The following is a 126,693-nucleotide window of genomic DNA, read 5'->3' as shown; positions in this document are numbered from 1 at the left end:
ATCCACGAGCATTGGTTGTGGACAGAAGCAAGTTGATATCCTCGACAACTTCAATCTTCTCTCTGTTTATCATGATGTTGCCTACTGGTCCAGTTGTGAGCAATTTGGTCTTCCTTATACTGAGTTCTAATACTTACCGAAAGCTACAAACTTTGATCTTCAGCAGCGAGTGCTTCAAAACCTCCTCACTTTCAGCAGACAAGATTGGGTCATCTGCATATTACAGGTTGTCAATGTGTCTTCCTCCAATCCCTGATACCACGCTCTTCTTCATAAACTCCAGCTTCTCTTACTATTTGCTGAGCATTGAATACACACAGGGAGCGCATGCAACCTTGGTGCACGTATTCCCTGATCTTTACCACACAGAATGTTCTTGATCTGTTCACACAACTGCGTCTTGGTCTCTGTACCAGTTTCCCAGGAGCACCATCAAGGGTTCTGGAATTTCCATTTTTCTCAACCCTATCCATAGTGTCTTATGACTGACACAGTCTAATGTTTTGGCATAGTCAATAACACATAAGTAAACATCTTTCTGGTATGCTCTGCTTTCAGAAAAGAACTACCTGACATCAGCAAAGGCACTTCTAGTTCCATATCCTCTTAATTCAGCCTGAACTTCAGGCAGCTCCCTATCAATGTACTTCAGACGCACCCATTGTTGGGTGATCCTTAAGAAAACTTTCTTGCATGTGATATTAATGATATTGCTCTATAATTTGCACATTTGATGGGTCACTTATTTTTAATGGGTAAAATATGAACCTCTTTATTCAATTGGCCACTTGGGTGTCTTCCAAAATTTTTGGTATACACCAGTGCTGCCAGCGAATGCTTCATCGTGTTGTTGAAACTCTTCAATTGGAAATCTGTCGATTGCTGGAGTCTTATATTTGACAATTACCTCCAGAGTAGTTGAGACTTCTTCCTTCAGGATCATTTGTTCGTGATCATATGCAATTTCTCCAAATGGTTGAAGAACCATTAGTTTTGTCAACTCGTTCTTTTTGGTACAGTGTTTCTGTGTATTCTTTCCCTCTTATTTCAATGCTTCCTGCAATGTTCAATAGTTTACCCACAGAATCCTTCAATATTGTAACTCAAGACTTGACTTTCTTCTTTCACTCTTTCAGGTCAAGATATGATGAGCGTGTTCTCCCTTTTGGTTTTCTAAGTCCAGGACTTTGCACATTGCTATCTATAGTCCCCAATCCATCAAATCAGTTTTCATGGTTCAGGTGGGATCTACTCAAGTTCCTATTTTTACTCTCTGAACTTGCTTCCATTCTCTTCAGCTATAACCTGAATTTAGATAGGAGTAATTGTTTATGTGCCCCACAGTCTTCTCCTGGCCTCTTTTTACCTGAGCTTTTCCATCGTGTCTTCCCACAGCTGTAGTCAATTGATTTCTGTTATTCCATTTGGAGAATTCCGTGTGTATAGTTGCTATTTGTGTTGTTAAAAAATGTATTTGTGATGAGGAAGTTGTTAGTCTTGCAAAATGTTTTCATGTCCTCTCCAGATTCATTTCTATCACGAAAGACATATTTTCTTTTCTTTTAATAAGTCATTTTATTGGGGGCTTGTACAACTCTTATTACAAGCCATCCATCCATCCATTGTGGAAAGACACAACTACTGTTCCTTCCTGTTCCATATTTAGTTTTCCAGTCACTGAAAATGACCAGATTATCTTGATTGCATGTTTGATCAATTTCAGACTGAAGACGTCTATAAAATTCTTTAATTTCTTCATCGCTAGCTTTTGGTTGGTGCATAAATTTGAATAATAGTTTGATATTCTCTAATTCCTGGTATTCCGGTGGATATCATTCTATCACAGGCAGCAGTGTCCTTTAAGATAGAACTATATTTTCCCAACAGTTTTATTGGCACAAAATTCATATATCATAAAATTGAATAGTTCAACCATTTGATCATCTCAAGAGAAATTGTATGATCACCAGCACATCGATCCTATAGGATTCACCACCACCACCATGATTAATTCGCCTTAAAATGAGTGATGCAATGAAGATCAGTTCTAGTGCTCCCTGCCTCTTCCAATCTTCATTATTTACTCCAGAATTTCCCTTGCCCTCCCTATCACCCATCCCCCGACTGCTGCATTCCCTCTTCCACTTCTGCTATGTCCCTCCCATCACTAAGCCCCATCCCTCTGACAGGACCACCTCCTTCTCCAGGTGACGTCCCCCAGATCCGCATGGCTACCGCTCAGCAGACAGCATCCCTACTCCTCTCCGCTGTCCATTTGATCCTAGCTGTCCTACACTGTCCTGATCTGCAGCAGGTATGTTTCATTGGCACTGGTCTGGCTCTTTACCAGACTCTCTGGTCCCCAGCCAGAAGACTGGATGCCCTACAAGATTGTGCCCAGTCTACTGCTTTTTCCTGTCACAGTGGCCTTTTAATAAAGTCTTTGTCCTATTGTGCTTGACTAACTTCACTCAGCATGCTGTCTTCCAGATCTGGCCACGCTTTGAGGTGTTAACTGCTGTTTACAGGGCTATTTCACCCTGTATAGGAACCAGAGTTTCTTTAACCCATCATCTACTGATGGAAATTTAGGTTGTTTCCAGAATCTTGACATTGTGAACAGTGCTGTGATGAACATGGGACTGGCAAACATCTGTTCCTGATCTGCTTTTTATTTCCCTTGAGTATATGCCCAGTTATGGTATTTCGGGGTCATATGGTAGTTCAATTGCCATCAATTTTATGTATCGCCATTCACCTTCCACAGTGGTTGTACTTATTTACAAAGTCTACCACAGTGGATAGAAGTTCCTATCTCACCAAACATTTGTTGTTCTCAGTGTGTATTTTCATAATTGTGCTACAGTAGTGGTATCTTAGGTGGTATCTCATGGTTGTTGTGACTTGCATTTCCCAGATGGCTAATGACCATAAGCATTTACTCATGTGTGTAAGAGCCATTCTAGTGTCATCCTTTGTGAATCGTCTGTTAAGATCATTTGCCCACCTTCTCAGAGAGCTGTTCATTTTTTTCTTGGTGTAAGCTTGCAAAATACTCTGGATTAGTGGTTCTCAACCATTCTAATGCCTCCACCCTTTAATACAGTTACTCATGGAGTGGTAACCACCTCCCAACCATAAAATTATTTAACTGCTACTTCATAACTGTAATTTTGCTACTGATATAAATCAGGAAACCCCTGTGAAAGGGTCGTTCGCCCCCCAAAGGTGTTACAAACCACAGGTTGAGAACTGCTGTTCTAGATGTTAGTAATTAACCCTTTGTTATGTAATTAGTAAATATCCTTTCCCAGTCTGTGGGCTCTCTGTTGACTCTTTCAATAAAGTGTTTTGATGCACACAGGTGTTTTACGTTTAGTAGGGCTCATTCATCTATTTTATCTTCCATGGAGTGTGTTTCTTTTGTTAATTTGGAGAGCCTGTGTATTCCCTGCACCCGGGCTCCTTTCTTTCTCCCAAGTATCTCATTGATGATCCTGATAGCTTTGGGTTTTACATGGAGATCGTTGATCCACCTTGAGTTTGTTTTTATGCATGGAGTGAAATGTGGGTCTTGTTTCATCCTTCTGCATATGGATATGCAGCTTTTCTAAGATGGTTTACTGAAGAGGGCATCTCCATTTCATTTTAGAGGGGGGCTTTGTAAAAAAGAAATTGTCTGCATGAGGAAGTTTATATTTCTTGAATTTCTGTCCTGTTCCACTGGTCCATGTGTCTATCATTCTACCACGTCCAGGCTGTTTTGACAACTGTAGCTGTCTAGTAGATGTTGAGGTCAGGTAGAACAAGACCACCCACTTTGTTCTTCTTTTTCAGGAGTTCTTTGCCTACCTTGGGTCTCTGCCCTCTCCATACGAAGTTGGTAATCATTTTATTTCTTTGAAGAATGATGCTGGGATTTATATTCTGATTGCATTGAATCTGTATAGTGCATAGGTCATATTGACATTTCCACAATATTGAGTCTTCCGATCCATAAACATGGGATGTTATTCCATTTGTGTATAACTCTGCTGATTTCCTATGGTAATGTTCTGTAGTTTTCTTTGTGCAGATCTTGGGGGTGGGGGGTGGTTAGGCTTATTCCTAAGTATTCCAGCTTCTGTGTGGCTATTGTGAATTATATTGTTTCCTTGATATCTTTCTCAGTATTCCCATCACTGGTATATAGGACAGCAAGTGATTTCTGTTTGTTCATCTTGTATCCTGCTACATGACTAAACTCCTCCATTGTTTCCAGTAATCCAGTTGTGAATGTCTTGGGATTCTCCAGATATAAAATGACATGGTCTGCAATGATCAAAAGTTTCACTTCTTCTTTACCAATTGTACTCCCTTGATTTCTTGCTCTTGTTTTATCTTATTGGCTGAGACTTCCAGCTCAATGTTGAATAAAAGTGAGCACAAGGGACATCCTTGTTTGTTAATAATTTTATTAGGGGCTCATACAACTCTTATCACAATCCATAAATACATCAATTGTGTAAAGCACATTTGTGCATTCATTTCCCTCATCATTCTCAAAACATTTGCTCTCCACCTAAGCCCCTGGCATCAGCTCCTTGTTTTCCCCTCCCTCTACTCTCCCCCTCCCTCATGAACCCTTGATAATTTATAAATTATTATTGTGTCATATCTTGCCCTGTCCAACGTCTCCCTTCACCTACTTTTCTATTGTCCATTCCCCAGAGAGGAAGTCACATGTAGATCCTTGTAATCGGTTCCCCCTTTTGCACCCACCCTCCCTCTTACCTCTCAGTATCGCCACTCACACCACTGGTCCTGAAGAGATCATCCACCCTGGATTCCCTGTGTTTCCAGTTCCTATCTGTACCAGTGTACATCCTCTGGTCTAGCCAGATTTGTAAGGTAGAATTGGGATCGTGATGGGCGGGGGGGGGGGGCAGAGAAACTTTTAGGAACTAAAGGAAAGTTGTTTCATTGTTGCTACATCGCACCCTGACTGGCTTGTCTCCTCCCCGAGACCCTTCTGTAAGGAGATTTCCAGTGGCCTAAAAATGGGCTTTGGGTCCCCCTGCGCACTCCCCCCTCATTCACTATGATAAGATTTTTTTGTTCTGATGATGCTTGATATCTAATCCCTTCGACACCTCGTGATTGCACAAGCTGGTGTGCTTCTTCCATGTGGGCTTTGCTTCTTCTGAGCTAGATGGCCACTTGTTTACCTTCAAGCCTTTAAGACCCTAGACGCTATATCTTTTGATAGCCAGGCACCATCAGCTTTCTTCGCCACATTTGCTTATACACCCATTTGTCTTCAGCAATCATATCATGGAGGTGAGCACACAATGAAATGATATTTTGTTTTTTGATGCCTGATAACTGATCCCTTCGGCATCTCGTGATCACACAGGCTGTTGTGCTTCTTCCAGGTGGGCTTTGTTGCTTCTGAGCTAGATGGCTGCTTGTTTACCTTCAAGATTTTAAGACCCCAGACGCTATATCTTTTGATTGTCGGCCACCATCAACTTTCTTCACCACATTTGCTTATTCACCTGCTTTGTCTTCAGTGGTTGTGTTGGGAAGGTGAGCATCATAGAATGCCAATTTAATAGAAGAAAGTATTCTTGCATTGAGGGAGTACTTGAGTGGAGGCCCAATGTCCGTCTGCTACCTTAATGCTAAACCTGTATATATATGCACATAGATCTATTTCCCCATGCTCATATATATATTTGTATATGTACATGCCTTTATCTAGATCTCTATAAATGCCCTTTGCCTCCCAGCTCTTTCCTCTATTTCCTTTAACTTTCCTCTTGTCCCACTATCATGCTTAGTATTCATTTGGGTTTCAGTAATTCCTCTTGGTTACATTACCCTTAATCACACCCTACCAGGTCTTCCTCACCCTCCTCAAAGTGTTGGATCAATTATTGTTCCCTTCTCCCTGGGTTTGTTAACACCACTACCTCCTCCGCCCCCTCCCCCCCTACCCCCTGGACATCCTTGTTGGGTTCTGTTTTTCCATGGAAATGTTTCCAGCTTTTTTCTTTGAGTCTAATATTGACTAATGGTTTTCCATGTATGGCCTTAATTCTATTGAGGATTTTCCCTTCCAATCCTATCTTCTTGAGCATTTTTATCAGGAATGGGTGGTGGATATTATCAAAAGCTTTTCTGCATCACTTGATATGATCCTGTGGTTCTTCTCCTTATATTTGTGAATGTGGTGGATTACGTTTATAGTTTTTCGAATGCAAACCACAGCCGCACCCTTGATATGATAGCACTTGGTCATGATGTATTATTTTTTGATAGGTTATTGGATTCTATTGGCCAAGATATTGTTCAGGAGTTTTGCATCTATGTTCATAGGAAATAGAGGTCTCCAGTTCCCTATCTGTGGGGTTTTGCCCTCTTTTGGTATCAGAGTTATGCTGGCTTTGTTGAATGAGTTTGGGAGTTTGCTGTCCCTTTCTTTGTTCTGGAAGAGTTTTATAGGATTGGTGTCAATTCTTCTCTGAGTGCTTGGTAGAATTCTCCTGTGAAACCATTTAAACCAAGGCCTTTTTTCAATGGGAGTTTCTTGATGACCTTATCTATATCTTCATGTGCTATGGGTCTATTAAAGTTCGCGATGTCCACATGTGATCATTTAGAGAGAGTGTTTTCCTAGCTATTTTTTCCATATCCTCCAAGGTATTGAATATGTTAGCTTACAGATTTTGATAATACTGTGTTATTAATCTTTTTTTTCATTATGGTCTGTTATGACTTCCCCTATTTCATCCCTAATTATTGATACATCTGCTCCTCCTTTTTATGTTAAGTTTGCTAGCGGTTTGTCAATTTTGTAAATCCTTTCAAAGAACCAGTTTCTTGTTTTGTCAAATTTTTCTTTCATTCTTCTGTTTTCTAGTTCATTTATTTCTGCTCTTATATTTTATATATATTTATTTCCTTTTACTTTTGGAAGGATTATGCTGTTACCTCTGATCTAATTGTGGCAGGTGCTGTGTTAAGGAGGTGACCATGATCTCTCCTCTTTTTTCATGTGTTCATTTATTGAAATAAAGTGACCTCTCATAACCTCTTTGATTGCATCCCATAAATTTGGGTATGTGGTGTATCATTCTGGTTAATTTCTATGAAATTCCCAATTTCCTCTCTTATTGGGACTATTATCCATTGCTTTTTGAGAAGTGAATTGTTGAGTCTCCAAGTTATTATCTTTATTTGTCTATTCTATTATTGATTTCCAGCTTGGGGCTGCAGTGGTAAGACAAGGTTGATTGAATGATCTCTATGGGGTTGGATTTTCTCAACCTTGCTTATGGCCCAATATGTAGTCTAGTCTAGAATATGAGCCATATGCATTGGAGAAGAATGTGTATTTTCTTTGATGATGGATGGGGAACTGTACAAATATCTATGAGGTCAAGTTTACCGATTGTCTTGTTCAGCCCTTCCATTCCTTTATTGAGTTACTTACTTGTTGATCTATCTTTCCTTGAGGGTGGTGTATTAAAACCACCTACTACAATTATCGATGTAGTGATTTCTTCTTCATCTCTTTGAGGATTTAGATGATGAATGTTGAGGGTCTTTTCTTGGGCAAATCTAAGTTAATTATGGTTATATGTTATTGGTATATTGGGCCTTGAGCATTATGAATACTCATTCTTGTCTCTCGTTATCTTCTGTACCTGAGGTCTATTTTGTCAGAGATTACAATTACCACCCCTATTTTTTTCAATTGCATTAGCTTGGTAAATTCTTTGCCAACCTTTGACTCTCGGTCTGTTTTTGTCTGTGAGTTTCCAATGTGTCTCTTGAAGGCAGAAGATCTCTGGATCTTGTTTCTAATCTAGTCTGCTACTCTTTGTCTTTTTATGGGTGCATTTAACCTGTTAACACTCAGTCTCACTAAATCTAAATTCATGTTAGACACTGACATCTCTTATTATTTGTGTTTGATATTTTCCTTTCTTCCTCATTTATATGGTGGTGTATGTGTGAGGAGTTTATTTCTGTATTAGTTTTCCATTTGATCTTTGATGTTTTGGGTGTAATTTTCCATGTTTTCATTTCTGGGTATTGTTATACCCTGTGGTGATCGCGTGTTCATGTTCTGTGCTTGTTGGTCTTCTGACCATAAATAACTGGATAGTAATTTTTTTCTAGTGCACATTTCTTTTCACATATTCTCTGAATATTTCCTGATTTGAAAAAACTTTTATTTCTCCTTCAAATTTGGTGGAAGAGTTTTTCTGAATAAAGTATTCTTCAGTTGCAGTTATAGTCCTTCAAATTTCTGGATATGTTGCTCCTGTTTCATCTTTCTTTCCTGGTCACTGCACGGAGGCCTGGGCTTAATCCTATCTGTTTACTGTTATCTGTGACTACTGTTTTCTCTCAAGCTGCTCTCATGATTCTCTCCTTTTATTTGAAGTTGGATAATTTCACTACTTTAAGTCTTGGTATCGTTTTGTAGGGTTTAAATTTTGTGGTGTTCTCTCTGCTTCCTGGATGGTTATCGTCACCTCCTTTGTGATATTGGGGACATTTTCTTCCAAGAATTCCCTTACTATTTTCACTGTAGGCCTACTTGTTTAATCTTTCTCATGGACCCCAAAATTCGGATGTTGTTATTCTTTAGGAATCCCCCATAAAACACTGGCTTCTTCTGGTTTTTGTTTTGTGCTTTTGTATTAGATTGCTTCTCTTGTGCACTGAGTTCTGCTTGGTTATCTTTGGGTTCGCTGATTTGATTTTCCATTTATTCCATTCTATAGTTGAGATCTTTCACCGTGTTCCTTAGTTCTGTTACCTCCTCCCTTAACTCTTCAATTACCCTTAGGTGTTAAGATTCTGGTATCTCTCTCTTTTCATCTGTTTTCAGGATGGATGCCCTAATTTCTTGTATGGTGCTCAACAATATTCTCTTGAATTCTCTATTCAGAAACTCAAGGGCTGCTTCTTCTGTTCAGTTTGTGTCATCTTCAATAATTTTTTTTGTTTTTATACATTTTTTGTAGAAGCTGTTGGTGTTGGCTGTTGTCTGTGATGCATTATGGATTAACTGAGGTGCTGCTTTGTCTTCTGTGATTTGTAGGGAAGAGGGCCTGCCTCTATGTGTTACGGGAGAGTCAGCTACCTGTCAGAAAAGGTATTCTGTATAGCTGATGAGGGCATGTTAGTTGGGTGAATAGGAGAAATATGACATGGTGCCTGGGAGTATATTTAGTGAGTAGTATTAATCTTATGAAGCTTTCCTGATAGGTGTGTTAATTTTTAATTAGTTGGTGAAAAGAGTTATGGAAGATATATTTTAACTTGGTAGGTTACAAGAGAATTGGCATTGTCTAGATGTAGGAAGTAGGTTCTAGAGAGGTTGTGGTGATTGGGTTGCCTGAGGGATATATTAAATAGACCATAGTTCCTTAATCACCCTGTAAATTATGAAAGGAAGTGTGCAGTCCTTCAGCTATTTGTCTTTATAACAGAAGACCCCTAGCTTGCCGCACAGCTCAGACTTCTCCACTCTGTATGTACAGCCCAGTTTGGATATAGTCTATTGTAGCTGGTGCCCCAGGGAGGAAGGGCTCTGATCAGAGAGTAGTCTGACTAAGACCAGTGGGACCCTGTGTTTGCTGGCTACATCATCAGGAGCAGGGAAGGTCAACAAGTAATCCTGACATGCTGAGCTCCAAATCCTCTGTGAGGAAAGGAGCCCTATGCTTTCTTTCTCAGAAGCTGATGAGTCTAACAAGTGCATGAAGCCAGCTGTGCCACGGGTTCAAGCACCATCTCTGTCTCACTGGGGAAGGATCTCTAGAAAGCGGGGTTATCCAACTGGGGGGCCTAGTTGTGCTCTTGCTATTTGGAGATTATGCAGAGCATTGGCGATGGGATAATCACAAGTGGGATTCCGATCTACTGACCACAGTAGTATCTATAAGCCTTGTGATACACTAAAGGGCAGACTATCCTGGGTTTCTTCCCACCATGGAATACCTGGGCACAGGTGGGAGGTGCAGAAAAGGTCACCCAGGGGATGGGGACAGCAATGAGCAACCAAGGGATTGGGGGGCAAGGGTCATCGGGGTAGGAAACACAGGGAACCATGACAGGAGAGGATGGGGGAGGATCACAGGGAAACAAAGCAAATGTGGTTTTCAACGCTGAGAAACAATAGTGATCCCAATGCATGGGTCTCACTTGTGCATAAACCCAGGAGGACGCATGTCATGGTGAGTGCAGCTGTGCCATTTGCAGGGAAAACATCAAATGGTCCTCAGTGTGCTGAGAGACCAGGGATCGATCTGAATCACCCTTCATGGTCCCTCACCCAAAGTCCGGTGACCACATACAGAAAACAGCGCACAGGTGTCCCTGCATGTGTGCCATCTTCCCAGAAGTCAGAATGGGCCCTACATATCCTGTTTGATGGTGGATGGGATGCCATTCCTCCTGAACATCTGGTTTCTGGCCCTATAAGCCATATGAATACCTGATTCGAATTATTAAATGATGCAGGAAGCGTCAAAAGAAGATGGATTACCGAGGACTTATTTATTCAAATAAATTTATTCTCTCTCTCTCTCTCTCTCTCTCTCTCTCTCTCTCTCTCTCTCTCTCTCTCTCACACACACACACACACACACACACACACACACACACATGATGTAAAGAACTCACACACACACACACGATGTAAAGAACACACACACACAAATACAGTAGGTCACTAAACCAAAAAGAACCAGCCAACATTCCAGAGAATGAAATACCTTATGAGCAACAACCAATGGAAGCGAAGGGAAAAGTCGGACTGCATTGAAAGCACTAACTCAAAACGAGGCTCCAGGAATTGTTTGAAAATGAACTGACATGTTTTAACAAGCTGATAAAGCACTCAATACACTCACGTGTCTGTGCCAGGAAATTTGGAACATAGCTACTTTGCCAACTACAGGAAGAGATCCATATTTGTACCCATTTCAAAGTAAGCAATCCAAACAATGTGCAAATTGTAGAACACTATCATGAATCTCATATGCAAGTAAAATTTCGCTGAAGATCCTCCAACAATGGGTACAGCAGAACATTAGCAGGAGACTCGGGCCAGATTCACAAGAGGATATAGAACAAGGGATATCATTGTTGACACCAGACTGATCTTGGCTGAAAGCAGAGAATGCTAGAAAGATGTTAACTTGAGCCAATTGACTATGCAAAGTGTTTGACTGAGTGGAACATAACTAACTATGATAGCCATGAGATGAATGGGATTTCCAGAACACTTCATGGGTTCGTGTGAAGCTTGTACATGGAACTAGAGGCTGTTGTGCAAGCAAAACAGATAGAGCACTAAAAGTTCAAAATCCAGAAAAGTGCCTCATGGCAGCATCCTATGACCACATTCAGTCTGTCTCATGCTGAGCAAATAAAAAGGGAAGATGAATTGTAAGAAGAAGGACACAGTGTCAGGATCTCAGGAAGGCAGATTAACAACCTTCACTATGCAGATAAGGCAACCTTGCTTGCTGAGGATGAGGAGGGTACAAGCACTTGCGGATGAAGATCCTCTCTGGAAGCTGTCAGTATGCGGTACACCTCAATGTAAAGACAACCAAAGTCCTCACAGCTGGATCAATGGGGAATAGCTTGATATACACAGGTAACATCGTGACTTTTTTTAAAAGGCAGCACCATGATAAGCAGAGGAAAGATTGACGTTGTCAACGGTTTCATCTAGCTTGGAACCAAAATTAATATTCATAGATGCAACAGTCAAGGTATCAATGATGCATTGCATAAAATTAGCAGCGGCATGAGACCACCTTCTTTATTGTCTGTTTTTAAAAATAATCATTTTATTGGGGGCTCTTTCAACTCTTGTTACAATCCAGCCATCAATTGTATCTGACATGTTCACACATAGATTCCATTGTTCTTTTCTAGACATTTACTTTCCATTGAGCCCCTGGGATCTGCTCCTCTTTGGCCCCTTGATAGATTGTAGATTGTTAATTACTTTCAAATCTCACACCAACTGCTGTCTGCCTTCCCCTCTGGTTTCTGTTGTTATTCCCATGGGAGAAGGTTTGGGGTGATGTGCCATTATTGTGATCTGTGCCCCCTTCTCTCCCCACCGCTCTCTCCCTCCCCACTACCCTTTGGCATCTCTATTCCCATTGCTGTTCCTGGGTTCCCTGTGCTGTGAGTTTTATCCCTTGCCTCTACCTGTGCACATGCTCCCGTCTAGTCTAGATTGGGAAGCAGCACTGGGGTCATGACAGCGAGGGAGAAGGAGGTTGACTCATCCTCTGCCTGTGACCCCTCCGTGGGGGGATGTTCCATTTTCCATACATGGGTCCTGGGTCTCTGCTCCAAACTTCCTCCATTCTCATCGATGTGTTTCTCTTTGTTTGTGTACTGTTTGTTGTGAGTCTTCTGATGCACGTTGCATGGTCACAATGACACCTCATGATCACACATCAGAACTTCCAAAACTGTTGATAAACTAGGATGTCACTTGGAGGACTAAGGGGCAACTGACTCATTCCAGAATATTTAGAATCACCTCATAGTGATGTGAAAGTTGGAAACTGAATAAGTAGAATAATCAATTCATTTGAATTCTGGTGCTGACAAAGAACATTGAAAATACATTGGAAACAAAATGTCTGCCATGGAGAAAATTCTATCAGAATGCTCCCTTGAGGTCAAGGTGGCAAGACTTTGTCTCAGATACTTGGGACATGTTATCAAGAGAGACCATTCTGTGGGAAAGACATGCGTGGAAAAGTCGAGGGGCTGGGAGAACAGGCTGCAACAAGGGGCTCAAGTGTCACAAGACTTGTGAAGATGTGCAGACTGGACACTGGTTTGTTCTGTTGGACACGTGATCACTATGTGTCAGAATCGACATGATATCACTGAAAAATAACCTTTAGCTGAATTCTGCTGTGGGTGGATCAGTGAACTGTGTAGGTTAATTCTCAGCATGGGCCTGGGGGACCCATTGTTATACACAGTAGACAGATGATGAGTCTGAGCGTCCAAGAGGTGACAGGATTCACTCAAGGTCACGCAGCTGGTGAGGGCAGAGCGAGGGTTTAGACCCAGGCCTGTGAACCCTGCTTCACCCTCGTCATGGGCACTCCTGCTCCCATTCTCACCCCCCAGTCCCTTCACCTCGTCACTGTTGCAAATCAGCTCCTCTCATCCCAGCTCAGAGTATCCCAGGGATGCGCTCTGCATGGAGAGTTCATGCCAGCTGCTCAACTGGATGAGGAGTTGGGAAGCAGGGGAAGAAATGGGAGGGCTGGCATGTTCATCTTCCATCCAGTTTCTTTCACCACATGCCTTGCATGCATCGCAGCTTGGGGGTTGGGTGGTGCCTAGAGTGTGTGCGCCTGGCATCCCTGGATGGCACAGAGAAGCACTCCACAACTGACTCAAAGGATGACAGTTTAACGCCCCTGGGGGTAACTCAGAAAAAAGGCCTGGAATCTCCTTCCATTATGTAGTTTGAAAACCAACTCACACTCAACTCGATTTTGGCACACCTGGGGTTGGAGGAGGCAGACTCAATCTGAGAGTTGTTGGTTTTTCCCTGTTGTGCCGGACACTGTCTAGACAGGGGTGATAACAGTCCAGATGGACATTGGACACTAGAGGAGGGATGCGGTGAAGGAGGAGCACCCACTGCATCTTGATAATGCATCTCTGTGAAGGTGGGGTGGGACAGGAACCAGTGTTTGGCCAGCACCACCCATATGACAGCCACTGAGGGGGACTGACTGAGCCATGAGGACTTCAGGACTCCCAGGGGTAGATGCTGTTCCCCACTTTATGGGGGATGAGACCCAGAGATGGGTGCTGAGCTGGCTCCTGCGCCCCCACTTCTAACCGCGTGTCCTGCCCATCTCCTCTCTGATGCTGGAATGCAGAGGACAGGATAGTTCCGGGCTCGGTGCTATTGTTAGCTCCCACCCTGCCTCTGATGACACTTGGCTGCTTCTAGTCTCCACCTGGATGTCCCTGTGCCTCCCTGTGTCCCCCTCCCACCTGGACACAGGCCCCACCCCTCCCAGCCAGGTGAGGCTGCTGGCCACACACCTGCCTTAGTGGACCTGGATTCTCCACTCTCCTGTGAAGAGCAGGCTGCTGCTCTGAGCCTCTGCTTCCACTGCCCTTCTCCCCACCTTCCCCCCCCCCCCCCGGCCCCAGATCCTACAGAGAAACTGCTGCAGGAACCAGAGAGTAGGGGGAGGAAGTTAGACTGGGGAGAAGATACAGGAAGATGAGAGCTCTCCTTGACCACAGGATTGCCCAGTGAGGACACACTGGAATCCGTGGGTCTATAATCTCTGGGGCACTAGGAGGGCAGGGTCAGGCCCATGGACTGGACACAGTTCTACAAGGTCTCTCTCCTGCCGAGAGCAGCGCAAGAGGGCTGCACAGGGCATCTGCTGCATCCCCGATAGCTGTGAAAGACAGACTTGCCAGCTCCAGGCAGGACTTTCCAAGGTCACGTTGAGGGGCAATGGACCATGCAGGTTGGACCCAGGTCACTGTGTCCTGCACAGAAGGCTCCCACCCATTCCCCACTCCATCTCCACCTCTCTTCCTGTCTCTATCTGCGCTCTCCTCTCTCTACCTCTGTGTCTTTCTACTTCTCGCTCTTTTCTTCTGGGGTCCCTTTCCCCCAGTTCTTCCCTCTCACTGTGGTGTCTCTCTGTTTCCCAGCCCTCCCTCCTCCCCTCCCCCACCTTTGTTCCTAGTCAGGCTCTGGGCTGTTCTCAGAGGTCCCTGCACATCTCGCATCAACATCTTCCTATGAGGTCATCGCCCTGTCTGAGGTCTCCTCTCATCCCCCACACTCCTCTGCCAGCTCCCTGCCTCCTGTCTGCAGTGGCCTATGATCTGGACCCCAAACTGCTCCCCACTGCCCAGCCTGGGAGCCCTGGATACCCAGACTGCGTGCAGGACCCATGGGACCCACAACCTGCTCACTGGGGCCTGCCCTCCAGGGGCATCTGCAGGGCTGGGTCCTGACAGCTGAGCAGCAGCCCTTCCCCCTCAGTCACTGTTGACATTGTGATAAGAACAGCATCTCTGTGCCCTGCCAGGTGCTCAGGGACTTCTGTGTGTTTCCCGTGTCCTTCTCAGGACAGAGCAGGGGTGGGGCATCATCCCATCTCCTAGAGAAGGAGGCGCTCACTCAGAACTCACGGAGAAGCTGGTTCACACAGGAAGCAGGGTCCAGCCCAGATCCACTCCAGGTCGGAAGGCTCCAGAGGCAACGTTTTCCTTTCATTCAGCCTCTGCTTCATGCATGGCCCTGGCTGGATCCTGGCTTCTCTTAGACTGGGCTCACACCCACCCTCTGTCAGCACATTGCCCCTGTGTGCCTCAGTTTCCCTGGCAGCTCACTGTGTAGTTTCCTGTGAGGATGTGTGAGGTGGTCCAGAGATGAGGCTGAGCACATGGAAAGTCAGGGCTTGCTCAGAGTGGGCTTGTTGCTGACCGACGCTGGAGCTCACAGACAGGGCTGCAGGATGAGTAACAGCCCCGTGTAACCTGCAGGACTGACAACAAGCCAGGAGGAGCTGCAGGTGATCCAACCTGAGACAGTGTCGGTCCCACCTGGAGAGACGGTCACTCTTCCCTGCCAGCTCTCCTCTCTGCATCCCCTGGGGTCCATCAAGTGGTTCAGGGGGACTGTCCCAAATCGCCAGCTAATCTATGATTTCAAAGGAAACCTAGACCAACAACAACTCTTCTCCTGAGTAAGAAACGCTTCAGACCCCACCAAGAGAGACAACATGGACTTTTCCATCCGCATCAGCGACATCACCCCAGCCGACACCGGCACCTACTACTGTGTGAAGTTCAAGAGAGGAAGCCCTGATGACGTGGAGCACAAGTCTGGTCCTGGGACTCGGGTGACAGTGAGTGGTGAGTACAGAGTGACCCGCCCCGAGTGACAGCTGCTCAGGACTGAGCCTCTGAGCTGTGAGCAATAGCCGTCAGGGGTGCTGGTCCACAGCGTTCATATTCTGGGTTCCCCCTCAGCCTTCCACCGACTGGGGGCTGAGGCCATGGGGTCCTACTGTTTGCTCCAGGTCCCCAGCTGGAAGCAGGAGGAGAAAAGTCTGTTTGGGAGCCTGGTCCTTTCCAGGCTGGTCCCCGCAGAGCAGGGCACTGACAGCCTGGGAGCTCCAGGCACAGCCTACACACCTCCTGCCCCAGCTCCTCCCGCACCTTGTTCCTGTCTCCATTATGGACAGACCTGTGCTGAGGCCCGACTGAGTCAGACACTTCCCAGGGAGGGAGAGCCTGAGAAGCAGAGACCTATTGCTTGATGGCGAGGCTGGTTAGTGGCAGGGCCCATAAGGCAGGACTGACCGTAGGCCCTGTCATGACATCCCCTGAGATACAGGGAAGACCCCTCAGCCTCCCCCCAACCCCAGCAAACAAAAACAACCAATATCACCAAGGTTCTGGGACCTGGGCACTCATCACAGATATGCGTGTTAGTCACATAACTGTCCCACAGGTCACGCTCTGACTGCTCCGGTGTGAAGCAGCTCTGTCCAGGGCAGAGCTGGCACGCAGTAGGTGCTGAATGAAAGCTCTTTTCACCGACTCCTGAGCAGTAGCCCCGTTGTCCCTTTCCATCAATTCCCCATGGGTGAGACGGCCTCTCCCCCTCAGTCCCCGAGGTCCCTGAGTGATAGGAAATCACTGTCCAACTGCACCCAGACCACTGTGTGCTCACCATTTCTGTGTGGACAGAAACGGGCTCTGTTCATAACGACTGCAGGATGCCCCAGGGTGTGGAAAGGGCCTGACTCACTCCCCAGGCTCCTGCTGATGGAAACCCAGGCTGTCCGCAATCTCGGGACACTCACCCAGAGCGGCCGGGGTGACCTGCTGCTCTGTCCCCCTCACCAGGGGTATCCTTGGTTGGAGAGGGCAGACACTGTCCTGACATGGTGACTGTTTCCCACAGCCCTGGACATGGGCAGGGTGGGAGAACGGGAGCTTCGTCCTGACCCCACAGACGTTGCAGGCCCAGGACTGAGGTCCCACAGGGGCGGCCTTTCTCAGTGGGAGCCGGCACTGCGGCCCGTGTCTCAGCCTGACCCACAGTTGCTCTCTGCACGTGGACGCCCTCCCTCTCTGCCTGCTGTCCTGCAGTCACGGCCTTGGGGGAGGGTGACGAGAGGACTCCCCCAGGTCCCCTGATGGTCCCCAGCTCTGAGAGGGAGGGTCCTTCACTGCCCCTCTCACAGGGGGACCTGAGGCTCTGGGAGGGGGCCTGTCTGTGGGCAGCCAGGGCTCAGATTTGAAGCCCAGTAGCTGGATTCCCCAGCCCCTGCTCTCTGCCACAGGCCCTGTGCTGGTCAGGGTGTGGGGGATGCTCCATCCCTCCCTGTTCCAAATGCTCGGGTCCTCTGTTTTACAGCAAAAAACAAAATCCAAACTCACTGCCATCAAGGGGACTCCAGCTCTTAGTGACCCTAGGGGACAGGGTGGAACAGCCCCTGTGGGTGTCGCAGATTGTGAATCTTCACTGAGATGGACAGCCTCATCTTTGTTCCTCAGGTGCCTGGTGGCTTTGACCTACTCTCCTGTAGCTAGCAGCCCAGTGTAACTATGTCACCAGAGCTCCTTTAGCAGCAATCAGCATTAAAAACTAAAAGTGACTGTCCCCATAGGGTGGAGGGTCTCCTTTATAACCCAGATCCCACAGACACTGCCCCCAGCTTAGGGTGTGTGGCCCCCGCCCTACAAGAGGCTTCTCAGCAACCTTGTAACCCCTGAGACATCTTCTCCCCACTGCGCGGACCAGCTCCTCCCTGTGCAGCCAGGGAGCCAGCGCATGCAGGGCAGCAGTGATGAGACAGAGAGGTCCAGGGCCATCCCACTGAAAACCAGTGCACACTGCCCAGTGCTGAAGACCGAGACAGTCCCTGCAAGATGCTGGGGCTCCTGGGGAAGCAGGGGTTTATACCCCAGTCCCATTTGATCAGAAACCTAGTCTCACCCATTTATCACTGCAGAGTAACCGGCCTGTGCACAGACGGCGAGGAGGGACATGGCTGGCTATAGCCACTGAAGCCCCGGGTCGCACAGGGTCAGGGTCAGGGATCTGAAGGTGGCCATCCGCTGTCGGGTGGCATGTGCGGGTGGAGGACCATGGGAAATCCCATGGGGACACAGTCACTGTGTCCGGGAAAGTTCAGGTTTCCCATGGACAGGTCAGACTTCTGTTCGGAGAGCCGAGAAGTGGCCACACTCAGCTGTCACTCCAACCGGAAAAGGTGGGGCTGCGGCTCCTGTAAAGGTTGAGTGTTGAGGAACCAACCTGGCCCGTGGGGTCACTCTAAGGTGTGACCAGTCAGAACCTCCTGGGAGACACTGAGTGTGGAGAGTCCTCAAGGACACGGAGTGGCCTCGTCCTTCAGAATCTGCCACCTGAGCCCCAGCTCAGGGCTGTTTGATGGGCCAGGCTGGAGGGAGGGCCCTTCTGGAGCACCCTGCTGGAGACGGGCCTGCTGCTTCTCAGAGGGGTGTCTCCCTGAGGAGGGCGTGTCCTCATGCAGCTCCAGGTTCCATTCCATAATTCACGTGGAGAAACAGCAGAGGTTTCTTACGTTAGCCTGAACTAGATTAGCAGTAGCCTAATGATTAACCATTTACAATCCTCAGGGAGTCCCCTGGGGTCACATACTTTCTATACACAGGTCTAGCCTTAGTGTAGGAGCTTCATTGACATTGAAAATGATTTCAACTTTCTCTGAAGCTCTCTTTGCACAGGGTCACCTAAGACCATTATTTCTGATGGTCTAAAAGGAACCAAGACACCGCTCCTCTCTCCGTCTCCAGGCGGGTCCGCCCACATGCAGATATGCCCACACATGGGGTCACCACAGCCTGAGGAGCTGCGGCAAAGACTTTAGGAAGTTTGGGAATCACTGCTCTAAAAGATCCTGTCCTTTCTCTGGCCACCCCCTTCTTTTCACTAACTGCCAAACCCATCTGCCTTGAAGGCAGGCACCCATTGGCTAGAGTTGTAGGCTTTTTTTTTTTCATTTGAAATCTGTTTTTCATTTCCATACATTGTTCAAGCAGACTTTGAAATTCCAAAGTGCACCCTCTGCTTGGCTCTGGGCAAGCTGAGCTTCTGCAGGCACAGAGAAGACACCAGCTCTCTTTCCATGCGTGTGGTGTGGACTCTACTGGAGAGAACTGGCCTTTCCTGTGATTGCCTTGGGCAGCTGGCAGTGAGAACCTGGGCCATTATTGCCAAAGTCATGGAAATTGAATTTCAGGGTGCTGTAGGTGGAGTCTGGGAACACAGATCGGGAAGGAGCAGGTCCAGCGAGCACATGTGATGGAGGCAGCGCTTCCATCACAGTGATCACCACAGTGGTCATTGAAGGAGATATTATTCTTTCTGGTTAAACTAGTTCAGAACTCACTTTCACCAATGCCTTTTTCACACCTCTGTCAAGTTAGGTACCCTTTGTATGAAATCCGAGGGGATCTAGGTAAGCACTTGTAATATACGATACCCTTGTCTGTGTTCTAGCCCAGCCATCACCTCAGTGGCTGGCAGGGAAGAGGATCGGTGTCTTCTCTCATGGCCGAACTCCCTCCGTTGGGATCCTGCCCATGACTTAGGCCTTGCTTCACCCTGATGCCTCACCGAAGCTCACACTTCTTCCTGCATGACGTCGTTACTGATCTTATGCTACCTGAAGAAATGGTTGAATGTGGACCCGTTACTTCTGGTTTGTAGCTGTGTTTTCCTTTTATCTTCTCTTGATGCCTCCTGTTTCATTCGATACTGCTCCTTGAGCCATACCAGCCCCCTTCCCATTCTTTCTGCTTAAGATTTGCTGAACAGGATTGGTGTTCACCGGCCAGTCTTAGCACATTTCATTATAATCTTCTACTTTGTCTTCTCAAGGTGTCCTGTGAGATTTTCTGCTCAGGTCTTCAACTTCGTCATTTCTTCCATTTGCTTTAGCTACTCTGCGCTCAAGAGCAAGAGTCAGGCTCCCTTCTGCCATCCATTGAGGACTTTCCTTTCATTCTAGACATCTAGTGACCTTTCTGCTTTCGTCAGGATTTGCTGATACCTTGACATTTCTGGTATCGTCCCACAGCTGGCCAGATCATTGTCCTCAGGGTTCCAGGGTCAGACTTATTCTTAGATGTTCTCTAAATTCACGAGGGACGTACTCAAGGTTCTATGTTAGCTCTTGTGGAATGTTCGTTGTCTTCTGCTTCCACCTGAATTCACATATGAGAAATTGATGGTCTGTTCCACAATCAGCCCCGGTCTTGTTTGGGCTGATGATACTGCGCTTCTCACTCGCTCTTCCCCCAGATGTAGGCTGTTTGATGTCTGTATAGTGCGTGAGGGGAGTTCCGTTTGCACAGTCGTTGTTTATGTAGTTGGAAAAAGTGCCCTAGCACTGAAGAAGTTGTTGGCAAAATTCTCTCACGGGATCTCCTGCATTGATTCGACCACCAAGGCCATAGTTTCAAACCGCTGTGGCTTCCTCTTTGTGCCAGCTTTTGTTTTCCAATCACCAGTAATTGCTTGTGAATCTGATGGTATGTGTCATCCATTTCAGACTGAAGAGGGAGGTAGCATTCTTCAATTTATTCATCACTGACTTAGTAGTTGGTGTGTAAATTTGAATATTATCCATATTTATATATTCATATTTACAAACCTGTGGATAGGATCTCATCAGATACAGCACTGTACTTGAAGATAGACCTTGAAATATTCTTTTCATTTATGAATTGGACATCATCCTTCTAGAATTTTCCATTCCTGGCACAGTAAGCCATGCCTTTGTCCTATTCCCAGTGGCCAGTACCAGACCATTTCCAGGTCATTCAGGTGTATGGAAAGTGATCTTTATGCATCCCACTTCATCTCTGATGACTTCCACTCTCCGTAGAGTCATACTGTGGTCATTCCATGTTCTGGGCGTTTGCAGCTGTCTCTTCTCATGTTCAGTTATGCCCCATCAGCAAATGAAGACATGGAAAGCTTAGCCAGGACCACATCATGGAGGTCAACTGTGAAGAGTCAAGCCTTTCCCAGGACAACTTTTAGTGATTCCTAACCCGAAGTGCTCATCTTCTGGTTCTATATCAAACAAGGTTTTCTGTGGCTAATCCCTCAAAAGTATATCACCCATCCTTTCTTCCTAGTCTATTTGAGTTTGGAAGCTTTGTGGAAACCCGAGTTTTCACCCTCAGTAACCCTGCTCGTATTTGATATACCAGTGACATCGTTTTCAGTCTCACAGCAACATGCAAGCCATCACTGTTCAAAAAACTGAGAGGTGCTTGAGGGTAAAAAAATACTAGGCGGTGTGCTTGAGAGGTCTTTTTGGTCTTGAGCATGCCATGAGCTTTCTAACTTATAAAATAGACATAGTTCAAACTAACATATAGAACTAAAATGTTAAAATTATTTGTTGTTAAAATCAGTTATCTAAAATAACTTACATAAATATGACATGTAATGTTTATTATTGCAAGGCAATATGGAATATGATGTTTGTAAAATAGTCTTGTCTAATATTATCCAGTAGGACTTTTGTTTGCTTATGTATAAATGTGTCAAAGGAGTCCATTTTCACACCCACTGATACAGATTAATAATGTAAGTTCAGATCTAAAGATTGACAGGACAAAGCACACGTAATACTTTGCAAGTATTGAGAGTTGGGTATGTTTTCAACAGAGTACTTTAAGTATTGAGTGCCCCAAAATAGGTTTTCTCAAATCCATTACTGACAACGGGCAAGCCTAATAATACTTGGCACACAGCATTAACTCTGCACCTTGTTAACAGAGAAGTGAATAACTTTTAAACAATGCTTTAGAGAGTTAGAGATAGAAATATACTGGGTTTCCAAGAAATCTTCTAGCTTTTATGTATAGTCTTTAAATGAATATTGATCATGCTCAGCTTTTCACTGTCATTTTCCAAAGGCTAGATTCCCAGCTACAACATCTTTCCCATCCCCTATAGGGTACCTGAGCTTGTACATTTTTTTTTGGAGAAGCAAATAACCTCATGTTTCTCCAACAGAGTGACTGGTGGGTTTGAACTGCCAACCTTTCAGTTGGTAATCCATCACTTACCCTGAAGTATCCAATCCCATAGCCCTTAAAATGACCATTTCCACACTCTGCACATGCCTGAGGTTGGGGTCTGTCAGTCTTCTGGTGTACATCATCCTACTTCCCTGAGGATGAAATAGTAATGGGTCTCCCACATCCGGCTTCTCCGACCCTCGTTGACGGAGTCCTGTTGCCAGCCCGCTATTGGTTTGCGTCAGTTTCCAATGGCTGCACTAACGAACAAATGGCTAAAACAATGGGGTTTTCCCCCCTCACCCAGTTCTGGAGGCCAGAGTTCTGCACTCAAGATAGTGAGTGTGCATACTCCCTCTCAGGGTGTAGGGAAGACTTGGTTTTGGCTTCCTCTTGGCTACTGGTGGTTGTCAGTAATCCTGATCATTCCTGGGATCATGGTTACATTGCTCCAGTCGCAGCCTCCACCATCATGGTCTTCTGGGTGTCTCAGAATCGTTTTATCCTCGGAACAATATTCATTATTGGAGTTAGGACCCACCCACCCCAATAAAATATGGCCTCATCGTAACTTGATTACAGGCGCACATACTCCATCGCCAAATAAAATCACGTTCAAAAGCACTGGGTAGACTAGTGTGAGAAAAAAGCAGATGCGTGCTAGGCCAAGGTCATAGAACTGGGCGACAATGGCCTTTGATTTGAATCTCGTGGCTTGAAGGTGCCTAATGAACGGTGGCCCGGAACGATCATGTCTTTACTGTTTTAATGCTCTCCTTGTTCGTTATGACATGCACTAATCTGTAGGCATAGTTCTGCTGCTATGAATGAATATTACGAGAGGGTTTGCCTTGTCACCCATCTCCACTGTTTGTGTAAACAATGCCCATTCACTTAACAATTCAGACTGTGCGAGTCTGCAGCTCATGCCCTGAGGCTCATGGCTGGCCAATGCTTATATAATATCCCTTGCTCCACACAGTGCTTTTAATTCTATCCGTTGGCTGAACTAATGACACTATCAATGGGTAGTGCTTACTCATTGGGTTGTTGACTGCAGCACTGGCAGTTGGAAACCACCAGTCAACCCCCCAGTGGAAGGGTGAGGCTTGCTACTCCTGAGAAGATTTACAGACTCAGAGACTCACAGGAGCAGTCCTACCCTGCCCTGTAAGGTTGCTGTGAGTCGGCACTGAGTTGGTGGCAATGGAAGTGATGTCTCGGGGGGTGAATAATAATGTTCTCTAACATAAAAATGATCATGATGTCGCCAAGGTGACCAGAGACACAGTAAACATAGATGCATGCATGGATTTGGGGCTCACACTTGCTTCCAGCCTCCATATAAGAACAATTCATTCTTATGGCATGGGCCTGCTTATATTTGACCTTATGAAGACGTCACTGAAGACATGGGTGCTATACAAAGTGGGGTGAACCAAACAGATGATGCCCGGCTAGGAGAAAGACTAGCATCTAGGGCCTTAAAGGCTTGCTTTCAAACAAGCAGCCATGTAAGCGAGGTGTGCGTGAGTCCACATGGGAGAAGTACTCCAGTTTGTGTGATCCAAGCATTGGCAGCAATATAATCTGAATCTGAAGGAGGGAATGGCCTCAGAGCTTGAATTGTGAGCACCTGATTTGCAGAAAGTTATGGATGACAGTGGAAGCCCCGGATCTTCTTGCTGTGTCCACACATAGATGGAGCCTCTGATGAATCCCCTTTGGCCATGGCCTAGGATGTGAATATTCTTGTCAACACACAGAAAGTAGGGTGTTGCAGATGCAGTTAGGTTAACATTTAGGACCCTCTCATTTGAACTCCCTTATGACCCATTTTAATTTGTTCTGGTTTTTAATTTCTGTTTTCTCGTCTATTGAGGTTTTTATCTGTTGTACTTTGCTATTCTTGTGAGTTTTTGTTTGTTAGTTTACTGAAGTGTGTTGTATATGAAATCTAGGATAGGTAAATCCATAGAGACAGTAATTGGATTAATAGTTCTTTGGGGGTATGCAGGAGAGTTGGGGGTAAATAGGAAGCTAATAACTGGGTACAAGAATGAAAAAATATTCTAAAACCAGTTGGGGTGGTTGTACAACTCTTCTTGATGTGATTGAACTTCGGAATTGTATGACATGTGACTTATATGTCAATAAAACCGTTGGGAGAAAAGGTAATAAACCAGTGAAGAGGGGGACTAGGACTTCAACATACCTCAACATATATTGAGGGGGACATAATTCACCACAACATGAATGGTTCAGAGATTGATTTTCACTCTAGAGATGTCTTTCCATATTCTCCTTGGTGGGAGAAGAGAATGTCCAGAGAGTAGCTCCCTCGTGATGCAACCTCCCAAACCATAGCAGTAACAAATGAGATCGCTGCCCCTGCCTTAGGGAGGTACGAGAAATAGCTTATTTATTTAAAGAATTATTTTCCATTCACTAATCCAATTAAGTTTAAATTAAAAATGAACACTATAAAAAGCCAAGAAATACAAAAGTGAACTTACTCCAGTCTGACTCTTTATGCCTAGTACAAAGATTTCAGATATCACCTGCTCTGTCTCAATCAACTTTGAGGCTCCTTCCAACATGAGACTCTGTGTTCTTCACTTATTATCAGGGTGCTTCCAGCCAGGAGAATTCATTAGGTTGGGCCACCTACAGTGTTACCTCAAACCTTGGCCTGAAAACCCTGAAATTCTTTCTCAGTGAATCCTGTCCTCAATTGCTTTCCTGCAATATTTACATATTTTCCAAGCAACTTTTGGATGGATGTGTCTTGGTTTGAAACACAAGGTCAAGGAGACCCTCTTAAAAGGTCTCAGTGCACAATGGATGGATGGATGGATGGATGGATGGATGGATGGATGGATTGTGATAAGAGTTGTAAGAGCTCCCAATAAAATTATTTTTTAAAGTCTCAGGGAAGGATTTCCCTGGAATTGAATCTCATTAATCTTGTGACTCTCTCTACACTGTCTAAAGCCCGAGTTTCCTCCTCAGAGTGAAGATAATACTAATTCCCACCCAGTCATGAGAATACAGAAAGTAAAGTCCCTTCCATGCCACTGAGCTCATGTTCTTCCATCCCTTCCCACAAGGACTGTCCTGGCCACTGGGAAGTAGGTGGGAATGAGAGCAGGCACGGGGGTGCTGCGGACGATTCCGTGCATCAGTGGGCACAGGGAACATCAGAGGGAGTGAGGGGAAGGCTGGAACTGGACCCTGTGCCCCTCCACGAATGGCTCCTCCTACCTGTTCACTTTCCTTCCCAGAAAGGACCAATCCATGTACCCTCCTTGGAGCTTCCCTCCTAGGCTTCAAGGCACTGCTGGTGGTTGCTGTGTCTGTCACCTATGTCTGCAGGAAGATGCGCACCTGGCAGTAAGTAGTGGGGAAGAAGCTCAGTTTCCAAGGAAGGAGGAAGGAAGGGAAGGAGGGAGGGAAAACACCTGTGCTCAGAGAGGCAAGGTCACTAGGGATGAACAGCCTAGGATGTGACACGTGTCACACAGTGTCAGCGCCCACTAGGAGTTAAGAGACTTTCTAGACCTCCCCTACAAAGAACCTTTAACAGATGATGGGCTCTCGGGAAGCAGCTCTCAAGGGTTTTCAAAGGATATTTTTAGTATTCCCAGAAGTTGCATGGAGGAAATGGAGGACGGGGCTGAGTTGGTGCAAAATTTGGGGGTGATGATCTTGGAGTCATCGTTAGGTTATTTGAACACAACTAATCAATGAAAACAAGTGGAATCCCCGTTTTAGATCAATGTTGAGAACTCATGGACCGGTTTCTATGAGGACTGTCCTATTGATACTGCACATGACTGAGAGCATGGAACCCCAGACGGGGCTCAGGACTCAGGGAGAAAGAAGAAGAGAGAAGCAGTACCATCCAGGGGTATCCTGTCCCCTCACCACTACCCATCCAGGGAGAGAGCAGATCTAGAGACACAGGGAGCATCCAGGAAATATTTCTGGACAATTGACAGATAGTTACCTATGGACTTGTTTCCACAGCATGTCCTTGCTCCTCTGATGAATGCACCTGAGAGTGACAGATGGAACTTCTGAAGACTCTGATACATGTGATTTCTATCCCTGAACACCTGCCACCCCACACACTCCTGCTGTGCCTTCTCAGTCTTTGGTGCCCCGGGACCAGGTCATGGGAACTAATTCTTGCCACTGACCACTCCACTTCCCAAGACTATGGGAAAAAGTCAAGCTTCTTACCCAAGTTCCTCATCTGTCTCATCACTGTGGGACTCAGCTTTCAACCACATGCTCATATTTTGTGCTCAAATTCTTCTTCTCAACTTCTGGGTTCCTGCTCACCTCTAAGCCCACAGTCCTGCCTCCTGAGTATAACAGATCTCTATCCCTGCTTCAGAGGGGTTTTCTTCTCCTTCTTTACCCAAATATCTAAGTCCTCAAACGGGAAAAGAATCCAAACCAGCAGAAAGGTGAAGGGCAAGAGAGAGAGAGAGGTTCTCCCTGTCTCCCTTATCAAAAGGCCACATTGCCAAGGAGCATCACCAGGCTGGACCTGATTGACAAGTTGGAGCCCACACCCACCTCCACACAGGGATCATCAAGTGAGTGTAAATCTACCCTTCACCCTGGACTGTACGAAATGAAGCATCAGGATTGGAAGAAGATTCATTAACAACCTGCAATATGCAGACAACAGACCTTGCTTGCTGAAAGTAAAGACTGCTTGAAGCACTTATTGATGAAGTCCAAAGACTACAGCTTTTAACAAGAATTATGCCTCAAAATCAAAAATAAAATATCTTTGCAACTGGTTCAATCAATAACATCATGAGAAATAGAAAAAGTATTTGATTGCCAATGGTTTTATTTTGGCAGAAGAACTGAGACTTTTACTCCTGTCGATAAGGATAGTTTCAGAGACTCACAGGAGCAGATCTCTCCTGTCCGATAGGGTCACTGTGAATCAACATCAACCCCATGGCAGTGAGTTCAAGGAATTTACTTTGTAGCTTAATAATCGATGTCCATGGAATCAGCAGGCAAAAATGAAACAACGCTGCAGTTAGTCAGCTCTTCCCCACAAGATCTCCTCAAAGGACCCAGAAGCCAAGACGTCAGTTTGTGGTCTGAGGTGCACCTGCCCCACGCCATGGTGTTTTCAGTCTCCTCACACACATGTGAAAGTACAACAATGACTAGGAGCCAAAGAAGAATTTGCCTGAAATACAAATAAATGATTCTTGAGAGAAGCATGGCCAGAATGTCCATCAGAGCCAGAAAGGTGAGACATGTCTCATGTACCTCAAAGACAATCTCAGGCACACGAGCTCCGGGGGAGACATCATGCTCAGTACAGTGGAGGGTCAGGGGAAAGAGGAAGAAACACAAGAAGAGTGGCTGCCACACGGCTGCCACAATTGGCTTGCACACAGCTGCCACTGTGCGGATGGGACACGACCACACAGAGTTTCAGTCTATGGTACCACTGGTCACTTTCCATCAGAATGTACTCAGTGACATCTAATAAAAACATTGGTTGTAGATTCCCAAGCTGGAAATGTGCCAACTCTTATGTTAGGAACATAATCACTAATCACCTGGTTCCTAACCAAATCCTAGTGACATGGGCAATGGGCTATAGACAACTTGGACATTAAAGTCTGCCCTACTAACAAGCAGGAATCTAAGTGACACATCAACTGAGTCCACATGCAAGAAGCACACCAACCAGTGTGGTCCAAAGATAACAATAACAAAATCCAAATGTGATGAAGGGCAAAATGTCAGAGCTTAAACTGTGAACACCCAATTTGTGGCAGGCTGTGGGGGACAGTGGGAGCCCCAAGTGCGTCTGTAGAGACTCTAGTCGGATTAAGGCTTGGGCAGATTCCCTCTGACCACAGGCAAGGCATGTGAAGACCCTTGCTATCAAACAGAGACTATTGTAAAGTTGGACTACGATTTAAAACTACTTGGTCTGTCCACTGACCTTTATGACTGGTCCTGGGGGGCTCTGGGACCTGCCCCTCCTAGCCTGAAATCTATTTTGGGGCCTCATCAGGGAGTTTGTGGCTTGGCTGTTTATTTGATCTGTTATAGTCCCTTCTTAGTTTGCCCGTGTGTGTGTGTGTGTGTGTGTGTGTGTGTGTGTGTGTGAGACCAGACCAGTCCCTGCCCTGTGTCCCTAGTATTGTTCTTTGTCACAGTATACTCCATGGAGAGGAGATCATGTCTTGAGCTGTTTTCAGCCCTACAGTCTTCTCTGTGCTTTAGCAGTTCCCTGTAGAGAAGTCATCCTCAGGACTTGGTGTGCCAGTATGGGGTCCCTCGCTCTCTTTTTTTCTTTCTTTGTTTGCTTCTCTGTGGGTGTGGCAGGTCAACCCCTCTCCCCAACCTGTAGGTTTAGTGTTGTCTTGTAACACATAGCTCCCAGCGGTGTGTGTGTGTGTGTGTGTGTGTGTGTGTGTGTGTGTGTATCAGTTTGATTCTACCTAGGGCCAGCCTTGTAGACCTCTCTGTTCATCAGTTTCTCCACGTGGTTACATTGCCCTCAAGGTTTGGGGCATCGTGGTGGGGTCTGCACCTGTGCGCCCATTTCTGTGGAGACATAAAAAATACCTCTCCATCATGACTCCAGTCTCGCCTTTCAGTTCTGGCTAGACAAGAGCATGTACAATGGTAAAGATAAGAGCTCATGACACACAGTATCCAAGTCAGATAAACCCCTCAGGAACAGAAATGAGAGTAGCAATGCCAGGAGGGGGAGGGGAAGGTAGGGAGGAAGGAAGGAGGAACTGATCACAATGATCGATGCATAACCCCCACCCACTGAAGGGGATGAACAACAGAAACACCGATGAAGGGAGACAGTTGTTGGTGCAACATATTAAAATAATAAGAATTTATAATTTATCAAAGGGTCACGAGGGTGGGAGGCGGGAGCAGGGAGTAGAAAAATAGGAGCTGATACCAAAGACTTAAATAGAGTGTAAATATTTAGAAAATGATGATGGTAACATATGTACAAATGTGCTTGATATATTGATGTATTTGGCAGTTACAAAATCTCCTGTCAACTTGCTAAGGGGTGCAGTCTAGCCTGTCAATCAGGTCACAACTTGATGACCTCATTTAGAGATGCTACAGAGATAAATAGCTTGCCGGAAGCAGGGCACACACTCTCTGCTTCATCTTCCTGTTGATGAGACACATGGAGCTACGCTAGAGACCTGGAGCTGCAGGAGCCACGTGGAGACCCACACCACTGCTGATTGCTTACACCTCCACTGGATCTTCCCACCCACTGGCCTGTGATCCTCCTGCATTTGGCATCATTGCATGTGCTTCGTGAGTCTGAAGAGGAATTTGTAGATTGGTATCGGACATATGGGCTAATGTTGGGTCGGATTGTGGATTTGATCTGGGCTGAGCTGGGATGTTTTCTCATAATTCAATTGCTCTTGTATATAAAGCTTTTTCTTATACACATGAGTGTCCATGAATTTATTTCTCTAGTCAACCCGGACTAACACAATGTATATGTCATAAGAGCTGTAAGAGATCCCAATAAATAGATTTTAAAATACAAATAAGATACTTGGTCAGTTGACTTTCCTCTTGCCCAAACCTGAATTTGCTCTAGGCTTAAATGTTTCTCACTTGTCGCATGAGATAAATTTCTTCTGTGGATTTTAAAAATATATATATTGTTGGTGGTCTTTTCTAGCTTACTCTCTATTTTATCTTTGTTTCTCTATTATTATTTTCATTCTGTTTTATTTTGTGTGTGTTATTGTTTCTGTGAGGTTTCCCAGTTTGTGAAGCACAGAAAGAGTGGATTCTTAGAGACAATAACTGAGAGAATGGCTTATCCGGTTGGAGGTGGGGAGGTTATGGATTTTGGGGAGCAAAAATGAATATGGAAGGGGTTGGATCAATAGGACTCATTGTGACAATGTATATACAACTCTTTATCTACAGTGACCTAACCATGGAAGTGTATGATATGTGAATTTAGATCACTAATTTTTTTAATTCTGTACTTCTGAGGTAAGGAATGCCCAGAACCCAAATGGAAACTTCACTAAGCAAAACGGACTTTACCTTAAACTCACAAGAGAACCAAGGAATGGGAATATTCCCTTGGACTCTGAGTTGAAATACACTAGTTGACAAAGAAGCAGATGGTTGATATCCCAAGGTTAAAGAATGTGTGGTCTTCGGACTTTGGGTGGGCTCTGACCTATGACTTTCAGGATGCCCCCAAAATGGCCATCAGAGGTCAAATATATATATATATATATGCTTTTTTTCACGTTCTATTGGCCTTCATGTGACAAGCATTAATGTACCAGGAATGTTTCTGTCATCATACATGAGACCTTCTGAAAGTAGAGCCATTAACCTCCAACCCGCACGGCATGTGTAACTAGCATCTACTCACGCTCATCTGAGTGATATACAAAGGAACTGTTCACATACTGGAGTCTAATAAATCCTACACGTGTAGAAGGTCTTTGCTCTGTAGTATTTCACCATTGACTACCATAATACTACCATCAACAGAGTTGCTTTAAACCCATGAGGATGACTGACAATGAGCATGAACTGCCAAAAGGGCAAACTACGGTGTCTCAGAAGAAGTATGGCCAGAATGCTCCTTAGAAGCAATGATGGCGAGAGTTCTTCTGACATACGTTGGGCATGGTGTCAAGAGAGGCTTGGAGAAGGATATCACGCTTCCTAAAGTGGAGAGGCCATGAAAAAGAGGAACGGCCTAAGCGAGATGGATTGACCCAGTGTCTGCAACAATGGGCTTCAGCACAGGGACAATTGTGAGGATGGCACAGGACCAGCTGTGTTCCGTGCTCTTGTACATAGGGTGGCGATGGGTCAGAGTCAACTGAATGGCGCCTAATAGACAACAAAAACATTGAGAGTGCTATCTCTAAGACTGAACCAGGGACTTTAGACGCAATACTTACATGAATGGATTCTGTGCTCTTGCTTGATCATAACCTTAATATAAAAATAAGCAGTTCTTATGATATGGCCCTACCTGGTACTGACTCTCATGAGACGTCCTCTGAAGACAAGGTGTCATAGCAAAGTGTGGTGAAGACCAGATGGTACCTAGCTATCATGAAAAACAGCGTCTGGAATCTTAAAGTCTTTTCTCAAGATGACCTGCTATCTAATGGAGGAGACAAAGTCCACAGGAAAAAACACACCAGCTTGTGTAACCCAAAAAGAGCCACTGCTAAGATCCAACCCTGGAGAAGAGAATGGCGCCATTGTTCAAATCTTAAATGCCTGCTGTAGGGAAAGCTATGGATGATAGCCAGAGCACCGAGAATCCACGCTCGGAGTCCCTGCAGGGACTGAGTCCCCGGTGAATGCCCAATGCGCACAGGCTAGGAGAGTCTCCAACCCAAACGTCACACAAAGAGGACAGGGAGGTGGATTTCAGCAGCGGTATTTACTAATGTAACACCTTGTCATTTGATCTCCTCTGGGTCTAATGTAAATTAATTCTCAATTTTTAACATGCTACGCTGTATCTTAGATAAAGGTCTTTCCCTGGGTTCTGCAGTCACTGGGAGAGGTCTTCGTGGTTTGGTTTGTGGTGTGTATTGATCTGGGTGGGGAAACTGGGATGAGTGATAATAGGAAACAGTACTTGGATGGATGTTTGCTTTGGGACATGCAGGGAGAGTGGGGACATGAGGAATCAACCTCGATGGGCACAGGAAGGAAGAAAGGGTTCCAAATGTGATTACATCAATGATGGTACACCTTCCTTCTAAATAAGACTGAACTACTGAAGTATGCAGTATGTGATTTATAGTGCAAATAAAAAGAACAAAAGTGCTACACGCATTTGAAAAGTTTGAAAGAGCTGTATCATTTTGACTGGTTATACTTCATTGATCCATGGCTTATAATTCTCCATAATCATATGCACATATTATCATTAGAGGAATTCTTAGGTTCCTTTCTCAGAGCTACAGAATGTCACCTCAGTGAGCAGTCATCTTCATCAGTGAATCCATGGTAGAGTTACTGTGCCGAGTCGGCTGTGTCAAATTTACAGTCTGGGTGGTCGATTTCTCTTCATCCCTTGCGCCCTCAGTTCCTAGTGGAATCCATCCATTCGTTTATTTTATTTATTGAATTATTCTAATTCCCTTTACCATATACCAACATGTAAATTGCATTGACTCAGGTTCTGCTGCTTGGATTCAGACGGACTGCACCACCAGGTGATACACAAGGGAGACCTGCTCTGTAGAGGGTTATTGGCCATGACCTTGATGGGGTGGATTCCGGCACCTTTCTTCCTCGGCACCAAGGTGCGGGTTCAAACCCCCAACTCCACTGTTAGTTGCCAAGTACAAGCCATCTAAGTGCTCCATAGATCTCCTGATCTCCCAAAACTCCATCTCTGGGGGAGTTGGGGAAAAGAGCATTTACAGAGGATTTACAAGGGGTGTTGAAGGGTCAATAGAGGGTCTAAGACCCAGCAGGGGCTGTGTTTCTCTTCATGGAGCTGAGTGTCCATTTCAACCCCTGGTCGTCTCCCTTCTGGGCTAAGCATGAGTGCAGATGATCCTAGATTTCCCACTGCAACGCCTGCCCTTCGCTGGGGATCTTCAGTTTCTGCTGCTTCATTTCTTCCCAGGAAACGTAGACAAGAAAATGAGAAATACAGTTTGGGAAACTTTAGATACCTCCCCAGTAAAGGTCTCTTTTCTACCCTGCTCTTCTTGCTATAGGTCAAGGTTTCAGGACAAGGCCTGGAATCGCCCAATCAGAAAACTAGGGCTCATCCCACCTTCCAGGAAGGGATGACAAGGGAGCCACCTTCATGTCTACCTTCTCAGGTGTTCTACACCTGTCCTTTTAGATCAAACACCAATTCCACTACATAGATTTGCTTTCTGGATCTAACCAGAGCCCAAACATACATGTTTATGACGATGACTCATAGTGTGGCTCGGGCATTAACACAGGGCCCAACAAGAATGGCTTGTCTCAATGGGGGCATAAGCAAATGTGGTGAAGAAAGCTGATGGTGCCCAGCTATCAAAGATATAGCGTCTGGGTCTTAAAGGCTTGAAGGTAAGCAAGCAACCATCTAGCTCAGAAGCAACAAAGCCCACATGGAAGAAGCACACCAGCCTGTGTGACCACAAGGTGTCAAAGGGATTAGGTATCAGGCATCATCAGAACAAAAAATCATATAATTATAAATGAGTGGGGGAGTGCGGAGTGAAGACCCAAAGCCCATTTGTAGGACATCCCTTTACAGAAGGGTCTTGGGGAGGAGACCAGCCAATCAGGGTGTGATGTAGCAATGATGAAACATACAACTTTCCTCTAGTTCCTAAATGCTTCCTCCTCCCCCACTATTATGATCCCAATTCTACGTTACAAATATGGCTAGACCAGAGGATGTACACTGGTACAGATAGGAACTGGAAACGCAGGGAATCCAGGGTGGATGATCTCTTCAGGAACAGTGGTGAGAGTGGGGATAACAGGAGGGTGGAGGGAGGGTGGGTTGGAAAGGGGGAACGGATTACAAGGATATACATGTGACCTCCTCCCTGGGGGACGAACAACAGAAATGTGGGTGAAGGGAGACGTTGGACAGGGCAAGATATGACAAAATAGTAATTTATAAATTATCAAGGGTTCATGAGGGAGGGGGGAGCAGGGAGGGAGGGGGGAAATGGGGAACTGATGCCAGGGGCTTAGGTTGAGAGAGCAAATGATTTGAGAATGATGAGAGCAATGAATGTACAGATGTGCTTTACATAATTGATGTATATATGGATTGGAATAAGAGTTATAAGAGCCACGAATAAAATGATTTTTTAAAAAGAATGGCTTAATGGAGATCCCCTCATAGAGGGGTTTAGGAGAGGAGATGGGTTAATTAGGGTGCGAGGTAGTACCGATGAAGAACACAGCTTTCCCCCAGATCCTGGATGCTTCCTCCCCGCAACTACCATGATCCGAATTCTACCTTGCAGGGCTGGATAGGGCAGAGGTTGTACACTGGTACATATGAGGGTTGGAGGTACAGGGAATCCAGGATGGATGATACTTTCAGGACCAAGGGTGTGAGGGGCGATGCTGGGAGAGTGGAGGGTGAGTGGGTTGGAAAGGGGGAACCGATTACAAGGATCCACATGTGACCTCCTCCCTGGGAGAGGGACGGCAGAGAAGGGGGGAAAGGGAGACTCCGGATAGGGCAAGATATGACAAAATAATGATGTATAAAGTACCAAGGGCACATGAGGGAGGGGGGAGTGGGGAGGGAGGGGAAAAAAAAAGAGGACCTGATGCAAAGGGCTTAAGTGGAGAGCAAATGCGTTGAGAATGATTGGGGCAGGGAATGTATGGATGTGCTCTATACAATTGATGTATGTATATGTATGGATTGTGATAAGAGTTGTATGAGTCCCTAATAAAATGTAAAAAAAGAAAAGAGGAGAAAAAAAAGAAAATGATTAGGGCAAAGAATGTACAGATGTGCTTTATACAATTGATGTATGTATATGCATGGACTGATAAGAGTTGTATGAGCCCCTAATAAATTGTTTTAAAAAAAAAGAATGGCTTGTCTCAGTGGCATGTGTTCAGGAACACTTGCTGAGTAGGCTCATCTCATGGATTTGGCAGAATCATCTGGAAGCGTCTCACTTACATGGTGCGGGCGATTGGCTATGAGCTGGCACCTTAACTGACCTGTGAGATACAACTCCTTCGTGTGCCCTTGAGTCATAGCCTCTCTGAAGGACAAACGAGGGCTTCTGCACAGTTGTGACTGGATTCCAAAAATGCAAGATGCAAGTCCAGAGAATTTGTGGGATATCGCGTAGGAATTCACAGAGCATCGTTTGCCCCTTATTCACAGCCTGTCCAGGTTCAGGAGGAGGGATCATCCACCCACCCCTTCATGAAAGGAGGACCATAAAGCAAGGGGGTGGGGATAACACTGTAGTCATCATCTTTCTAAAGAGGGGCTGGGGTTATGATGGATGCCACACAGAAAACTCGGGTCAGCTTCTTATCAAGATCAATAACAGTAAAAGCAAGAATAGTCTATTCTCAATTGGAAGAGGAAAACTTGTCTCAGCTGTTCCTTTGGCCTTGTCCCCCTTATCTCAAAGTTAGTCTGTAGCAAGCAGTGACTTGGGGTAATGAAGAAATTAAGCCAGAGACATGCCTGGAGGATTATTGGTCCCGCAGAAGGATTGAGAGGCTCAGGACACCATGGTGTGGGCTGCACACGCCCATTCAGAAGAGGGAGGAGGAGGCACATTCTTGGGGTGGGCATATTTACTGTAGTCGACTCTACCCAGAGCTGGCCCCAGACAAGAGGAACCCCCATCCTCTTGGCTATGTTTCCAGGTCTCTTGCTCTCCTTCAGAGACCTCCACCAATCCCTGAACCGGCTTCTTCTCTCCTCCAAAACAGAAACCACAATGCTCACCCAGTGCTTCCCTGCTTGTTCAACAGAGCTACTTCCCCTGCAAGAAGCAGACAGAAGGAGCTCCCCTTACGCTGGGCAAGGAGTGGGCAAACCCCAAAGCTGTAATTAGCCAATGACTCAGGCTCTTCTTACACACCACTGACACAGCTCCAGTCTGGAGCCAGAGTACTTCAGCTTCCATAACATACATGCTGGTTTGTAACCCTTCCAACCTCTGGACTCCAAGTATTTAGCTCATCTGAGCCCAGAAGTTGGGCTGATACAGGAAACAAAATACAGGAAACCATCACAAGGTTGTGCGGCAATACCCCTTACCCAACACACGTCTCAGGGTTCTTATGTGAGGGAGCACCAGCAGCACCCCTGAGATGTCCTGTATGATTGAGAGGACAAAGCCTGGGCACTCACAGAGGTGGACAAGACCTCTTCCATATCTTTGTAACACAGGGCGCTTATCTGTGTAACCCGTTACATTTTGTCTGAATTCTGTTTCACAATCTAGAAGCAGGAACTTCCTGATTGCCACAGCCCTCTCCTCCCATCACAGACACTCCCTGTGGCATCACGAGAGAAGACTGCAACGCTCTCCACGCAGCAGACTCCATGATGCTCATCACGGCTCCCCAGTCCTGCCTGCCGCTCTCGCTCTCGTCCTTGCTGCTGCCTCTGCTGCTGGGACTCACAGGTGAGTGTGGCCTCCCTCAGGCACCAGAGAGGGAAGGCTCACCTGGGCAGGAGCTTCACACAGGTAGCTTCCCTCCTGTCTCCAGCTCTCCTGCTGTGACTCTGCTTCTGGAATGACCTCGCAGTCAGCAGACCCTTCTCCTCTGCCTCTTCTTTCAGACATTTTCTTCAAAGTTTGCTTTCATACTATGAATTCCTCAGGACATTCCCCAGAAGTCTTGCTTCTTCCCTGGGGAAGTCATGCAGCTTCCAGGGATCCTGTCTTCTCCCACACAGGACTTTGGAGACTTGACCTGACAGGGGTGCCCATCTTTCATCCACTTCCCCATCTCTTGCAGAATCACTGAGAGGTGCTAGGCTGCCTTAGATGGAGGCATGGAAGGTGCTTCTGAAGAAAGGGTTGGCAATTTACATTTGTAACATGTGCCATTAAAACTAAATGCAGCTGTGGGACCAGTTGTGGGGGAATTAATTGTCTCAATCAGAACAAGGTTAGAGGCTAAATGGAGAGCAGATCATCAATTCCTCATACCCAAGCTGTAATCTAAGCTAGAACATTTGAAAACACGTCCAAAATGGTCAAAGTGTGACTTGAGTGATCCTTTAAGAATCCATAGACTCTCTCAAGAATAGATTTGAAACATTCAACACGATGAATGAAGACCAGATAAGATTAGGGATGAAATCAGACACATCATACACGAAGAAAGAAACCAATCATTTTAAAAGGAGAGAGAGGAAGTGAGGGGGGCGGGAGAGAGAGAGAGAGGGCAGAAGAAATTCTGAAAGCTGCTCTTGAGAGCTGTCGTGGTTGGCGGGGCTGTGTCTGTGATGACGCAGTAATGCTGTTCAACAGAATGGCCCCCACCGCCTGTGCCATCCTCACCGTTATCACTGGGTGTGTTGGACAGGGTTCTCTAGAGAGACAGACCAGATTGCTAGTAATTATATATAAATGTATTTATAGAGATAGATATATAATACAAGAAATGAGCCATTAAATTATATACAGATAGATAATACAAGAAATTAACAGTTAAATTATAAAGCAGTGAGACACTGGCAGTCCTTGAAGACTTGAGAGCTGCCAGTTGCCAGTCCCTTTCTGTAGAGAGAGCTGGGCTATATATATCCAGGCAGCAAACAGCAAGGCAGGTCCCCAACTGTCAACTGTCGGTCCCCAGCTCCAGAGATGAACATTCCAATCGTGTGGGCTTAAAGGGACCTCACCTTACAGCGACACAGTCCGCAGGCTAGGCATCCCACAGGTAGTGTACTCCTTTAAATTGAGGCACAGAACAAGCAAGGCGAGGCTCACCGAGCCATTTATTCCTCCGCCCTTCAATTAATCCTACTTGTGTTTATCGGCCAGGCTGGCACAATAAACTATCGCACTGGGTTTGAGTCCTTTGTTGTGATCACTGCGTAAACCCACTTTGTCCAGAGCCTTCCTTTCCCTCTGTCCTCCTTTACCAGCAAGATGTCCTTTCCTCCGGACGGGTCTCCCTTGATAAAGTGTCCAAGGGACATCAGACAAAGTCTTACCATCCTGCTGCTAAGGAGCATTCTGGTTGTACTTCTTCCAAGACACATTTGTGTGTTCTTTTGTGAGTCCATGGTACTTTCAATATTCTTTACCAGCACCATAATTCAAATGCATCAATTCTTCTTCGGTCTTCCTCATGTCATATCCAACTTCCATATACACAGTAGGTGATTGAAAATAATACCAGGACGTGGGTCAGGTGCACCTGAGTCCTCAAAGTGACATCGTTGTCTGCAGCACTGTAAGAGGTCTGGAGCAGCTGCTTTCCAAATACAATGTGCCCTTTGATTGCTTGACTGCTGCATCCACGAGCATTGGTTGTGGACAGAAGCAAGATGGAATCCTTAATAATTGCAATCTCTTCTCTGTTTAGCATGATGTTACCCATTGGTCAAGTTGTGAGGAATTTGTTTGGCTTTTTTTTACTGTAAGTTTTGAACTTTGGTCTTCAGCAGCAAGTTCTTCTAAACCAGTGGTTCTCTACCTCCCTCATGCCGTGGCCCTTTGATACAGTTCCTCATGCGATGAACCACAACCATAAAAATGATTTTCGTTTCTACTTCATAACCGAAATTTTGCTACTGTTATGAATTGGGCAGCCCCTGGGAAGGGTTGTTCGACCTCCAAAGTGGTCGTGACCTACAGGTTGAGAACCGCTGGTCTTAACCTCCTCACTTTCAGAAAGCCAGGTGTGTCATCTTCCTCCAATCCTGATATCACATTTTTCTTTATAAGGTCCAGCTTCTCGTATCATGTATGAAGCGCACAGATTGAATAGTTGTGGCCCAGATGCCATCTTGGTGCACAGCATGCCTGATGTCTAACCTGGCAGAACGCTCTTGTTCTGTTCACACACTGATTCTTGGTCTCTACAAGTCCCACAGGAGCGCCATCAAGGAGTTTGGAATTCCTGTTCCCCACAAGGCTACTGATGGTTTCTGATGACACACAGCCCAACGCCTGGCATAGGCATCGTAACATAAGCGAACGTCTCTCTCACGTTCTCTGCTTTCAACCTGACAGCCTTTGTTGCATATCCTCTTCTCAATTCAGCCTGAACTTCAGACAGCTCCCTCTCAATGTACTACAGAAGCAACCGTTGTTGAATGATCCTTAGCCAAATTTTATTTCCATGTGATATGCATCATGTTGTTCTATAATTTGTGCATTCTGTTGAGTCACCTATTTTAAATGGATACAAATATGGAACTTCCATTCAATTAACCAAATGGGTGTCTTCCAAATTTGGGGGCCATTGAGGAGTGAGTGGCTCCAGTGCTTCACCGGCTTGTTGAAATATGTCAACTGAAAATTTGTCAACGACTGCAGTCTTGTATTTAACAAATGCCTCAGGGAAGTTTAGCTTTCTTCCTTCATTTTCACTGGTTCTTGATCTTACACTATTTCTCAGGAAGTTTGAAAGGCAACTAGTTCTTTTGGGTACAGTATTTCTGTGTATTCTCCCCATCTTCTCTCGTGCTTCCTGCAATGTTCAATATTTGTGCCCATGGCATCTTTCGATACTATAACTCGAGTCTTGATTTTTTTCTTTAGAGCCTTCAGATCAAGATACGATGAGCCTATTAGTTTTTTCATTTTCTTAATCCGGGTCTTTGCATATTTCTATCTTCAGTGCTCAATCCATCAAATCAGTTTTCAGAATTCAGGTGGTATATATTCTAATTCACATTTGGTTCTCTTGGAGTTGCTTTAATTCTCGCAACTGCAAACTGAATGTAAGTATGAGTGATTGATGTTGTGGCCCACAGTCAGCCCCTGGCCTTGTGTTCACTGCTGCTATCAAGCGTCTGCACCGTCTCTGAGCACAGGTGTAGTCTATTGATGTCGGCTGCTCTGTTTAGAGGAGTCCAGGTGTATAGTTGCCACTGTGTGGTTGCAAAACATATTGTGATGAGGAAGTTGTTAATCTTGCAAAATGTTATCGTGTAATCTCCAGATTCATTTCTGTCAAGAAGGAAGCATTTTCAAACTACTGTTCGTTCCTCTTTGTTTCCAACTTTGATATTGATGGGGATTTAGGCTGTTTCCAGCTTCTTGCTATTGTGAACTGTGCTGCGATGAACATGCAGGAGAAAACATCTGTTTGTGATCTGTTTCTTATTTCCTTTGGGTGTATGCCCAGTAATGGGATCACTGGCTAGTATGGTAGCTCATTTGCCGTCTGTTTTAGGTTTCACCTTATCGTCTTCCACAGCGGCTGTACGTATTTACAAGTCCACCAGCCGTGGATAAGAGTTCCAATCTCACCACATTTCCAATATTTGTTCTCGGATTTTAAAATTTGGGCTGCAGTTATGGGCATTAGGTGGTATCTCCTGGTTATTTTGACTTGCATTTCCTAGCTTTCCTAGCGATCTGAGTGTCATCCTTTGTGAATCATTTATTCAGGGCCTTTGCACACTTTCTCAGGGAGCTGCTGGGTGTTTTCTTGTCGTAAACTGGTAAAATTCTGTAGATTTTAGTAATTAGTCCTTTGTCTCTTGTGTGGTTTCTATATATCTTTTCGCAGTGTGTTGGTTCTCTTTTTACACTTTTAATGAACTCTTTTGATGTGCACAAGTGTTTTATTTTTAATTGGTCCCACACATCTAATGTATCTTTCACGAGACGTGTTTCCTTTGTTATTCCTGATAGCCAGTCCATTTCCTGAACTAGAGCTCCTAGCTTTGTCCCAATTTTCTAGTTGAGAATCCTAAAAGCTTTAGGTTTTGCATTTAGGTCTTTGATCCAATCCACCTTGAGTTTGTTCTTGTGCACGGAGTGAGATGTGGGTCCTATTTCATTCTTCTGCATGTGGATATCCAGCCTTTCTGACACCGTTTATTGAAGAGGGCACCTGCTTCCCATTCGGTGGTTGTTTTTGTTTTGTTTCCCTTTGTCAAAAATCAGTTCTCTGTATGTGGATGTTTTTATTTGGGGGTTTTCTGCCCTGATCCATTGGCCTGAGTATATATTGTTACATCAATACTGGGCTGTTTTGACAACTGTGGCAGTAGAGTAGGTTTTGAAGTCAGGTGTGCAAGACCACCTATCTTGAGGGGTTCTTTACCTACCCTGGGGCTATTCCCTTTCCACAGGAAGATGGTAATGTGTTTCTGCATTCCTTTGAAGAAGGATGCTGGGCTTTTCCCTGGGATTGTAGGTTGCTTGAGGATTTGTAGATTGCTTGAGGTAGTATTGACATTTTCACTATGTTGAGTCTTCCCATCCATGAACATGGGACAAGCTTCCATTTGTGCAGACCCCTTTTGGTTTCTTGCAGTAATGTTCTGTAGTTCCCTTCTTACAGATCTTTTGATTTGGGGTTACATTTTTCCTAGGTATTTCGCTTTTACATGGCTATTGTGAATGGAACAAATTCATTGGCATATTTTCTGCATTACCGTCGCTGGTATATAGGAATTCAGTTCATTTCTGCTTATTAATCTTGTACCTTCTGCTCTATTCAACTCCTCTATTGTTTCCAGCAATCCTGTTGTGGACCCTTAAGAGTCTCAATATATAAAATCATATTGTCTGAAAATGTCATACGTTTCACTTCTTCTTTACTCAGTTGTACACTCTTGATATCTTACCATTGTCTTATGGTACTGGCTAGGACTTCCAGCACAATACTGAATAGAAGTGGGGACAAGGGGCGTTCTTGTTGGGTTTCCTTATTGACTGGAAATGTGTTCAGCTTTTCTCCCTTGTGTGTAATATTGGTTTTTGGGTTTTCATATATGACTTTTCTTGTCCTGATGATTTTCCCTTTGAATCCTTTATTCTTGAATCTTCATTGGGAATGGGTGTTGCATGTTATCAAATGCTTTTTCTGCATCACTTGATATGATCATATGGTTCTTGTCATTTTCTTGTTGATGTGGTGGATTACATTAATAGTTTTTCTAATGTTGAACCATCCCTGCAGCCCTGGTATAAATCTCATTTGGTTATGATGTGTCATTTCTTTTGATATGTTGTTGGATTCTATTAGCTAAGATTTTGTTGAGGATTTTTGCATCTATACTCATGAGTGCTATCCGTCTGTAATTCCCTATCCTGTACGGTCTTTGTCCAGTTTTGATATTGGGGTTATGCTGGCTTCATAGAAGGAGTTTGAGAGTTCGCTGTCTCTTTATATGTTCTGGAAGATTTTCTGTAGGATTGGTGTCAGCTCTTCTCTAAATGCTTGGTAGAATTCTCCTGCAAAGGTATCTGGAGTGGAGCTTTTTTATTGTGGGAGTTTCTTGATGATTTTATCTATTTCTTCTTTGCTATGGAAGAACTGTTCAAGTTCTTAATGTCCATATGCATTACTCTGGGGAGAGAGTGAATTCCTGGTATTAGTCTATAACCTCCAAATTATTGAATTTTTTTTGAATACAGTCTTTCATAATACTGCATAATTAATATTTTTATTTCATTTGGCTCTCTTGTGACTTCCCCTGTTTCATCCCTGATTCTAGTTATTGACGTCTGCTCCTTTTTTGTTGTTGTTGATAATTTTGCTAGCAGTGTGTTGATTTTGTTGATGCTATCAAAGAACCAACTTTTTGCTTTGTTTATTTTCCCCCCATGGTTCTTCTGCTCTACAGTTCTTTTCTTTCCACTCTAATTTTTATGATTTCTTTCTTTTGCTTTGGAAGGATTATACTGTTGACTCCGTTTTATAGCTGCTGGAGGTGCTGCGTTAAGGTGCTGACCATATCTTTCTCCTCTTTTTGCAAGCGTGCATTTATTGCAATAAAGTAACCTGTGATAACTTCCTTTGCTGCATCCCATAGGTTTGGGTATGTTGTATTGTCGATCTCATTGGTTTCTAGGAACTTCCTGATTTCTGCTCTAATTTCAGCTATTACCCATTAATTTTTGAGAAGTGTATTATTGAGTGTCCAAGAGTTTGCCTTTGTTTTATTCGTCTTTCTATTGTTGATGTCCAGCTTTACAGTGCTGTGGTTAGAGATGATTTGAATGACTTTTATGGGTTTGCCTCACATCCCTGCATGTGGTTTATTTTACAATATGAGTCATGCGCATTGGAGAAGATTGTGTATTTTTTGCTGTTGGTTGGAGGGCTCTGAAAATGGCTAGGAGTCAAGTTGTCCAATTGTATTGTCGCTCTTCAGATTTTTTTATTGTGTTTCTTACCGGTTGACCTATCTTTCTTTGAAAGCAGTGTACTGAAATAATCTACTCTAATTGTTTATCCGGCAATTTCTCTTCTCATATATTTGAGTTTCATTGACAAATTTGGGGGGTCTTTCATTGAGTGCACATATATTTACTATATTTATGGGTTCTTGGTCTATTGATGTCGTGAAGTTTGTGTAATGCCCATTTTTATCTCTCCTTATATCATGTACCTTGAGGTCTATTTGCCACAGATTAGTACTGCCAACCCTGCTTTTTTTTAAAAAATGTCATTAGCTTGGTACATAGTTCTCTATCATTAGTCTCTCAGTTTATGTTTGTCTGTGAGTTTTGAGATGTGTCCCTTAAAGGCAGCAAGCGAATGGATGAATTTGTTGTCTAATCCAGTCTGCTAGTCTTTGTCTTTTAATGGGTGCATTTAAACTATTAACATGCTGTATAATTCAATCTAAATGTAGATCAGTTGCCATCATCCACTATTTTTGTTTGCTGTTTTCTTTTATTCTCCTTTCTAGGGTGGTGTGTGTGTGTGTGTGTGTGATTTTTTTCTTGCCTTTGTTTCTCCGTTGCATGTGTAATGTTTTGGGTACTGTTTTCAGTGTGTTGCTTTCTGGTTGGTTTTATGCCCTGTGGTGGTTTTTCATTTCTCTGTCAATTTTAATGGAAAGGTTTGCAGGATAAAGGATTCTTGGATTGAAATTGTTTCCTCTCAAATTTCAAATTACTTTGCTCCACTTTCTTCTGTCTTGCATGATCTCTGCAGAGAGGTATAAGCTCATATTTGTACCTGTTTACCTTGTATGTGACTGCTTTCCCCCCTCTAGCTGCTCTCATGATTCTCTCTTTTCCCCTGAAATTGGGTAATGAACTACTACATGTCTTGATGTGGTTTCGGGGCATTTAATCTAATCGCAGTGTTCTCTGCGATTGCTGTTCTTCCTGAATGGTTATTGTCCACTCCTTTGTGATATTGGGGAAATTTCCTTCCAAGAATTCCTTCCTATTTTAATTGTAGGCTTATTTCTTTCTTCCTGCTCTGGTACCTCAATATTCAAATATTGTTTCAATTCATGGTATCCCACATCATTCTCAGGCTTTCTTCAGATTCGTTTGCTTTTTGTGTTTGATTGTTTCTCTTGTTTGTGGAATTCTGCTTGGTTATCTGTGAGATCGCTGATTTGCTTTTCTATTTCTTTCATTCTGTTGTTGAGGTTATTCATCTTTTTTTCCGATTTCCACTATGTCATTCCTTAGCTCCTACATTTTCGTTCTAGTGTGAGGATTCTAGATCTCTATTTAGTTATTAGTCTTCAGGATTGATCCCCTAATTTCTGGTACACGCCTAATCAATATTTTAATGCATTCTTTCTCTGGCAGTTCAAGGGCTTTTTTGTGTGTAAACAATTGGGTTTGGGGCACCTTGAGTAATCTACTTGTTTCTTTCTATTTTTTATGGTAGCTGCTGGTGTTAGCTGTTGTTTGTGCTGCAGTTTTGGCTGAGCTAAAGGTGATGCATACTCTTTTGGGATGTGTAGCAGAAAGGGGCTGGCTCTTTACGGTAGGGGAGGATCACATTGGTGCTATAAAACATATTGTGTGTAGATAAGGAAGGATTGTTAGTTTGGTGAGAAGGAGGATTAAGGTATAGCTTTTTTTTTTTACATTTTATTAGGGGCTCATACAACTCTTATCACAATCCATACATATACATATACATACATCAATTGTATAAAGCACATCCGTACATTATCTGCCCTAATCATTTTTTTTAATCTTTTTATTGGGGCTCATAAGGCTCTTATCACAATCTGTACATACATCAAATGAGCAAAGCACCCTTATACATTCGTTGCACTCGTCACTCTCATAATTCACCTTCCACTTGGGTTCCTGGAATCAGCTCAGTTTAAGGTATAGCTTTTAAGAGGTGGTATCAATCATAGGAATCCTTCCTGCTAAGTGTAGTCGTTTTTGATGAGTTGGAGAAGAGAGTTATGGGAAATGCAATTTTACTTGGTAAGTTAAAGGAGGATGTGTGTTACTGAAGTGGAGGGAACAAGTTCCAGACGTTTGGTTGTGGGGTAAGAGAGGGGTATATTCAGAGACCCGTTGTGCCCTTGGCACCAGGAGAGGGACCTGGACCTCAGCTAGGGATATTCCCAATGGGAACTCTACTCTTCTGGGCTGCAATTGGTTCCAGCATCCAGGGGCTCCAGGAGTCCACACGGGTGTCCATAGGATGCACTCAAAGGGTAGACTCGTCCTAGGCCACGTCCCCACCCTGACAAGCCACTGAATGGGGTTGGAGGTTAGGGAGTGTATGAGAAGGGGAAGATGCCAGGAATTGCTGCCCTACAGAAAGGGAAGCAAAGAGCTGGTCTAAAAAGGGAAAGAGTGTGTGATGACCTCAGCTGAACTCTCTGTGGGAGAACTAAGAAAAGATCCTGGGGTTCTTCAAGACCCATTATTGTGTCCGGGTCACCCAATGTGGCCTCTGACCAGAAATCTGGTGATCACACAGTGAACTCTTCATGCAGCTGATCGTACATCATCGCCATCTTCCCGGAAGTCCTCATGACATCCCTTTCAGTGACTCCTTAGCACTGTTCTCTGCAGAGCATGTGCTACTTTGTTTCCCTCCACGTCTGCTGGCATGCTCCTCTGCTCCAAGCTCCCCCACTGGCACACTATCTCTTCCCAAAGGGTCGCAACTATGGGATCAAGCATAAGAATTGATTACATGTTTTATCAATTTCTGACTGAAGACAATGGTAAAATTTTTCGGTTTTCATCACTAGCTTTTGGTAGGTACATAAATTTGAATAATGGTTGTATTGCCTGTAGTTGCTGGTGTTCAGGTAGTTGTTCTTTGATCCCAGGCAGCATTGGACTTCAATAGATCTTGAAATCTCCTATTTGATCATGGGTGTGATGCCATTCCTCCTGAAGTTGTGATTTCTGGCAGTGCAAGCCATATGGGTGTCTGATTCAAACTATTAAATGATGCAGGAAACATCAAAAGAAGATGGCTACCAAAGACTTACAAGCTACTTACTCAATAAATGGAGTCACACAGACACAGACAGGAGATGGCAATAATACACAAAAATCACGCATAATCACTATACCCCAAACGAACCTGTCAACATTCAAGAAGGAACTATTTCAGGATCAAGAACTAATAAAGTTAAAGGAAAACTCATGCAGCATCGAAAACATTTAACAAAATTAAGGCCTCAGAGATTGCTGGAAAGTCCATTGAAACCTTTCAACAAGCTGATGAAGCAATGATACACTCGCTCGTCTATGCCAGGAAATTTGGGACACCACTACTTGGCCAACTCCAGGGAGAAATTCATTTTTGTACCCATTTCAAAAGAGGCAACCCAACAGAATGTGCAAATGAGAGAACACTATCGTTAATCTCATAGGCAAATGACATTTGACTGAAGATCCTCCAACAATGACTGCGGCAGTACTTTGGCAGGGAGCTGACAGAAATTCAGGCAGACTCAGAAGAGGATATGGAAAAAGTGATATTATTGCTGTTATCACATTGATCCCGACTGAAAGCAGAGAATGACAGAAGGATGTTAATCTAGTCTATTGACTATGCAAAGAATTCGGATGAGTGGACTTGGTGGACCATAACCAACTATGTATAGCCATTCCATAGCACTTCATTGAGCTCATGTGAAACTTATACATGGATCAACTCATGTACAAGTGGAGGTGTATAAACAGAAGAGAGGAAACACCACACAGTTTAAAATCCAGAAAATTATGTATCAAGGGAAATTGATGTAAGGTATGAAAATAATACACTATAACTTATCATGATGGAGGGCGGGAGAGGGCGGGAGAGGGTGGGATGGGGAATAATGAGCTGATATCAAGGACTCAAGTAGAAAGAAAATGCTTTGAAAATGATGGCGGCAGCATGTGTACAAATGTGCTTGACACAAGGGATGATTGTGTGGATTGTGATAAGAGATATAAGAGCCCCCAAATTAAAAAAAAAGAGAGAGAGAGAAGATATCCTCATGAAAAATAAAGAAAAGATTTAAATTGTCAAGGATTTCATCTTGCTTCAATCCACAATCAATGCTCACTGACGCAGCAGTCTGCAGACCAATGAAATATTGAATTGAGTAAATCACCTGCACAAGACCCCTAAAGAATGTTAACAGAGAAGCACTTTGCCGACTAAGGTGCACCTGACACAGACCCTGGAATTTTCAATCCCCTCATCCTAATGTGAAAGTTGAACACTGAATAAGGACGACGGTAGAGGAATTGATGCAATTGAATTATGCTGCTGGAAAAGAATCTTGAAAGCACCCTGGCCTAGAAAGAACAAAAAGGTCTATCTTACAGTCGGTGCAGCTGGGATACTCCTGAGATGTAAGGACGGCACACGGTGTCTCAGGGACTTTGCAGAGGTTGTCGGGAGAAGCTCTCTCGGGAAAAGAAACACATCATGTTTGGTAAAGTGGACGGGTGGTGAAAAGGGGAAGCCTCTTTCTTTGGACAAGACTGAATGGATGGATTCAGTGGTTGAAACTGTGGGATCAAGCAGAAGAGTAATTGTGAGGATGTGCAGATGGGGCGCTGTTTTGTTCTGTTGTGCATACAGTCGTTAGGCGTCCAAATCAATAGGTGGCCCCCAAGAACAACAATAACCTGCAGCTTGATGCTGCTGTGGGCTGGATATGTGAGCTAAAGCCCAGGGGGTGTGATTCAATTGTCCGTCAGGACTCGTCAATGTGGGCACCATCTGCCCCTAGGTCTTTCTGTCCAGATCCATGCTCAAGTCTCAACGTTGAACAAGGCCTGAGAGAGCAGCTTTTCCTCCAGCCCCCTCATGAAGATTAAGCCCCACAGAGAGGAGGGATGGACTACACTCACCCAGAAGGCCCAAGGCAGACCTGGAGGAAATGTCGAGTCACTCGCCATCCAGGCCAAGGCTTTTCAACTGGACAGTGCTGGTTCCCACTGTACAAGTCAGACTGGACCCCGATTATCATGGAAATATGAGAACCCTAATAAGCCTTCTCACTGTCAGCCACTTATTGGCTCAGGACTTGCTGTGTCTGACTCCCTATTGGGGAGAGCACCAGGAGGGTCAGGGTGTCCTATGCAGGTCCCTGAGGCAGAGCCACTGGGCCAAGGCCACATAGTTCAAGTCAGTGTTGGGATGGTGACCTGGATCAGTCTCACCCAGAGCCCACATGATCAATGACTGCACCATTCCTTAGAGAGCTCTTTATAGTGTTTTCCAGGTGGGGAAACTGAGGCCAATGTTGTTCAAGACACCAGTGCCCAGAAGCGGAAGCCACATAATACAAGGGAAGCACCCACTGGGTGCCATACCTGGGCTGAGGCTTGAATATCTCTTATCATCCTTATATTTCTATTTTGGAAAATTTCCAACATAGCAAAATTAGGGAGAATCAAAGGTGTGACAAATGGCGGTTATCAGTACCCTGCATTCCTTGTTCCACCTGCTCCGGGCTTTGCTGGACAATGGAAAGAGGATGCTGGCCATTGTGGATCGTCCCCACACACGTACACATCCATTCTCCAGTGTGCGTCCTGCATGTGTGTCCTAGTCTCTTCCTCGCAGTCAGCCAGAATCAGGGGAGTCCCTCATCCCGTTTTACAAATACGGAAACCGCGGCTTCTCCAACGGCCCCTCCTACAGCGGCAGGGAGCCTGGGAGTGGAGCTTATTTGCTTGTACCCACTTTGCTCTCATGATGATCGCCACGTTAATGACAGATACTCATTCAAAGAGTCTGAGGCCCCCCTAAGTGCAAAGAATGTTCTAAATGCTGAGGGTCAATGTGAACCCCCGCCTTCGTGAACATGACTTTATAGTGGGAAGCAAAGACAAATCCAATCTGGGGAGGTCACGGAGCAGGATGGGACAACAGACTTGGGAGGGGAGGCTCAGACGGGGTCAGGGCCAGAGCCCCTGAGAGGAACAGAGGCCTGACCTCACCAGACGGAGCACCCTGGGCCTCAGGAAACCAGCACCCCAGGCACAAGGAGCATCACATCATGATCTGGAATGTTCTGGGAGCAACCCTGAGGCCGATGTAACTGGAGGGGTGTGGGTTAGGAAGCCATCAGGCAGAGCCAGAGGAGCTGGGTCTCTGGGCAGGTGGCACCAGCAGGCCAGCCCATGGTGGGACCTTCATTCTGTGCAGCGTCTGAGCTCATTCGCTGCGTGGTTCTGTGGCATGGACCAATGTATATACCCCAGATGAGAGTCTGAGGGTCCAAGAGGTGAGGAGAGTCACTCAAGGTCATGCAGCTGGTGAGGGCAGAGCGAGGGTTTGAACCCCGGCCTTTGAACCCTGCTTCACCCTCGTCACAGGCGCTCCTGCTCCCATTCTCACTCCTCCAGTCCCTTCACCTCATCACTGTTGCAGTGAGTCAGCTCCTCTCAGTCCAGATCAGAGTGTCCCAGGGGTGCGCTCTGCATGGAGAGTTCATGCCATCTACTCACCTGGATGAGGGGTGAGGATTCATGAGAGGGGGAAGAGATGGAGGAGGGGTGTCTTGCCTCCAGGTGTTTCTGCCATGCTCCTTGCATGCATAGCTGTTCAGTGGGCGGTCTAGAGTGTGTGTCTGGCATCGCTGAATGACAAAAACCGAGAAGCACTCCACAACTGACTCAAAGGCTGGCAGTTTGAACCGCTCTGGGGTAGCTCAGAAGAAAGGCCTGGCAAACTCCTTCCAGAATGTCAGGGATTTGAAAATATTTTTGGCACCCATGTCGACTATGGCAAACATGGAGAGGCCGGGAGGCAGAGTCAATCTGACAGTTGCTGGGTTTTACTGCTGTGTCGGACATTGTCCTAGACAAGGGATTGATAACAGCCCAGGTGGCTGTTAGTGGAAGGTCACAGTGATATAGGGAAGACTACATCTCATCCACAGTGACCGGCATCCACTTTCCAATATCCCAGCAAATCCAGGAGCAGGGTTCCTATGGGTCCCAGGGAGTAGTTAAGGTTTCAGAGCAGAGATGAGAGAAGGGGCTTAGGACTAGACGGAGGCAGAAAGCCCTGGCAGTCAGAGTCCGTGATATCAGTGACGGAGCCCTGGGAGCAAGGAAGGCAGCGGACTGATAGCTGCCATTTGCCATACTTTTTGTTCCCAATATTGCATCTCTGTGAAGGTGGGGATGGGACAGGAACCAGTATTTGGCCAGCACCACGTGTATGACAGCCGCTGAGGAGGACTGGCTGGATCATGAGGACTTCAGGACTCCCAGAGGTAGATGTGTCCCCCACTTTATGGGTGATGAGGCCCAGAGATGGGTGCTGAACTGGCCCCCGAGCCCACACTTCCAGCAGCATGTCCAGTGGGTCTCCTCTGTGATGCTGAGATGCAGAGGACATGACAGTGCCAGGCTCAGTGCTTTTGACAGCTCCACCCTGCCACTGATGCCCCTTGTCTGATGCTTCTTGTCTCTGTGGGTCTCCCTGGACACAGGCCCCACCACTCCCAGCATGGTGATGAGGCTGGCCACAGCCCTGTCTTGGTAGATCAGTCCCATCCCCTCTCCTGGGAAGAGCAGTTGGTGCGTGAGTGCTGCTCACCACACACACACACACACACACACACACACACTCCAGGTTCTGGAGAGAAGCTGCTGCCAGAATCAGCAAGGAGGGGGAGGGTGTGATACTGGGGAGGAGAAGATACAGGAAGGGGGCCTGAGATCTGGTCTCAGCCATGGGGTTTGCCCAGTGAGGACACACTGGGATCCATTGTTCTACCATCTCTTGGGCACCAGGAGGCATGCCCACAGGCTGAACACAAATTCACAATGTCTCTCTCCTGCCCGGACCAAAGCTGGAGGGCTGCTCAGGGCATCTGCAGCATCGCTCATGGCCGTGCAAGGCTGAGGTGCCAGCTGCGGGCAGGACTTGCCAAGGTCACCTTGAGGGACAGTGGACAACGCAGGATGGCTTCAGGTCACTCTGTCCTGCACAGGAGTCTGCCACCAATTCTCCACTCCATCTCCACCTCTCTTCCTGTCTCTATCTGCGCTCTCCTCTCTCTACCCGTCTCTTTCTACATCTCGCTCTTTTCCTCTGGGGTCTCTTTCCCCTCAGTTCCTCCCACTCACTGAGGTCCATCTCTCTCCATTTCCCACCCCATCCTCCGCCCCCGGCACAGTCAGGCTCTGGGCTGTTCTCAGAGGTCCCTTCCCATCTCACATCAGCATCTTCCTATGAGGTCATTGTCCTTCTCAAGGCCTCCCCTTGTCGCCCACACTCCTCTGCCAGCTCCCTGTCTCCTGTCTGAAAGAGACCTGTGATCCATGCCCCAGCTGCGCTCCACTGCCCAGCCAGGCAGCCCTGGATAACTAGACTGGGTGCAGCATCCATGGGCCCCACAGCCTGTTCACTGTCCCCTGGCCTAGGGGTACCGGCAGGTCGGGTGGGGGACAGCTAGCCGCAGCCCCTCCCCCTCAGTCACTGTTGACATTGTGACAAAAACAGCCTCCCTGTGCCCAGCCAGGTGCTCAGGGACTACTGTGTGTTTCCCGTGTCCTTCTCAGGACAGAGCAGGGGTAGGGGGCATCATCCCATCCCCTAGAGAAGGAGGCACTCACTCAGAACCCACGGAGAAGCTGGTTCAAAGGGAATGCGGGTCCAGCCCTGATCCACTCCAGTCCAGCCCAGCCCAGGTCACATGACTCCAGAGGCAACCTCTTCCTTTGACTCAGTCTCTGCCTCACAAGTATTGAGTCCCCAGGAGAGTCCAGGTGGGGTCAGAGGGCCATGTCCCAGAAGAGGAAGGGGAGGCTCAGAGCAGGGAGGATGAAGGCCCTTTGCTGGGCTCCTCCTGAGCAGCCCTCTGACCCACTCAGTCACCTGAGCCATACCTGGGGTCTCACCCTGCAGGACACCCTGCCTCTCCCCACAGCTCCACAGGCTAGACTCCAAACTGCTGAGCCCAGCTCCCTGCTGGGCATGGCATCCTGGGCCAGGCCGCACACACAACCTGAGCTCCTGCCCCAGCACAGAACCTCACCCCCATCTCCCAAACAAACACCTACAAGCTATGTCCTCTCTGGAAATCACCAGCCCCCTGTCCTGCTCAATGTAGAGGCAAAGTCACAGCCCAGCTGGGACATGGCTCATCCAGAGGGATGCAGGGTGCGTACATGGTGACACCACACCACCCTCTACCTGTGCACATTGCCCCCTGTGTGCCTCAGTTTCCCTGTTTGCCTGGCAGCTCACTGTGTGGTCTCCTGTGAGATTGTGTGAGGTGGTGCAGGGAAGAATCTGAGCACATGGTGGGGCAGGGCTTGCTCAGAGAGGGCTTGTTGCTGACCGACGCTGGAGCTCACAGACGGCTGCAGGATGAGTAACAGCCCTGTGTTCCCTGCAGGACTGACAACAAGCCAGGAGGAGCTGCAGGTGATCCAACCTGAGACGGTATCAGTTGCAGCTGGACAGACGGTCACTCTATCCTGCCAGCTCTCCTCTCTGCATCCCCTGGGGTCCATCAAGTGGTTCAGGGGGACAGTCCCAAATCGCCAGCTAATCTATGATTATAAAGGACCCGGAGACCAACTACAACTCTTCCCCCGAGTAAGAAACACTTCAGACCCCACCAAGAGAGAGAACTTGGACTTTTCCATCCGCATCAGCGACATCACCCCAGCCGACGCCGGCACCTACTACTGTGTGAAGTTCAGGAAAGGAAGCCCCGATGACGAGGAGCACAAGTCTGGTCCTGGGACTCGGGTGACAGTGAGTGGTGAGTACAGGGTGACCCGCCCCGAGTGACAGCTGCTCAGGACTGAGCTTCTGAGCTGTGAACAACAGCCGCCAGGGGTGCTGGTCCACAGCGTTCATATTCTGGGTCCCCCTATTCATATTCTGGTCCACCGACCAGGGGCTGAGGCCATGGGGTCCTGCTGTTTGCTCCAGGTCCCCAACTGGAAGCAGGAGGAGAAAAGTCTGTTTGGGAGCCTGGTGCTTTCCAAGCTGGTCCCTGCAGAGCAGGGCACTGACAGCCTGGGAGCTCCAGGCACAGCCAACCCACCTCCCGCCCCAGCTCATCCTGCACCGTGCTCTGGACAGACGTGTGCTGAGGCCCTACTGTGTGCAGCCCTGCTCTCAGTGTCAGAAACAGTAAGAACAACATGGGGAAGCTCTCCCCTCATGGAGCTTCCCTTCTCTCCTCTCAAAGGAGGATAGGGTGGGCGCAGGGTAGGGAGGGGGGTTGGCGACTTTATTTCAGAGTCAGACACTTCACACAGAGAGATGGCTTTACCTCAGAACCAGGTCTGAACAGCAGAGACCCACTGCTGGATCTGAGGGACTGGTCAGGGGAGGATCCGAGAGGGCTGGCCTGGCAGTGGGCCCTGTTGGGAAACTCCATGAGATGCAAGACAGAGACCCCCACTGAGCACAGAGGACCAGGGGTTAGGCTTGCTTAGGTCACATGTCCCTCACCCCATAGACAAGTCCCACGGGGGATTGAGTCATTGTCCAGCTGAGACTCCGTTTGAGTTTTCTGCCCTTCTCCCAATGCCTGGGTCCTGGAACATCAGGCCAGTAGACCACAGCAGATCCAGCCCCCTCTCACAGCTCCCACCTGAGGCCAGCAGATGACAGGGCCCTGCCCTAGGCCATAGGGGGAGTTAGCAGCGGGGCCTGTTGCTGAATGAGGTCAGGATCCTGACTGCTCTGGGGTTAGATGTTCTGTCCATGGCAGAGCCTGGCGCTCAGTAGGTGCTGAATAAAAGCTCTTGGCACCCACCCACTGAGCAGGAACCACTGTTGCCCCTTTCCTTCAATTCCCAAAGGATGAAAAGGTCCCTTCCCCTCAGACCTGGGGACCCAGGTGATTGGAAAACCATGTCCACCTGCACCCACACCACACTGTGCCCACCATTTCTGTGTGGACGGCAGTGTGCTCTGTTCATAACAACTGCAGGACGCCCCAGGGCGTGGAAAGGGCCTCACTCACTCCCCGGGCTCCTGCTGATGGAAACCCAGGCTGTCCGCAATCTCGGGACACTCACCCAGAGCGGCCGGGGTGACCTGCTGCCCTGTCCCCCTCACCAGGGGTATCCTTGGTTGGAGAGGGCAGACACTGTCCCGACATGGTGACTGTTTCCCACAGCCCTGGACGTAGGCGGGGGCGGGAGAACGGGAGCTTCATCCTGACCCCACACACGTTGCAGGCCCAGGACTGAGGTCCCACAGGGGCGGCCTTTCTCAGTGGGAGCCGGCACTGTAGCCCGTGTCTCAGCCTGAACCACAGCTGCTCTCTGCACGTGGACGCCCTCCCTCTCTGCCTGCTGTCCGGCAGTCACGGCCTGGGGGAGGGTGACGAGAGGACTCCCCCAGGTCCCCTGATGGTATTACCTCTTAACCAGCTCTGAGAGGGAGGGTCCTTCACTGCCCCTCTCACAGGGGGACCTGAATCTGAGGGGGACCTGTCTGTGGGCAGTCAGCGGAGCTCAGATTTGAAGCCCAGTAGCTGGATTCCCCAGCCCCTGCTCTCTGCCACAGGCCCTGTGCTGGTCAGGGTGTGGGGGATGCTCCATCCCTCCCTGTTTCAAATGCTCGGGTCCTCTGTTTTACAGCAAAAAACAAACTCACTGCCATCAAAGGGGGTTCCGGCTCTTAGTGACCCTACAGGACAGGGTGGAACAGCTCCTGTGGGTGTCAGAGATTGTGACTCTTTACTGGGACGGACAGCCTCATCTTTGTCCCTCAGGGTGCCTGGTGGCTTTGACCTGCTCTCCTGTAGCTAGCAACCCAGTGTAACCACTATGTCACCAGAGCTCCTTTAGCAGCAATCAGCATTAAAAACTAAAAGTGACTGTCCCCAAGGGGCAGAGGGTCTCTTTTATAACCCAGATCCCACAGACACTGCCCCCAGCTTAGGATGTGTGGTCCCCGCCCTACAAGAGGCTTCTCAGCAGCCTTGTAACCCCTGAGACATCTTCTCCCCATTGCCCAGACCAGCTCCTCCCTGTGCAGCCGGGGAGCCAGCTCAGTGCAGGGCAGCAGTGATGGGAGAGAGAGGTCCAGGGCCACCAGCGCTCACTGTCCAGTGCTGAAGACCGAGGCAGTCCCTGCAGGATCCTGGGGCTCCCAGGGGAGCAGGGGTTCATACCCCAGTCCCACTTGGTCAGAAACCTAGTCTCACCCATTTATCACTGCAGAGTAACCGACCTGTGCACAGACGGAGAGGAGGGACATGGCTGGCTATAGCCGCTGAAGCCCCGGGTGGCACAGGGTCAGGGTCAGGGTCCTGAAGGTGGCCATCCGCTCTCGGGTGGCATGTGCGGGTGGAGGGCCATGGGAAATGCCACGGGGACACAGTCACTGTGTCCGGGAAAGTTCAGGTTTCCCATGGACAGGTCAGACTTCTGTTCGGAGAGCCGAGAAGTGGCCACACTCAGCTGTCACTCCAACCGGAAAAGGTGGGGCTGCGGCTCCTGTAAAGGTTAAGTGTCGAGGAACCAACCTGGCCCGTGGGGTCACTCTAAGGTGTGACCAGTCAGAACCTCCTGGGAGACACTGAGTGTGGAGAGTCCTCAAGGACATGGAGTGGCCTCATCCTTCAGAATCTGCCACCTGAGCCCCAGCTCAGGGCTGTTTGATGGGCCAGGCTGGAGGGAGGGCCCTTCTGGAGCACCCTGCTGGAGACAGGCCTGCTGCTTCTCAGAGGGGTGTCTCTCTGAGGAGGGGCGTGTCCTCATGCAGCTCCATGTCTTGTTGCATTCGGTCTTTCACATGGACACAGGATCGTTTCTAACTTCTCAGGGGAAACAGCAGAGGTTTCTTACTTTATCATGAATTCTGATAGAAAGAAAGATTGAAGAAACACAGGAAGCCCCAATAAATTACTAGGGCCAGTCCCGCCTCAGAACCTTGGTCCCTGCTCTGTGAGATGAGGACAGTGACCCCTCCCACCTAGTATTAGCACCAGGATTAGAAAATGATTCGTAAGAAGAATCCAAACAATGTCACATGCTTATCTTTCTCAGGGACAATGTAACGATGTTTACAGCTGACAAATGTTCCTTCTTGTAGCCAAGCCCTCTGCCCCCCTGGTACTGGGCCCCTCAGCGAGGACCACACCTGGGCAGACGGTGACCTTCACCTGTAAGTCCCATGGCTTCTCCCCCAGAGATGTCTCCCTGAAGTGGTTCAAAAGTGGGAAAGAGCTCCCAGCGCTGCAGACTGAGGTGGTCCCGCTGGGCGACAGCGTTTCCTACAACATCTCCAGCAGGACCCAGGTGACACTGACCACAGAGGATGTCTGCTCTCAGGTCATCTGCCAGGTGGCCCACACTACCTTGCAGGGCTTTCTTCGTGGGACGGCCAACTTGTCTGAGACCATCCGAGGTAGATGACACACACCCAGCCCACACCCTCACCTGCCCCCAAGCCTGCTTCCCAGGTTTTGCTCCAGGGAATGTTCTTCCTGGAATGCAAATCCTAACGGTCCCACCCATAGCCATAAACCTGCAAGGTGTCAGTCATTGCTCAGTGTTCTCACTTATGAGGGGGTACCCAAAAACCTGGAATTGCTCTGGGCAGAGCGGAGCTTTCACAGCACATATTTTTCCGGCTCGGTGAACATTGAGCAAATCATTCTGAGCTAGTGCTCCCAGTGGCATCGCCTGGGAAGGTTCTCTCTGGTCGCAGTGATTTTTTTTTTTTCATGAAAAGCAGTTTTGCTCAAACCTCATTTTTAAAATTATAATGGCAGGTTTAAGGCAACCGCGTGCAGCTGTGAAATGATTGCTTCCTGCATGGGAAACGTGCCACAGAAACTGTTGTGATGTTGAACACAGCTCACAAGGACAGCACTGTGGGGGAAACTCAAGTGTAGTCGTGGTTTTCTCATTTCAAAAAGAAATGTTGATTGATGACAAACCTTGTTCTGGAGGTCCATCAATTCTCAACAGTTGAAAATGTCAACTCATGTGCATTTGGAGTTCATGCAGCCAGGTCAAACTGTTAATCAAGCTTTCTATTTAGAATTTCTGCAAAGATTGTGTAACAGTGTGCAACCAGAGAAGACTGATTCGTAGCAGATGGAGGACTGGTTTTGCCACCATGACAATGCACCTGCTCAGGCAGCCACCTCAGTGTGCCAGTTTTGGGCAAAAACCAGCATAGCGTTCTCGCCTCCCACATCTGACTCACCTGATTTCACTTAGTGCAGCTTCCTTGTGTTTCCATGAATGCAGAGGTACATGAAAAGACAGTGATTGGACGATGTAGAAGAGGTGAAGGAAAAAACAAGGGAGGTGCTGTCAGCCATCCAGGCAGATGAGTTTCAAAAACTGTTTCCAAGAATTGAATTGCAGCTTTGACAAATGTATTAAGTGTAATGAAGAGTATTTAGAAGATGAAAACTTGTTTTAGAAAAAGTTCTAAATACAGAGCTTTGGGGGGCGGGGTCCGGTTTATTTTGGGTACCTCCTCATATTGCTATGATCATGGCAGCTTGGAGCTGAGTATCTTCTAGAGCGCAACTACAGTGCCAGGAAGTTTCATTTCTTTCCCAGCAACAACTGCAGTCGTTAGGTACCTGCTACATGCTAAGCCCTTATGGAGTTGATGACTTTATTTATTTGGTCCCACTTACTGCATTCTGACTGCGTGCGAGGCATTGTGCTTGCTAATTTCACTCATTATCACCCTAATAGGAACTGTCAGTGCTTGACCCCCTACTGTGTGCCAGGCACTCTGCACAGGGATTCCATGGGTGATGCACACAGGTTGTGTATTGTTTGAGCCCCTGCTGCATGCCTGGCACTGTCCTCAGGGCTCCCCGTGTCAGAATGGTGGGAGATCACCAGTCCAGAGCCCCTGTCTGTGATCTGTCTGTTCCACAAGGTCAGAGCTTCTGCTCTGTGCTGTTTCAGTTGCACCCACCTTGGAGTCCTCCCAGCACCCCGTCCAAGAGAACCAGGTGAACGTCACCTGCGAGGTGAAGAAGTTCTACCCCAAGAACATAGACTTGACCTGGTTGGAGAACAGAAATGTGCCCCGAACCGAATCGGCCTCGCTCCTCACGGAGGACAAGGATGGGACCTATTCCCTGAAGAGCTGGATCCTGGTGAACAACTCTGCCCGCAGGGAGGATGTGGTGCTCACCTGCCAGGTGGTGCACGACGGGCAGCCTGCAGTCACCAGAGAGCAGACCCTGAAGGCCCCTGTCCACACGAAGCCGGAGAGCACAGAGCAAAACCCTGGTGAGGCCTCCACCCCGCCCCACCCGGCTCTACTTGAAAGTGTACCTTTGCTTCACTTTTATATTTACAATGTTAAAAGTAGTGAGTTGTGTTTATTTTAAAGTAATGTGTTGTCATTGTTTTGTTTTTAATGTTTATAACAACCTTTCTGCTTGTCCGGAGTTCATGGCGTCCCCTGTCTAAAGGGACCAGACTCTTGTGATCCATGGAGTTTTTATGGCTGGTTTTTGGAAGTAGACAGCTCAGCCTTTCTCCCTAGTCTGTCTTAGTCTGGGAGCCCTGCTGAAGTCTGTTCCCCAAGCCCAGGAGCACGTAAGCCTCCACTAACTGATTGTGGGGGCTCTGCATGAGGGGGACTGGCCAGAAATCAAAAGTGGGTCTCCCACTTGGGAGGCAAGAATTCTACCACTAAGGCCCCAAGGCTCTTGTGGAATAATCTAGATGCCTGAGAATGTACACTACAGACTGAAAGAGCTCCCTTCCCCCATTCCCACATGCCAAGGTCGCCCTCCAATGAGAGTTTGGGATATGTCTCCATTGGTATTTTTACATATGTTATTACATATGTTACATATTTTATGTTAAATAGAGAAGGATGGAGAGAAGGAAGAGCAATATCATCCTAATCACAGCTTCTTGATGTTGCCTTTCTCCCCCCACACTGACCACCTTCCCCAGTCCATGACGGACGGTCCCTGCCAGGATGCCCCCTTGTGTTTATTTTCTACCTTCAGCCTCAACCCCCTGCAGCCTGTGATGTTGTGCCCAGACCCATGCCCACAGCACACTGGGTGTGGAGGAGGGCCTGCGCTTGGGATGTGTGCAGCTCATACAGTGAATAGAACAAAGAGAAATGAAGGAATCCACGGTTGGTCCCAATTCTTGGTATTAACTCAGTCCGAGGAAGCATCCCCAAACTAGTCAACATCAATTGTCTCACAGAAATAAACTCTGTTCAGAGCATCAGTGTTCAAGGTCTGTACAAATATCTCATTCACAATGTCAAGAATAAGATCCAACGTTATTCACATGTAAGAAAGCTAGCAATGGGATAATCCCTGACATGGTCCAGATTAATGCGCTAAAGCCAGTGATGTGGATTCATTACTACCGCATGATTAATGCCTAAAGGGAAGGATTTTAAAACATGTGATCAGGTATTTCATCCTATCAAAGATATACAATATCTTTTTAAAAAACAAAACCATAATTATAGAATTCAAATATAGAACACAGGTATGCACCACATAGCACCTCTTCTCTCAAGATCCGTGCCTGTAAGTCTGTGGTACAAAGGTCATGCCTGCCAGGTGTGTTACTAGGAGTAAAGTGTAATGTGTGCACCGTGTCTTGGCTATTTAATCAATGCAAGGGCTCTTCAGCACCCAGTATAGATTTGCTAGGTACAAGAGTACCTGGGATATGAACGCCCACCATGAATACAACCAATACTAATGAACCAAACACCCTAAACCTTTGTGTTTTCAATGCATGGTACACATAAACTGTTCCTAATAATGAACATGTTAGCAGTGTGTATCAAAACATTACTACTACTATTCCTCTATGTTAAAGATGTTTTATTGTATGTGAAACTGTTTCTTTGTAATTTTCTGTACATTTAAGGGCACTCAACTCACATCAACTAATTCTGACTCACAGTTACCAGATATACATAGGCAATTTTGAGAAGCTTTAGATATGAGTACCACATAACTATTCTGACCCATAGAGGCAGTTCTACCCTGCCTGATAGGGTCATGATGAGTCAGAATTGACTCAATGGGAATGAATTTTTAAATTTTGTTCCAGTTTTAGTAGATTAATATGTATGATCTCATCATACTTATTCAATCTCTATGCTGAGCAAATCATCAGAGAAGATGGATTATATGAAGAAGAATGTGGCACCAGGAGTGGAGGAATTATTACTAACAACCTGCAAGATGCAGATGACACAACCTTGCTGGCTGAAAGTGAGGAGGACATGAATCACTTGCTGATGAAGATCAAGGATCGCAACCCTCATTAAGGAGTACAGCTCAATGTAAAGTGGATCAAGATGCTCACACCTACACTTGTCGTCACATTATGATCATTGCAGAGCAGGTTGACATTGTCAAGAATTTTGTCTTGCTTGGACCCACAATCAATGCTCATGAAATCTGCATTTGGCAAATGTGCTGCACAAGACCCCTCGAAAAGCCACTATGTTAGTCTGGGGACAAAGGTGCCCCTGGCCCAGCCATGGTATTTTAAATGGCCTCCTATGCCTGTGAGCGCTACACAGTGACTAAGAAACACTCAAGAAGATTCATGCATTGGCAGTGGGTGCTGGTGAAGAATACTGAAAGTACCCTGGACAGCTACAAGCGCAAACCCAACTGTCTCCGAAGCAGTAAGGCCAGAGTGCTCCAGAGAGGCAGAGATGGCCGGAGTTCGGCCAGCACACTGTGGGTATACTGTCAGGATATACTGTCCCTGGAGAAGGACAGCATGCTTAGTCAAGGGCAGGGGCAGCAACGGGATGAAGGCCCTCACGGAGATGGACTGACACAGTGGTTGCAACTATGGCTTAGGCTCAGGGACAACCATGAGGATGGCACAGGGCAGGGTTGTGTTTCTTTCTATTGTGTATAAAGTCTATATGGGCCGGAGCTCACTGTAAGGAACCTAAGTAACAGCTATACAGACTAATTATGTCAGTTCAGGTTTCAAGGTTAATGGGAAACAGTACTTGCAATATTTTTTGCAAGTATTGGGAATTAGGTATATTTTCAAAATAGTGCTTTAACTTTTGGGTGCCAGAACATGGATTTTTCTCAAAGATAATGGGAAAGTCTAATAGTGACTGTCACAGAGCGTTAAGTGTGCAGCTTACGATCACTGAGATGATCGTTTTTAATTATGTATGAGAGAGAGAGAAAAAGACAAATCTACTAGGTTGCCTAGAAATTCTCTAGCTTTCATGCTTTATCTTTACATGATGAATAATCACTCTCAGCATTTCACTATCTTTTTCTAAAGGCTTGAATTTCCCACCAGCGGCCAATCCATGGCAAAACTACCTACATAAGGTCCTTGAGTTTGTAAAAATTCACGAGAGTACATAATCTTGTCTTTCTCCCATGGGGCAACTGAGGTGTTTGAACTGTCAACCTTGCAGTTAGCAGTCCATCAACTGCCAGACATTCCCAATTCCATAATCCTTAAAATAACGACTTCCCAACTATTCTTCAAATGCTTTGTGTTTAGGATGTTTCATTTTTCTGGAATACATCATCCTAATTAGCTATTGGTGACAATTGTCCCATCCCAGGCTTCTCTCCCCTCACTGACGCATTCTTCATTTCCAGCCACCTATTGGCTTGCACTGGTCTCCTCGGGCTGTACCAACAAACTGTCACAAACTAAATGACCTAGAACAGCAGATAGCCTCCCTCACAGACCTGGACGCTTGAATTCTGGAATCAAGATGGTGGGTGGGTTTGAGGGAAGAATCCTTCCTTGCTTCTTGGTTTTGGTGATTGTTAGTAATTCGTAGTATACCTAGAATGATAGTCTCAACCTCCATGTTCACATGTTCTCCTGTGTATCTCTGAATCTCTTTCTCCTTATAGGATCATCTGTTATTGGATCGATTAGTCACTGAATTAAGTCCACCATAAGTATGACCTCATCTTTACTTCGTTACATGTGCAAAAACTCATTCTCCAAATGAAATCACATTCAGAAGCATTGGGAAGGGGGAATGATTTCAACATATATTAATAGGGTCTTAAATCATCCCCAACATTAATGATCTGGATCCAAATTTGCATTTTAGGGACTGCTTTTCAGACCACTCCCTGACCAATTCTAATAGAGCTGATTCCCTGATAAACAACTTGCAAAGTGGACATAAGTGTGCCAGGAGCTTTGGATGAAGTACTATCATGGTCAATACACAGTAAGGGGCAGCAGAAAGTGGGGTGAAGTGCACTGAACAACAATGGAATCAGCATTTCCACTGAATAACAGAAGGTTCAAGCACTCTCCAGAGGATTATAGAGTGAGGGTGCTCTGTGCATGCTGTCTGTGATCGAGGGGGTGGGACTGAGCCGACACACTGGGATTCAGCCTGTCGTTAGATGGGATTGTCTCCAGAGGTAAGTGTGACCGTGAGCGGTGCTACATCTGAAACGAGGAAAGTGTCCGAGTGCCTTGTCTGGAATACGGCCTCTGAAACCCCAGCAGCAGCAAGAGAAAGTCTAACTCGGGGCCAGCAGAAGGATGTCAGATGGCATCGGCTCTGGGGACAGATGACCAAATCAATTTTGGGACTCATTCCAACATGCAGTCCTGTGTTCTTGACATACCGGGGTGCTTCCTGCCACCAGACTGCATTGGCTTGGGCTACCTTGAGGGTTACCTCAGAAGTTGAGCCCACATTCTCAATGGAGCCTGTCTTCACTCCCTTGTCTGCAATGGTGACATTTATTTACTCTACTGACATTGAGGTGGGATGCGTCTTTCCTCTAAACAAAGGGTGGCTCCTAAAGGGTCTCAGCGATGGATTTCCTTGGAACTGAATCATGCTAATCTGGTGACTCTCTGTGTAAAGCCTGAGTTTCCTGCTCAGAGTGAGGATAGTAATAATTCCACACCTGGACATGAGAATACAGAAAGAAAACTCACTTCTATGCCACTGAGAGTAAGTTCTTCCCACCCCTTCCCTCAAGAAGGGCATTCTGGGCCACTGGGAAGTCATTGGGAATGAGAGCAGGCACAGGGGTGGTGCAGACGATTCCGTGCATCAGTGGGCACAGGGAGCATGAGAAGGGAGTAAGGGGAAGGCTGGAACTGGACCCTGTGCCCCTCCACTAATGGCTCCTCCTACCTGTTCACTTTCCTTCCCAGAAAGGACGAATTCATTTCACCATTTTGGAGCTTTCCTCCTAGGCTTCAAGGGACTGATGGTGGTTGCTGTGTCTGTTATCTATGTCTATAAGAAGATGAGCTCCTGACAGTAAGTAATGGAGAAGCTCAGTCTTCAAGGAGGGAGGGAGGGAGGGAAAACATCTGTGCTCAGAGGGGCAAGGTCAGTGGGGATGAACAGCCTAGATGTGTCCTGTGTCACACAGTGTCAGCGCCCACTAGGGGTTACGACAAAGAACTGGTTCTCAACCTTCCTCATACTGCCACCCTTCAATGCAATTCCTCATGTTGTGGTGACCCCCCAACCATAACATTATTTTCTTTGCTACTTCATAAATGTAATTTTGCTACTGTTCTGAGTTGGGCGGCTCCTGTGAGAGGCCCAAAAGGGGTCTCGACCCACAGGTTGAGAACCGCTAGGTTATCTGCTCTCAGGAAGTGGAGAGGTTACTACATCAAGGCTACTCAACAGACCTGTTTAGTATCCCAGAGGGAGCCTGGAGGAGGGGGACGAGTTGGAGCCAAATTCCTGGGTGATGATCTTGAAGAGCATCTTCAGATTATTATTATTATTTTAAAGATACCTTCAGGCTATTTGAACACAGCTACTCAATGGGAAAAAGAGTAATTCACATTTTATTTTTTAAATTTAGAGAGTTTGAAAATATTATGTGCTTTTAATTGTTAAAATCGGTTAAAATTAACAAACCATAAAATTCCATGAGCACTTCGACCCTGCCTATAGGGTCGTTGTGAATTAGATTCACCCGATGGCACTTAGTTTATTAGATTTATTTTGTGGAGATTAATAATCAATGCACAAGGAATCAACAGTCAGGAAATGAACCATCACCTTTAGTCAAACCTGCCCCAGAAGATCTCTCCAATGTGCCCAGCAGCAAAGATGTCACCCTGAGGACCAAGGTGCACCAGACCCACGCCATGGTCAATTGAATCACTTCATACGCACGTGAAAGTTGACCAACGAGTAAGGAGCCAACAAAGAACTTACATGCGGTACAAATAAATCATTCTTGAAAAAGGCACAGGCAGAATGTTTGTAGACGCCAGAAAGGTGGGACTTGGTCTCATGTACTTTAACGACATTATCAGGCACACAAGTTTCTGGGGGAAGACATTGCACTCCTTAAAGCGGAGGGTCAGGGGGAAAGAGGAAGAAACGCAAGGAGAATGGCTCACACAATGGTTGCAACAATTGGCTCCAACACAGCAACCATCGTGAGGATGGGACAGGACCACGCAGAGTTTCACTCTATACTACACAGGGTCACTTTCCATCAGAATGTACTCACGTGACATCTACTAAAGACATTGCTTGGAAATGCAGCAAGGGGGATACGTGTCCAGTATCATGTTTCTACCTGGACACTTATAACCTAGTTCTTAACCAAAGCCTGGTGACTCAGGCAATGTGCTTTAGAAAACTTGGACATTAAATTCTGTACTTCTAACAAGCAGCCATCTAAGTGAGATATCCACAGAGTGCACATGGAAGAAACACGCCAACCTCTGTGATCCAAAGATAACAATAACCAAATCCAAATATGAGGAAGGGAATAGCATCAGAGCTTAAATCGTCAGCACCAATTTGTAGATGGCTGTGGAGGACAGTGGGAGCCCAACATCCATCTGCAAAATATCTAGTCAGATTAAGCCTCTGGCAGATTGCCCCTGGTCACAGGCAAGGGATGCAGACAGCCTTGCTATCAGACAGAGACTATTGTCAACTTGATATTGGATATGGCTATGGTATCATGGACTTGTTCAGGTGACCTCCCTCTTGACCCAACCTGAACATGCTCTAAAGTTTAATATTTCTAACTTATCCCATACAGAAATTTCCTCTCTGATTTTAAATTAATTTTTCATTGCTAGTGGTTCTTTCTTTTTCAGGTTTAAATATTTTATCATTATATTATTATTTTTTTCTTCCTGTTTCATTTTAATTGACTTTCTGTATTGTTTCTGCTAGGTCTCCCAGTTTCTGAGACACAGAAGGTGTGACGCAGACTGACAAGAACAGGTGCAATGGCTAATCTGGGACAAGGATAGGATGGCGAAGGGAATTGGGGAATAAATCATGAATGGGGGAGGAGGTGGGAGCCCTAGAACTCATTGTCATGACTTTTAAAAAGTGACTTAATTATGGAAGTGTATTATATGTGAATTGATATCAATAAATATTTTTGTTGTTGTGAAGTTTTATTTATTAATTTTTAACCATTTCATTTGGGGCTCCTACAGATATTATAAAAGTCCACAATTCAATTAGATCAAACATAACTGCAAAATTGCTACCACCATTAGTTTCAAACCGTTTTCTTTCTTCTTGAGCTCTTTGATATGAGCTCCCCCTTCTCCCCTCCCTCCCACTCCCTATCCCCCAGGTATGCTTATTATTATATTATATAGTATTATCATTATTATGTATATAATATTGTTACCATATGTGATACTATCCAAATGCATCTATTCACCTGCAACTCTGTCCCTCTTTCCCCTCAAGTAGGATTATACAGTCATCATTTCTCTCAGCTTCCCCTTCCCCCCTTCCCCCGACCCCCTCTTCCTGTACACTCAGGGAATCATTACTCCCATTACTATTTCTGAAAGGTTATCTATCTTGGATTTCATGCATCGAACTATTTAATTATACAAAGGAACATACTCAGGTCTAACAAGATTAATGAGGTAAAACAAAAACCATAATAGTAAGGGGAAGAAATATTAAAGAACTAGAGCATAATTAGGTGTTTCATCGGTGTTGTACCACACCCTGGCTTTATCATCCGTTCCATCCGGCCCTTCTGTGAGGGACTGTCCAATTATCATACAGGTGGGTTCTGGGTCTCCACTTTGTCCATGCTCCTTCATGTCAATTTGATTGCTTGTTTTTGAACTTCTGATACCTATTCCTGTTGAAACCAGCTGATCACCCAGGCTGGTGTGCTTCTTCCATGTGGACTTAGTTGCTTCCCTGCTAGATGGCTGATTATTTAGCTTCAAGCTTTTAAGACCTCAAACGCTATATCTTTTAATGGCCAGGCGCAATCAACTTTCTTCACCACATTGGCTCATGCACCCAATTTGTCTTCTGTGATGGTGTCAGAAAGGCATCATGCAGGGCCACATTATTAGCACAAATCGTTCTTGTACTGAGGTAAGTGTTAAGTAGAGGCCCAAAGTGCACCTGCTTCCTTGTTGTATCTACTTATATATACATTCACAGCAAATACCCCTAGCTTTATATTTTATACATTTACATATATATCTATATTTATACCTAGATATAATTGATTTCATATTAAACTCATTAGAGAAAAAAGGAATGGAACTAGCCCCTGAACTCTGAGGTGGAATGCCCTACTTGAAGATGAAGCAGATGTCTGATACCCCCTGGTTAAGGAATGGGTGGTCTTTGGATTTGGCTGGTTCTCACCTTATGCTTTGAGGATGCCCAAAGAATGTCACCAGGACCAATCGATATTTGCTTTTTTACACTTTCTCTCTGCCTTCATGTGGCAAGAGTTAGTCTACCAGGAGACGTTCTGCCCTCATCAGTGAGACTTGATGAAAGTAGTGCCACTAATCTCCAACATTCACAGCATGTGTAGCTAGAATGCACTCACCCACATCTTGGTGACGTACAAGTTAACTATTCACGTACTGCAGTCTGATAAGTCCTACATGTGTGTGATACTCTTTGCTCAATAGTGTTTCACCAATGACTACAAGAATGCAACTCTCTAAGAGTAGAGTGGACTGACCTTTGTTCCCGACTCTTTGTTCCCCATGGTCCGTCAGTGGGGTGATTAGGCCATGGGCCCTAAAGCCGAGACTTGTCTCACATTTAATCTGGAGAACACGTGGCCAACATGGGTGATGTAGAGGAGATAACCTCCAGGGTCCAGGGTCTCACTCTCAGTCAAAGTCTCCAATGGGAACTCCTGCTCATGTAACATAGGAGAGCAGGTCAGGCTCTCGTAGTCTGTCACGAGTTTCCAAACACTTAGAATCCCATTCTCGATCAAGGTCAAAATCCAGGTCAAGATCTAGGAGGCATTCTCATAAATGCTACACTCGATCCAGATCCCACTCTCATTCTCCTTGGAGATGGTCTTGATGTAGACCGAAGCAGATCATACACACCAGAATACCTCCCCAGTGACACTGAAGGAGGCCATGTTGAAGTCACTCTCCAATGTCTCACTGGAGAAGACATAGAGGCAGCAGAGCAAATCCGGATTCCAAAATATATGTTTTGGAGTATTTGTCCTCAATTTGTACACAACAGAGAAAGATCCTCATGAAGTAGTTTCTGGATGTGGACCATTGAGGGGTGGGAATGTGGACAGTCTTGAGGATTTGCTTTGGTTTATTTTGAAAGAATAGAGGCTCAAAGGAGGCTATGGAAAGGACAAATGGAATAGAGCCAGATGGCAGAGGAGTTCGTGTGGATGATACAATCACCGAGAGAGCACACACACCTGCACCAGGCATCTACCTGGGCAGACAACTCACAGTGGTGGGCGTGGAGGAGGAGGTGATGGCAGAAACTGAGGTTCTTACAATGATAGAAGATATGATGGTAGGATGACAGTCACAAAGACTATGATTGCCGCTGCAGAAGGTCACCTTCTCCTTACTACAGTCAATGCCAAGCACGATCAATGTCACTTTCTTTTTAAAAAATTTTTTTGATCATTTTATTGGGGGTTCATACAACTATTTTTTTTCATACAACTCTTATCGCAATCTATACATCCATCCATGGTGTCAAGCACATTTGCCCATTTTTTGCCATCATTATTCTCAAACTAGGAGGCAAAGGGCATTTATAGAGGTCTAAATAAAGACATGTACATATGTAAATATATTTATATATGAGGATGGGTAAATAGATCTATGTGCATGTATTTATAGGTTTAGTATTAAGGTAGCAGAAGGACATTGGGCCTCCACTCTAGTACTCCCTGAATGCAAGAATATTTTGTTCTATTAAATTGGCATTTCATGATGCTCACCTTCTTGACACAATTGCTGAAGACAAAGAGGGTGAATAAGCAAATGTGATGAAGAAGGCTGATGGTGCCCGGCTATCAAAAGATATAACATCGGGGGTCTTAAAGGTGTGAAGGTAAACAAGTGGCCATCTAGCTCAGAAGTAACAAAGCCCCATGGAAGAACACAGCAGCCTGTGTCATCACAATGCCTCCTTAAAACCAAATAAACTATTGATAAATTCAGTGGTGATTGTTGGGGGGGGGGGGTCCTTCTCTCTTTGTCTTTCTCAAGAATTCTTTTGCAAACATCATAGGTTTACTTAATAGCTACATGTTGTGGCCTGTATTGCTGTTTTCCACCCATTACTTTACTCTTAAAGATGGAATTGTTGTTCAGTAGTTAAATATCCTGAGTAAAAAGAACACTAGGCTTATGTTCGACAAATTGTTTTTTCTTGCCTTTACAGTAAATTAACTTTTAGCTAACCAAATGAGAAGAGAAATTGATCTTTTTGAGACGTCATTTGTGTTAGGCATTGTACTAAGGGACTTGTTTGTTTATGATAACGCTTTCTGTTTTTAACTGCTTACTTGGGGCGTGATGGTAGCACACAGAGGCTCAGTCATGTCAGGGTGCTCTGGCGTGCCATGCAGCTGTCCAATAGCCCAGCGTAGACAATTTGAAGCTGCAGGGAAAAAATCTTCCTTGGACGTTTCTCTCGAGTAACTGAATTTTGAATCCTACAATTAAGTTTTTCTTAGAGAGGAAAAACTTGTGAACACCCACATAGCATGTTGTATTTTAAATAGATCAGTATCTGTTCAAACTTTCCAAATTAAAATGGTATTTTTTCTGCCTAGACCAGAGCATGTACATGGGTACAGATAAGTGCTGGAAACATAGAGAATCCAGGACAGATAAACCCTCAGGGCCAACAATGACAGTAGTGATACCAGGAGAGGAAGGAGAAGGAGGAAGAGAAAGAAGGAACCAATCACAATAATCTACGAATAACTCCACCCTGGGGGACAGACAACAGAAAAGTGGGTGAAGGGAGACATCCATCAGTAAGACATGGAAAAATAATAATAATTTATAAGTTATCAAGGGTTCATGAGGGAGGGAGGGTCAGGGAGGGAGCAGAAAAATGAGAACCTGACACCAAGGGCTCAAGTAGAAAGAAGATGTTTTGAGAATGATGATGGCCATGTGTAAATGTACTTCAGACAATGGATGGATGTATATACACATTGTGATAAATAAGAGCTCTACAAACCCCAATAAAATGCTTTTTTTAAAACAAATAAATGTGATTTCTGTGCATGTTAAACTTATTGAGATTTAAATATTTCCTTCATCAATGAAGGACAACCCTAATTTTCTAATTAGAGCCATTGTTTAATTTGCTGTTAGAAATTTTGATATTGGAACAATGGTTCTTGCATAGTCCTTAGAAAATGGGTGTGGGCTAAAATCGTCTTCCAAATAAAATCCAATTTATTTGAAAAAAATAATTATCTTATCAATAGAGTTGATTAACATCCCATGGAGATGATTTATAATATATATGGACTGCTAAAGGGACAAACCACTCTGTCGTAGACGATGTATGACCAGAGCACTCCTCAGAAGCAAAGATGGTAAGGCTTTGCCTGACATGCATTGGGCGTATCATCGAGATGGACCGGTGCAGAGGGGCATGGAGAAGGACATCATGCTTGGTAAAGTGGAGGGGCAGCAGGAAGAGGAAGGACCTTGTCGACACAGAGGATTGAAGCATGTCCCACCGGCACTGAGAAGGCTCACACCTATCTGAAAGGTAACTTCGGGAAATAATTGCTCCATTTGGGCTTACTTACAGTGCAGATCTGTGTCAATTATCATTTGGGGAGTTCTGAAGTTCCTGCTTCTACACTAAAGAATGTCATTCCAGGTCCCCACTGAGAGGGGTGAGAAAGTCAACTTCGTGATTGAATCCAAGTCAGAATCACGGTACCGAGCAGGCTGTGTCCAATGCCCAGTTTGTGTTGTAGTGTTTCTCTTCCTCCCTTTAGCTCCAAGGTCCTAGCAGAATTCATCCATTCATTGACTTTATTTATAGATTTACTCTAATTGCTCCTAATGTTAGGTAGCTAAGGGACAGGGACAGGGGGTGTAAGGTAGTCGAGAAGCACCAGAGACCAAATCAGTCAAATTAAAACCAAGAGGCTTTATTGGGGAGAAAAACCCAGCCTGGGCAAAGTCCCACAGTCCACAGTGTCTGGGCTGGAGGAGTTGTACCCCAGGCTACAGGGGTGGTGCTTATATGGCCGGGGAACCTGTGACTTGGCTGTTTTGAGTCCATATCAGGTAAAGCAGTAAGGGATTGGGAGATACAGGTATGTCCAGGTTTCTGGAATGTAAGGTGTCTTCCTGGTTCCGGGTGTATTCGTGCTGGGTGCAGAGCGGTGGGCGAGAACAAAGCGGGCACTGAGCCAAATGGGCCGTGCACAAAACGGGCCGTGCGAAAAAAAAAAAAAAACCGTGCAAAGCTGCTGACAGGTTACATAGCCAGCTCTGCAGGTGTGTGGGGCAGACTCAAGGCCACTTGTGTTTCAGCCAGCTATGGTCAGCTCCGTACGGGTGGGGGAGATTCAAAGTCACTTGCTGCTAGAAGCTGGCCTGGCATTGATGCGGCCATACAGGGGGTTGTCCCTTCCAGGCCTGCACAGGCCCCCATAAAGGAAGTTGAGAAGGAATCAGGCAAGCACTAAACATCTATGAGAACCCTTTAACTGAGCATGCTCCAATTCAAGCCCCAAGCCAGGTGGGTGTTACACCTGGGTACCCAATCTAGGCCCAGGTGGGCTTGATTCAGCCAGTGAGGCTAACCACTACCTTTGACCACATCTCTCCAGCCAGAGGTTTGAAACACCGCAGGGCGGGAGGATGGTTGTCCTTTTAGCCCGCTCCCATGCCCAGGCCATGCCACACTCTCTGTGGCCTCAGTTCACCACGTGTGGGTCCTCTATTCCACGAGGCTGCTCATGCCTAGGAGTAAACTCCAGAGAGGCTGCTGTGCTCTGAAATAATGTGTACTCTTTTGCGATTGAAAACCCTGAAACTTTTCACCTGGAGACACAGGTAATCCAAGACAGATAAACCGCTCAGAACCAATAATGACAGTAGCAATATCATGAGGGGAAGAAGAAGGCCAGGGGAGAAAGGGAGAATGGATCACAATGATCTACATAGAACCCCCTTTCTGGGGACCAAAAACAGAAAAGTGGGTAAAGGGGGACATCGGTCAGTGTAAAACATGAAAAAAATCATTTCTAAATTATCAGGCGTTCTTGAGGAAGAAAGAGTGGGAGAGGAAGGGGAGAAAATGAGCTGATACAAGGACTCGATTAGAAAGAAAACGTTTTGAAAATGATGATGGCAACAAACGTACAAATGACTTGACACAATGGATGCATGTATGTATTGTGATAAGAGCTGTATGAGCCCCCAACAAAATGATTTTTTAAAAGAATGAAATAGGAACTGAAACCAAGGGCTCAAACAGAAAGAAAATATTTTGAAAATGATGGCAACATATGTACAAATATTCTTGATGCCGTTGATGTGTGGATTATGATAAGAGCGGGAAGAGACCCCAATAAAATGATTTATTAATATTAAAGAAAACTCACTTGGCTTACATGCCAGGCTTCCGCATGGACTCTTTCTCGTGGAATGCCAAGAACTGGGTTATTACTCACTCGAGAAACCTCACACTACCATGGATCAGCATGTAATTGCACTGAATCTATTCCAGGCTCCGCTGCCCAGATGCAGACAGACTGCAACACCAGGTGCTACACAAAGCAGACCTGCTCTGTAGATGGTTCTCGGCTGGGAGCTCGGGGTGGGGGGAAGGAATACTGCGCCTTTCTTCCTGGACACCACGGAGTGAATTCACACCACGCCTCTGTCAGCTGCCCAGTGCAATCTCTCTCCGTTCTCCATGAATCTCCTCATCTCCCAGAACTCAGAGCCCCCATCTCTGGTGTTGTTGGGGAAATGAGAAATGATGGAGGATTTACAAGGTGTGTCGAAGGGTCAGTAGTGGGAATAAGACCCAGAAGGGACTAGGTTTCTCCTCATGGAGCTGAATGGGGACCTTGACTACTACCTCTCAGGCCAAGCATGAGTCCAGACACTGCGCAAAGAAGCATGGACGATCCGGAGCTTCCCACAACAACTCTGACCCCTGCACTGTGGGAACTTCCTTTTCTGATCCTTCACTTCCTCCCAGGGAAATTAGCTAAGACAAAGAGAAACGCTGTCTGGGGTGTTAGATCCCTCCCTGGATAACTGCCCATTTTTTGACCCTTCCTTCACACTCAGGGCAAGAGCTCAGGGGAAGGCCTGGAACAGCCCAGTCAGAAACTGGGGCTCATGCCACCTTGCTAGGAAGGGTGGACAAGGACGCCACCTTCGTGTACATGTTCTCAGGTGTTCTACGCCGGTCCTTATGGTTCAACCACCAATTGCTCCAAGTAGGTTGGCTTTCTGGATCTGGACAGGAGCCCAAACCCATGTTTATTATGATCGCTGATAGTGTGGCTCAGGAATGACCACAGGGCCAAACAAGAATGGTATATCTCTTCTGTATGTGTTCAGGGTAGGCTCAGCTCATGGATATAGCTAGGATCATCTGAAAGCTTCTCTATGTACATGGCAAGGGCTCTGGGCTGGGAGCTGGCACCACAGGGGACCTGTGGGATAGAAGTGCTCTGTGTGCCCTTGCTCTGTAGCCTCGCTGAGGGACAAGTTAGGGCTTCCTCATGGGCTATGGCTGGATTTCAGAAATGAGTATTCCAAAACAGCAAGACACGAGTGCAGAGAACTTGTGAGATGTAGCCTAGGCATTCACAGAGCACCACTTGACGCTTAGTCACAGGCTGTCAAGGTTCAAGAGGAGGGATCATCCACCCACCCCTGAATGAAAGAAGTACCACAGAGCAAGGGGCTGGGGATACCATTGAGGCCATCCCTGGAACATACACTCTGCCATCTTTCTAAAGAGGGGCTGGGGTTAGACTGATGGGTGCTACAGGGAAGACTCTGGTCGCTGCATGAACCTCTCTCAATAAGGACAAGAATAAAAGATTCTCAACTGGAAGTGGAATTTGTCTAGGGTGTCACCTTTGTTTCTCCCCCCTCATCACAAACATACAGTTAGTCTGAAGGGAGGAGACAGGGCTGGAGGAGTGCAGAAAGGAAGTCAGAGGGAAATGCCTGGAGTGAGGTTAGGTTCAGAGAAGGGAAATGCGCAGGGATGAGAGGCTCAGGTCACCATGGTGTGGGCTGCACATGGTCATTCAGAAGAGAGAAGAGTGGGCACCTTCTTGGCGTGGGCCTATTTACCACTATCCACTACCCCAGAGCTGACCACATCCATGTGAGCTCCTCCTTCTGCCCGTGTCTCTGGGTCTCCTGCTCTCCCCCAATCCCCAAACAGCAGGCTCCCTCCTCCTCAAAGACAGAAACCACCACTCTCATCCACGGCTTCCCCGCTTGCTCAACCAAAGCTACTTCCCCTGCAGAAAGCAGAAAGACAGAGCTCCCCCTGATCTGGGCAAGGACTGGGCAAACCCAGGAGCCTTAAATAGACAATGATGCGGGTTCCTCTTCCCTAGCACTGCCACTTCACCAGGCTGGAACCTGGGTCCCTGTGATTTCCAGAACATGCAGTGTTGGCTTGCAACATTCCAACCTCTGCACGCCAAGTATGTAGCTCACCTGAGCCCTGATGTTGGGCTGATAAATGAGACCAAATACAGCATCCACCATCACACAGTTGTGGGAAATACCCTCGCTGCACACCTGTCCCAGGGCTCTTGTAAGCAAGGACCACCAGCATCCCTAAGACGCCCTGGATGCCCAAGGAGAACCAGCAGAGGCACGCAGAGTTGGCCACGTCTTGTCCAATATCTTTGTAACGTGAGACCCTATTTCCATAACCTCTTGCCATTTGCATGAATTCTGTTTCACAATCACAAAAAAGGAACTACCACGTACCCACAGCCCTCTCCTCCCATCACAGACACTCCCCCTGGCATCACGAGAGAAGACTGCAACGCTCGCCACGCAGCAGACTCCAGGATCCACCACATGTGGCAATCAAGCAGGCTCCAAGGGCCCCCAGGATGCTCATCCCGCCTCCCAAGTCCCTCCTGCCGCTCTGCTCCTTGCTGCTGCCTCTGCTGCTGGGACTCACAGGTGAGTGTGGCCTCCCTCCAGCAACAGAGAAGGAAGACTCACCTGAGCAGGAGCTTCACACAGGTAGCTTCCCTCCTGTCTCCAGCTCTCCTGCTGTGACTCTGCTTCTGGAATGACCTCCCAGTCAGCAGGACTTTCTCCTCTGCCTCTTCCTCTTGCAGACATTTTCTCCAAAGTTTGCTTTGATACTATGAATTCCTCAGCACATTCCCCAGAAGTCTTGCTTCTTCCCTGGGGACGTCATGCAGCTTCCAGGGATCCTGTCCTCTCCCACACAGGACTTTGGTAACTTGAGCTGACGGGGGTTGCAGTGAGTTTAGTACTCAACCTCTCAAATCCGTTTTCACAATGCAGGTGGGATATATTGTAGTTCGCATATTGGCTCTCTTGGATTTGTTTTCATTTTCTTGAGCTGCAACCTGAACTGAGATATGAGTGGTAGATGACGTGCCCCACAGTCAGCCCTGGCCTCATTTGAGCTGCTTGTGTTGAGCTTTACCGTCGTTGTGTCCCACGGGTGTAGTTGGTTTCTGTGATTCCATTTGGAGAAGCCAGTGTGCACAGCTGCTCTTTGCGTTGTTGCGATCTATATTAGTGATGAGGGATTCCTTCGTCTTGCACAATGCGAACATATGATCTCCAGGTTCCTTTCTGTCAGGAAGGACTGATTTTCTCACTACTGCTCCTACACTTGGTTGCCAACTTTGGTATTCCATCACCGAAAAGTATCAGTGCATCTTGATTGCATGTTTGAACCGTTTCAAACTGAAGACATTGGTTAACGTCTTCCGTTTCTTCGTGCCTCGCTTTTGGATGGTGCATAAAATTGAATAATAATTGTAGAACCTGTGATTTCTGGTATTCAGGTAGCTATTATTCTGCCACAGACAGCATTCAACTTCAAGATAGGGCGTGAAGCGCCCTACGTGATGATGGATGTGATGCCATTTCTTATAAATTCTTTATCTCTGGCAATGTCAGCCACATGAGTGTGTGATGTGAAGTGTTGAATGATGCAGGAAGCATCCAAAGAAGCAGGATTGCCAATGACTTATTTCCAATATTTCCAAGCTATTTACTCACATAAATGCAGTCACGTACAAAAGAAGATGGAAAGAATACACACAAAAATACAAATCAGTCTACCTTTAAGAGGCAAAAATCAGTCCATGTCCAAGAACCAATGGAAATAAATGGAAAGTCATGCTGCACTGAAAGCATGAATGAAGCACAAGGCTTCAGGAATGGATGGCACATCGATGGAAAGGTTTGAGCCACCTGATGAAGCCTGGATGCACTCGATTGGCTGTGCTGTGAAATTTGGAACTTAACTACTTGGTTAATTACAGAAAGAGGTCAATGTTAGTACCCCTTTTAAAATAGGTAACTCAACACAATGTACAAGTTATAGAACACTGTCATGAATCTCAGAGGCAGGTAAAATCTTGCTGAAGATCCTTCAACAATGTCTGCAGCAGGACAGGGGCAGTTAGCTGCCAGAGATTCAAGTCAGATTTGGAAGAGGTTGGAATGAGGGATAACATTGCTGATACCGATGACCTTGGCTGAAAGCAGAGAATACGAGAAGCTGTTAACTTGACTTTACTGACTCTGCAAAGCATTGAATGAAGTAGACTATAGCCAACTACGCATAACCTTGAGAAGAATGGGGCTTCCAGAACACTTCCTGGAGCTCATGTGAAACTTGTCCAGGAATCAAGAGGCAGTTGTGCAAACTGAACAGAGAGAACACTGCACGGTGTAAATTCCAGAAAACATGTATCAAGGTAGCATTGTATCACCATATTTAACCCAACGATCTACTGAGCAAGTAATTACAGACGCGGGATTATATGAAGAAGAACACAGTATGCAGGTGACAGAACCTTGCTTGCTGTGAGTGCGGAGTTTGGGAGAACTTGTTGATGAAGATCACATTTCGAAGCCTTCAGTAGGAATTTCAACTCAAGGTAAAGAAAACCTAGTTCCTCACAGCTGGATGAATAGGAAAGAGCGTGCTATATCAAGGTGACATCATGCAAAGTAAAGAAAAGATTGACGTTGTCAGGGATTTCACCTTGCTCCAACCCACAGTCAGTGCTCCTGCTTACTGCGGTCATGGGGGCAAGGACACATTGACTGGAGGGGGTGGGCTGCACGAGACCTCCTAAGACTGGTGACAGACAAGGGCTTCCCTTTGAGGACCACGGAGCACCTGACCCAGGCCACAGCATCCTCCATCGCCTCCTGTTTATGTGAACGTTGGACACGGAATAAGAAAGGTAGTGGAAGAGTTGATGCTGCCAAAAAATACTGCAATACCGTGGAGCAAAAAGACCCGTCTTAAAGCAAGTACAGTCAGTGTACTCTTTAGACGCAAGGATGGCAAGTCTTTGTCTCACGGACTTTGGCATGATACCAGGAGAGGCTATTATGTGGGGAAAAGACATCGTGCTTGGTAAAGTTGTTGGACAGTGTGGCGATTACATAATCTGTTGCTGATTTGATTGCTCAGAGTGAATGGGGTGGCGTTTAGTCCATCAATCAGGTCACAGCTTGACGACTTCATTTGGAGGCACTAAGGAGATATATAGCTCTTTGGAGGCGGGACACCTGTTCCCTCCCTGCAAGACATGACTGGCGACAATCTGACGTGGCTATGCTGAAGCAGCCAGAGCCCTGGGAGCTGGAGGAGCCGCATGGAGACCCACGCCAGCAGCGAGATCCTTCCACTGCCACTGGATCCACAAGACTCTCCACCCACTGCCCTGTGATCTTCCTGTATTCGGCATTATTGCATGGCCGCTTGAATCTAAAACGGAATGTATGGACTAGTATTGTCCATATGGGCTAATATCGGACTTATAGACTTGATCTGGACTGGGATGTTTTCTCAATATTCAATTGCTCTCATATGTAAAGCTCTTTGTTTATATCTATCTATCTATCTATCTATCTATCTATCTATCTATCTATCTATCTATCTACATCTATATCTATCCCTGGATTTGTTTCTCTAGTCTACCGGGACTAGCACAAGCAGTGAAAAGCAGGAAGAGTCTTTCTTGTACAAGACAGGATGGACAGACTCAATGGCTGCAACAATGGGCTCGCCCATGACCACAATTGTGGGATGGTGCAGACTGGGCTCAGTTGTGTTCTGTTGTTCCTATGGTCGCTCCGAGTCAGAATCGACATGATGGCACCTGTGGGAAACTGAGGACGGGAAAGAGCGTGTATATGGAGAAGTTCTTTATTCTCATAATTAAGAAGCCTGGGAGGCCAGGATTCTAGGTGGAGAGAGGCCTTCATACTTGTGAGTTGGAGATGAGTCCCAGTCACATTCTCATAATTAAAAACCATCCCCACATGGAGTGGGGGGGAATCAACCCCACAATATCCTCCTATAATTAGTGCTATCTTGAAGTTACCTCTTGCAAGCATGTGGCTCATTGCTCTCCGGCCCACAGTTTTATCTACAGGAGCAGACCTGATGCTATTGCTCTCCCTGCTAAAGGGGCAGTCACTCACCCTTTCCTGCCCCAACACTGGTGTTAGTTTCTCCCCCGATGAACTCAGGAACCTCTAGGTCAAGGGCCCGCAAACTTTGTAAACAGGGGGCCAGTTCACTGTCCCTCAGACCTGTTGGAGGGCCAGATTATAGTTTAAAAAAAAAAACACTATGAAAACATTCCTATGCACACAGCACATACCTTATTTTGAAGTTAAAAACAAAATGGGGCAAAAACACCCAGCGGGCCAGATAAATGTTCTCGGTGGGCTACATGTAGCCCACGGGCCAGAGTTTGGGGACCCCGGCTAGGGTTAGGGTTCTGCGCACTTTGTTATGAATGTGGTTACCTGTAATCAATGAGGCTTGCATGCTCCAAGACTATATAAGTTGGTGTAAGAATAACTTTTCCCTCTCTCCCACTCAGACCTGGTTCCTGATGCCATAGAGGAGTTGAGCACCCACAAATTCTTGTCTGTTTCTTAATTTTTTCCCTTTAATTACACAACTGTCATTAGACACATCTGGATGCGGGCTGGATCAACAAGCACCCAGCAACAATAAACGGCAGCTTGACACTGTTGTGGGCTGGATACGTGAGCTGAAGCCCAGGGGGGTTGATTTACTTCTCCATCTGGGACTCGTCAATGTGGGCACTGTCTGCCTCCAGGTCGTTCTGTCCGGACCCACGCTCAAGTCTCGAAGTTGAACAGGGCCTAGGAGAGCAGATTCTTCTCCAGCCCCTGACACAGCCGTACATTAAGCCATGCAATTAAGGGATAGACCACACTCGCCCAGCAGCCCCAAGCAGACCTGGTGGATCGTCCCCCTCATCCATTGTCCAGTGTGCATCCCTGCCTGTGTGCCCTACTCTCTTCCTCGCAGTCTGCCAGGATCCTAAGAGACCTCTTCCTATTTTACAGATCAGGATCATGAGGCTTCGGCCATGGGGTTTCTTAAAGCTACAGGGGAGTGTGAGTTCAGCTTATTTGCTTTTTCACTCACTTTGCTCTCATTATTGTGGTCACTATAATGACAAATAGTCATTCAAATGCTTTTGAGGGACCACTAAATACAAAGACTGCTTCTAATCAGCGGTCCTCAACCTGAGGCTCGAGACCCCTTTGGAGGTCAAATGGCCCTTTCACATGGTCACCCGACTCATAACAGTAGCAAAATGACAGTGATGAAGTAGCAATGACAATAACTTTATGGTTGGGGGGTCACCACCACATGAGGAACTCTGAAAGGTCACGGCATCAGGAAGGTTGAGAGCCACTGCTCTGGATGCTCAAAGTTAACCATGAGCACGCACCCTGTGAACGTGACCTTGTAGTGGGAATCAAAAGACAAATCCAACCCTGGGAGAGGCATTTGCCTGGAAGGAGAGGGAGAAGGGTGAAGGGACAGCATGGGGACAGGGCCGGAGTCCCACAGAGGAGCAGAGGTCTGACCCCACCTGAGGGAGCACCCTGGACATCCGGGGAAACAGCACTTCTTGCAAAGGGAGCAGCAGGTGCAAAGGCCCTGAGGCCAACATCATCTGGAATGTTCTCAGAGCAGTTCTGAGGCCTGTGTGGCTGGGGCATGTGGGTTAGGAAGGCCCTGAGGACCAGGCTCTAGAAAAGCTGCTGCAGGCCCAGTGAGGAGGGGGAGCATGGGAGGCTGGGGAAGGAGAAGACACAGGAAGAGGGACCGGGGATGAGATCTGTCCTTAGCCACAGGAATTGCCCAGTGAGAACTCACTGGAATCCATGGGTCTACCATCTCTGGGGCACTAGGAGGACAGGGCCAGACCCACAGACTGGACACAAATCCACAAGGTTTCTCTCCTGCCCAGAGCAGCGCTAGAGGGCTGCTCAGGGCATCTGCTGCATCCCTGATGGCTGTGCAGGGCTGACGTGCCAGTTCCAGGCAGGACTCGCCTAGGTCACCTTGAGGGGCAGTGGACCATGCAGGCTGGACCCAGGTCTCCGTGTCCTGCACAAAAGGCTCCCACTCATTCCCCACTACATCTCCACCTCGTTCCTGTCTCTATCTGCGCTCTCCTCTCTCTACCTCTGTCTCTTTCTACTTCTCGCTCTTTCCTCTGGGGTCTCTTTTGCTCAATTCCTCCCTCTCACTGTGGTCTGTGTCTCTCTGTTTCCCAGCCCTCCCTCCTCCCCTCCCCCACCCTTGTTCACAGTCAGGCTCTGGGCTGTTCTCAGAGGTCCCTGCCTATCTCACATCAGCATCTTCCTATGAGGTCATCGCCCTGTCTGAGGCCTCCCCTCAACCCCCACACTCCTCTGCCAGCTCCCTGTCTCCTGCCTGCAAGAGACCTGTGACCTGTGCCCCTAGCTGCTCCCCACTGACCAGCCTGGGAGCCCTGGATAACTAGACTGGGTGCAGCATCCATGGGCCCCACAGCCTGTTCACTGGGGCCTAGTCTCTAGGGGAATCTGCAGGCCTTGTGGCTGACAGCTTAGCAGCAGCCCCTCCCCCTCAGCCCCTGTTGGCATTGTGAAAAGGACAGCCTTCCTGTGCCCAGCCAGGTGCTCAGGGACTTCTGTGTGTTTCCCATGTCCTTCTCAGGACAGAGCAGGGGTGGGGGCATCATCCCATCTCCTAGAAAAGGAGGCACTCACTCAGAACCCACGGAGAAGCTGGTTCACACGGAAATGAGGGTCCAGCCAGGATCCACTCCAGGTCGGATGGCTCCAGAGGCCACCTCTTCCTTCGACTCATCCTCTGCCTCACACGTATTTAGTCCCCAGGAGAGTCCAGGTGGGGTCAGAGGGCCATGTCCCAGAAGAGGAAGGGGAGGCTCAGAGCAGGGAGGACGAAGGCCCTTTGCTGGGCTTCTCTCTTGAGCAGCCCTCTGACCCACTCAGTCACCTGAGCGATGCCCAGGGGCACAGCCTACAAGACACCCCATGTCTCCCCACAGCAGGACTTGAAACTGCTGAGCCCGGCTCCCTGCTGGGCACAACTTCCTGGGCCAGGCCACACACAGAACCTGAGCTCTTGCTCCAGAACAAAACCTCTTCCCCATCCACACACACCCTCCCCAAACACACACAATCTGAGTCCTCTCTGGAAAACAGCAGGCCGCTGACCTCTTGGTCAATCAAGATGAGAACTCACAGTTCATCTGAGACATGGGTGGCCCACAGATGGACACGGGTCTGCACAAGCTCACCCCATACCCACTCTCTGCCTGAACATTGCGTCCTGTATGCCTCGGTTTCCCTGTTTGCCTGGCAGCTCACTGCATAAGCTCATGGTGAGGATGCATGAGGTGGTCCAGGGAAGGAGCTGAGCACATGGCGGGGCAGGGCTTGCTCAGAGAGGGCTTGTTGCTGACCGACGCTGGAGCTCACAGACAGGGCTGCAGGATGAGTAACAGCCCTGTGTTCCCTGCAGGAGCGACACAGGGAAGCCAGGAGGAGCTGCAGGTGATCCAACCTGAGACGGTATCAGTTGCAGCTGGACAGACGGTCACTCTGTCCTGCCAGCTCTCCTCTCTGCATCCCCTGGGGTCCATGAAGTGGTTCAGGGGGACAGTCCCAAATCGCCAGCTAATCTATGATTATAAAGGACCCGGAGACCAACTACACGTCTTCCCCCGAGTAAGAAACGCTTCAGACCCCACCAAGAGAGAGAACTTGGACTTTTCCATCCGCATCAGCGACATCACCCCAGCCGACGCCGGCACCTACTACTGTGTGAAGTTCAGGAAAGGAAGCCCCGATGACGAGGAGCACAAGTCTGGTCCTGGGACTCGGGTGACAGTGAGTGGTGAGTACAGGGTGACCCGCCCCGAGTGACAGCTGCTCAGGACTGAGCCTCTGAGCTGTGAGCAACAGTCAGGGGTGCTGGTCCAGCGCGTTCAGATTCGGTGTCCCCCCTCAGCCTTCCACCGACTGGGGGCTGAGGCCATGGGGTCCTGCTGTTTGCTCCAGACCCCTAGCTGGAAGCAGGAGGAGAAAAGTCTGCTCTGGAGCTTGATCCTTTCCAGTCTGGTCCCCGTGCTTCTGTCTCCATTACTGGACAGACGTGTGCTGAGGCCCTACTGTGTGCAGCTCTGCTCTCAGTGTCGGAAACAGTGAGAACAATGTGGGGAAGCTCTCCTGTCACGGAGGTTCTCTTCTCTCCTCTCCAAGAAGCAGAGGGTAGGTGTAGGTCAGGGAGGGGGTGGGCGTCTTTATTTCAGAGTCAGACACTTCACAGGGTGGGAGAGCCAGAGGGGCAGAGACCCCCAGCTTGATGGTGAGCCTGGTAAGTGGCGGGCCCAGAGAGCAGGACTGGCCAGAGGCCCTGTCATGACAGCCCCTGAGGTACAAGGAGGACCCCCCAAAATCACAAATGGCCAGGACCTGGGCACTCATCACAAATGTCTGTTAGTCACAGAGCTGTCCCACAGGTCAGGCTCTGACTGCTCCGGTGTGAAGCAGCTCTGTCCAGGGCAGGGCTGGCGCACAGTAGGTGCTGAATGAAAACTCTTTGCACCGACCCACTAAGCAGTAGACCCTTTGCCTCTTTCCATCAATCCCCAAAGGCTGGGAAGGCCCCTTCCCATCAGTCCCCGAGGTCCCTGAGTGATAGGAAATCACTGTCAAATGGCACTCAGACCACTGCGTGTCCACCATTTCTGTGTGGACGGCAATGTGCTCTGTTCATAATGACTGCAGGACGCCCCAGGGTGTGGAAAGGGCCTCACTTACTCCCTGGGCTCCTGCTGATGGAAACGCAGGCTGCTCTCAATCTCAGGACACTCACCCAGAGAAGCCAGGGTGACCTGTGTGCTCTGTCCCCCTCACCAGGGATGTCATTGGAGGAAGGAGGGGGCTTAGCTGAAGTGTAGAGGGACAGACGCCATCCAGACACATCGACAGATTTTCTCACAGCCCTGGACGTGGGCGGGGTGGGAGAACGGGAGCTTCGTCCTGACCCCACACACGTTGCAGGCCCAGGGCTGAGGTCCCACAGGGACAGCCTTTCTCAGTGGGAGCCGGCACTGCAGCCCGTGTCTCAGCCTGACCCACAGCTGCTCTCTGCACGTGGGCGCCCTCCCTCTCTGCCTGCTGTCCTGCAGTCACGGCCTGGGGAAGGGGGACGAGAGGACTCCCCCAGGTCCCCTGATGGCTTTACCTCTTAACCAGCTCTGAGAGGGAGGGTCCTTCAGCCCCTCTCACAGGATGGGACCTGTCTGTGGGCAGCCAGCGGGGCTCAGATTTGATTCCCCAGCCCCTGCTCTCTGCCACAGCTCCTGGGCTGCTCAGGGTATGGGGGATGCTCCTTCCCTCCCTGTTTCAAATGCTCAACTCCTGTGTTTTGCAGCAAAAAAAAAAAAAATCCAAACTCACTGCCATCAAGGGGATTCCAGCACGTAGTGTCCCTGAGGACAGGATGGAACAGCGCCTGTGGGTGTCTGAGATTGTGACTCTTCACTGGGATGGACAGCCTCACTCTTCTCCCACAGAGAGGATGGGGGGTTTGAACTGCTGTGCTGTAGTCAGCAGCCCTAGTGTAACCAGTATGCCAGCAGGCCACAGTTTTGCAACAGTAATCATTAAAAACTCAAAGTGACTGTCCACAAGGAGCAGAGGGCTCCTTTATCACCCAGATCCCACAGACACTGCCCCCAGATCAGGGTGTGTGGCCCCGCCCGACAAGAGGCATCTCCACAGCCTTGTACTCCCTGAGCCATCTTCTCCCTAACTGCCCGGACCAGCTCCTCCCTGTGCAGCCTGGGAGCCGGTGGTGTGAAGGGCAGCAGTGATGGGACAGAGGGGTCCAGGCCCCCCCACTGCAAGCCAGCGCCCACTGCCCAGCGCTGAAGACCAAGCGTGCTGATAAGAGCGGTAGTGTCTGCAGGGTGCTGGGCTCCCGGGGGAGCAGGGGTTTATATCCCAGTCCCAGTTGGTCAGAACCCCAGCCTAACATGTTTACCCCTTCAGAGTAACCACCTGGAACGGACCACAAGAAGCGACTTGGCCTGCTGTAATTACCGAGGCACAGGGTCAGTGTCAGGGTCCTGAAAGTGGCCATTCACATATGGTGGCATGTGCGGGCTAAGGGCCACAGGAAATTCCCACGGGGACACAGTCACTGTGTCGGGGAAGCTTGTTTCCCTTCATCTGCAGAGGGGTGGCACCATGGACTCATGGGAGCGCTAAGAGGGGTGAGATCCTCTCTGTAATGTGAGCAGCACAGGGGTCAGGTAGACACGAGGGCTGTGGCCGCTGTGAGAGGTGCGTCTCACGGTCCTGGGATCCTCACTTCCACCTGTGAGACGGGCCCGGTCATTTCCCCCCTCGGATCCCTGAGGCCAGGAGAGGGTGGATACAGACCTCCCTGGCGCATCTATAGTTCCGTGGTTAGGGGTGCTCAGGTTGGATCATGACTGCCTGAGTTCAGATCCCAGTTCTGCATATTCATGACTGTACCCACAGAGCACTTACCGGGCTGGGTCTCTGTGTCAAGGCCCATTCCAGCCTCCTAGAGAGGGAGTCGCGTTGTCGTAGTTACCACAGGTGAGGCCAGCCACGAAGAGTCCATAGGATTAAGAGTCCTTGCACGGATGAGTGACTTTGTCACAGGCCGGACTTGGCAGGGGAATCACCTGGAGCAGAGGAAGGAAGGTAGACTTGGAACTCAGGCCTAGGATCCCAGGTCGGCCACCACTGACTATGATGCCCTTGTTCAGTTCCTTCACACCAGAGGGTGAGTCACACCGTGTGTCTGCAGGAAAGCAATTCAAAGGCTGGGGTGGAAGGAGAGTGAGAGTCTTCGTTGGGAATAGCATCCAAGGAAGGGGCCCCCTGTGTGCTGCTCACTGAGCTCTCACAAGGTGACAGGTTCAAGAGCACCTGTCATCTGATGGAAATGGATGCAGCTACTGCACCTGTTAAGGTTTAAACTCAAGGAAACTCGGCTGGTCCGACAGGGTTGTGATGAATTAGAACCATCTTGAAGGCAGTCTGGGTGAGACTGGAGAGTCCTCGAGGAGATAGAGTGGGCCTCATACACTCAGACACAGTACAATCTACCCCTCTGAGCACCAGCTCAGGGCTGCTTGATGGGCCAGGCTGGAGGGAGGGACCTTCTGGAGCACCCTGCTGGAGACAGGCCTGCTGCTTCTCAGAGGGGTGTCTCCCTGAGGCGGGCGTGTCCTCATGCACCTCCAGGTCTTGTTCCATTTGGTCCTTCACATGGAGACAGGATGGTTTCTAACTTCTCCAGGGAAACAGTGAGGTTTGTTACTTTATCATGAACTTGGGTGGAATTGAAAGATTGAGCAAAACACATGAGGTTTCAGAGAGATACTGGAGCCAATTCAGCAGCAGGTATGTGTCCCTGCTCTGTGAGAATAAGGACAGTGACCCCTCCCACTTAGTGTTATCACCAGGATTAGAAAATCATTTGTGGGAAGAGTCTGAACAATCTCACACACATATCTTTCCAGGTGACCATGCACTGATGATTACAGCTGACAAATGTTCCTTCTTGTAGCCAAGCCCTCTGCCCCCCTGGTACTGGGCCCCTCGGCGAGGACCACAGCTGGGCAGACGGTGACCTTCACCTGCGAGTCCCATGGCTTCTTCCCCAGAGATGTCTCCCTGAAGTGGTTCAAAAGTGGGAAAGAGCTCCCAGCCCTGCAGACCGAGGTGGTCCCGCTGGGCGACAGTGTCTCCTACAATATCTCCAGCAGGACCCAGGTGATGCTGACCACAGATGATGTCCGCTCTCAGGTCATCTGTGAGGTGGCCCACATTTCCTTGCAGGGCTCTCTTCGTGGGACGGCCAACTTAACTGAGCTCATCCGAGGTAGATGACACACACCCAGCCCACGCCCTCACCTGCCCCAAAGCCTGCTTCCCTGGGTTTGCTCCAGGGCGTGTTCTGCCTGGAATCCAAACCCTAATAGTCTTAACAGCAATTGTTAAATGCCTAGTGCATTCTAAGTCCTCGTGCACTTGGTGGTTTTATTTATGCTGTTATAATTATTGCATTCTGACTGCATTGAAACAGTGTGCTTGGTAATTTCATTAATTATTGCCCTGGCGTAACTGTGAGTGCATGGGCACCTACTGTGTACCAGACACTGCACAGGGATTCCATGGGTGACGCACACAGGTTGTGTATTGTTTGAGCCCCTGCTGCATGCCTGGCACTGTCCTCAGGGCTCCCCGTGTCAGGATGGTGGGAGACCACCAGTCCAGAGCCCCTGTCTGTGATCTGTCTGTTCCACAAGGTCAGAGCTTCTGCTTTGTACTGTTTCAGTTGCACCCACCTTGGAGGTGACACAACTCCCCATTCAAAGGAGCCAGGTGAGCATCACCTGCGAGGTCAAGAAGTTCTACCCCAAGAACATAGACCTGACCTGGTTGGAGAACGGAAATGTGTCTCAAACTGAATCGGCCTCCCTCCTCAAGGAGGACAAGGATGGGACTTATTCCCTGAAGAGCTGGATCCTGGTGAACAACTCTGCCCGCAGGGAGGATGTGGTGTTCACCTGCCAGGTGGTGCACGACGGGCAGCCCACAGTCACCAGAGAGCAGACCCTGTGGCAGAAGAGCACAGAGAACAACTGTGGTAAGCCTTATTCTCTACCCCACACCCCCTGGTCCTTTGTGAAAGTGTACCTTCATTTTGTCTTTGTACAAAAGTAGTCACCTGTGTTTGCTATAGAAAGATAATGTGCTGTTGTTACCAGCATTGGTCTGCTCATGGTGTCCCTTGTATAAAGGACCATACTGTGGTGATACATAGAGTTCTCATGGCTGGTTTTTGGAAGTAAACTGCTCAGATTTCTCCCTAGTCTTAGACTGGAAGCCCCACTAAAAACTGTTCCACATCTCAGGAGCACATAGGCAGGCCTCCACTGACAGATCCTGGGGCCTCTGCTTGAGGGGGCACTGGCCAGAAATCAAAAATGGGTCTCCCCGAGCCAGTCAGGGTGCAGTATAGCTCCAACAAAACATACAACTTCCCTCTAGTTCTTTAATGCTTCCTCCCCTACACTATCATGATCCCAATTCTACCTTACAAATCCAGCTTGTCCTGAGGATGTACACTGGTACAGATAACAGCTGGAAACACAGAGAATCCAGAACAGATAAACCCCTCAGTACCAATAATGAGAGTAGAGATACCAGGAGGGGAGAGGGAAGGTGGAGTGGGGAGTGGGAACTCAACCCAGTGATCCACATATAACCCCTTCCCTAGAGGACAGACAAAAGAAAAGTGGATGGAGGGAGGTGTCGGCCAGTGTAAGACATGAAAAACAATAAATATTAAATTATCAAGGGTTTGTGAGGGAGGGTGGTGGGGAAGGAAGGGGAGAAAAAAGAGGAGCTGATACCAAGGGCTCAAGTAGAAAGAAAATGTTTTGAGAATGATGATGGCAACAAATGTACCAATGTGCTTGACACAATGGATGGATGGATGGATTGTGATAAGAGTTGTACTAGCCTACAATAAAATGATGTTTTAAATGAATCTCACGCTTGGGATGCAAGAATTCTGCCATTGAGCCCCCAAGGCTTTCGTGGAATGATCTAGATGCCTGTGAATGCACACTGGAAGCTGAAGGAGCTCCCTTCCCCCATTCCCACCTGTCAAAGTCGCCCTCCAATAAGAGATTGATGTATGTCTCCGGAAGTATTTTTCATACTGAATATTAACTAAAAAAGGAAAGAGAAGGATGGAGAGAGATAATCCTAATCACAACTTCCTGCAATTGGCTTTCTCACCCAACCCTGACCATCTCCCAAGTCTTCAATCTCCCCCACCAGGATGCCTCCTTGTATTTTGTAACTTCACTCTCAGCTCCCTGCAGCTTGTGATGCTGTCCCCAGGCCCATGCACACAGCACACCGGAGGGGGAGGAGGGCCTGCATTTGAGATGTGTGCAGCTCATACAATGAATAGAACAAAGAGAAATGAAAGAATGCAAAGTTAACCGCCGTTCTCTGCAGTAACTCCTGCCAGGGATAAGGGACTCCTCTTAGGCTGATTTCTAGTGTACGAGATTCTCTCTGCTATGTTCTATATTTTTGATATTTTGACTAACTGTCTGAAAGTTGTCAGTAATGCATTGCTCAGAGGAAAAGAAGAGAGCAATCAGTGGACATCATCCCTGAGATGGCACAGATGTCTGTTCCAGAAACCAACGATATTGGTTCAGTTATTAGCGCATGATCAATGACTGAAGGGATAGATTTTATAAGTAAAGAAGTAACTCATCCCATGAAAGATACACAATCTCTTTTTAAAACACTAAAAGTTAACTATAGGTCATTTCAGAGTAATGTTGGATATGAGTAGTAGCTAACTATGCTGAACCAAGAGGCAGTTCTACCCTGCCCTACAGGGTCATTATGAGTCAGAATTGATTCAGGGGCAATGAGTTGTTTGTTTTGGTTTTTTCTTAGTAGATTAATATGTATCCCCTTATCATATTTACTCTATCTCAATGCTGAGCCAATAATCAGCGAAGATGGATTATATGGGGAAGTATGTGGCACCAGGATTGGAGGGAAGCTTATTAACAACCTACGATATGCAGATGACCCACCTTGCTGCTGACAGGGAGGAGGACGCGAAGCACTTGCTGATGAAGAGCAAGCACTGCGGCCTCCAGCATGGATTAGAACCCAACGTGAAGAAGACCCAAAGCCTCACAACTGGACTAAAATGGAGGCGAGGTGGAAGTTGTCGGGAATTTTCTCCTGCTTGGATCCACAGTCAGTGCCCATGGAAGCTGCCTTGAGCAAACAGGCTGCACAAGACCACTCAGAGGACTGAAAGGCAAGGATGGGACGTTGGGGTCAAAGGTGGCCCTGCCCCAGCCATAGTGCTTTCTTTTTGTTCTTTTTCCTTCATCACTTAACTAAGGGCTCTTACAGATATTATAACAGTGTATAAATCAATGATATCAAGCAAACTGGTACGTATGTTGCCATCATCATTTTCAAAACATTATCTTTTGCCTGAGCCCTTATCAGCACCTCTTTTTTTCCCTCCATCGCCAACCATTCCACACGTGAACTCCTGATACATTACATATTATTGTTTTTTCTTATCTTACACCGACTGATGTATCCTTTCTCCCACATTTGTGATTCCGCCCCCCTCGGGGTAGGGGTGGAGCTTATACATCCACCATGAAGCACAGGCCTGTGAGCGCTGCTCGGTGACTAAGAAACACTCAAGAAGATTCATGCATTGGCAGTGGGTGCTGGCGAAAGATATTGAAAGTACCCTGGACAGCTACAAGCACAAACCCAACTGTCTCAGAAGCAGTAAGGCCAGAGTGCTCCAGAGAGGCACAGATGGCCGGAGTTCGGCCAGCACACTGTGGATATACTGTCCCTGGAGAAGGACAGCGTGCTTAGTCAAGTGCAAGGGCAGCAAATGGAGGAAGGCCCTCAAGGAAATGGACTGACACAGTGGCTGCAACCATGGCTTAGGCACAGGGACAATTAGGACGGCTCAGGACAGGGCAGTGTTTCTTTCTTCTGTACATAAGGCCTATATGAGCTGGAATTGACTTAGTAAAAGCTAACCAAAACAGCAATATAGATGAATAATGTCCGTTCAGATTTCAAGGTCGATGAGAAAGAGTGCTGGGAATATTTTGCAAGTATTGGGAATTAGGTATAGTTCCAAAATAGTGCTTTACTTTGGGATGCCATGAAATGGATTTTCTCAAAGATAATGGGCAAGTGTAATAATAATTGGCACAGAGAGTTAACTGTACACCTTATGATCACTGAGGTGATAACTTTCTAATAAAGTCTGAGAGCGAGAGAAGTCCACGAGGTTGCCTAGAAGTGCTCTGGCTTCCATGGCTGATTTTTACATGAGGAAAAGTCACTCGTAGCTTTACACTCTCCTTTTCTAAAGACAAGTTTCCTCGGGAGACGCCATTCCATGCCATCCTTACCCTACATGAGGTACTTGATGTAACATTTCATGTGGGCAGATAACCTCATCTTTCTCCCATGGAGCAACTGAGGTGTTTGAACTGTCAACCTGGCAGTTAGCAGTCCATCACCTGCCTGACTTTCCAATTCCGTACTCCTTAAAATGACTACTCCCCAGATAGTCTTCACATGTCTTATGTTTAGGATGTTTCATTTTTCTGACATACATCATCCGAGTTGACTTGGTGAACATTGTAATAAGTCTCCCACCCAGGCTTCTCTTCCCTCCTTGGTGGAGTCTGCTTTGTCCGCCGAGTAGTGGCTTGCACTGGTCTCCTAGGGCTGCACTAACACATCGCCACAAACTACCTGGCCCAGAGCAACACATGACATTGCTCACAGTTCTGGAGGCTAGAATTCTGAAGTCAACCTGGTGGGTGGGTTTTAGGGAAGAACCCTTCCTTGATTCTTCTTAGCTTTCAGTGATTGTTCGTAATTTTTAACCGACCTAGGACTGTGGTTGCATCTCTGGCTCCATCTTCACCCAGTCCTCTGTATGTGTTTGAACCTCTTTATCCTATGGGATCCTCGTTATTGGATGAATGAGTTGCTGGATTAAGCCCACCTGAATCCAATATGACCGCATCTTAACTTGATTACATGTGCAAATACCCTATCTCAAAATAAAATCATATTCAGAAACATTGTAGAGAGATCTTGGACTTCAAGATACTTTTAAAGGAACTTAAATCAACCTTACACAGCATGAATGATACAGATCCAAATTTTCATTTTCGGGAGTGCTGTCCAGACCACCTCTAGTCCAACTCTAATAGATCAGTTTTCCTGGGAAATAGGCTGCAAAATGCACACAAGTGTGCAGGCAGCTTTGGGAGAGGTGGTCTCATGGGCAGCATACATGAAGGGCTAAGGAAGGAAGTGGACGAAGGACACTGGACAGCAATGGACTCGCCATTGCAGCTGAACAACAGAGGCTCAAGCACTCCCCAGAGGACTATGGAGCTAGGGTGCTCTGTGAGTGCCTTCTGGAATGGAGGTGGTGGGACTCAGCCTGGACACTGATTCAACCAGTTGTTAGATGGTCTGTCAGAGAGGGAGGTGTGACCTTGAGCACTGCTGCCTCTAAAACAGAGAAACGTGTCCCAGTGCCTCACCTGGGATATGGCCTCCGAAACCCCAGGAGGGACAAGAGAAAGTGTGCATCCCAAAGTCGAACCCAGGGCCCAGGGCAAGGATGTCAGAGGGCATCAGCTCTGGGGACAGATGATGACATCAATTTTGAGACTCATTCCAACATGCAAAATCCTATGTCCTTGACATGCCACGTGCTTCCTGCCACTAGAATGCCACAAGGTCGCTTAGAGCGACCTTGAGGGTAAACTCAGACCTTCAGCCCAAAGCTTGAAATTCTCTGTAGATCCTGTCTTCACTCCCTTGTCTGCAATGCTGACATTCATTCCGCTGGCTATGAGGTTGGTGGTGCCTTGGATCTAAACACATGGTCAAGGTGGCCCTCCTAAAGAGTGTCAGTGATGGATATCCCTGGAATTGAATCTCACTAATATTGTGACTCCCCCTAAAGTGCTTAAGTCTCAGTTCCTCAGCAGACTGGGGATAATAATTAGTCCCCACACTGTCCTGAGAATAAAGAAAGTAAACTCACGTACATGCCACTGACAGCAAGTTCTTCCCATCCCTTCCTGCAAGAAGGACTGTCTTGACCACTGGGAAGTAGGTGGGAATGAGAGCAGGCAGAGGTGTGGTGCAGAGTGCACCATTGGACTTGGGAGCATCAGAGGGAGTAAGGGCCATGCAGGAACTGGACCCTGTGCCCCTCCACTAATGGCTCATCCTACCTGTTCTCTTTCCTTCCCAGAAAGGACCAATCCATTACACCTCCTTGGAGCTTCCCTCCTAGGCTTCAAGGCACTGCTGGTCGTTGCTGTGTCTGTCACCTATGTCTGCAGGAAGATGCGCGCCTGGCAGTAAGTAGTGGGGAAGAAGCTCAGTCTTCAGGAGGGGCAACATCTATTCCCAGAGGAGCAAGGTCAGCAGTGATGAATAGCCTTGGATGTCCCATGTGTCACACAGTGTCAGTGCCCAGTAGGAGTGAAAAGGGTTTACATACCTCCCCTAGAAAAATTCCCTGAGAGATTATAACGTCTCAGGAAGCAGGAAGGTTATTGTATCAAGGGTTTTCACAGGACATTTTTAGGATCCCAGAGGTTGCATGGAGGAAAGGGAAGAGGGGGCTGAGTTGAAGTCAAATTCATGGTCAATGATCGTGGACACCAGATTCAGATTATTTGAATACTACTACTTGATGGGAACAGGAGTGATCCACATTTTAGATCAATGCTCAGAACCCATGAACAGGTTCTTATGAGGACTGTCCTATTGCTACTGCTCATGACTGAGAGGACAGAACCCCAGACGGGGCTCAGAACTCAGGGAGAAAGAGGAAGATGGAAGCAGTGCCATCCAGAGGAATCCTGTCCCCTCATCACTATCCTTCCAGGGAGAGAGCAGACCTGGGAAACAGGAAGCGCTCTGGATACTGAGCAGATAGTTACCTATGGGCTTGTCTCAACAGTTCCTCCTTCCTCCTCTGATGGACTCACCTGAGAGAGAGAGTGCCAGATGGAACCCTCTGCGGACTCGGACACATGGACCTTTCTGTTCTGAACATCTGCCTGTCCACACGCTCCTGAGGTGCCTTCTCTCAGTCGTCAGTCCCTAGAATATGCAGACAAAGTCATGTTTCTTACACAGTCGTCCTGTCTCTCATCCACTGCTGTGGGACTCACCAATCAACCATATGCTATTATCTGTCCCCTGAATTCTTCTTCTCACCTTCTGGCTTCCTGCCTACCCATGACCACGCAGCCTTGCCTACTGAGTATAACAGATCTCTATCCCTGCTTTAATAGTGTTTTATTCTCCTTCTTTACCCAAATATCTAACTGCTCAAGCTGGAAATGAATCCCAAAAAGCAGAAAGGTGAAGGGCATGAAAGAGAGAGCTTCTCACTGTCACCCTTACCAAAGGCCATGCTGCCAAAGAGGATCATCAGGCTGGACCTGATTGACGGGTTGGAGCCCACGCCCACCCCCACACAGGGATCACCAAGTGAGTATAAATCTACCCTTCACCCTGGCCTGGACGAAAAATGAAGCATCAGGATTGGAAGAAGAGGATTCATTAACAACCTGCAATATGCATACAACAGACCTTGCTTAGTGAAAGTAAAGACTTCTTATAACACTTATTGATGGAGATCAGAGGCTACAGCCTTTAGAATACATTATGCCTCAAAATAAATATCAAATATCGTCACAACTGGATCAATAAAAAACATAACAAAACCAGAGGGTGGATTTCATTGTCAATGGGTTTTTATGGGAGAAAGACTGAGGGGTGCCCTCCCATCGATAGTAATAGTCTCACTGTTCGACCCTACCCTCCAGGGTTGCTGTGAGTCAGAATCACCAGATGGCAGTGAGCATATTGGGTTTATTTTGTGTAGCGTAACAGTGGATGCCCATGGAATCAGCAGTAAAGAAATGAAATTGCATATTGCATTTAGTCAAACCTGCCCTAGATGATCTCTCCAATGTCCTCAGCAGCAAAGATGTCACCCTGAGGACCGAGGTGCACCTGACTGAAACCATGGTCAAATCAATCACTTCACATGCAAGGGAAAGTTGAACAATGAGTAAGAGCCCAAAGAAGAATGTTCCCCAAGTACAAATAAATCATTGTTGAGAGAAGCATGGCCAGAATGTCTGTCGGGGCCAGGAGATGGACGTTGTCTCGTGTACTTTAAAACATTATCAGGCACACGAATTTCAGGAGGAAGACACCGTGATTGGTAAGGTGGAGGGTCAGGGGGAAAGAGGAAGAAATGCAGGGAGAATGACTCACCCAATGTTTGCAACAATTGGCTCATACATAGCAACCACTGTAGGATGGGACAGGACCACACAGAGTTTCATTCTGTAGGACACATGGTCACATTCCATCAGGATGTGCTCAGTGACATCTAATAAAAACATTCCTTGTAGATACAGCAAGGGGACAATGTGCCCAGTATCATTTTCCTACCTGGACACTTATAGCCTAGTTCCTCACCAAAGCCTGGTGACACTGGCAATGTGCTATAGGCAACTTGGACATTAAACCCTGTACTTCTATCAAGCAGCCATCTGAGTGAGACACACCACCTGAGAAAACATGGAAGAAGCACACCAACCTCTGTGATCCAAAGGTGACTATAACAAAATCCAAATACGATGAAGGAAGAAATAATTTAAATTTTGAACACTCAGTTGTAGACGGCTATAGGGGACAGTGGAGCCCAAGATCTATCTGCAGAGTATCTCGTTAGATTAAGCCTCTGGCAGATTCCTTTGGGTCACAGGCAAGGGATGCAGACAGCTTTGCCCTCAGACAGAGACTATTGTAAACTTGATGGTGGTGTTCATGGCGGGAAGGGATGGGAAGAATTTGTTCAGATGAACTCCCTCTTGACACACCAGAATTTGCTCTAGGCTTAAATATTTCTCACTTTTTCTACCCAGAAATTTTTCTCTAGAATTTTTTATTTTATTGCAAGTGGTCTTTTCTTTTTTACGCTTTAAAAACGTTTTATCATTATATTATTTTTCCTTTCTGTTTCATTTTTTTGGTTGTCTGTATTGTGTCTGTTAGGTTTCCCAGCATATGAGGCACAGAAAGTGTGGACACAGACAGACAATAACTGGTGCTTAATCTGGGACAAGGTGGGGGAGGGGAGGGGAATTGGGGGCCAAATAATCAATGTGGGAGGAGGTGGAAGCCCTAGAACTCATTGTGATGATGGACATACAACTCTTTTTTTTTTTTTTGTATATTCAGGGTATGGTTTCCCTCAGTTCTTCCTGTTTATTAGAGACCATTTCATTTCTTCATTTAAAAAATTGACATCGTGTCCTGGGACCTGAGCACAGCCACAGCCTCTGCGCGCCCTGACACAGCCCACTGCCCCCAGGTTGGGCCCCTGCACCTCTGTCCACGGGACTTTTAGCACTGGGGGGGAGACTTGCTGGAGGGGCCACAACACGTGGCCTGGCTGAGCACTGCCCAGGGTGGGACCAGCCAAGGGCTAGTGGACAGCTCTGCCAGCGTGTGTGCTGGCCTTTGTGGGTCGGAAGCAGGCTACCTGCACCCCTGTGGGAATGTCACAAGCAGTGAAATCTGGGGCTTAGCAACAAACCAGGTCTGTGGAGGGAAACGGCGTGGGACGCAGGCGTTTGGGAAGGAAGAATGGCCCCGTGGGCACGTGTGGAGCATGCTGGTGTGTGTCGCCGGCCTCTCCTGGGCACAGTCTGGAATCCGTGTGTCCAGGGAACCGCCAGAGCTCCCGAAAGCCAGTGCATGGCTGGTCTGCAGGAGCGCAGTTACTTACAGCCAGCTCTCCCTGCATGGGCGCTGCCTGGCCCGGCGCGTCTGGTCATCTCATGGCTGTCCTCTTGTCTGTTTTTGTTTCCCGCTGTGAAGGTGACGGCTTCTCTCTTAGGTTCACCTTCGAAGACCAGCTCACTGCTCATCCAGGTCAGAGACGCTGTGACTCCCCCGCACCAGCACAGACACCATCTTGTGGGCTGGGAACACGATGGAGGCTCCCGGGCATGGGGTCCGGTTCTGGCTCCAGTTGGAGGCAGCGTCGAAGTCGGTGTTGGGGACCCAGAGTTTGTAGGCAGCCTGGGCCAGTGCGCAGAGCTGCAGCCACAGAAGGACCCGGCCCAGGGCACCCATGGTCTTCTCCATACAACTCTTTTTAAAACGTGACTCAACTATGAAGTTCAGGATGCCTGAATTTTATAGCAATAAATATTTTTGTTGTTGTTATTGTAGAGTTTTGTTTATTTATTTTAATCATTTTATTGGGAGCTCTTACACATATTATAACAGTCCATAATTCATTTAGATCAACTATAATTTTTCAATTGCTACTACCATCAGTTTCAAAACATTTTCTTTCTTCTTGAATTCTGATAACAGCTCCCCTTCATCTCCTCCCATGCCCATCCAACTCCCAGGAAACCTTATTATATATTAGTATTATTATTATATATTTTGGGGCCAAATCCTACACCATTCAGTGTATCTGTACACCTGAAGTTCTGTTATTCACTCCCCTCGAATGGAGCTATACAGCCAGCATTTTTATCAGTTCCCCCTTCCCCCTCTGCACCCCTTTCCCCGTACCCTCAGGGAATCATTGCTCCTATTGCAATTCTTTCGGAAGACGTATCTATCTTGGCTTTCATGCAGCAAACTATCTTAACTATACAAATGAACGCACACAGGTCTAAAAAGATGAATGAGGTAAAACAAAAGCCATGATAGTAAGGGGAGGACATATTAAAGAACTAAGGGACAATTACGCGTTTCATCAGCGCCAATACCACACGCTGGGTTTATCATCCCTCCAGTTTGGCCCTTCTGAGAGGGACTGTCCTATTATCTGACAGCTGGGTTTTGTGTTTCCACTTTGTCCATGCTCCTGGTGGTCAATTTGATTGCTTGCTTTTGGACTTTGGATGCCTATTCCCATCAACACCTCATGATCACCCAGGCTGTATGCTTCTTCCATGTGAGTTTAGATTTTTCCCTGCTAGATGACCACTTGTTTAACATGAAGCCTTTAAGACCCCAGACACTGTATTTTTCTCTTTTTTTTAATCATTTTATTAGGGGCTCATCAACTCTTATCACAATCCATACATACATCAATTGTGTAAAACACATGTGTACATTCATTGCCCTCATCATCTCAAAACATTTGCTCTCCACTTAAGCCCCTGGCATCAGGTCCTCATTTATCCCCTCCCTCCTGACTCCCTCCCCCCTCATAAGCCCTTAATAATTTATAAATTATTATTTTGTCATATCTTGCCCTGTCCGATGTCTCACTTCACCCACTTTTCTGTTGTCCATTCCCTAGGGAGGAGGTCACAAGTGGATCCTAGTAATTGGCTCCCTCTTTCCAACCCACTCTCCCTTTACCCTCCCAGTATCACCACGCACACCACTGGTCCTGAAGGGATCATCCGACCTGGATTCCCTGTTTCTCCAGTTCCTATCTGTACCAGTGTAGATCCTCTGGTCTAGCCCAACTAGTAAGATATAATCCGGATCATGATAGTGGGAGGCAGAGGAAGCATTTATGAACTAGAGGAAAGTTGTATTTTTCATTGTTTCTACATCGGACCTCGACTGGCTCGTCTCCTCCCTGAGACCCTTCTGCAAGGGGATCTCCAGTGGCCGACAAATGGGTTTTGGCTCTCCACTCTGAACTCCCCACCTCATTCACTATGGTAAGATTTTTTTTGTTCTGATGATGCCTTATACCTTATCTCTTCGACAGCTCATGATCACACAGGCTGGTGTGCTTCTTCCATGTGGGCTTTGTTGCTTCTGAGCTAGATGGCCGCTTGTTTACCTTTAAGCCTTTAATACCTCAGATGCTATATCTTTTGATAGCTGGACACCATCAGCTTTCTTCGCCACATTTGCTTATGCACCCATTTGTCTTCAGTAATTGTGTCGGGAAGGTGAGCATCATGGAATGCCAATTTAATAGAAGAAAATATTCTTGCATTGAGGGAGTACTTGAGTGGAGGCCCAATGTCCTTTTGCTACCTTAATACTAAACCTATAAATATAGGCACATAGATCTATTCCCCCATCCTTATATATAAATATATTTGCATGTGTACAGGTCTTTATTTAGACCTCTATAAATGCCCTTTGCCTCCCAGCTCTTTCCTCTATTTCCCTTGACTTTCCTCCTGTCCCACTATCATGCTCAGTCACCACCTGGATTTCAGCAGTTCCTCTCGGTTACATTACCCTTAAACATGCCCTCCCAGGCCTCCCACACCCTCCTCACCACCAATTTGGATCACTTGTTGTTCCCTTGTCCCTGAGTTTGTTAACACCACTTCCTCTCTCCAACATCCCCTTATCCCATGTCCCCCCTGAACTGTTGGTCCTGTTGTTCTCTCCTCCAGATTGTTCATCCAGCCTATCTTATTTAGACAGACCTGCAGAGATAATAACATGCACAAAAAGAAGACAGAGCACAACCAAGCAACAATATACAACAAAACAACAACAGCAAACCACTGACAAAGAACAAAACAAAACACAAGAAAGAAAAGCTTGTAGTTATTCAAGGACGTTTGTTGGCCTTTAGGAGCGTTTTCCAGTCCAGTCTGTTGGGGACCACGCCCTGGCCCCAAAGTCCACCTTCACCATTCCCTGGACACTTTGCCCCCTTCATTCCCTTGCTGTTCCGCTGCACTTCCCCAGTGCTTTGCCTCGATTTGGCGGGATCAGATGGGGCGCAATTCCCACACTGAGTCTCCGGCCCTGTCCCCCACCCCCAGGGCCATGGGTTAGTGAGGGGCCTCATGCCTCATAGTGGGGCTGGCCATGTGGTCCTTTCTGTGGACTTGCTGCTCTAATTGGGGTCAAGGCCTGGTGGGCCAGGCTGTGCTCTGCTCTCTCCTCCTCCCCCTTCACCTGCTCCTGTGTGCTCCAATCAGATTGTCCCTCTCCTGGAGTTGCAGATTCAATGTCATCCTTTGAAATAAATTCTTCGGCAGGGAGGGGCAGGAGTCCACTTAGTATGTGGGTCTGGGGCCATCCCCCCCAGACCTCTCCTCTGGTTCCCTACTCCATGCTGGAATGTTGCATTCACACCTTGGGGCACTGGGTTGAAGTCTGGTCTATCTTTCCCTGTGGAGACACAAACAACACCCTCCCCTTGCGTGGGTTAGCGCCCCGTACTCCAGCTACCCCTTTCTTCCTTATTTTCATCCTTTTTTATTTCCTTTCCCCACCTCCTCCTCCCCAGGTGTCTACCATGTGCATCCCTGCATTTGATCTGGTCCCTGCCATACTACACGGTCCTCACCCCAAGAATGATTGTATACAGTAGCTTTTTCCCTGTGCCCCCTTTGCATTGTTTTTTAAGCTTACCTCGGCAGAATCATGTTGTACTTGTCCTGTTGTGCTTGGCTTACTTTGCTTGGCATGATTTCCTCCAGTTCTTCCCATGCAGCAATGTGCTTCATACGTTCATCAATGCTTTTCAGCGATGCGTAGTACTCCATTGTATGTATGTACCACAGCTTTTTAATCCACTCGTCAGTGGATGGAAATTTGGGTTGCTTCCAACTCCTTCCAATTATGAACTGTGCCGCGATGAACATTGAAGCACAGACGACTGACCTAGATTTGTGTCTTGCCTCTTCTGGGTCTATGCCCAGTAGGGGGATTGCTGGATCGTATGGTAATTCAATTTTCAACTGTTTAGATATCGCCAGATCGATTTCCATAGTGGTCAAACATACTTACAAGTCCACCAGCAGTGGATGAGTATTCCTGTCTCCCCACAGCCCCTCCAACACTTATTGCCTTCTAATTTTTTGAACTGGGCTACCTTTGAGAGTGCTAGGTGGTACCTCATTGTTATTTAAATTTGCATTTCTCTTATGGCTAAAGATCGGGAACATTTTCTCATGTTTGTTGACCATTCGGGTTTCTGCCCCTGTGAAATGTCTGTTCAAGACCTTTGCCCACCTCTCAAGTGGGCAATTAGTTTTTTCCATTTTGAAAGCTAGCAGAGTATTGTAGAATTTAGTAATAAGGCTTTTGTCTGGTGTGTCAATGCTAAAGATGTTTTCCCAGTTCAAGGACTCTTACTGAATTCTTTTGATACAGGTGTTTTCTCTTGATTATTTGATTATTTTATCTTGATTTTGTACACAGGTGTTTTATCTTGATTATTTCCCATTTGTCGATTTGTGCCACCTCTGTGTTTATGTCCCTCCCTATTTCTGATAGCCTGTGTATTCCCTGCGCCAAAGGTCTCAAGTTGGTCCCAATTCTCTCACTGATGGCTCTAATAGTTAGGGGTTTAACATCAAGGTCTGTGACCCACCTTGAGTTTATTCTTGTGCATGGAATGAGATAAGGGTCTTGCTTTACTTTTCTGAAGATAAATATCCATTTTTTCCAGCGCCACTTATTAAAGAGGACATCTGCTTCCCATTTGATATATTTGGTGCCCTCATCAAAGATCAGTGGTCTGTATGCTGATGATTTTATTTCTGAGTTTTCAGTCCCTTTCCATTGGTCTGAGCATCTGTCATTATACGAATACCATGCGGTTTTGACAACTGTGGTTGTACAATATGTCCTAAAGTCAGGTAAAAGCAAGCCCTTCCACTGTGTCCTTCTTGAGGAGGTCTCTGCTAATTCTGGGCTTCTTCCCTCTCTATATGAAGTTGGTAATCAGTTTTTCCATTTCTTTGAAGAAAAATTAGGGTAATCGTATCGGGATTGCATTAAATTTATATAGTGCCTTTGACAGAACTGACATCTTGACTATATTGAGTCATCCAATCTATGAACATGGGATATCCTTCCATTTGTTGAGATCACTCTTGGTTTCTTGTAATAGTGTTCTGTAGTTTTCCCATATAGATCTTCTGTTTTTTCAGTCAGGTATATCCCTAGATATTTCAATTTGTATTTGGCTATTGTGAAAGGGTACCACCATTTTTATCTCCTCTTCTGTGGTCTTATCTAATGTGTATAATAGTCTGATGGACTTCTGTTTGTTGACCTTGTATCCTGCCACTCTGCCAAACTCCTCTAGTGTTTCGAGTACTCCCCTTGTGGAACTTTTTAGATTTTCCATAAGTAAAACCATATCATCTGCAAATAAGGACAGCGTCACCTCTTCCTTCCCCAGACGAATACGTTTGATGTCTCTTCTTTGCCTTATGCTGTTAGCTAAAACCTCCAGCATGATATTAAATAAGAGTGAAGACAATGGGCATCCCTGTCTGGTCCCATTTTTTCAGTGGGATTGTGTTAGTCTTTTCTCCATTGACTACCCCATCGGCTGTTGGTTTTTCATATATAGCTTGTATTGTCGGGAGGAACTTTCCTTCCATTCCTATCTTCTCAAGTGTCTTAAACAGGAATTGGTGTTGGATGTTGTCTAATGCTTTTCTGCATCGATCGATATTATCATGTGCTTCTTTTACTTTTTCATGTCAATGTAACAAATACTGCTAATGGTCTTTCGTATGTTGAACCATCGTTGCATCCCTGGTATGAATCCCACTTGGTCATGGTGAATTACTTTATTATTTACTTTTGTGTTCTGTTGGCTACTATTTTGTTAAGGATTGTTGCATCGATGCTCATTAGGGATATTGGTCTTTAGTTCTTGATTCTGGTGGGATCCTTTCCCAGTTGTAGTATCAGCGTTACTCTAGCTTCATAGGAGTTTGCGAGTTTGCCATCTTTTTCTATGTTCTGGAAGAATTTGTGTAGGATGGGTGTTAATTCTTCCCTGAATGCTTGGCACAATTCTCCAGTGAAGCCATCTCGTCCAGGGGAAGTTTTTGTTGGTAACCCCTTGATAACTTTGTCTATTTCTTCTATTGGTATGGGTCTGTTGAGATTCTTGATGTCCACCGAGAATAGTCTAGGGAGGGATTGGTTTACCAAGAATTTGTCCATGTCTTCCAAACTGTTGAATTAATTGGAGTACAATCCTTCATGGTACTGTGTAACTAACATTTTGATTTCATTAGGGTCTGTTGTAATGTCCCGTCTTTCATCCCTTATTCTTGCTATTGAAATTTGTTTCCTTTTCCTTTGGTTAGGTTTGCCAGTGGTCTGTCGATTCTGCTTATCCTTTCAAAGAACCAACTTTTAGCGATATTAATTTTTTTCCATAGTTTTCTTATTTTTCCTCTTCTGAATCTCAGCCTTGATTTTTATTATTTCTTTTCTTTTGCTATAAGTAGGATTGTCCTGCTGACTCTGTTGTAAATTTTGTGCCAGCATATCAATCATGAGTCTCTCTTCCTTTCTCAGGTGTGCATGTATTGCTATGAAACTTCTGCTGATAATTGCCTTTGCTGTGTCCCACAAGTTTTGGTACATTGTGTGCTCATTCTCATTGGTTTCTAGAAATTTCCGAATTTCATCTCTGAGCTGTGCCAGTATGCACTCCTTTTCCAGTAGAGAGTAATTCATCCTCCAATTGTTTGCTCTTGTTTTCTTTGTCTTCCTTTGGATGATTTCCAGCCTTATGGCAAATTGTCTAATTGTAGTGTTTTAGATATCTAGCCTCCTTGTTGAGCTTCGTTCCCTGTAATCTATCTTTCTCAGAAAGCGGTGTATTGAGGCCACCCACTATAATTGTTAAGGTTGTGATTTCTTTTTTCATTTTTTGGAGTGTTTGCTTGACGTATTCAGCGGTCTCTCGTTTGGGGAATATATGTTTACAATGCTTAGTAGTTCTTTGTCTACCATTCCCTTTAGCTTTATATAGTGTCCCTCCTTATCTCTTTTTATGGTTTGCACTTTGAGGTCAATTTGTCCAAGATTAGGATTGCAACCCCTGCTTCTTTTGAATCGCTCTTTGCTTGGTATACCTTTCTCCAGCCTTTGATTCTCAGCCTATTTTTGTCTGTAGCCTTGAGCTGTGACTCCTGTAGGCAGCAGATTGCTGGGTTGTGTTTTCTAAGCCAGTCTGCAAGTCTCAGTCTTTTAATGCCTAAGTTCAGGTTGATATTCAGGGTTATTATCTCCATCTTCGGACTCTGTGATGTCATCTTGTTCCTTTTTGTTGGGAGTTTTCCTACTTTCCTTTATCATTAGTGTGTTGTGCATGTGTGTGTATCATTCTTGACTTCTTTCCATCCTTAAGCCAATGCTATCTTGGGGACTGTTTTCTCTTTGTTGCCTTCTGGGTGAGGTTGTTCTATGTGGTGGTCTCTTATTTATTGTTGGTGAGTGTTGTTCTTCTGCCCATACTGGGTCGGCAAAGATCTTGTGTAGGGCTGGGTTTCTTCTAATGTATTCTTTGAGTTTTTCCTTGAGTTATCTTGATTGATAATTTAGTTTGGTAGAGTATTCTTGGGTTTGTGTTGTTTTCCTTCAATATTTGGAATATGTTATTCCACTCTCTCCTCTTCTTCATAGTTTCTGCTGATAGGTCTGAGCATATTCCTATTTGGGAAACTTTATATGTGATTGCTTGTTTTCCCCTAGCTGCTCTCATGATTTTCTCAAAGTTGGATAATTTAACTATGATGTGCCTTTGTGACTTCTTCTTGGGATTCAGTTTAGTTGGTGGTCTTTCAGCCTCTTGAATGGTTGCCTGGTTTTCATCCATTAAGCTGGGGAAGTTTTCCTCCTTGAATTCTTTCACTATTGTTGCAGATGACTTCTTTGTTGTGTCTTCCTCTAGTAAGCCAATAATTCTAATGTTGTTCCGTTTCATAGTATCAGACATAGCTCTTGGGTTTTTTTCAGCTTCTCTGATGATCTTATTAGATTTTTGTTTGACGTTTGTTAGAGTCTGCTTGGCTGTCCTGAACTGATGCAGAACTGATGCAAGTCAAGAACTGATGCAGTTCTATGATTCCTCCAGTCAATTCTCGAGATCCATGTTTCTGCTACTGGTTTTTGTTATCTCCTCCCTAAACTCCTGTATTTCCCTTTGCTGTATGGCCTTTATCTCCTCTATCATTTCATCCTTTTTCTGTATTGTTTCCCTCATATCCTGTATGACTCCAACCAGCATTCTGAGAATTTCTTTGTGTGGCAGCTCAATGTCTGCTTTTTCTATATGTGTTGTTATATTAAGGACATCTTCTGCCATTGACTTTTGTTTCTCCTGTTTTTTCGTTGACGTTGTTGGGGATGATGGCTGTTTGCATTGCATTGTTTTAGAGGAGCCAGGTGCCATTTTCCAGGTAGTAGAAGAGCACTGGATCTCTCTGGGAAGCTTGTAGGAATGCTTCTTTGAACTGCCTACAGCTAATTTTATTATGAGATTAACCTACCACTTTATCCTTCTGTGACTTCCCTATCAGGGGAGTGCCCCAGAACGCTGGTGGGTTGTCTGCTTTGGTGTTGTGGAGGTTTGGCAGAGGTTCCTGCAACAGCTTGGAATATTGATGAGTGTTAGCTGAGCTGCCTTGTGCCCCCAGCACACAGGCATGAATTCCCCGGTGAGAAGTTGGGCAGAGTATCCCCTGGAGGGAAAGCAGGGCTTTCCCTTACAAGGGTAGCTACACAGGGTGAAGCTCACCTAGCTAGGTGTGGTGCAGGTGTAAATGCCCTAGGCTAAGGGGAGTGGTATGGAGTTCGGCAGTGGAGTGTGAGAGAACAGGAAAGAGACAAAGAGGAGGGAAAAATTTTTAAGTTAAGACCATTTAGACTGGGGGGGGGGGAATATAGGGAAGAGAGTGAAACAAAAGCAACTATGTATCTGAGTCCCACTCCCCACCTGTGGAGCTTCAAGTGTTTAGTCCCTGCCCCAAGGCAGCGGTGGCAAGCTGTAGCTGAGCCCAGAAAAAACCCCAGGGACTGTGGTGGAGACAGAGAGCAGAGATGTAAACAGAAGCAACAATGTAGCTGAACCCGATCCCTACCCGTGGAGTTGCAAGTGTTCTGTCCCTGCACTGAGTTAGGTGGGACAAACTATGGCTGTGTTGACACCAAGTCCCCCTACGGGCTCCAAATGGTCCAGGCTCCAGCAGACACAGTGGCAGGGCCAAGATCAAGCCCCAGCAGGCTTCCACTGAGGTAAACCAAAAGCCCTCAGCCCCTCAAAACCCCATGGGTCTGTGCCTACTTATCTTTATGATGCTCTTCCCGCGTTCCAGTTGTGTTAAAGTTCCCTCAAAGCAACTCTCTGGGGCTGCATTCTGCGGCGTCTCTTTGGTATGTGTCACTCCGTTGCCATCTCCAGAAAGTGATCCACACGATATCTTTTCATAGCTATGCCCAATCAGCTTACATGAGCACTTTTGCTTATGCACCCATATTGTCTTCAGTGATCATATGGGAAGGTGGGTATCATACAGTGGCACATTGTTAGAACAAACTGTTCTTGTACGGAGGTAAGATTTAAATAGAAGCCCAAAGTCCATCTGCTTCCTTGTTGTATTTACTTGTATATACATACATAGACAAATAGACCTATCTTTATAATTTTATATATAAAATATATATCTATATATATAAATTATATATATATCCCTATATAAAATTTTCTTTCTTCATATATTTATTTATTTATTTATTTAATCGGTACCCCTGGGGTACACACTGCCCTTTGCAGAACATAACAGATGGACTCTAAGCAAAATGGACTTTATCTTAAACCTATAAGAGAATCAAGAAATGGCATTATTACCTTGAACTCTAAGGTGAAATGCCCTACTTGAAGATGAAGCAGATTGTTGATATGCCCTGGTTAAGAAATGGGTGCTCTTTGGACTTTGGCTGGTTCTCACCTATTGGTTTGAGGATACCCCCAAAATAGCCACCAAGACTAATCTATATTTGCTATTTTCACATCTCTCTGCCTTCATGTGACAAGTGTTAGTTTGCAAGGAGTGGTTCTGCCCTCATCGATGAGACTTGATGAAAGTAGTGCCACTATCTCCAACATTCACAGCATGTGAAACCAATATGCACTCACCCACATCTTGGTGATGTACAAGTTAACTATTCACGTAATGGAGTCTGATAAGTCCTACACATGCCTGACCCTGTTTGCTCAATAGTGCTTTGTCATTGACTACAATGATGCAACTCTCAGGGAGTAGAGGGAACTGATCTTTGTTCCTGACTCTTTCCCCCTCCCCATGGCCCAGTCAGCGGGGTGACTAGGTCATTGGCCCTAAAACTGAGACTTGTTTAACATGTAGCTCTGGAGAACACGCATGAGTGATGTAGAGGAGGCAACTTCCAGGGCCCAGGGTCTCAATCTCAGTCAAAGTCTCCAACAGGAACTCCTGCTTGTGTAACATAGGAGAGCAGGTCAGGCTCTCATAGTCAGTTATGGGTTTCCAAATACTTAGAATCCCATTCTCAATCAAGGTCAAAACCCAGGTCAAGATCCAGGAGGAATTCTCATAAATGCTACACTCAATCCAGATCCCACTGTCATTCTCTTCGGAGATGATCTCAAAGTGGATCACACACACCAGAGTACCTACCTACCAATGCCACGGAGGCCAATGTCTCACTGAAGAAGACATAGATGCAGCAGAGCAAATCCAGATCCCAACACATGTCTTGGAGTATTTGACCTCAGTTTGTACACGACACAGAGAGATCTTCATGAAGTAGTCTCTAGATATGAACCATTGAGTAGTGGAAATGTGGTTTATGATGAGCGAACTGGACAGTCTCAAGGATTTGCTTATGTTTATTATGAGGGAACAGAGGCTCAAAGGAGGCTATGGAAAGGACAAATGGAATGGAGCCCGACAGTAGTAGAATTCATGTGGGTTATTCCATCACCCAGAGAGCACACACACCTGCACCACGCATCTACCTGGGCAGACAACCCACAGTGGTGGGGGAGGAGGAAGAGGTGGCAGCAGACACAGAGATTCTTACTGTGATTACAAATGTGTGAAGCAGGGCTTTCTATAAAAACAAAACCAGGAGATTTATATATATATTTATAAAGCAAGAAGGAATATAACAGTTAATTAGTCCACACAGCAGTACAGAAGGTTAGGCTTTACTCACTTTCGTGGAACAGTTAATATACTGGAAGTCCTTCAATTCACATGGACAAGAAAGCAGACCGTGGAGTCTTATGTGGGAGACAGACATGAACACGATGATTATAACTGTCGACGGTCACCTTCTCCTTACTGTAGATGATGCTAATCACAGCTAGGTCTCATTCTTACAGCCCTAGATGCTATTGATAAATTAAATGGTGATGGTGGAGACCTTTTTTTAAAATCTCTTTCTCTTTTTAAAGAATCCTTTTACAAATATCTTTGGTTTACTTAATATCTACATTTTGTGGATCATCTTGCTGTTTTCTGCCCATTACTATTTCTCTTAAAGATGGACTTGTTGAGTCGTTGATCATCCTAATAGAGAAACCTGGTGTTACCCTTGGCAAATTATTTTTCTTGCTTTTACAGAAAATGAACTTGTAGCTAATCAGGTGAGGATAGAAATTGACCTTTTAAAAATTCCTTTTATGTTATGCATTGGATTAATAGACTTGTGTGTTTACCATATATTTTCTTTAAAAAAAATTTTATTTTCTGTAGGTGTAACATAAAACAGCTCAGTCATGTCACGGTTGTCTCGGTGGCATGGAGCTATTCAGTAGTTGTGTAGACAATTTGAAGCTACAGATGAAAATCCTTACTTGGTCATTTTTCTTTTAAGAATTTAATTTTGAACCCTAAAAATTAAGTTTTTGTTACAGATGAAAAATCTGTGGACTCATACCTAACATGTTGTATTTAAAATAGATCTATATCTGTTAAACCTTAACAACATAAAATATGATTTGTGTGTGTGTCTGTGAATGTGTGTGTGTGAGAGTGAAACTTATTGAGGTTGAAATATGCCCTTAATCAGTTAAGGACACCTCTTATTTGTTTGTTTGTTTATTTATTAGTCATTTTATTCAGGGCTCATATATTTCTTATCATAATCCACACATACAAAGAGAAATTGCGGAATGTAGCCTAGGAATTCACAGAGCATCACTTGACCTTTAGTCGCAGGCTGCCCAGGCTCAGGAGGAGGGGTCATCCAACACCCCTGCATGAAAGGAGGGCCACAGCACATGGAAGGGAGGGAGGAAATATTCCTGGAACAAACAGTCTGCCATCTTTCCAAAGAGGGGTTGGGGTTAGAGTGATGGATCCTACAGGGAAGACTCTGGTCTGCTTCTTGTCAAGGTCGCTGCATGGAACCTCTCTCAGAATAAGGATAATGATAAAAGCTAGAATAATATATTCTCAACTGGAAGAGGAAAACTTGTCCACGGCTTCATCTTTGGTTTCTCCCCCCTCATCACACACTTACAGTTAGTCTGAAGGGAGGAGACAGGGCTGGAGGAGTGCAGAAAGGAAGTCAGAGGGAAATGCCTGGGGTGAGGTTAGGTTCAGAGAAGGGAAATGTTCAGGGATGACAGGCTCAGGTCACCATGGTGTGGGCTGCACATGGTCATTCAGAAGAGAGAAGAGTGGGCACCTTCTTGGTGTGGACCTATTTACCACTATCCATACCCCTCAGCTGACCATATACATGTGGACCCCACATCCTGGCTGTGTCTCTGGGTCTCCTGCTCTTTCTCAAAGACCTCCCCCAATCCCCAAACAGCAGGCTCCCTCCTTCTCAAAAATATAAACCACAACTCTCACCCAGGGCTTCCCTGCTTGCTCAACCAAAGCTATTTCCCCTGCAAGAAGCTGATGAAGGAGCTTCCCCTGTGCTGGGCAAGGACTGAGCAAACCCAGGAGCCTTAAATAGACAATGACTCAGGCTCCTCTTACCTAGCACTGAAATGGCACCAGTCTGGAACCTGGGTCCCTGTGATTTCCAGAACATGCAGTGTTGGCTTGCAACATTCCAACCTCTGCACGCCAAGTATGTAGCTCACCTGAGCCCTGATGTTGGGCTGATAAATGAGACTAAACACAGCATCCACCATCACACGGTTGCGGGCAATGCCCCTCACCACACACCTATCCGAGGGCTCCTGTGTGAGCAAGGACCACCAGCATCCCTAAGATGCCCTGGATGCCCTAGGAGAACCAGCAGAGGCACGCAGAGAGTTGGCCACATCTTGTCCAATATCTTTGTAACATGAGACCCTATTTCCATAACCTCTTGCCATTTGCATGAATTCTGTTTCACAATCGCAAAAAAGGAACTACCACATTCCCACAGCCCTCTCCTCCCATCACAGACACTGCCTCTGGCATCACAAGAGAAGACTGCAACGCTCTCCACTCAGCAGACTCCAGGATCCACAACACAGCCATCAAGCAGGCTCCAAGGGCCTCCATGATGCTCATCCCCGCTCCCCAGTCCTTCCTGCCATTCTCCTCCTTGCTGCTGCCTCTGCTGCTGGGACTCACAGGTGAGTGTGGCCTCCTTCCGGCACCAGAGAAGGAAGGTTCAACCTGAGCAGGAGCTTCACACAGGTAGCTTCCCTCCTGTCTCCAGCTCTCCTGCTGTGACTCTGCTTCTGGAATGACTTCACAGTCAGCAGGCCCTTCTCCTCTGCCTCTTCCTCTTTCAGACATTTTCTTCAAAGTTTGCTTTGATACTACGGAATTCTTAGGACATTTTCCAGAAGTCTTGCTTCTTCTCTGGGGAAGTCATGGAGCTTCCAGGGATCCTGTCCTCTCCCATACAAGCCTGGAGTTTCAATCCTTTATGCACTCCTTCCTCATCTCTCACAGAATGACTGGAGGGGGTGGATACTAGGCTGCCTTTGCTGAAGGTATAGGAGGTGATGCAGAAGAAAGGGTTGGCAATATACATCTATAAAAGATCAGTCATTGAGACCATCTGCAGCTTTGGGGCCATTTATAAATGTCTCAATGAGAACAAGGCTAGAGGCTAAATGGGGAACAAATGATCAACCCCTCTTAAGTAAGCTGTAGTTGAAGCTAGAGGTTTGAAAACAAATCCACGATAGTTAAAATATTATTTGCTTATATCTGTTAAGAACTCACAGACTAGCTCACATGATTAGACACATTCAATGCTATGAATGAAAACTACCAGTTGAGTTTGGGATGAAATCAAACACATCATATATGAAGAAAAAAATGATCTTTTCAAAAGGCAAGAGGAGGTGGGGGAATAGAGAAGAAATTCTGAAAGCTGCTCTTGAGAGCTGTCGTGGTTGGCGGGGCTGTGTCTGTGATGACGCAGTAATGCTGTTCAACAGAATGGCACCCACCGCCTGTGCCATCCTCACCGTTATCACTGGGCTTGAGCCCATTATTGCAGCCCCTGCGTAAACCCACTTTGTCCAGAGCCTTCCTTTTTCTCTGCCCTTCTCTTTACCAGCAAGATGTCCTTTCCCCTGGACTGGTCTCCCTTGGTAACATGTCCAACCGACATCAGAGGAATCTTACCATCCCTGCTGCTAAGGAGCATCTGGCTGTACTTCTTCCAGGTGCATTTCTTGGTTCTTTTGGCAGTCTGTGGTACGTGCAATGTTCTTTACCAGCACCTTAATCAAGTGCACCAGTTCTTCTTCTGTCTTCCTGATGTCATATCCAACTTCCACATACACAGTAGGTGATTGAAAATAATACCAGGACTTGGGTCAGGTGCACCTGAGCCCTCAGAGTGACACCCTTGTCTGCAGCACTGTAAGAGGTCTGGTGCAGCAGCTTTACCAAGACAATGTGTCCTTTGATTGCTTGACTGCTGCATCCACGAGCATTGGTTGTGGACAGAAACAAGTTGAAATCCTCGACAACTTCCATCTTTTCTCTGTTTATTATGATGTTGCCTACTGGTCCAGTTGTGAGCAATTTGGTCTTCATTATACTGAGTTCTAATACTTACCGAATGCTACAAACTTTGATCTTCATCAGCTAATGCTTCAAAACCTCCTCACTTTCAGCAGACAAGGTTGGGTCATCTACATATTACAGGTTGTCAGTGTGTCTTCCTCAAATCCCTGATAGCGCGCTCTTCTTCATAAATTCAAGCTTCTCTTACTATTTGCTGTGCATTAAATACATACAGGGAGCGCATGCAACCTTGATGCACACACTTCCTGAATTTTACCACGCAGAATGTTCTTGTTCTGTTCACACAACTGCGTCTTGATTTCTGTACCAGTTCCCCAGGAGCACCATCAAGGGTTCTGGAATCCCCATTTTTCTCAAGCCTATCCATAGTGTCTTATGACTGACACAGTTGAATGCTTTGGCATAGTCAATAACACATAAGTAAACATCTTTCTGGTATGCTCTGCTTTCAGGCAAGAACTACGTGACATCAGCAATAATAGCCCTTGGTCCATAGCCTCTACTCAGTTCAGCCTGGACTTCAGGCAGCTCCCTCTCAATGTACTGCAGAAGCCACCATCGTTGAGTGATCTTTAGCAAAACTTACTTGCAAGTGATATTAATGATATTGCTCTATACCTTTCACATTTGGTGGGTCACCTATTTTAAATGGGTACAATATGGACCGCTTTCATTCAGTTGGCCACCCGGATGTCTTCCAAAATTTTTGGCATACACCAGTGCTTCTAGCGAGTGCTTCACCTGCTTGTTGAAAGTTTTCAACTGGAAATCTGTCAATTACTGGAGTCTTATATTTGACGATGACCTTCAGGGTAGTTGAGACTTCTTCCTTCAGGATCATTTGTTCGTCATATGCAATTTCTCCAAATGCTTGAAGAACCATTAGTTTTGTCAACTTGTTGTTGTTGTTGTTTTTGGTGCAGTGTTTCTGTGTATTCTTCCCATCTTCTTTCAATGTTTCCTTCAATGTTCAATATTTTACCCACAAAATCCTTCAGTATTGCAACTCAAGGCTTTACTTTCTTCTTCAGATCTTTCTGTTTAAAATAAGATGAGGGTGTTCTCCCTTTTTGGTTTTCTAAGTCAAGGACTTTGCACATTTCTATCTGTAGTGCTCCATCCATTAAATCCGTTTTCATAGCTCGGGTGGGATCTACTCAAGGTCCTATTTTGACACTTTCAGATTTGTTTTAATTCTCTTCAGCTGCAACTTGAGCTTAGCTAGGGGTAATTGGTGAGGTGCCCCACAGTCTGCTCCTGGCCTCATTTTAGCTGCTGATTTTGAATCTCTCCAGCGTCTCTTCCCACAGGTGTATTCAATTGATTTCTGTTATTCCATTTGGTGAAATCCATGTGTACAGTTGTCATTTCTGTTGTTTAAAAACATGCTAGTGATGAGGAAGTTGTTAGTCTTGCAAAATGTTACCATGTCATTTCCAGATTCATTTCTATCACGAAAGATGTATTTTCTAACTACTGTTCCTTCCTCTTTGTCCCCAAATTTGGTATTCTGATCACTAAAAATTATCAGTTCATCTTGGTTATATGTTTTATCAATTTCAGAGTGAAGACATCTATAAGATTCTTCAGTTTCTTCATTGCTACTGTTTAGGTGGTGCATAGATTAGAATAATCATTGTATATCCTCTAATTCCTGATATTCAGGTGGATATCATTCTACCACAGGCAGCAGTGTCCTTCGAGATAGATCTATTCTCCCCCCAGTAGTTTGATTGGCACAAAATTCATATACCATACAATTAAATAGTTCAACTATTCGACCATCTCAAGAGGAATTGTATGATCACCAGCACATTGATCCTATAGGATTCACCATCACCACCACCACCATGATTAATTCACCTTAAAAATTAGTTATGCAATCATGGTCAATTCTATTGCTCCCTGCCCCTTACCATCTTCAGTATTTACTCCAGAGTTTCCCTTGCCGTCCCTATCACCCACCCCACCCCCCGACTGCTACATTCCCTCCCCCCACTTCTGCTCTGCCCCTCCCATCACTAAGCCCCATCCCTCTGACAGGACCACCTCCCTCTCCAGGTGAGGTCCCCCAGATCCTCATGGCTACCACTCAGCAAGCAGCATCCCTACTCCTCTCTGCTGTCCATTTGACCCCAGCTGTCCTGAGGTGCCCTCCAGCCAAGTGACTTACACTGTCCTGATCTGGAGCAGATATGCTTCCTTGGCATTGGTCAAGCTCTTTACCAGACTGTCTGATCCCCAGCCAGAAGACTGGATGCCCCACAAGATTGTGCCCAGTCTGCTGGTTGTTCCTCCCATGTGGATTCATACAGTATTTGTCCTTTTGTGCTTGACTAACTTCACTCAGCCTAATGTCTTCCAGATCCCTCCAGATCCCTGTGGTGTTTCATTGCGCCTTTTAGGGATCATTTATCATGTGTATGAACCAGAGTCTCTTTATCAAATCACCTACTGATGGAAATTTAGGTTGTTTCCAGAGTCTTGCCATTGTGAACAGTGCTGTGATGAACATGGGGGTGGCAAACATCTGTTCCTGATCCGCTTCTTATTCCCTTGAGTGTATGCCCAGTTAGGGTATTTCTGGGTCTTTTGGTAGTTCAATTGGAATCAGTTTCACGAATCACCATTCACCTTCCCCAGTGGCTGTACTTATTTACAAGTCCACCAGCAGTGGATAGAAGTTCCTATCTCACCAATCCCTCTCCAACAACTGTTGTTTTCAGTGTTTATATTCATAATTGTGCTACAGTTATGGTGCTCAGGTGATATCTCATGGTTGTTGTGACTTGCATTTCACCGATGTCTAATGAGGAGGAGCATTTCCTCATGTGTTTATGAGCCATTTGTGTGTCCTCCTTTGTGAATCGTCTGTTAAAGTTATTCATCTTTTTCTTGTTGTAAGCTTGTAGAAATCTCTGGTTCTCAACCTTTCTAAAGCCTCGACCCTTTAATACAGATACTCATGGAGTGGTAACCCCCCCCCACCAACCATAAAATTATTTTTGATGCCATTTCATAACTGTAATTTTGTTACTGTTATGAATCAGATGACCCTTGTGAAAGGGTCATTCGCCCCCAAATGGGTTACAACCCACAGGTTGAGAACTGCTGCTCTAGATGTTAGTAATTAGTCCGTTGTTATGACATTACGAAATATCCTTCCCAGTCTGTGGGCTCTCTGTTGACTCTTCCAATAAAGTCTTTTGGTGAACACAGGTGTTTTACGTTTAGTAGGTCTCATTCATCTATTTTATCTTCCATGGAATGTGTTTCTTTTGTTAATTCGGAGAGCCTGTGTATTCCCTGCACCCAGGCTCCTTTCTTTCTCCCAAACGTCTCAATGATGATCCTGATAGCTTTGGGTTTTACATGGAGATCGTTGATCCACCTTGAGTTTGTTTTTCTGCATGGAGTTAAATTTGGGTCTTGTTTCATTCTTCTGCATGTGGACATGCAGCTTTTCTAAGATGGTTTACTGAAGAGGGCATCTCCATTTCATTTCATTTTGGGGGTGGGGGCTTTATCAAAAAGAAATTGTCTGCATGAGGAAGTTTTTATTTCTTGAATTTCTGTCCTGATCCACTGGTCCACGTGTCTATCATTATACCACTACCAGGATGTTCTGACACCTGTGGCTGTCTAGTAGGTTTTGAACTCAGGTGGAGCAAGACCACCCACTTTGTTCTTCTTTTTCAGGAGTTCTTTGCCTCTCCGGGGTCTCTGCCCTCTCCATACGAAGTTGGTGGTCATTTTTCCTATTTCTTTGAAGAATGATGCTGGGATTTCTTTCTGATTGCTTTGAATCTGTATAGTGCATAGGTAATACTGACATTTTCACAATATTGAGTCTCCCAATCCATAAACATGGGACGTTACTCCATTTGTGTATATCCCTCTGGTTTCCTGTAGTAATGTTATGTAGTTTTCTTCATGCACATCTTGGGTGAGGGTGGGGGGGGGGGGATTGGTTAGGTTTATTCCTAAGTATTTCAGTTTCGGCATGGCTATTTTGATTAATATTATTTTCTTGATATCTTTCTCAGTATTCCCAAAACTGTTAAATAGGAAACCAAGTGATTTCTTTCTATTCATCTTGTATCCTGCTACATGACTAAACTCCTCTAATGTTTCCAGTAATCCTATTGTGAACCTTGTGGATTCTCAATATATGGTCTGCAATTATAGAAAGTTTCACTTCTTTACCAATTGTACTTGATGTCTTGCTCTTGTCTTATGGTACTGTGTAGGACTTCCAGCTCAATGTTGAATAAAAGTGGGGACAAAGGACATTCTTGTTGGATTTCCCTTTTCAGTGGAAATGTATCCAGTTTTTCTCCATTCAGTCTAATATTGGCTAATGGTTGTCCATATATGGCCTTAATTCGATTGAGGATTTTCCCTTCCAATCCTATCTTCTTGAGCATTTTTTGAGGAATGTGTGGTGTATATTATCAAAAGCTTGTTCTGCACCCCTTGACATGATCCTATGGTTCTTCTTATCCTCATGAATGTGGTGGATTACATTCATTGTTTTTCAAATGTTGAACCATTTCTGCAGCCTTGATATGAATAGCACTTGGTCATGATGTATTTTTTATAGGTTATTGGATTCTATTAGCCAAGATTCTGTTCAGGATTTTTGCATCTATGTTCATAAGAGATATAGGTCTGTAGTTCCCTGTCTTTGTTGGGTCTTTGCCTGGTTTTGGTATCAGGATTATACTGGCTTCATAGAATGAGTTTGGTAATTTGCTGTCCCTTTACATGTTCTGGAAGAGTTTGTATAGGATTGGTGTCAGCTCTTCTCTGAGTGGTTGGTAGAATTCCCCTGTGATGCCATTTCCACCAGGGCCTTTTTTTATGGAAGTTTCTTGCTGACCTTATCCATCTCTTCAAGTGCTATGGATCTGTTAAAGTTCTTAATGTCCATATGTGATCATTTAGGGAGAGAGTATTTTTCTAGGTATTTGTCCATGTCCTCCAAGGTGTTCAATATATTAGCATACAGATTTTCCTAGTACTGGGTTAATAATCTTTTTATTTCATTAGAATCTGTTGTGATTTCCCCTGTTTCATCCCTAATTCTTGATATTAAGTTCTTCTCCTTCTTTTTCTTTAAGTTTGTTGATTTTGTAAATCCTTTCAAAAAAACCAGCTTCTTTTTTTGTTAATTTTTCCATCCTTCTTCTGTTTTCTAGCTCAATTATTTCTGCTTTTATTTTTTTATTTCTTTTCTTTTGCTGTTGGAGGGATGATGTTGTTGCCTCTGTTCTAATTGCTGCAGGTGTTATGCTAAGGAGGTGACCATGATCTCTCCTCTTTCTTCATGTGTTCATTTATTGAAATAAAGTGACCTCTCGTTACCTCTTTGATGGGGTCCCATAAGTTTGGGTAAGTTGTGTATCATTCTGGTTAGTTTCTGGGAAACTCCTAATTTCCTCTCTTACTTGGATTATTATCCATTGCTTTTTGAGAAGTGAATTGTTGAGTCTCCAAGTTATTATCTTTATTTGTCTATTCTATTATTGATTTCCAGCTTGGGGCTGCAGTGGTAAGACAAGGTTGATTGAATAATCTCTATGGGGTTGGATTTACTCAGGCTTGCTTTATGCCCCAGTATGTGGTCTAGTCTAGAATATGAGCCATGTGCACAGGAGAAGAATGTGTACTTTTTTTGTTTATCATTTTATTAGGGGCTCATACAACTCTTATCACAATCCATATTTACATCGATTGTATAAAACACATTTGTACATTCATTGCCCTCATCATTCTCAAAACATTTGCTCTTCACCTAAGCCCCTGGCATCAACTCCTCATTTTTCCCTTCCTCCTTGCTCCCTCTCCCTCATGAACCCTTGAGAATTTATAAATTATTATTTTGTCATATCTTGCCCTGTCCAACGTCTCCCTTCGCCCACTTTTCTGTTGTCCGTCCCCCAGGGAGGAGGTCACATGTAGATCCTTGTAGAATGTGTACTTTTTTATGATGGATAGGGAGTTCTATAAATATCTTTGAGGTCAAGTTGATCAATTGTCTTCTTCAGTCCTTTATTGAGTTCCTTACTTATTGATCTATCTTTCTTTGAGAGTGGTGTATTAAAATCACCTACTATAATTACTGATGTAGTGATTTCTCCTTTCATCTCTTTGAGGATTTAGCTGATGAATGTTGAGGGTCTTTTGTTGGGCAGATATAAGTTGATTGATTATGGGCAGATATAAGTTGATTGATTATGGGCAGATATAAGTTGATATTGGTCTATTGACCCCTTGAGCATTATGAATACCCATTCTTTACTCGCGTTAGCTTGTGTGCCTGGAGGTTTTGTCAGAGATTACAGTTACCACTCTTACTTTTTAAAATTGTCATCAACTCGGTAAACTTTTTGCCAACCTGTGACTCTTGGTGTGTTTTTGTCTGAGTTTCTCGTGTGTCTCTTGAAGGAAGAAGCTCTCTGGATCGTCTTTCTAATCTAGTCTGCTACTCTGTCTTTTTATGGGTGCATTAGCCTGCTAACCTTCAGTGTCATTAAATCTAATTTCATATTAGATGCTGTCATCTCTTACTCTTTGTGTTTGATATTTTCCGCTCTTCCTCAGTTATATGGTGGTGTATGTGCGTGTGTAGTTTATTCCTCTATTTGTTTCTACATTCGATCTGCGAAGTTTTGGATGTAATTTTCCATGTTTTCTTTTCTGGGTATTGTTACACTCTGTGGTGATCACTTGTTCGTGGGCTACACTTGTTAGTTTTCTGACCATAAAGAACTGGATAGTATTCTTTGTAATGCTGGTTTATTTTCATGTATTCTCTAAATATTCCCTCATTTGAGAAAACTTGTATTTCTCCTTCAGATTTGGTGGAAGTGTTTTGCTGGATAAAGTGTTCTTCGGTTGCAGTTTTTGTCCTTCAACTTTCAGAATAAGTTGCTCCTGTTTCATCTTTCCTGCATGGTCTCTGCACAGAGGTCTGAGCTTATTCCTGTCTGTTTACTGTTATCTGTAACAGCTGTTTTCCCTCAAGCGGTTCTCATGAGTCTCTCCTTCTAGTTGAAGTTGGATCATTTCACCACTGTATGTCCTGGTATCACTTTGAGGGGTTTAAACTAAGTGGTGTTCTCTCTGCTTCCTGGATGGTTATCGTCACCTCCTTTGTGATATTGGGGACATTTTCTTCCAAGAATTCCCTTACTATTTTCACTGTAGGCCTACTTGTCTAATCCTTCTCAGGGACCCCAAAATTCTAATATCATTATGCTTTAGGATCACCCATAATACACTGGCTTCTTCGGGTTTTTGTTTTGTTTTGTGCTTTTGTGCTAGATTGCTTCTCTCATGTGCTGAGTTCTGCTTGGTTGTCTTCGAGTTTGCTGATTTGATTTTCCATTTATTCCATTCTATTGTTGAGACACTTTACGTTGTTGCTTAGTTCTGTTACCTCTTCCCTTAACTCTTGAATTACCCTTAGGTGTTAGGATTCTGGCATCTCTCTTTTTTCATCTGTTTTCAGGATGGATGCCCTAATTTCTTGTATGGCTCTCAACAATATTCTCTTGAATCTCTATCTGGAAATTCAAGGGCTACTTCTTCTGTGTAAACTATTCAGTTTCAGTCAATTTTAAGAATTAATTTTTCTGTTTCTCTAGATTTCTTGTAGTAGCTGTTGGTGGTAGCTGCTGCCTGTGACACATTAGGGATGAACTGAGGTGCTGTTTCATCTTCTGTAATCTGTAGGGAAGAGGGGCTGCATCTATGTGTTATGGGAGAGTCAGCTACCTGACAGAAAAGGTATTGTGTATAGATGATGAGAAATATGTATAGGTGCTTGGGGGTATTTTTAGTGAATAGTATTAATCCTAGGAAGCTTTCCCGTTAAGTGTGTTAATTTTTAATGAGTTGGTGAAGAGAGTTATGGAAGATATATTTTAACTTGGTAGGTAGAGGAGAATGGGCATTGCTGAGCTGTAGGAAGCAAAATCTTGAGAGGTTGTGGTGCTTGGGTTGCCTGAGGGATATATTAAATAGACCATAGTTCCTTAATCACCCTGTAAGTCATGAAAGGAAGTGTGCAGTCCTTCAGCTATTTGTCTTTATAACAGAAGACCCCTAGCTTGCCGCACAGCTCAGACTTCTCCACTCTGTATGTACAGCCCAGTTTGGATATAGTCCATTGTAGCTGGTGCCCCAGGGAGGAAGGGCTCTGATCAGAGAGTAGTCTGACTAAGACCAGTGGGACCCTGTGTTTGCTGGCTACATCATCAGGGGCAGGGAAGGTCAACAAGTAATCCTGACATGCCGAGCTCCAAATCCTCTGTGAGGAAAGGAGCCCTATGTTTTCTTTCTCAGAAGCTGATGAGTCTAACAAGTACATGAAGCCAGCTGTGCCACGGGTTCAAGCACCATCTGTGTCTCACTGGGGACACCCTAGTTGTGCCCTTGCTATTAGGAGATTATGCAGAGCATTGGCGATGGGATAATCACAAGTGGGATTCAGATCTACTGGCCACAGTAGTTTCTATCATCCACTGCCTCCAGAAGTCCTTGTGATACACTAAAGGGCAGACTATACTGGCCTTCCTCCCAGCATGGAGTACCAGGGCACAGTTGGAGATGCAGGCAAGGTTACCCCAGGGGCAAGGGGAGTGAACAACTCAAGAGATTGAGGGGCAAGGGGCGTCAGGGTAGGAAACACAGGGGAACCACAACAGGAGTACATGTTGAGGGGCAGGGATCACAGGGAAACACAGCAAATTGGGGTTTGTGATGCTGAGAAACAATAGTGATCACAATGTATGGGTCTCACTTGTGGGTAAACCCAGGAGGATGCACGTCGTGGTGAGTGCAGCTGTGACACTTATGGGCAAATTGTCAAAAGGTCCTCGATGTTCTGTGAGACCAGGGCTCAATCTGAATCACCCTTTATGGCCCCTCACCACAGATCCGGTGACCACTCACAGAGAACTGCACACAGGTGTCCCTACATGTGTGCCGTCTTCCTGGAAGTCAAAATGAACCTCTACACATCCTATTTGATAGTAGATGGGATGCCATTCCTCCTGAATGTGTGGTTTCTGGCTCTGTAAGCCATATGAATGTCTGATTCGAACTATTAAATCATCCAGGAGGCATCAAAAGAAGATGGATTACCAATGACTTATTTAATCAAATAAGTGGAATCTCTCTCTCTCTCTCTCTCTCTCTCTCTCTCTCTCTCTCTCTCTCACACACACACACACACACACACACACACACACACACGCATAGAAATACAGAGGGTCACTATTTCAAAAAGAACCAGCAACATTCCAGGGAAAGAAACAGCTTATGATCAACAACCAATGGAAGTGAAGGGAAAATTCTTGCTGCACTGAAAGCATTAACCAAAAAATGAGGTTCTGGGAATTGATGGAAAATCAATTAAAGCATTTCAACAAGCTGATAAGGCACTTGATACACTCACGTGTCTGTGCCAGGAACTTTGAGACATAGCTGCTTTGCCAACTAGAGGAAGAGAACCATATTTGTACCCATTTCAAAGTAAGCAATCCAAACAATGTGCAAATTGTAGGACACTATCATGAATCTCATATGCAAGTAAAATTTTGCTGAAGATCCTCCAACAATGGGAACAGCAGAACATTGGCAGGAAGCTGCCAGAGACTCCGGCAGATTCACAAGAGGATATGGAACAAGGGACATCCTGTTGACACCAGACTGATCTCGGCTGAAAGCAGAGAAAGCTAGAAAGATGTTAACTGGAGCTTAGGGTCTATGCAGAGCATTCGACTGAGTGGAACATAACCAACTATGATTAGCAATGGGATGAATGGGATTTCCAGAACACTTCATGGGTTCGTGTGAAGCTTGTACGTGGACCTAGAGGCCGTTGTGCAAACAAAACAGACAGAGCACTTAAAGTTTAAAATCCAGACAAGTGTGCTTCACGGCAGCATCCTGACCACATTCAGTCTGCCTCATGCTGAGCAAATAAAAAGGGAAGACGAATTATATGAAGGACACAGTGTCAAGATCACAGGAAGGCAGATTAACAACTTTCACTATGCAGATAAGGCTACCTTGCTTGCTGAGGATGAGGAGGGTACAAGCACTTGAGGATGAAGATCCTCTCTGGAAGCTGTCAGTATGCGGTACACCTCAATGTAAAGACAACCAAACTCCTCACAGCTGCACCAATAGGGAAGAGCTTGATATACACAGGTAACATCGGGATTTTTTTTTAAAGGCAGCACCATGATAAACAGAGGAAAGATTGACGTTGTCAACGGTTTCATCTAGCTTGGAGCCAAAATCAATATTCATAGATGCAACAGTTAAGGGATCAATGACACATTGCATTGAGTAAAGCAGCTGCATAAGACCACCTTCTTGTCTGTTTTTAATAATCATTTTGTTGGGGGCTCTTACAACGCTTGTTACAATCTAGACATTAATTGTATCTGACATATTCATACACCTGTTCCATTGTTGGTTTCTAGACATTTACTTTCCATTGAGCCCTTGGGATCAACTCCTCTTTTTTCCCTTCCCTCCTCCCCCTGTCCACCCCTTGTGGGCCCTTGATAGACTGTAGCTTGTTAATTATTTTAAAACCTCACACCAACTGCTGTCTCACATCCCATCTGGTTTCTATTGTTATTCCCACTAGAGAGGGTGTGGGGTTGTGTACCATTCATTGTGAAGAGTACCCTCTTCTCTCCCCACCTTCCCCCTATCCTTTTGGTATCTATTCCCATTCCTACTCCTGGCTTCCATGTGTTGTGAGTTTTGTCTCTTGCCTATAACTATGTACATGCTCCTGTCTAGTCTCGATTGGGAAACACCACTGGGGTCATGAGAGCAGGGGACGAGGAGGCCTCAAGGGATCAGAGGTATATTGTGTTGTGACCCATTAGTGCTCTACTGCACCCTGATTGACTCATCTCCTCCCTATGACCCCTCTGTGGGGGGATGTTCCATTGTCTATAGATGGGCTTTGTGTCTCCGCTCCAAACCCCCTCCATTCTCACCAATGTGTTTTTGTTTGTTTGTCTATTGTTTGTTGTGAATCTTCTGATGCACGTTGTTCAGTCTCGATGACACCTCATGATCGCACATAAGGACTTCTAAAACTGTTGACACACAAGATGTCACTTGGAGGACTAAGGGGCACCTGACTCATGCCAGAATATCTTAAATCACCTCATAGTGATGTGAAATTGGACACGGAATAAGTAGAAAAATTGATGCATCTGAATTATGGTGCTGGCAAAGAATATTGAAAATACATTGGAACAAAAATGTCTCGTTTTGGAGAAAGTACTATCAGAATGTTCCTTCGAGGAAAAGGTGGCAAGACTGTCTCACATACTTGGGACATGTTATCAAGAGAGACCGTTCTGGGGGAAAAGACATGCGTGGAAAAGTCGAGGGGCTAGGAGAAGAGGAAGACTCTTGGACAGACAGGGTGGAGTGACTCAGGGGCTGCAACAAGGGGCTCAAGCATCACAGTAATTGTGAGGATGTGCAGACTGGACACTGGCTTCTTGTGTCGGACACACGGTCACTATGTGTCAGAATCGACACGATAGCACTGAACAATAACCTTCAGCTGAATTCTGCTGTGGGTGGATCAGTGAACTATCTCGGCTAATTCTCAGCATGGGCCTGGGGGACCCATGGTTATGCAGAATAGACAGATGAAGAGTCTGAGGGTCCAAGAGGTGACAGGATTTTCTCAAGGTCACACAGCTGGTGAGGGCAGAGCGAGGGTTTGAACCCAGGCCTGTGAACCCTGCTTCACCCTCGTCATGGGCACTCCTGCTCCCATTCTCACCCCTCCAGTCCCCTCACCTCCTCACTGTTGCAGTGAGTCAGCTCCTCTCAGCCCAGCCCAGAGCCTCCCAGGGGTGCGCTCTGCATGGAGAGTTCATGCCAGCTGCTCAACTGGATGAGGATTTGGGGAGCAGGGGAAGAGACAGGGGTGGGGGACTGGCATGTTCATCTTGCCTCCAGTTGCTTCCACCACATGCCCTGCATGCATAGCTGCTCAGTGGAAGAGGGTGGGGGGCGCCTAGAGTGTGTGCCTGGCATCCCTGGATGGCACAGAGAAGCACTCCACAACTGACTCAAAGGATGACAGTTTGAAACCCCCTGGGGGTAACTCAGAAAAAAAGGCCTGGAATCTCCTTCCATTATGTCAGGGATTTGAAAACCAATTAACACCCAGCTCAATTTTGGCACACCTGGGGTTGGAGGAGACAGAATCAATCTGGCAGTGGCTGGTTTTTCCCTGTTGTGCCGGACACTGTCTAGACAGGGGTGACAACAGTCCAGATGGACATTGCACACTAGAGGAGGGATGTGGTGAAGGAGGTGCGCCCACTGCATCTTGATAATGCATCTCTGTGAAGGTGGGGTGGGACAGGGACCAGTGTTTGACCAGCACCACCCATATGACAGCCGTTGAGGGGGACTGACTGGGCCATGAGGACTTCAGGACTCGCAGGGGTAGATGCTGTTCCCCACTTTATGGGGGATGAAACCCAGAGATGGGTGCTGAGCTGGCTCCTGCGCCCCCACTTCTAACCGCGTGTCCTGCCCATCTCCTCTCTGATGCTGGAATGCAGAGGACAGGACAGTTCCGGGCTCGATGCTATTGGTAGCTCCCACCCTGCCTCTGATGACACTGGGCTGCTTCTAGTCTCCACCTGGATGTCCCTGTGCCTCCCTGTGTCCCCCTCCCACCTGGACACAGGCCCCACCCCTCCCAGCCAGGTGAGGCTGCTGGCCACACCCCTGCCTTAGTGGACCTGGATTCTCCACTCTCCTGTGAAGAGCAGGCTGCTGCTCTGAGCCTCTGCTTCCACTGCCCTTCTCCCCACCTTCCCCCCCCCTCCCCCCGGCCCCAGATCCTACAGAGAAACTGCTGCAGGAACAAAAGAGTAGGGGGAGGAAGTTAGACTGGGGAGAAGATACAGGAAGATGAGAGCTCTCCTTGACCACAGGATTGCCCAGTGAGGACACACTGGAATCCGTGGGTCTACAATCTCTGGGGCACTAGGAGGGCAGGGTCAGGCCCACAGACTGGACACAAATCCACAAGGTTTCTCTCCTGCCCAGAGGAGTGCTAGAGGGCTGCTCAGGGCATCTGCTGCATCCCTGATGGCTGTGCAGGGCAGACATGCCAGTTTCAGGCAGGACTCGCCAAGGTCACCTTGAGGGGCAGTGGACCATGCAGGCTGGACCCAGGTCTCCGTGTCCTGCACAAAAGGCTCCCACCCATTCCCCACTCCATCTCCACCTCGTTCCTGTCTCTGTCTGCGCTCTCCTCTCTCTACCTCTGTCTCTTTCTACTTCTCACTCTTTTCCCCTGGGGTCCCTTTCCCCTCAGTTCATCCCTCTCACTGTCCTCTGTCTCTCTGTTTCCCAGTCCTCCCTCCTCCCCTCCCCCACCCCCTTTGTTCACAGTCACCAGCTCTGCGCTATTCTCAGAGGTCCCTGCCCATCTCACATCAGCATCTTCCTATGAGGTGATCGTCCTGCCCCAGGCCTCCCCTCATCCCCCACACTCCTCTGCCAGCTCCCTGTCTCCTGTCTGCAGTGACCTGTGATCTGGACCCCAAACTGCTCCCCACTGCCAAGTCTGGGAACCCTGGATGCCTAGACTGGGTGCAGGACCCATTGACCCACAGCCTGCTCACTGGGGCCTGCCCTCCAGGGGCATCAGCAGAGCTGGTGGGTGACAGCTTAGTCGCAGCCCCTCCCCCTCAGTCACTGTTGACCTCATAACAAGAACAGCCTCCCTGTGCCCAGCCAGGTGCTCAGGGACTTCTGTGTGTTTCCCGTGTCCTTCTCAGGACAGAGCAGGGGTGGGGGCATCATCGCATCTTCTAGAGAAGGAGGCACTCACTCAGAACTCACGGAGAAGCTGGTTCACACGGAAATGAGGGTCCAGCCCGGATCCACTCCAGGTCAGATGGCTCCAGAGGCAACCTCTTCCTTCCACTCAGCCTCTGCCTCATGAACGGCCCTGGCTGGATCCCGGCTCCTTTCAGGCTGGGCCCATACCCACTCTCTGTCAGCACATTGCCCCCTATGTGCCTCACTTTCCCTGTTTGCCTGGCAGCTCACTGTGTAGTCTCTGTGAAGATGTGTGAGATGGTCCAGGGATGAGGCTGACACACGGCGGGACAGGGCTTGCTCAGAGTGGGCTTGTTGCTGACCGACGCTGGAGCTCACAGACAGGGCTGCAGGATGAGTAACAGCCCCGTGTAACCTGCAGGACTGACAACAAGCCAGGAGGAGCTGCAGGTGATCCAACCTGAGATGGTGTCGGTCCCACCTGGAGAGACGGTCACTCTTCCCTGCCAGCTCTCCTCTCTGCTTCCCCTGGGGTCCATCAAGTGGTTCAGGGGGACTGTCCCAAATCGCCAGCTAATCTATGATTTCAAAGGAACCAGAGACCAACACCTCTTCCCCCGAGTAAGAAACGCTTCAGACCCCACCAAGAGAGACAACATGGACTTTTCCATCCGCATCAGCGACATCACCCCAGCCGACGCCGGCACCTACTACTGTGTGAAGTTCAGGAGAGGAAGCACCGATGACGTGGAGCACAAGTCTGGTCCTGGGACTCAGGTGACAGTGAGTGGTGAGTACAGGGTGACCCGCCCCGAGTGACAGCTGCTCAGGACTGAACCTCTGAGCTGTGAGCAACAGTCAGGGGTGCTGGTCCACAGCGTTCAGATTCGGGGTCTCCCCTTAGCCTTCCACAGACCAGGGACTGAGGCCACAGGGTCCTGCTGTTTGCTCCAGGCCCCCAGCTGGAAGCAGGAGGAGAAAAGTCTGCTCCGGAGCCTCGTCCTCTCCAGTCTGGTCCCCGCAGAGCAGGGTACTGACAGCCTGGGAGCTCCAGGCACAGCCAACCCACCTCCTGCCCCAGCTCCTCCTGCACCTTGCCCCTGTCTCCGTTAGTAGACAGATGTGCGCTGAGGCCCTACTGTGTGCAGCCCTGCTCTCAGTGTCGGAAACAGTGAGAACAGTGTGAGGAACCTCTCCCATCACGAAGGTTCCCTTCTCTCCCTGGAAGGAGCAGAGGGTGGGCGCGGGGCAGGGAGGGGGTGGGCGTCTTTATTTCAGAGCCAGACACTTCCCAGGGAGAGGGAGCCTGAGGGGCAGAGACCCAGTGTGTCATCAAGAGCCTGATTGGCTGTGGGGCGTAGAGGGCTGTCCTGGCCATGGTCACTGTTTGTAAACCCCCTGAGATACAGGACAGACACCCCCAAGAGCACAGAGGGCTCTGTGCCAGGCCCCTCATCATAGATGTCCGTCTGTCCCAGAGCAGTCCCGCACGGCACTGTGGACTCATCGAGCTGAAGCCTCTTTTAGTTTCTTTTTTTGTCGGAGGCCCAGGATCTTCTTCGGAAATCCTTGTGTCTGGACTGTCAGCCCTGAGGGGCCTTTCGGGATGCCGGAGAACCTCAGGATGGGAGGCCTTCATGTAGGTGATGACAGGGCCCACTGTCTTGGTGTGAGCTAGAGCAAGAGCCTGGGTCCAAACCCATGTCAGGCTCCTGAAGTTCCAGTGTGCAGCAGCTCTGTCCTTGGCGCTGACCCACTGAGCAGGAGCCCCCAGTGCCCTTGCCACCAATTCCCCATGGGTGAGACGGCCCCCTCCCCCTCAGTCCCCGAGGCCCTGGGTGATAGGAAATCACTGTCAAACTGCACCCAGACCACTGTGTGCTCACCATTTCTGTGTGGATGGCAACGTGCTCTGTTCATAACGACTGCAGGACGCCCCCGGGTGTGGAAAGGGCCTCACTCACTCCCCGGACTCCTGCTGATGGAAACCCAGGCTGTCCGCAATCTCGGGACCCTCACCCAGAGCGGCCGGGGTGACCTGTATATTCTGACCTCCTCACCAGGGGCATCGTTGGTGGGGAAGGATGGGTGTTTCTCTAAAGTGTAGAAGGACAGACACCATCCAGACCCAGCAACTGAGTTTCCCACAGCCCTGGACATGGGTGTGGTGGGAAAAGGGCGCTTCATCCTGACCCCACAGACGTTGCAGGCCCAGGGCTGAGGTCCCACAGGGGCGGCCTTTCTCAGTGAGAGCCGGCACTGCAGCCCGTGTCTCAGCCTGACACGCAGCTGATCTCTGCACATGGGCGCCCTCCCTCTCTGCCTGCTGTCCTCCAGTCACGGCCTAGGGGAGGGTGACGAGAGAACTCCCCCAGGTCCCCTGATGGCTTTACCTCTTAACCAGCTCTGAGAGGGAGGGTCCTTCACTGCCCCTCTCACAGGGGGACCTGAGTCTCTGGGAGGGG

At 46.5% G+C, this 126,693-nt stretch overlaps 2 protein-coding genes and 1 pseudogene across 2 annotated transcripts; all 3 read left to right on the top strand.

Moving 5' to 3' along the window:
• Positions 1-15,824: 15,824 nt before the first annotated feature.
• LOC142422617 (signal-regulatory protein beta-1-like) lies at positions 15,825-63,307 on the top strand. The gene is made up of 7 exons (XM_075527960.1): positions 15,825-15,957; positions 16,075-16,152; positions 36,198-36,335; positions 52,454-52,825; positions 56,125-56,439; positions 57,972-58,301; positions 63,201-63,307. The coding sequence occupies exons 1-7, from the start codon at positions 15,825-15,827 to the stop codon at positions 63,305-63,307; spliced, it is 1,473 nt and encodes a 490-aa protein (XP_075384075.1).
• Positions 63,308-67,440: 4,133 nt separating this feature from the next.
• Positions 67,441-67,927, top strand: LOC142422416 (transformer-2 protein homolog alpha pseudogene; annotated as a pseudogene).
• Positions 67,928-74,419: 6,492 nt separating this feature from the next.
• Positions 74,420-91,928, top strand: LOC142422616 (signal-regulatory protein beta-1-like). The gene is made up of 5 exons (XM_075527959.1): positions 74,420-74,492; positions 81,409-81,783; positions 85,501-85,815; positions 86,272-86,583; positions 91,816-91,928. The coding sequence occupies exons 1-5, from the start codon at positions 74,420-74,422 to the stop codon at positions 91,926-91,928; spliced, it is 1,188 nt and encodes a 395-aa protein (XP_075384074.1).
• The last annotated feature ends 34,765 nt before the right edge of the window (positions 91,929-126,693 follow it).

The sequence above is a fragment of the Tenrec ecaudatus genome, chromosome 12 (assembly GCF_050624435.1).
Source record: "Tenrec ecaudatus isolate mTenEca1 chromosome 12, mTenEca1.hap1, whole genome shotgun sequence".
In the NCBI taxonomy this organism is placed as follows: Eukaryota; Metazoa; Chordata; class Mammalia; order Afrosoricida; family Tenrecidae; genus Tenrec; species Tenrec ecaudatus.
The sequence above is the reverse complement of the archived record's forward strand: the minus strand, read 5'-3'. Positions and strand labels throughout refer to the sequence as shown.

Coding starts and splice junctions, on each gene's coding strand:
- LOC142422617 (XM_075527960.1), top strand. CDS start 15,825: ATGGACTTTTCCATCCGCATCAGCGACATCACCCCAGCCGACACCGGC. Junction 16,153..36,197: donor CTGGAAGCAGGAGGAGAAAA/GTCTGTTTGGGA, acceptor CTCCCATCACAG/ACACTCCCTGTGGCATCACG. Junction 36,336..52,453: donor TCTGCTGCTGGGACTCACAG/GTGAGTGTGGCC, acceptor TGTTCCCTGCAG/GACTGACAACAAGCCAGGAG.
- LOC142422616 (XM_075527959.1), top strand. CDS start 74,420: ATGCTCATCCCGCCTCCCAAGTCCCTCCTGCCGCTCTGCTCCTTGCTG. Junction 74,493..81,408: donor TCTGCTGCTGGGACTCACAG/GTGAGTGTGGCC, acceptor TGTTCCCTGCAG/GAGCGACACAGGGAAGCCAG. Junction 85,816..86,271: donor CTTAACTGAGCTCATCCGAG/GTAGATGACACA, acceptor GTACTGTTTCAG/TTGCACCCACCTTGGAGGTG.